Source organism: Helianthus annuus, chromosome 7, assembly GCF_002127325.2.
Source record: "Helianthus annuus cultivar XRQ/B chromosome 7, HanXRQr2.0-SUNRISE, whole genome shotgun sequence".
NCBI lineage: Eukaryota > Viridiplantae > Streptophyta > Magnoliopsida > Asterales > Asteraceae > Helianthus > Helianthus annuus.
The window spans coordinates 123,646,769-123,755,797 of NC_035439.2; the positions used below are offsets into that span (position 1 = coordinate 123,646,769).

General features: G+C 35.0%; 6 protein-coding genes and 2 long non-coding RNA genes across 17 annotated transcripts; 5 read left to right on the top strand and 3 right to left on the bottom strand.

Annotated features, from left to right (window-relative positions):
* Nucleotides 1-11,150: 11,150 nt before the first annotated feature.
* LOC110868428 (polyribonucleotide nucleotidyltransferase 1, chloroplastic) lies at nucleotides 11,151-21,587 on the top strand. Of its 2 annotated transcripts, none has more exons than XM_035975225.1 (25): nucleotides 11,151-11,544; nucleotides 12,768-12,836; nucleotides 12,985-13,091; nucleotides 13,207-13,249; nucleotides 13,343-13,426; nucleotides 14,222-14,286; nucleotides 14,415-14,571; nucleotides 14,777-14,833; nucleotides 15,569-15,682; nucleotides 15,760-15,999; nucleotides 17,560-17,634; nucleotides 17,735-17,848; nucleotides 17,964-18,056; nucleotides 18,180-18,358; nucleotides 18,456-18,639; nucleotides 19,212-19,259; nucleotides 19,361-19,433; nucleotides 19,521-19,594; nucleotides 19,669-19,776; nucleotides 19,848-19,942; nucleotides 20,021-20,084; nucleotides 20,173-20,226; nucleotides 20,301-20,342; nucleotides 20,818-21,174; nucleotides 21,265-21,587. In XM_035975225.1, exons 1-24 carry the CDS (start codon nucleotides 11,281-11,283, stop codon nucleotides 21,109-21,111), a joined length of 2,697 nt encoding a protein of 898 aa, XP_035831118.1. In that variant the 5' UTR covers nucleotides 11,151-11,280; the 3' UTR covers nucleotides 21,112-21,174; nucleotides 21,265-21,587. The 2 variants fall into 2 exon arrangements, with proteins under 2 accessions (XP_035831118.1, XP_021973279.1); XM_022117587.2 differs by having other exon boundaries at nucleotides 11,155-11,544; nucleotides 15,760-16,023.
* Nucleotides 21,588-22,613: 1,026 nt separating this feature from the next.
* On the top strand, nucleotides 22,614-26,600 carry LOC110868430 (replication factor C subunit 3). Of its 2 annotated transcripts, XM_022117588.2 has the most exons (11): nucleotides 22,615-22,786; nucleotides 22,880-22,990; nucleotides 23,057-23,089; nucleotides 23,674-23,842; nucleotides 23,967-24,148; nucleotides 24,517-24,653; nucleotides 24,738-24,836; nucleotides 24,941-25,010; nucleotides 25,099-25,173; nucleotides 25,813-25,858; nucleotides 26,328-26,600. In XM_022117588.2, the coding sequence occupies exons 1-11, from the start codon at nucleotides 22,703-22,705 to the stop codon at nucleotides 26,384-26,386; spliced, it is 1,065 nt and encodes a 354-aa protein (XP_021973280.1). In that variant the 5' UTR covers nucleotides 22,615-22,702; the 3' UTR covers nucleotides 26,387-26,600. The 2 variants fall into 2 exon arrangements, with proteins under 2 accessions (XP_035831119.1, XP_021973280.1); XM_035975226.1 differs by lacking the exons at nucleotides 25,813-25,858; nucleotides 26,328-26,600 and adding an exon at nucleotides 25,239-25,331 and having other exon boundaries at nucleotides 22,614-22,786.
* Nucleotides 26,601-28,798: 2,198 nt separating this feature from the next.
* On the bottom strand, nucleotides 28,799-32,006 carry LOC110868431. 2 transcript variants are annotated; one of them, XR_004862571.1, is made up of 6 exons: nucleotides 31,673-32,003; nucleotides 31,535-31,565; nucleotides 31,075-31,437; nucleotides 30,811-30,839; nucleotides 30,242-30,342; nucleotides 28,799-29,811 (listed from the first exon to the last, which is right to left on the bottom strand). It is a non-coding gene; the product is annotated as an uncharacterized LOC110868431 (long non-coding RNA). The 2 variants fall into 2 exon arrangements; XR_002552435.2 differs by lacking the exon at nucleotides 31,535-31,565 and having other exon boundaries at nucleotides 31,673-32,006.
* Nucleotides 32,007-34,336: 2,330 nt separating this feature from the next.
* LOC110868433 lies at nucleotides 34,337-37,112 on the top strand. The gene is made up of 2 exons (XR_002552437.2): nucleotides 34,337-34,863; nucleotides 36,386-37,112. It is a non-coding gene; the product is annotated as an uncharacterized LOC110868433 (long non-coding RNA).
* Nucleotides 37,113-60,897: 23,785 nt separating this feature from the next.
* Nucleotides 60,898-63,103, bottom strand: LOC110914631. The gene is made up of 4 exons (XM_035975010.1): nucleotides 62,504-63,103; nucleotides 61,504-62,434; nucleotides 61,163-61,410; nucleotides 60,898-60,906 (listed from the first exon to the last, which is right to left on the bottom strand). Exons 1-4 carry the CDS (start codon nucleotides 63,101-63,103, stop codon nucleotides 60,898-60,900), a joined length of 1,788 nt encoding a protein of 595 aa, XP_035830903.1.
* Nucleotides 63,104-70,069: 6,966 nt separating this feature from the next.
* On the top strand, nucleotides 70,070-86,622 carry LOC110914632. Of its 7 annotated transcripts, none has more exons than XM_035975234.1 (51): nucleotides 70,070-70,630; nucleotides 71,623-71,791; nucleotides 72,013-72,168; nucleotides 72,816-72,974; nucleotides 73,050-73,133; nucleotides 73,248-73,327; nucleotides 73,522-73,572; nucleotides 73,677-73,788; nucleotides 73,876-73,958; nucleotides 74,461-74,506; nucleotides 74,588-74,675; nucleotides 74,759-74,928; nucleotides 75,025-75,279; nucleotides 75,496-75,651; nucleotides 75,947-76,105; nucleotides 76,180-76,263; nucleotides 76,416-76,495; nucleotides 76,576-76,626; nucleotides 76,723-76,834; nucleotides 76,923-77,005; nucleotides 77,121-77,166; nucleotides 77,245-77,332; nucleotides 77,828-77,997; nucleotides 78,148-78,306; nucleotides 78,786-78,887; nucleotides 78,982-79,155; nucleotides 79,466-79,534; nucleotides 79,617-79,723; nucleotides 79,827-79,869; nucleotides 80,213-80,296; nucleotides 80,419-80,483; nucleotides 80,589-80,745; nucleotides 80,971-81,027; nucleotides 81,341-81,454; nucleotides 81,576-81,746; nucleotides 82,238-82,309; nucleotides 82,487-82,600; nucleotides 82,723-82,815; nucleotides 83,075-83,253; nucleotides 83,357-83,540; nucleotides 83,705-83,752; nucleotides 83,850-83,922; nucleotides 84,020-84,093; nucleotides 84,787-84,850; nucleotides 84,923-85,017; nucleotides 85,106-85,169; nucleotides 85,320-85,373; nucleotides 85,448-85,489; nucleotides 85,630-85,839; nucleotides 85,938-86,002; nucleotides 86,344-86,622. In XM_035975234.1, the coding sequence occupies exons 2-44, from the start codon at nucleotides 71,636-71,638 to the stop codon at nucleotides 84,805-84,807; spliced, it is 4,629 nt and encodes a 1,542-aa protein (XP_035831127.1). In that variant the 5' UTR covers nucleotides 70,070-70,630; nucleotides 71,623-71,635; the 3' UTR covers nucleotides 84,808-84,850; nucleotides 84,923-85,017; nucleotides 85,106-85,169; nucleotides 85,320-85,373; nucleotides 85,448-85,489; nucleotides 85,630-85,839; nucleotides 85,938-86,002; nucleotides 86,344-86,622. The 7 variants fall into 7 exon arrangements, with proteins under 7 accessions (XP_035831127.1, XP_035831125.1, XP_035831126.1 ...); XM_035975232.1 differs by having other exon boundaries at nucleotides 70,071-70,630; nucleotides 78,148-78,297; nucleotides 84,743-84,850; XM_035975229.1 differs by having other exon boundaries at nucleotides 70,072-70,630; nucleotides 71,613-71,791; nucleotides 84,743-84,850.
* Nucleotides 86,623-86,747: 125 nt separating this feature from the next.
* On the bottom strand, nucleotides 86,748-92,826 carry LOC118480410 (cationic amino acid transporter 2, vacuolar-like). The gene is made up of 14 exons (XM_035975235.1): nucleotides 92,291-92,826; nucleotides 91,082-91,283; nucleotides 90,909-90,993; nucleotides 90,668-90,808; nucleotides 90,270-90,388; nucleotides 90,080-90,176; nucleotides 89,804-89,976; nucleotides 89,620-89,686; nucleotides 89,352-89,510; nucleotides 88,998-89,262; nucleotides 88,793-88,901; nucleotides 88,013-88,125; nucleotides 87,779-87,854; nucleotides 86,748-87,146 (listed from the first exon to the last, which is right to left on the bottom strand). Exons 1-14 carry the CDS (start codon nucleotides 92,454-92,456, stop codon nucleotides 86,984-86,986), a joined length of 1,935 nt encoding a protein of 644 aa, XP_035831128.1. The 5' UTR covers nucleotides 92,457-92,826; the 3' UTR covers nucleotides 86,748-86,983.
* Nucleotides 92,827-101,084: 8,258 nt separating this feature from the next.
* LOC110868504 lies at nucleotides 101,085-101,645 on the top strand. The gene is made up of 2 exons (XM_022117674.2): nucleotides 101,085-101,431; nucleotides 101,513-101,645. The coding sequence occupies exons 1-2, from the start codon at nucleotides 101,125-101,127 to the stop codon at nucleotides 101,539-101,541; spliced, it is 336 nt and encodes a 111-aa protein (XP_021973366.2). The 5' UTR covers nucleotides 101,085-101,124; the 3' UTR covers nucleotides 101,542-101,645.
* Nucleotides 101,646-109,029: the final 7,384 nt, after the last annotated feature.

Here is a 109,029-nt window from a genome sequence, read left to right on the forward strand (position 1 = left end):
AAAGCTGATATTTTTATATTTCTAGAAGGCTCAAAATATCATATCTAATATAACAAATCAGTAGGAAAAGGTTTGGGGTCAAAAGGTTATGTAAAACTCATTTTATGACCGTAAAGGGTAAAACCGGCATAAGCCGAAATAAGCTTAGAACCTCTAGTTATGCTCAGCCTAAAAATAGATAAAAATCTTTAAAATTTCCAAAATATTATTATATAACAGTGGGTATAAAGTTTTGGTATAAATTCGGGTTTAGATAGGTTATGCGTTAAATACGCTAATTATTTATTAAGAAAGCTTCTAATTACGCTAATGAGCATAACTCTTAATTTATACCTCAAACTGATGTCAAATTTTGGGGACAACTTTATATTTCAGTAACTAAGGTGTCTACCCTTTTACATTTTCTAGGTTAAGTACTACATATTATTTAGTCCAATAATTCAAGTAGGAGGTAGAAGATTAGAATCTTCATTTAGGCACCTCGTGTTATCATAGATGTCATGTATGGGGTAGGAAGGACATGCTTCCATTTAGGAACCCCTTGAATGTTCACCACTTCACTTGGTGTAACAACAACCAAGGAGGGTCACGAACTAGGATTTGCACAATAACATAAACAACCTAACTATAGAGAAATCATCAAATCACGTGAGGATTGTATGTAGGACAACCCAAGTTGTTCCCTAATCACTCATTCATCAAGACCTAAGCTTGACATGATTTGTGGGTTGAAACCCTAGACAAAACACCAAGTTTATGAGGTTTAATCCTCTGATTTTAAATGTCTCAACCTTGTTTTTAAGCTTAACCAACCATGGGATAAGTTGTAAGCATTAGGACATAGGTATTAGATGTGTTGAACACAAGTTACATAGGTTTAAACAAGTTTTTAATGAACATAAAAACAAACAGAAAGTTTATGGACGATTTCGGGGCATTTCCAGGTCTGATTTCTCCAAGGAGAAGTCTAGGAATCGAACCCCATGATTATCCAAGTAAGTAGGAAAAAGAATCAAGTGATTTCGTTAAGAAATGAGTGAGTTATGCTCATTTTCGTGAAGGGGTGTCAATCTGCTCGAACCTTTGCTTTCAGCTACGGTTTGGAGGATGTTTTGAGAGTTTTTAGTGTTGCAAAAGTGGTAGAGAGGCTGGTTATAAGTGGTATTTATAGGGGGAAGAATTAGGGTTTCAATGGGTTGGGCTTTGGAAGTGTTTAGAAGGGGTTACACCTTGAAACTAGCCCACAAAACCCAACTATATGGGGCTGAATTTTGCTGAATTGGGGCTGCCATATTCCTTTATTTTTTTATTTTTTAAGACATTATAATGAGTAATTTTGTTAGTTAAGTTGTGTAATAATATGCAACAATGTTTCCCCTAACTTGTAACAAGGTGAAATATGAAATAAAACATGATTTAACTAGGTAAAAAGTGTAATGTACAAGTATGTAACATGTTTGTAAGTGACAAGTATATGTCACATATTAGATGATTAACCGTTGTATAAATAAGCATATTATTAGGGGTTTTTAGGTATCAACAATTTAAGGACAAGCATGGACATGCATCGTGAATAAGTATCGTATAAGTATGAATTACAAATAAGGATTCGATGTACAATGAATTCGAACGTATGAACATGTATGAATATGTAGATGGTGAATTTAAAGAAATACGAATTTTATTTATGATCCAAGTCTCGGATTTACAATGATTACAAGGAAAGAACGATTACAAGAATACAAAGTTTCCAAAAATAGTTTTACAAACGATGGTTTCTAAATATTGAAAGTATGAAAACGCGGGGCGTTACAGGAAATCTGGGATGGTCATTTGTCTCTAATTTGCTTACAACCAAAACTTCTCATTTTTGCAATTAAATTAGTAGTCTTAATTTAAAAAAAAAACAAACAATCAATCCAACTCTTGAATTTACTTTTCTTGCAATTAGTTTAATTTTAGGTAACTTAGATAAATCCTCAAATAACACACATTCCACAAACTCCCCTGTGTCCGATACTCACTTACCGCTATCTACTTAGTAGTAATTGGATTAAATTTGAGTGTGACCACGACATCACGTCAAATTTTGGCGCCGTAGCCGGGGAGTAGTGCGCAATGTGTGTTATCTTGTGTATTAGTTAAAAAAATAAAATAAAAAAATTTAAAAAATCCCAAAAAGATTTTCTTTGATGTTCGTGATTTACACTTGGTAGTTGAGTGGTGTTGTGTAGGATGACAGTGCATTACACAGATTTCAGCTTCTCTACGTGTAGACTGTGCGGGGGTCCACGTCATCCGTGTATCAGTTTCCATGAGGCCCACTACAGGAGGGCACATGGAAAACCGGTGTCTTATGTTTCACAGCTTCCACCTCCATTATACGTTGATGATTATGAATCAGAATGGAGGATGATTATTACTCGGATGGATATGATCGGGACGAGGATGTTTACTTTGAGACAAGGACGGATAGTCTATGTTTTTGTTGCGGTCGCGATCACACTTATGATTATGATGTGTGCACGGTGTATTCAGAAAACCCAAAGTATTGGAATAAAAAAATGATGGATGCGCGCATCTTAAGACCGTATCAGGGATATCGACAATATCATCCCGGAGAGTATTCTGAGCCCGAAGGTGTTTATACTTATCAGACCGAGGAGGAGAAAGAGCTTGCTATATTGGAAGTGACTTTGTCTAAACTCGAGCAATATTTAGCAACACCCAACCTGTCCGACGAAGATCGAATCAGCTGTTTAGTTTCTAAGTGTCATAATTTAAAAATGAAGATAGAGATATAACAACGCTTCTCACCATTACCTGATGATATTAGAGATTATTCTCACTTGAAGGAGGAGGTTGTGGAGGATAACACCACACCAATGAGTCCTTTATCTGATGAAGAGTCACTGGTGGATCAGATGGTGTGTGCAGATGATGAGGCAGAACAGTCTGAGGAGATGAATATGTGTACCGAACCTCTTCCCATATCAATCATTCAAAATAACAAGTGTGGGGAAGAGGGTTCGAGGAAGAAGATGAGAAGGGTGAAACCACAAGACATCAGGGTATACATCATGAAGTGGATTAGTGAAACCCGCAGGTGCAGTCTTAACATGCCAATTATACTGATAAATCTATGGAGATGGCATGTAAATTTCCGGGCATTCGTTGGAAATGTTTTGGGTAAGTGTGCATTGAGACCACCATAACACATATCAGGTATGGTCTGGCTGAAGACCTTTAAACTTAGCGCTCTCGGGAGGCAACCCGAGGATGTAGAGTATTGTATTCGTGTTTTGTATTTTGTTTTGTTTTGTTTTGTTTTGGTGTTGTGTTTGTGTTTATGTAGGTTACTATGTTTCAATCTTCGCGGATGCAATGATTCAAGTGTGGGGATGTTTGGCAACATTCCCGTTGAGATATCAGCGAATCCAAGAGATGTTTATGTTCCTGTCCGATTACTACAACTGCATCATTACCAACACTACTGATTTACAGATCAGGTCATGTTTTTTTTTTCTCATTGTCTGCACCTTTGTATATATTTATGTTTTTGTTTATGGTTGGGCGGATGGGTGTTTTGATGTGTTTAGTTTATGGGTTGTGAAGGATTGGTGGTGTTCCTAATAATTAGAATAAAAAAGAAATAAAAAAAATAAAAAGAAATTTGGGATTTGAGAGTATTAGCGAAGCTAATGTTGTTGGTTAAAAGCGATATTTTCCTCAAAACCATACATTGGGACAATGTATCCCAAGTGTGGGGATGATGGGGGGAATTTTTGAGAATTTTAAAAATTTTTGTGAAGCCAAGCGAAAATTGTCAAAATTTGAAAACTTGATATTGTTCCACTTGACACACCGACACCCATTTCTAGTCCTTTATTGGTGAGAGTTTGAGCCACATATGATTATTAATGATGCTTTCTTTGTTTTGAGTGGCGGTGTGTTTATTGTGTTAATAGAACTTGTGTACGAAATCTTGTTAAATCCTAGAGTTAGCATGCTTGTGAAAATGATAGGGGACTTTTAGGTAGCTTCGTCTAGATGTGTGAGAGTGTGGGAATTGGGGGTTGGACCTCATACATTACATATATGAGCTTGGTATTGTGAGGGGTGGGGGTTTGGTCCTTAGAAAGCCACGTTTGAGCCTTAAACCATTCGGTTGTGACCCAAGCCTACTTCTTACATAAATTTTACCTATTGAGATGACCCGGTTTAGGAGAGTTAGTATGTAGTGTTGATGTTCTTGTATAGTTTATTAAAGTTGATCTTAAAAAAATTATGAGAAAAATACAAAAAGAAGAATTCAGTTGTGATAGTAGTTGAAAAGTTGATGATGTTTTGTATATAGTTGATGTTGCTTTGTTTAGTAGTGAAAATAAAATCGGGTCAAATCAATTAGCTCTTTCATATGTATTCCACCATTTCCTACCTTTGCACCTAGCCCCGTTACAACCCGCAAGTCTCTTTGATTCATAAGCATGCTAGAAATTTGATAGGAGGAAACTTGATTCTTATACAAGCTTATTGTCGCACACACACACACACACGCATTGAGTGGTTTTGCATTACATGCTAGTAATTCTTGTCACCGAGAGATTTTTGTGAGGGGTGTGTCTTGTGGTACGATTGAAAGTTAGAAAAAGGACGACACTTTCGCTTGGTTTGCATAATTGATCGCTTGTGGTTGTGAATAGTTTTGAATGGGTTGTTTGGGACAAGCAACGGGTAAGTGTGGGGATGTGACGGATGGTCCGTAGGACAACCCTTAAGAGCCATAAATGATTAAAATCCCATGCTATACACGGTTAATTGCTTGAACATGCTAATCACTAGATGCTTGATGTTGCAGGTATTAAAGTGCTTAATAAGTGGTTTTTGTGAAGTTTGGATGGGAGTTGCATGATGGATGAAAGCAAATGGAGCATGGGGAATTTTACAAAGGAAATAAGTAAAAAAATTCACTCAGCACCGTAACCTACGCCAGCCGTAGGTTACGGCTCCCCATAAGTCCAAGTGCATCACCGTAAAACAGGAGGGACAAGCCGTAAAAGACCAGTCAGAGCCGTAACCTACGGCCCTCAGCCGTAGGTTACGGCGCCTTATGTTGACCCTGGATTTGCTGACCGCCAGCCGTAGGTTACGGCACCGACTGATCTCAAAGTGTAGCTTATGCATTAAACTCACTTTTGATGAGGGTTTTTATGACCAATCATGCTAGTTTCGGTTACCACTTGCTTGTGAACGAATTGGGAGCAACTTTTGGAGACTTGGGGCTTGAAGAACACTTGTTTAATTATTAGTTTTTGTGCTTTGATCTTTATGAACAATAGAACTTTTGTTATGATGTTGCTTCAAGCCATGAGTGGCTAAACACTTGATGATTGTCCTGGATTGAAGGTTTGGTTGAGACATTTCATGTTTGATTTTTCTAATTTCTAGAATAACAATCTTTATCTTTATGAGTTGTTGTTATGATGTGTGATTGTTTGTTAGTAACTTGTTGATTCTTATGTTGAACTAATTAGAAACCATACGTTCTTGGTGCCGTTGGCAATCGAGATATCATGGGTATAGTTAGGCTTGGGTAAGAATTGATTGATCATCGGGTAACAACCTCACGTTCTAGGAATCTGAGTACTTAGTTCCCTTTCATCACTGCAAGTAATCATACATGAGCTATGTCTATGTAGTTCTTTCTAGTGAAATGATAATATGAATGTCGAAACAAACCGGAAATCTGGGATGGTCATTTGTCTCTAATTTGCTTACAACCAAAACTTCTCATTTTTGCAATTAAATTAGTAGTCTTAATTTAAAAAAAAACCAAACAATCAATCCAACTCTTGAATTTACTTTTCTTGCAATTAGTTTAATTTTAGGTAACTTAGATAAATCCTCAAATAACACACATTCCACAAACTCCCTGTGTTCGATACCCACTTACCGCTATCTACTTAGTAGTAATTGGATTAAATTTGAGTGTGACCACGACATCACGTCATTTTACTGTAACTTAAATGACGTAAAATGCAATTTATCCTTTTTATTTTCTTAAGAGTGAATTTCAAGAATTGTCCTTTATCTTTATACCCATTTTCAGGCGATATCCTTTATGTTTAAAATTGACGAGTTTTGTCCTTTATGTTTTCATATCATACACGTTTTGTCCTTTAGGCCTAACCCAGTTAGTTTTTTCAGTTAAATTTGGTCATATGCTTTGCACATGAGGGCATTTTTGTCAATTCAAAGGTAAGTTCAACGGCAGATTTACAGCTCAAAGCTTCTGCAACATTTGAACTGACAAAAATGCCCTCATGTGCAAAGCATATGACCAAATTTAACTAAAAAAACTAACTGGGTTAGGCCTAAAGGATAAAACGTGTATGATATGAAAACATAAAGGACAAAACTCGTCAATTTTGAACATAAAGGACAGCGTCTGAAAATGGGTATAAAGATGAAGGACAATCCTTGAAATTCATCTTTTCTTAAAAAGTTTCAATGATTTACACTAAGGCCCCTCATGTTTATAAATGTTTCTAACCCGGTTTAACTTAAGTAAACTAACCTAGTTAATTTATTGCTTTTACTTTAAAGATTCTATTAATTATAAAACAACCCCGTAACTTATAGTTTCAATTAACTATCATGATTAACTCAGTTAATGTTTCCCTTACATAAAAACTAACCGAACTAACTGAAAAAACTTATATGTTTAATGTTTTTAGCCCAATTTTTACCGAACGCGATACATGACATTAATTAAATAATAAAATATTAAAAATAAATAAAATTCGCATTTTTATTTATTTCCAAAGGCTCCGGTTTTTTTACAATTCGAGTCGGGTTTCGGAGATCCAATTTTGACAAATGTTACACTATATACCTAATTTGATACCATTTTCTGTATAATTTATACCATATACCTAATTTGAGAACGTATACCAAAAATTGTTGCATTCAAAATCAGATCAAACGTAAATTTGCATCAAAACTGAATCTAATTCGATACCATATACTAATTTGATATTATAATCATCATCATCGAACGTAACCTGAGTACGTCGTTGCTTTAAAAAATCAAAGCAAAAATTGAAGAGTTTGAACTGTACCATATACTAATTCGATATCATAATCATCGTCTTATGTGTAAAATCGATCTTTAGTTGTCATCGTTGATTTTGGTAGAATGTTTAAAGGGATTGACACGTAACTTGGTTAGGAAACAACCACATGAGGGAAGAGAAAGAGTCGGGGTATAAAACCTATTTAAGTTGGAGGATTAAAATAACTAAGAAAACTATCTAGGTTTGTGGTAAAGAACATGTACTGCAAAAAAAAAAAAAAAAAAAAAAAAAAAAAAAAAAAAAAGACCTGCACTAAAACTTTTAAACACAAAGAACGTGCAGTTCAATCTGGTATAAACTTTTCTCATTCTTTTTTTAGACTTGTTTCGGAACACATCTCCTTATAATTTTATAATACTTTGTTTTTAGCATACTTTCATAATAGGTCTTCCATTATAATTTTCTCGTACTTTGTTTTTAGGATAGTGTTAGTCTTTAAGAACGCGTATTTCCTCATAATTTCTCATACTTTGTTTTTAGCCTAGTTTCAAAACACGTCTCCCCTTATAATTCGTCTCATACTTTGTTTTTAGTCTAGTTCCAAAACACGTCTTTTCCCTGTAACTTTCTCATACTTAGTTTTTAATTCCATTTGCATACACATTCATCTAATTCCCATCTATATTTTTCTTTAATTTGTGGATTTTATCCAAACCTACCTTAGTTTAATTGCAAAATTGTCTTATGTTCTAAGTTTTCAAATAATATATCTCACAGTGGGATTTGGATGAAGATCATGTTTTGTTATAATTGGGATGATCACCCTTTTTCTTGGATTTTGGGGTGAGGAAAAAAAAAAGATGTTTTGGATTTAGAAATAAGGACTCTTTGATTTAAACCCATTCTGTTTTTTTCCAGAAAATTCGGCAACCTGTTGGAGTACTTCAACAACATTTTCTTGTTGCTAGTGGGATTGCAATCAAGATTCTAATTTGTTAAAAGTGGCCCTAAAAAAAGTTAAATACAAGCATTTATAAATGGGCTTAACCTATATACAAAATATGTTCATAGTAATATACACATTAACTATACGAAATAGAAAAGATTACAATCGGTCAAAAGAAACAAAATACCGACTTGATTGAAATAAAAATAAAAATAAGTAAAAGACTTTTGTTATGATTATCTTTGTTGGTTATTGACCTTTTTATTAAAAAATGAAAGAAAATAAATTAGCGTAACTTTTAATTAGCGGCTCACACCAAATAACTTTTATAAAGTGGCTGTAAACATGTTCTTGAACAAAATCCACTTTCTTTTTCTCGAAAAGTATGGCAACTCTTTTGACTTTTTTTAGTTAGATCGTAAATTCTAGTATTAAAAATAAAAGTTATTGTTAGTATGATAAAATATGTTTTGATGTTTATAAATTAGTAATTTATAAAAAAATGTATTTGCAAAGTTCCTATATAATAATTGTACAAGAAGCTTGGTTAATCAAGAGACTAACTTCAATGTTAGAGCTTGAACGAAAACTCAGTGAAGGCTGGACTATCAAAATCTAAATTGATGGGGGCTCGACTCTTAAAAATCTAATATTTTACTCTAAAAAAAGTCAGAATTTTTTAATGTAAAATTACCACTACAAATAGAGATTCGGGTTCTCGAAAGTGGGAGATTCGGAGGGGTTTATATCCGGAGCCGCCTTAGCTATAAAGGAGTATGATTGATGAGCTCTAAAAATGTATATTATTCTCACCTTTCGCGAGCTTGGTCAATATGCAGCTGATGAGTGATCTAAAATGAGCCAGAGATGTAATTGAGTGTTACATTTCAACGCTACATTAACTCTTATGAATATGTAATGAATACAATTATTAAAAAAAGTATAACAGAAGTAATATATATATATATATATATATATATATATATATATATATATATGTTTTTAAGACAATTTATGTTATAAGTGTCGCGTATAAAAAAGTGTAATGTTAAAAATTCTAATTTATTGCATTACTCGAATTTACAATATTCATTGAACTGCTTTATACAAAAATATGATGTTCTTTAATGAGCTTTCTTAATAAATACATGATTAGTATTGACATTGATTCATAATTAAGTTTTCTTAATTATATTACTTGCAAAGTATTTGTAACTACACCGCCCAACAGATAGAAAACATATATGTCAACCCAAAGTAGGATTGAATTAAATTATCTATTTAAACATAGATATATACATTTATATTTGTAATTTGTTGGTGTTTAAGTATCAAACACACTGCACACTATAAACACTCAATATTAAATCCGCACTTTTATTTTAAATTAATACAAAAAGTTAAAATATGACCCCATCTATGGTATAATCCGTATAATATATTCGAATATGTCAATATGTAATTATTGGCCTACAAAATTTATAAACATCTTTTACTTTTTCTTACAAAAAACCTTCTAAAGTATTAGTTTCATTGTGTGATTTTGCCTTTTTGAAACACCAATATAAATATAAATAAAATTAAAATGGGAGGTTAATATAAATCGAATCACAAATAAAAAATAGAATGGATACAACTCATTCTTCAAAAATGAAAAAAAAAGGTTCTTCCATGTGGTATTCCGTTTGACTTTTCTATAAAGCATATTATGATATTAAAAATATACTTGCATAAGAACTAAGATGACTATGCACATGAACCTTGCTTTCTTACGCATTAATCTAATATGTTTGTGTGAGTGAAAAAGATAGAGAACAAGGAGCTCGTGAGAGAAAGTAAGTTGCAAATTGATAATAACATATAGTCATATACATGCATACATGTCTCTCTTTCACATGATTCACTTTGCTTTGCATAATGGTCATACCGTATCCAACTCATCTATGAGTTATGACTAATCCATATGCCACCAGCCACCCGTCGGTCCATCTTTAGGTTATCTTATTTTCTATTCCGGAGATGTTGACTCGACTCAACAACTTGCTTTCGAATAAAAGTAAATGAATGCAACATGATAAAACCGTCGATGAGAGTAACCTTATTGATGTTACGAAGGTTGATGGATCTGGAAAAAGAATAACACTGAAACTCTAACACATACGCTACCATCACATTTGTTCCATATGATTTGAAGCCTTAGTTAGTTGGTTGAGTGCATCTTCTCTACCATTTGGTACATCGGGTCGAAGACATGTTTAGTTGACCACTACCATCATAAGTTCATAACTTAGTCAACATCATGAACAACTAAACACGAAGACACAATCACTTCACCTCTATGATATGGATGCAAAACACACATTCCAATCTCATGCTAGCTTAACTCGATAAACCCTATACTTGATTTATATTTGTGTGTGGAATTACTTGATTGTTTATGAGTGATTTAGGGTTTGGGTGCATGTTTAATGGTATGGATCCCGATTTTTGAAGAAATTAATGGTGTGAGTTAAAAATTTTACTACTTTGGGTGCATCATTAAGCCCATTAACATAACTCATGTCTTTTTACAAATTACAAAGTTATATATAATTCATGTTTTTTTACAAAATTATATTAAAATTGCCCATGTGATAAACACGAGTTATCTGACTATACGTAGTGGAGTCATGCCCCTTGTCACCTCACCTTTTTCCGACGGAAAAAAAGACGCCAAAACGTGGCACAAAGGGCTTGGGCATGAGTAGTGTAATGACGTGAGTCAGAGAAGCTTAAATATATGTGTGGGATCGATTTTGAGCAAACAAAAAGAATGCATCTAATTGAATGCCGTCCCAATACACTTACGTAGTTGCTTTAACTAATATTTTAGTATTAAATTAGTAATTTTCGAAGACAACAAACAAACAAAGTTACAAATAGGAGATTTAGAACCACTACAACGTTTTAAAGCCCAACAATCCAAGATAATTAGCCCCCCCCCCCCCCCCCCCCCCCCCCAAACATATGCCAAACTGCCGGGTCAGGCTGGGGCCCAAACTGTTTTTTGGGATCGGGCTGGATTGAAAACTAGTACCGGTTTTTAACACCTCTGTAAATAACTGATTAAAGCCCACGATGAAAAGCCCAAAGAAAAAGGGTCAAGAAGACGCCGGTGGAGTAACCCATCTGCAATTACCGCGCGCCACAACAACGGATAAGAGTCCGCCATCGTCTTCCTCCCACCACCACTGACGTCACTCATCCTCATTTATCCAAATGCTTGCAACCACCAGCTTCCATGGCGGACCGTATACTCACTTCACACATCCAACAGCCACCAGACACCACAAACCCTACTTCCGCCTTACAAAACCTCATTCCACACCTTCTATTTGCACTTTTCTTTCACCGAGAAGATTAACCGCAAATCGCTTCACAATTAGGGCTCTAAATCGTGATGACGTCACTGGTTCTGAGAAAGAAGCTAAGCCGTTTTTTCCTAACCTCCATACGGTCAAGATTCCAGTCGGAGATAGATTTGTAAGTCAGTTATTTCAGTTATTGTTTTAATTTGAATTGATAGGGTTTTGAATATTGTTTGAGATGAAATTGTGGTAGTTTAATGTAATGTTAGGTGTTGATTTTAGAAATGAAATTGTAATAGTTTATTGCAAAACTAGGGTTAGAATTCGGACTATTACACGAGTATGTAATAAACGTAATGTTATATGCTTAGTAACAAAAAGTTAGGTTTTCAACACCTTGTGTTGTTGAATAAAATATAATGTAGTCTGTTAACACATATGGTCGTCAAGATATGCTATTAAAAATTGAATTTTGACGTGACAAGTTCATATAAATCTGTTAAGTTAGTTTTTAAAACATTTTTTTAACTAAGTATATGTAATTGATAAATGCTAGAATGATTAAAGTGTACTTATTCCTTTTAAGTTTCCTTTTAGCATAGTTAAATTATATTGCAAATATAAATATCTAGCTACGTATAAAAATTAAGAACTAAAAGTTGGTTAATGTATGGCAACTCTCAATAATTAAATACTAAGCATCCGTAATTAAATTGTATAAGAGATGCAGGAAAACTAATAAGGCCCTAGAAAGATGCCAGGTGTCCTCTGGTTTTAGTTGTTTATTAGGCTATGTGTTGTGGAATAACTATCCACTCAAATAACTAGCAAAAAGTGTTGCCACCTTAGTGCCACGTAGACAGAGGGGGCAATAAGCCAATAACTATCCGATAATTCGGTGTTGCGGGTTAACTAATAAATTAAATAAAAGAAAAATAAATAAATATGTATGTGGTTGTGATTGGTGGAAATGTGGTATATGGTGGACCACATGTGCCTAACACCCGTTATTGGAATGGCGGGGGTGCTCTTGGCGCCCGGGCGCGGTGTTTAGCCCCCCGCCGCTCCTACGTGTACAAGGGCGCCAATAGACAGCCTTAGGTAGTATAGAAGTATAGATAGATATATACATGGATATAGATTAGATGAATTTGTAGCAGTATCTAGAAGAATGGGAATTCACACATTGAGATTACAAAACATTGGCTATCTGTTACTCATGCTTTTGCTTCCTGCATAATTTTCTAGATTACTAGATTGTTGCCATTTTAGTTTGTGCAGTATTTATGTATTGACTTTTTTTTTTCATGAACAATACAAACATGTTAACAACAATGGATGTAAAGCTTACAAGCATGAAGCACCTCTTGTTCTTATTGCTGTAATATTTTTTTACAGATAACTGTTGAAACTGGTCAAATAGGAAGACAAGCTAGTGGATCTGTTGTTGTAAGAGATGGAGAGACTGTAAGTTTTGGTGAAACAGTTACATTTATGTTTGCGTTCTAAAAATAGGCTATACACGTTTTATAATCGCAAAATCGTAATGTGTTATCTTAGTTTATGCGATCTATTGGAATTATATCTCTAAAAATGTGTTATGTCATGTATGCAGATTGTCTACACGACAGTTTGTATGTCTGATGTTCCAAGCGAACCTTCTGACTTTTTTCCAATGTCTGTACATTATCAAGAGCGTTTTTCAGCAGCTGGTAGAACTAGGCAAGTATTATATTTGTTTTCTTTTTTACTTGACGAGTTTACTAGCAACGCCTAACAGTACTGTTGATATAAAATACCCTGCATATAAATGTTTTGGTTTTCATTTTTTTTCCAGTGGAGGATTTTTTAAGCGGGAGGGAAGGACGAAGGACCATGAGGTATTCGCTTGTTCTTATATCCTTTAATACAGTATAACTCTCCTATCTTGATATGTATCATTCTTTTTAATGGTATTTATTAATGCAATACAGGTACTTATTTGTAGACTAATTGATAGGCCACTGCGACCAACCATGCTCAAGGGATTCTACCATGAAACTCAAATACTATCTTGGGTATGTACTCTTTTCTTATTTTCTTAGAGACTTAGACCTTTTCTTGATGCATTTCTCATTTTTATTTGAGTAAAATGCCACCTTCGTCCCTGAGGTTTAGCCAGTTTTGCGACTTTCATCCAAAGGTTTGTTGTTCCACATCTGGGTCTAAAAGGTTTGAAATCTTGTCATTTTTCATCCAGCCTCTTTAACTCCGTCCATTTTTCTCCATTAAGTCAGGGGTATTTTCGTCTTTCATGTTAACTTAAAGGGCAATTCGGTCTTTTTCAGGGGTATTCGGTCTTTTTACATAAAGTGAAAAAGACCAATTGCCCTTTAAGTTAACAAAAAAGACGGAAATACCCCTGACTTAACGAAGAAAAAATGGATGGAGTTAACGGGCCGATGAAAATGGCAAGATTTCAAACTTTTTGGATCCAGATGCGGAAAAACAAACCTTTGGACGAAAATCGCAAAACTGGCTAAATCTCAAGGACGAAAATGGCGTTTTACTTTTTTTATTTTCATGTAAACGCCTTTGAGGAGTCTTGTAACCAATACTAAGATAAATGTTATAAGTTTTGTTGTATATTTATTTCACACTGGACACCTTTATTCAAGCCTAATGTTGAATTAGTTGGTTGACTTTTCTAGTTTTCTATTATAAAACTTCTTGTCTTCTTCTAAAAAAACTGGATGATAAGATATGCAATTTATTACATGGTAATTCAAAACAATCGAACAAACATTGAAAAACTGAAAAACTATGGGCTTTCTCCCTTAATAGAATCCGTAAGGAACTCAATTCATTTGCAGGTTTTGAGTTACGATGGTTTGCACTCCCCAGATTCTCTGGCAGTTACAGCTGCTGGAATTGCAGTGTAAGATTTAATAACAAATAAACCGTTTTTTTTTTTTTTTTTTTTTTTTTTTGCTTTTTGATGGTATCATAGGTTATTTTGATTTCAGCTACCTAATTACAGTTATTGCCACATTGTGTACCGAACAGAGCTCTTTCCGAAGTGCCAAATACAAACACTGTAGCAGGAGTTAGAATTGGTTTAATTGGTGATAAGTTTGTTGTGAACCCAACAACCATGGAAATGGAAGATTCAAAACTGGATTTGTTGTTAGCAGGCTCAGAAACCGGGATATTAATGATAGAGGTTGTAACCACTCTTCTCTTATTGTCATTACACTACGTATACATCGTTATCACATGCCTGGTGATGGTTTAGTCCGCTAACTAAACTAGTGTTGTCATTTAAATTTCCTGCACTTTTTGATAGTTTAAGACTTTAAGCGCATAGTGAGTTTATTACTTACTCATTCTGACACGCGTGTTTTGTGTTTATGGACTTGTTTATTTAGGGGTACTGTGACTTTCTTCCTGAAGAGAAGTTGCTTGAAGCGATAGAAGTTGGCCAGGTTGTTATTTAATTGTGTTGGAGTTTACTTTTAATACTATTGGATTTTTATGCTTGTTCTTGAAAGCTAAGCAGTTAATGTGGGTATAAAATCGGATATCGGTCAAGGACCGATATTTGAGATACAAGTTATCGCGGTGGGATATCGGTAATTCTAATATCATTCAGAATTTATATATCTATATATAGTAATTTAACAGTAACAATTCAGTATACTCTGCTACCATTAACAAATTAACCTTTTGCAACTTGCAAAACACTAACAATTGTAGCAAGTAGGAACTGATTAAGACTTAAAACACTAACAATTAACAATCAAGACTTAAAACACTATTAGCATCAATAAGAAGAAAGATGAATGGTAGAACTAAGAAGAAAGGTACTGATATTGGGAAAATCGGTGATATAGCGGTCAAGTATCGGTCCAATACTGGTGAAATATTGATTCAATATTGGTCAAATATCGCCAATAATGTCGGTACCGTATTATTTCTTACCAATATTTTACATGGGGACTGATAACCGATATATCGGTGATATATCACCGATATTGACTGCATAGCTAGATAACTATTACGTTTTCTATTAGTTAATTAAGTAAGGTTAGATAAACCAAGAATTGGAATTAGATATAGACAAGGAATTATTCAGGGGTTGAGATTGTTTTTTACGCCTATTCGTGTAGTCGTGTACCTGTATCCGATTGTTAAAAAGTTTATTTTCTTCTATGCATCAGGATGCTGTAAGAGCCATATGCAAAGAGGTGGACAATTTGGTAAAAATTTGCGGGAAACCGAAAATGCTTGATTCGATCAAGTTACCGCCACCTGAGCTGTATAAGCATGTAGAAGTACGTGCCTCTTTACATCTTTTTTAATATGTTTATGTTGTTTTAATCTGATTTAGTGAATTTATTACCCTATGCAGGAAATTGCTGGTGATGAGTTAGTTGATGTTCTACAAATAAAAAACAAAGTACCAAGAAGAAAAGCACTCTCTTTATTAGAGGAAAAAGTTCTAAGTATACTTACCGAGGAGGGTTACGTCAGCAAAAGTGAAAGTTGTGTCGGTGCTGAAATAACTCCAGACATGTTGGAGGATGAAGATGAAGAGGAAGAAGTTGTTGTTGATGGTGAATATGATGAAGGCGATGTCCAAATAAAGCCGGTATTTAAAAAACCGACTCCCACGGTATCATTATCCCCCCTTTCTTAATCATGCATATTTCATATAGCTATGAAGGGCTGTACTCACATTACTGAAAGTCCAGAAACAATTTATTTATTTTTTATTTATAATTTAGTTAGACTGCACCTCCCTACCAATAGCTTTGCTATTTGTGGGATTTATTGGGTACGGTCGTTGTAGCCTATGTAGTTATTATCACGATACAGTTATTGGTCCCCTGGTGAGATATCGGCGCAAAATATCGATGCCGATATTATCGGTGATATTGACCGATATATCACCGATTTTGATACGGATCCTCCGTGAAACCCGATGCGTCGATCAGTTGGTGTGAAGAAGTCTACACTTAGTTCCTAAAATCATGCATGCATTATAGATTAGTTAAGCACGTTTCCCTTATCTCCATGTTTAGCTTCAGTAGTTTATTTCCATTATGTCCACGTTCACTTTATTTCCACATTTCCAGTCACATGTTTCCATTATTTCATGTATTTAAATTGATCTTTGCATTATGGAATAGAACAAGAAAAATTGCAGCAAACTTATATTTTGTTTTTATTTACTTCCGTTCATTGCTTTTATAATTGGGAGACCGCCGATCTCGAATCCGGCTCTATCAGATTTTCACAATATCAGTACCTTTCTTCTTGGTTCTAGCATTCGTCTTTCTTCTTATTGTTGCTATTAGTGTTTTAAGGTTTAATTGTTAATTGTTAATGTTTAAAGTCTTAATCAGTTCCTACTTGCTACAATTTTTAGTGTTTTGCAAGTTGCGAAAGGTTAATTTGTTAATGGTAGGAGAGTACTGAATTGTTAATGTTAAATTGTTATATATATAAATTCAGTATGATATTAAAATTACCAATATCCCACCGCGATTACCGATATCCGTTTTTTTACCGCATTAACTGCTTAGCTATGCAGTTAATATTGGTGATGTATCGGTCTCCTAGTAAAGTATCGGTCAGAATATCGGTACGGATATTATCGGCGATATTGACCGATATATCACTGAATTATTAGTGTTAAATTGCTATATATATATATAGGGTTAGGTTAACGTACAATTGCTCTTATCGTATAATATGTACGCGATCATCTCAGTCGTACGATCTGGTGCGAATTCACTCTTGAACATGCGATTTGTGCTGAAAAACCAACATGCGAAATTGCTTTATATACCAACATGCGATTTCATCAAAAATACCAATATGCGATTTCCAACATGCTTTTCTATAACATGCGATTTCACAATATCGTACGAGTGTACGATAAACCTTAATTGTACATTACACTTTTTCTATATATATACACACACATATATATATGTATGTATAATTCTGCATGATATTAAAATTACCGATATCCCACCGATAGCTCACCGAGATAACCTATATCTCAAATATTTGTCCTTGACCAATATCCGATATTTTACCACATTAACTGCATAGCTGCTTAGGTTGCAGTTAGTCTGTCTGCGCCTCTTTTTGCTAGTTTATAACCTTGATGATATATTATTTTTTCTCTTTTCGCATGTAGTTTTACTCAGAGGTAGATGTGAAATTGGTGTTCAAAAGTGTTAGTTCCAAATACCTGCGAAACCGAATAGTGAAGGTATGCATTCAATCACTTGCTATTACGAAATTGACTGAAACACAGATGTGCTAGTCATTTTCTTAGTTTTGATCTTAATTAAAACGTATTCTTCATAAAGGGAGGGAAAAGAAGTGATGGTAGAACTTCAGAGGAGATACGCGTTATTGATGCAGAATGTGGGCTACTTCCTAGAGCACACGGGAGTGCCCTTTTCACGCGTGGGGAAACACAGGTTTGTATTTAAACAATTTTGAATTATTACAAATAGATATCTCTGACCTCAGGTATCAAAGAATACTGTAGGTTATTTGACACCTTTTGAGTAATTATATTGTCTTGTGTTACAGGCGTTGGCAGTGGTTACCCTTGGTGATAAACAAATGGCACAAAGAATCGACAACCTTGTGGGCGTAGAAGACGTAAAAAGATTCTATCTTCAGGTGTGACCATAGTTGAAATTGTTAACGGTTGTTATTTTCTAATCGCTTTGCTAATAAGAAATCTGGCCACTGTCTGGTTGTGATTTCTTAGATTTACATAACTATCTTTTGTCGATTATACAGTATTCATTCCCGCCATCATGTGTTGGGGAAGCTGGACGAATTGGAGCACCAAGTAGAAGAGAAATTGGTCACGGGACACTTGCAGAACGAGCCCTAGAACCCATTTTGCCTTCTGAAGACGATTTTCCGTATACCATACGTGTTGAGAGCACCATAACCGAAAGTAATGGATCTTCAAGGTGCGACAGGTTTTAAATATACTATAGCCTTATAGGAAATACTTTGACATTCTTTGACATGTATACTTCCATCTTTTTCTGTATGATGATGTGACAGCATGGCATCAGTTTGCGGCGGATGCCTTGCATTACAAGACGCTGGTGTACCATTAAAGAGTTCTATTGCGGGCATAGCAATGGGTATGGTTCTAGACACAGAGGAATTTGGGGGAGATGGGACACCACTTATACTATCTGACATCACCGGTTCTGAGGATGCTTCTGGAGATATGGACTTCAAGGTAAATGAAATATACTTTTAAAAAGCTAATCGGTTCCTTCTAAACAATGGTTTTTTACATATATCATGTTTTGGAACAATAGTTTTATCAACAAAAATAAAAGAGTAAAATGCCATTTTCGTCCCTGAGGTTTGGCCAGTTTTGCGACTTTCGTCCAAAGGTTTGTTTTTCCACATCTGGATCCAAAAGGTTTGAAATCTTGCCATTTTCATCTGGCTCCTTAACTCCATCCATTTTTCTCCGTTAAGTCAGGGGTATATTTTCTCTATTTTGTTAACTTAAAGGGCAATTCGGTCTTTTTCAGGAGTATTCGGTCTTTTTACATAAAGTGAAAAAGACCGAATTGCCTTGTAAGTTAACAAAAAGATGGAAATACCCCTGACTTAACAGAGAAAAATAGACGGAGTTAACGAGCCGGATGAAAATGGCAAGATTTTAAACCTTTTGGATAACAAACCTTTGGGCGAAAGTTGCAAAACTAGCCAAACCTCAGGGACGAAAATGGCATTTTACTCAAAATAAAATAAAGGAAGGATATAGTTGATTAAATTACTGAAACTTTAACGATGCAGGTTGCTGGGAATGATGATGGAGTAACAGCATTTCAAATGGATATAAAGGTATTTATATTTCCCTTCTGTGTTTTCTTGATCGTCAAGTAATCTAATCTGGTGAGTATTTGTGGTTTTATATCTGAACAACATACCTTTTTACATTATAGGTAGGTGGAATTACTTTGTCAACAATGAAGCAGGCTTTGCTGCAAGCTAAGGAAGGTCGAAAGCGTATTCTTGGTATATTTCAAACACATTATATCAACATACTTTTAAATATTTATACATATTTTACTTGGTTTCGTGAGACGCATTTTATTTTTTCAGCTGAGATGTTAAAATGCTCACCTCCTCCCTCAAAGAAGCTTTCGAAGTATGCTCCACTTATACTTGTTATGAAGGTTAGTTGTCGTCTCTCATTCCCCTTTGTTGTCTGACATTTCTCCTTTTATTTTAACCATTGTTGTTGTTGTAGGTTAAACCTGAGAAAGTGAACCTTATTATCGGTTCTGGGGGTAAAAAGGTCAAGAGTATTATTGAAGAGACTGGTGTGGAATCTATTGACACTCAAGATAACGGAACAGTAAGCTAAATATATCAGCTTCTTTATGCTCTTTTGTTCTTGTAGTCTCACACGTGTCAATGACTTTTCAGGTCAAAATAACTGCCAGAGATTTGGCTAGCTTAGAAAAGACTAAAGTTATTATTAGTAACTTGACAATGGTTCCAGTTGTTGGTGATGTATATAGGTATCTTTCTTTCTATGTGAAAGTAGCATTTTAAAAAAATCTTGTGTTACATTTGACTTTGCGCTGTTCTGTTATCAGGAACTGTAAAATCACATCTGTTGTTCCGTATGGGGTTTTTGTAGAGATTGTACCAGGCCGAGAGGTATAACTTTTATCCCATGTATCAATTATGAACTTATTTTTTATTTAGATATATCGAAAAATTAATACAAATTTTAATTCCATTTCAGGGACTTTGTCATGTTAGTGAGTTAAGTTCAGATTGGCTGTCAAAACCAGATGATGTGAGGGTTATCATCTTTGTTTTCGCCTTCTATTCTTTCAATCAAATCAATGACACTTTTTTATATTGTTTCAGGCTTTCAAGGTCGGAGACATTGTTGATGTAAAACTCATTGAGGTATAAATCTCTTTCCTCATTGGATGACATATGTGCACATTTTTATAACTAGAATATTGCCCCGCGCGTTTCGGAAAAAAATTTATATCGTAAATCAACTGAGAACGTACATAAAAATATGCACGATGTATTATATTTGACCCGACTCGTTTTCAGGAAAATTTACGTCGAAACGTAAATCAACTTGAATTTATACCCACATGTACATAAAAATAAACACGTAAAACTCGATTAAAAAGTCGTTAGAAAGTTAAGGAATGCTGAAAGTTGAGGGATAAAAGTATAAAAATACAAAAAAAAAAAAAAAATTCCAAAAGACAAAAAAAAATAATGGTAGTATATATATATAATAATATATAATGTAGTATATATAATATAATATATTATATATGTCGAAACTTAGATGGTATATAGTTTTACAAAGCTTATTTTTTATCAATAAAATGAGACTTGTTTCTCTAATTGTAATTAACAGATCAATGAGAAGGGACAACTTCGCTTAAGCCGAAAAGCACTGCTTCCAGATCAGGGTACAGCTGGCGGGTCAAAGGACAGTGGGACCCCACAAAAATCCACAGACAAAAGTAAACCTAGGCAAAGTGTAAACACACCAAAGGGTGATGGGGATAAAACCTCTGAAGGTACGTTTACTAAGAGATATGTCGGGTCCCGCAAAAATGAGCCGAAAACAAGCAGCAACAAATCTGATGCTGTTGCATCCGGTGACGGTGGAAGTGCACTAATTAATGGAGAGGCTCAAGTTGGATGAAAGGAACACGGGGGTAAAATAGTAATTTGATCTTTTGACATGATCTGCTCTAGAAGGGTAGAGGTATGAATCATAGATGTTTGCAATGATAAAAGAAGGTTTACACGTGTAAATGGCTTAATCATGCAACTATTTGTCGGTTTTATCTCGCAGGAGTTAAACTCGTCTCAATCATCACATCGAAAGAGAAATCGGGACTACCAAACTAACTTGAAGTACCTTTATTTATGTTCATGATTGCTGGGAAGTTGGGACATTCAGAAAATTCTAGTTATAAACCAGGTGATGCATTGTGTGTCCTACAAACGAGGATGAGTTTGCAACAATTGTTACGCGAGCCGTAAAAATGACATTGAATTTGTATTAATTATGATACTTGTATATAGATTAGAATCAATCATATTCATAACCAATCGATTTTGTTTTGAATTTGAAAGCTTTTACTCCCCCTTAACATGTGAGAATTTTGGAAGCAACAGCAGGTTGTGTTTTTAATATTCAGATAACAGAAATGCTAAAAATAACGGATGGTATTTGCTATGTAGTTTATAAGTGCAATTCATGTATAAAGTTTATTATTCCAAGTAAAAATATGGGTTAACATCATTGCTAAACAACTAACAAAATCTTGTTAATGCTCCAAGCTCACACACCTAGAATTTGGGTTTAATATTGGTGTTACTATTATAACCTGAGCCGAAAGACATACAACATCTGTAGCACGCTAGGCATGGACAATTGATCAAAGACCAAACTATTGACAACTTACTTGAATTTGAGTTGCATTAGTTTTATTTTAGAAAAATCTACTGGACAAGACTTAAATGAGCTTGTTGGTTGGTTGGTTTTGTCCTTCCAGAAAAGGTTTATGACCAAACATCTATGATTCGTACGATATGTTTGTGTTTAATGAAGTAGATTGCAAACCAATTTCTCCTATAGCATATCACTACATGGTCACACGTGTGTGTATGTCGTATGTGTTTGCATATAATTTGATCATATGACATATATTCTTATTAGACATGTTTTCTCCACTTGAACTACATGTCTCAAATAGTCAAATATGATAAAATTACTATATGAATGTTAAAATGGATGGATGTGTTTCTCTGTCACATGTTACATCTACTTTTTTTTTTCTATATCTAGTCCAGTTTAAGAAGGCGACCTTTATTGGAACATCATTGATACACTAACCATACATCATTGACATGTCTTGCAACCACGCAGGCCGTATAATATCATATGGGTTGTACGATACACAGTAAATGATCATAAGGAGTCATGTAAAGTGGTGTTTGTCAAATCATACGACCCATATGATGTGTTTGACTAACACATAAACAAATGATGTGACAATTAAGAAAGCCACATGGGCCTTAGAAGTTAGGTCTGTATTTGCCTTGTTATACGACCTGTACGACATTATACGGGTGTAACTAACAATACATGAATCATGTGGGCCATTCTATAATAGGGCCCATTAAAATGGCTCCAAGAACAACCCATTCTCTCTCATTCCAACCCTTTCCCGCCACTTCTTCACCATCACACACACACACACACACCTTCTCCTTGATCTTGAAACATGCTGTGGGTGGACAAATACAGACCGAAAACCCTAGACAAGGTTATTATACACGAAGATGTCGCTCAGAATCTCAAGAAATTGGTACTTTTTACTTTCTGAAATTTCAATTTTTTACCCCTAAAAGCTAGGGTTTCACATCCACAACGTTTTCAATTTTCATCATGTATGTTTTAGGTCACCGAGCAAGATTGCCCACACTTATTGTTCTATGGACCACCGGGTTCCGGCAAGAAAACCCTAATTATGGCGCTTCTCAGACAGATATTTGGGGCTAGTGCTGAAAAGGTGTTTTTTTTTTTTTTTATTTGTGGGATATCATTTTCTTTATTTCTGAATTTGGTTAATTTTCAGGTGAAAGTGGAGAATAAGAACTGGAAAGTTGATGTAAGTGTGTTCTTTTCTAATTATATTTTGTACTTGTTATTGTTATGCAAGTAATTTTAAACAAAATTATTATAAATTTTGAATACTGTGGAATTTAGGGATGTTCATGGTCAGTTTGGCCGCTTTTGATGAAAATTTTGGGCTAATTGCTAACTATGGTTTTGGAAAAAGACAAACTGAACTGGCTAGTTTTAGGGTTTTAGGGTTCGGTTTTGACGGTTTAACGGTTTTAGATAAAAATAAATTATGGTTTTAAAAGAATATGTTTGTATTAAGTCATGAAAAATGATGAGATTTGTTCATGAATATCATATATATAAATAACTTATAAACCGCCGGTTCCAAGTTATAAACCAAAAACCGTCAAATCGTTAAAACTGAACGGTGAACCGGACTGTATACGTTACAAACCTTTCAAATCGGGCAACTTTCTTTGGTTTAGGCGGTTTTGGCGGTTTATGAGCATCCTTGCTACTGAAGTGCTAGGTTTGACCACGAATGTTGAAATGTCATCCCAAAGCATTTACAACAATTTTTAAGTTCGTATGCCGTGACTTATAACATTCGGTATGGTTCTTTTGCAGGCTGGAAGTAGAACTATTGATCTGGAACTCACAACTCTATCAAGCACACACCATGTGGAGCTAAACCCTAGTGATGCAGGCTTTCAAGACCGGTACATTGTTCAAGAAATCATCAAAGAGATGGCGAAAAACAGACCGATTGACACCAAAGGAAAAAAGGGTTTCAAAGGTTCGCTTAAAAAGATTCCTAATTCATATTTCAAAATCGCTTTCTGCCAGATAAGAGTGAATAATCTATTTCTAGTCCTGTATTACTGGCTTTAGGGTTCATATATGTTGTAATGTTGTATCAGTATTGGTGCTGAATGAGGTTGATAAACTTTCAAGAGAAGCGCAACATTCTTTGAGACGAACAATGGAGAAATACAGTGCATCGTGCCGTTTGATCCTGTGCTGTGACAGCTCATCAAAGGTTACTGAAGCAGTGCGGTCTCGTTGTCTTAACATCCGAATTAACGCACCAAAAGAAGATGAGGTCAGTATTGCAGTTTTTGTAAATGAAAAGAGTAAAGTAAACGGATAGTCCCTGGGGTTTGCACTTTGTGACGCATTTAGTCCCCAACTAACAAATCTAAAGGTTTCAACAGGTTCAAATTAGGGACTAAATGCGTAACTAAGTGCAAACCACAGGGACCATCTAGGCATTTTGGAAAAGAGTTGAGGACTAATTGCGTTACAAAGTGCAAACCACGGGGACTATCCATATACTTTTGAATAGCTAGGGACCTAATCCAAATTTTTGGTTAACCACAGGGACTGTCTGTGTACTTTACTCAAATGAAAAATAGTTAGTTACAGTTGGTTGCATGTATAAGAAATGCTCATGGATTCTTATTGTTTCAGATTGTGAAGGTTGTGGAATTTATTGGCAAGAAGGAAGGGTTACAACTTCCTCCCGGATTTGCTGCTCGAATAGCGGAAAAATCGGGTCGGAGTTTAAGGAGGGCGATATTGTCATTTGAAACTTGTCGTGTCCAACAGTTAAGATCATCGTCGAACTTTTCGGCTGTCTTTTTTTTGTGTTGTGTTTGAAAGCAATGTTAACGTGAGATTTTCTCACACAGGTACCCTTTTACGAATAATCAAGTAATCCCCCCCATGGACTGGGAAGAATATATATTTGAGATAGCATCTGACATTATGAAAGAACAAAGCCCAAAACGGTTTATTTTTCAGTTTTCATTTTTTACAACTTATTTCAAATTTGTTAATTTTGTTGCACTGTCGTTATATACCTCTACATGTTATATGATTCTTTATTATACAGGTTGTTCCAGGTTCGAGGAAAGTTGTATGAGTTACTTGTTAATTGTATCCCTCCTGAAATTATATTAAAGGTTATAATTTTTTTATTACTAAATTACTTTTTTAAAAATCTTTTGAACAAGTTGTGATTGAAGCTTGAAAGTCTTTTTATTGATTCAGAGGCTGCTTTATGAATTGCTGAAGAAACTGGATTTTGAATTGAAGCATGAGGTCTGTCATTGGGCTGCATATTATGTAAGTCTCAGCTGATACTCCTTTTCTTAGAAGTTCTATGCTAAATTACCTATATACCCTTTTAGGTCCACAAATTCTTCTTTATCTTGTCTTCATTGAAGGATACTTATCATCATCATCATCATCATCATCATACTCAGTAAATTCCACCAATAGCAAAGCTAAGGTAGGGTCTGAGGAGGGTAAGATGTAGACATCCTTACCTCTACCCCATAGGAATAGAGAGGCTGCTTCCAGTGAGACCCCCGGCTCGATGATAGTTTTGCATCAAGCCTTGGACATAAGGCACATAACACTCGGCAATTAAGACAAAGGCCAATTAGTGCATGTACTCCCTTGTCTTTCGGCTATCAACGCCACCACATGATGCATGATTAACCATCCCCCTCTTTTAACATTATTTTCACGAAATTAGTAAAATAACGTTAAAATTAGTGCACTTTCATTGAAGGATACTTATGCTAATCGTAAATACTTTTCTAAATTTACATATAGAAATTACATCTTTTGGAAGGCTACGTTTGCCATTTGACAAAATGACGCTTTTTTTAAAACTATATGTAGAAGTTATATGGTAATGGGACAAAAGTGGTAAATAGTTCATCTAATGTCGATATATTTTGTTTGTTATTATATCAGGAACATAGGATGCGTCTTGGACAGAAGGCTATTTTTCACATTGAAGGTACCTTTTTGCACTCATTTAATTTTCATATTATTTTACATCCGTTGCTATTAAAATGTATGCATTTGTTTTGAGTTGTGCATCAATCAAGGTTTTATCTTTTATCTTCCCTCAATGAGACATGCAGTTTGCCTTTTGAAATTTCTTAGACAACACATAATACTCCTTGCATATGGAAATTGCAATTGCAACAATTGGTTTGTTTAGATAGTACACAATAGTTGCTTTACTTCTTTAACAAATACCTAAGATGCCTTTATTGAAGTCAGTCGTTAGTCAACCCTCGGTCTTTGTTATGAATACAAGGGCAAAATATGTAACTTAAATATTTAACATGCTTGGAAAAGGAAGTGTTGCAATTTTTTTTTGAAGAAAAAGAGGATTTTTTCTTCATATGATTTTATGATTTTTTATTTTTATTTTTTTGGGTACTGTTAAGTCACTGAAACAAGGTGGTTGATATTTGCAGCATTTGTAGCCAAGTTCATGAGCATTTACAAAGGCTTCCTGATAGCTACATTCGGTTGAGGCCTGCCAACGCGCTAGATGAACTTGATATATAGCATTTTCTTCGTCAATGTTGGCTTCTGAATTTTGAGTTTGAATTAAGAAGTGCTTCACTTTGTTTCCAGTATGTGTTGTTTTCTAGTTGAAGCATGTTTGGAGACTTTGTAATGGTATTTTGGAGCCCTTGTAACAACTTATTTGCTGTGTTTATCTCAACTTCTAGTTTTTGAAACCACTGGGTATAAGATATGCTGCATCTAGGGCTTTTCATTTTCATGCTTTTTTTAATACAATGACCAAAGTTGATTTAACCATCAACACTATCATTTCTCGTATGGGCATTAATTGTCAAATACTTAAATTTTATCACAAAATTTTAAATATACTTTTTAACAATATGAAATATATTATATTATATTATATGTTACATGTTTTCTAGAAAAAATATTAGTGTAACAGAAAAACGTGTTACAAGTCAGTGTGTCAGACAGAAAAGTAAAAAAAACAAAAAGTTATTACACGTACTTTTGTCAGTCTGTAACATGTTTCTAAAAAGTAACTTTTTGTAACATACAATCTCAATGATAGGATTTCTAGATGGATAATAGAGGTTGAGTTTTTTTTTTTGAACTAATAAGGGTTTCTTATTATCCTTTCCCTATATATATGTGTGTGTGTGAGAACCGTGAGAACTTTTTCTTTCCGATTGAGTTGGGTCAAAATTTTTTTGCACAAACGTAGATGAAAATATTATAAACACATTTGTAAAAAAAATAAAAAAAAAATTGTCGAGTCGGTAGTTTTGACTGATGGAAGTTTTTTTTATGCGCTGGTGTAAATTTTGTACGAAGATAAATATTTGTTTTAGGCCTCATGTAAGTGTGGGTATGCAACATTTTTTTAATTTTTTTTTTTTTTTTTTTTTTGCTGAAACAAGTGATTTTTTATGACTTTTGAGAAAAAAAAAATCAGAAAAACCTTTTGGATGACCTAGTTATCACGGTTCTCACAACTCAATGTGGTTCTCATTTTAACTCATCCCTATACACACACACACACACACACACTAGTGGGAAACCCGCACGTTGCCGTGGGTGTATACGTTTTTTAATGCATGTTGCATGACGGGTTTCATGTAATGTATTTTTAATATTAATTTGATAAGACAACTAATATATCAATTCACAAAGAGCAATTGATTATAAACCAAAGAACTGAAATAAAAAAAATAACATTATAAGAGATGGTAAACGACATTATGGATAAATAAAACAGGCTTAGCTAACTCAAACAACTTCAACTTTAGCTAAAAAAATAACAATACCTAATTCAAACAACTTGAACAACCGTGGGTTCGAATCTAACATAAAAATCATTCAAAATCTTCACATCGATAAAGGGGAATCTAAAACATCAACAAAAATAAGTGAATTATGTCGTTACGAGAGCGGTTTAATATAAACATTACCTAATGATGGTATGTGCTTCAATCATACTTAAGAAAGTTCAACAAAACTTAACAAATGGTTACATCTTACCAAAGATGAGAGCCAAACCTTATTTGCTCTTGGACCCAATTTGTTTTAGAAGAATATGTGACAAGTGTATAATTATGTGGATTTATTCTCAATGCTTCCTGAAGCTTTTCTTCAAATCTCTCCACGCTTAATTGGACCCTGAATAACTAGTTTAATACCTGTCCGGTGGACGGGTTACGCTAACAACGTAACAAACAAAGATAATCTATATTGAGGTTGTTTGGGATCGCTCCTCCTTTTTCTTTTCTCCTTTTCTATCTCTCTTTCTCATTTTCACAACCAAAGATAATCTATATTAACTGCATCGCGATTTTGGCAGCATAAATTAACTCTACTTTATGAGTTTTATATTGGCAATAACTCATTTCACCTGTATAGTTGAATTCTATTCAATATAACCTAGAATAACTTATTTAAAGAAACACAACAATTAAAGATGTATGCAGTATTAACTATTAGAGTAAATTACTTTTTGAGTACTTGTGTTTTAGTGGTTTTAACTATTTGAGTCTAAAATCAAAATGTTTAACGCCCTGAGTCCCTAGACGCTTTTTTTATAACTTTTTGAGTCCAACTTTTAACCTTTTGAGTCCAATTTTTTTAACAAAATTGGACTCAAAACGTTATAAAATGAACAAAACTGGACTCAAAACGTTATAAAATGAGCGATTAGGGACTCGCTGCGTTAAACCTTTTGATTTTGAACTCAAGTGGTTAAAACCACTAAAACACGGGGACTCAAAAAGTAATTTACTCTAACTATTAAGTACATGAGTAGTTAGTCAAGCATATATTTTATCCAAAAGATTATGCAGTAGTATATAGCAGATAATATAATTTAATTAGTTGAAACGATTGAACCACGAGCCGAATTCTGATCCATTGCATGGCAATCTGATTGTGATGGCACGAATTTCATAACCTTAGCATCAGTTGAAAGTTCACAATCCACTTACAAATGTAAAGGTACTTAGTCTAGATGCAACACAGGTATAGAAGCATTATAGATAGAAAAAGAGGAATATGGTTACAGTATGTACAGATTGCTATAAATGACTTGTAAAGAGGTTAACGTCTTTCCGATGCATGACTCGCTTTCAAGCTTACGAAGCAAGTGCTGAACATGGAATCAAGTATCACAATGCTTTATGAAAAAGAATTATAAAGAGACAGTTTAAATATCGAGTACATAATTTTTGAAAAAATATTGAATATCTTAAAAGCAATGAACATGCAACTTCTGGTTATTTTAAATGTTTAAAGCATAAGTAAGAAAAAAAATCCAGAGAAACTGTCCCCTGACTCCAGTGCTTCAAGCACCACTTCAGCAAGAGGGCCTGGGAAAAACTCATTTGGGGCGAAATTATCAAGAATCCTCTTTATTAATGGTACACCAAAAGTAGGACATACCTTCTAAATTAAAAAGATTTAAACTCTTATAAATACTCAAGGAGATAATCAGATTAGCAAATTTTAAAGAATAGTTTGGGTTTTATAAAAAGGTTAGAAACCACTTTTTGGATCGTATTGCTTAATAGCATATCCTTTGAAAGCATCATGAGCTCATTCAATGTAGTTAGGAGATGAAAAGTAATTGTTGAGCCAAACAGATTGGTTAGCTAGTTGGACCAGTTTCCATATTGTACTTGACCAAATTAACACACATATTAAAAAAATTAGCCGTTTGACTCTGCCCACCCATCCATTTTCCTATCTCTATTTGACCAATATAACACACATTTTCATAATGTACTTGAAGGAAATAAACACATGTAATAGAAATGACCCGTTACCCAACCCGTCCATTTTCCACTTCTGCTTATCATGCTAAGCGAATTGAACGTAAGGTTAAATTAAATTTACTAACCGCCCTTTTTAGTAGTGCAGCAGCTCCAACACTTGCTTTTCCTGATGGAATAGGAAGAACACTAGAATCATTAATGGGGTATGATACAATTGCCAACATACCATTAGTGTAAATGCGCTTAAAGCTCATACTCCATTTTATTCGGGTCCTCATTTTTTGAAATGTTAAACTCTTTCTAAGCCGCAAATTCACAAACCAGATATCTATAAAAATAAATTTCACTCAGGGAAGGTAATATTAATTCTATTCAATCCTTTCAACTTGATTACAACAATAATAGAACATGACCATTTTAACAATCACCATTTTCGAGTGTGTCCATAATACAAAAACACAACAAAAACAAAAGTATATAAAAGTAAAGAAATAACGGTAAAGTTCACATTTTTGTATGTTGTATAGGTGCTTGAGAGACTTTCTCGTAGTTCAAACTAAAGGTAGCATATATAAGCATCGAATAAAGAACAATACCTGACAATACCACACTGTGGCATACACTTTTTGCAACCCAGAATTCTCATAAAAGACCATGGAAGTCTACACGGAGAGTGTGATTGCTAGGTATCATTTAACTGAACAAACATATTAAAGAAAAGTTATCCAACAATTTATACCAAACCTAAATGGTGGATCAATATGGGTTTATGTTTGACCTCTAAAAGTCAAAAGGGTTAAGATTTAACTTAAAAGGATACGGAAAGGATTATTATGCATTTTGTTTTAGAACAATGTACATATGATGATCAATTTTAGAAACCAATGATGGAAATATATCTTCACCAACAAATTAAGTACCAGACATCATAAATTTGATCTGCAAATTTGAATGTGGCTCATGACAAAAATGCATCCAAAAAGAGCTAAATAAAAAAAGCCCATGAAGCATACAACACAATTGTAACACCAGCAAATCCATTTTCCTTGTTTTTCTTCCTCGAGGAATAAAATCAAACAGTTGGTGCATCTCTTTAACATAAACAATATTTAATAACTAAAGAATCAAAACTTGTAACATTGAGAATTTGAGATCGTGTATGTACCTACTGGTAAAGAGAAATCCAGCCCAAAACTGCATAAACACAAGAGAAGTGTTGATTTTTGAAATATAACGTTTCTTGAAACATGTTGGTTGTTGTTTATCGTTTCCTATATAAGAAACTATTTCTAGTTTCTCCCCAATGAATAGGACTCGATCAACAAAAATCGTCACTCAAAGAACCCGGGGAATCCAAGTTTAGTAAAACAAATAATTTAAAGTTTTAGGTCTGAAGGACAGAGAGAGAGAGGTCGGAGGTTTCTCTTACCTATTGTCCCCCGCTGATTTCAATCCATTATCATTAGGTATGTCTTGCTCTTGCTCTTGTTCATATTCTTCCATCTCTGTTTCGACTTCTTATCAAAAGCAATAACAATAAGCAAGTGACACAACCACTAATTCAGCCTGTGGTGATACATGGGTGAAAATAAGATGGCCAGACATAAGTAAATGAAAGTGAATAAATAAAACAACAGAAACAAAATCTAAAAAACTGAATTGTAAAGAGGACGAGGGGGTTTGAGGAAACGATTTCCATGCCTTGCCTTGGCTTTGGAAAGAGCCATTTTGGTTTCTTCTGCTCCAGACGGTTTCAAATTTCTCTGATCTAACCTAATTTCTCTGATCAAACCTGCACGTGCCACAAAACCCCAAATTCAAACCCTAACGAAACTGAAAAATCACTGATTTCATTTAGCAACAGCGGAAAATTGGGATGCAGAACTTACATTTAGCAACAACGGGAAATTTAGGTCTCGACTTCAATGAAATTATAATAGCCGTTAGCGATTTTACCCAATTTCATCCGATTTCAAACAATAAAAACTATAATCATAAGAAACCCTAACGAAAATCAAGATGCTTACCAGATCGCGAATGAAGAACGCTTGAATGTAGGTTTGAGATCGCGATTGAATAACGGTGCCATCTTTGTGTTTCTGTGTATATATGATATCATGTATGGAGGCGAATATGTTATATAAGATCGGTTGGCAACTGCAGTTTACCCACGTCCCAATTTTGTAGCAACCGTGTTTAGTGGGAAAGATGGGCCGGAAAATGAGGGGCGTACAGAACCGCCCAGAACTGCCACAATAGCAGTTAAAAATAGAAGTTTAAAGGGTCAAGATTTATTTTCAGCATGATCCAATGGACAAGACTGATTTGAAGGGTAGTTAGACTTAATGGGTTTAATGTATATATATAATTTCATCACTTGTATAAAATTGTCTTTGTATGTGAACTCTTTGCATACACTTTACTAACGTCTTTGTTGGTGACAACAATGTGGTCCATTTAACCATGTTGAAGAAGCTCATTTTTGAACTCCTGAAACTAATCTGAAACATAGATCCAACAATTTCAGATATGAACCAGACTGAAATGAACAAGAAAATTGTTACATTCACATTCACAAAAATTGATTGTTAAATTGAATACTAAAATTCACAGAATCAAATCCAAATGTTCATATAACCCCCATTGCATCAAAACTGACCAAGTGGGTTTTTAGATGCTTGTTTCAAATGTGAGCATGTGTTATTGAATAATTATAATCACAACAATAGCTTATAACTGTAAAGGGAACCAAAGATTGCTGTGCCGGACGTGTTTTTGTGTTTGAAGTTGCGATTATTAAATAAGTAGTCGCATGAGAGTTGAGTATTTAGCAAATTAAATTAAAACCTTATTAATAACCAACTACTTTATGCTACTTGTACAATTGGTTTTGGGAGTTTTCCAAAAAAAATTTGAAATTTTCATTTCTAATCCTAAAGTTTCAATCTTTGGCAAGTTAAGTTTAAAATTTTAATCTTTGTTTCCCTTTTAACCCTAAAGTTTTAATCTTTGACAATTTGAGTTTAAAGTTTTAATCTTTGGTAATTTAACCCATTTGATTAATTTGATTTTTCACTTCTAATTCAAAAGTTTCCATCTTATACAATTTAACCCATTTGATTAATTTGATTTTTCACTTCCAATTCAAAAGTTTCCATCTTTTGCGATTTAACCACTTTGATTTTTTTTTTTACTTATGTGTTCTAATCTTGGCTTTGGGGTTTTTTCAAAGAAAAAATGGTTATGCATATGGTTATTGTAACCTTCGCTTTGAGGGTTTTACAAAACAAAAAAAAAAAAAAAAAAAAAAAAAAAAAAAAACTTGATTTTTTTATTATTCACCCAAAAGTATTTCATAAATTACTTTTAACCCAAAACTATTTGTTTTTTTTACTTTTAACACAAAACTTTTTATCTTTTACAATCTATCCTCACAACTTTTTTTTATTTTCAACTTTGGTCCTTTATAGTTCTCATTTTCTACAAATTTTTCACTTTATGCTTCGTTCTAAATTTTGTGACTTAACACAACGCAACGTGCGTCTTTGGTTTAACGTTTTTACGTTTTGTAATTTAGCGAGTTAACACGACGCAACGTGCGTGTGTGGGTGAACGCTTTTACATCGTCTATTTTTTCCCGTTTGACAGGTTTAACGTAACGTGCGCGTCCTAAATCGACTTAGTTATAACTAAAGAATCCCGCCGGTTAACCTATAAATAAGCAACTTAATTGTGCTTAAGGTTGTTGTACCTTTAGCTTTGGGAGTTTTTCAGAAAAAAATGGAATTTTACTTTTTAACCCTAAAGTTTTAATCTTTGACAATTTAAGTTTAAAGTTTTAATCTTTTGTAATTTAACCCCTTTGATTAATTTGATTTTTCACTTCTAATTCAAAAGTTTCCATCTTATACAATTTAAACCCTTTGATTAATTTGATTTTTCACTTCTAATTCAAAATTTTCCATCTTTTGCGATTTAACCACTTTGATTTTTTTACTTTTAACTCAAAGCTTTTCATCTTTTGCAACTTTGGTCCCTTGTACTTTTGATCTTTCGCGAAGTGTTGTAATCTTGGCTTTGGGGGTTTCTCAAAGAAAAAATGGTTATGCATATGGTTGTTTTAACCATGGCTTTGGGGGTTTAAAAAATTGATCTTTTTACTTTTCACCCAAAAGTATTTGATAGCTTACTTTTAACCGAAAACTATTTGTTTTTTTCTGTTTAACCCAAAACTTTTAATCTTTTGCAATTTATCCTCACAATTTTTTTTCTTTCAACTTCGCTCCTTTATAGTTTTCATTTTCCGCAAATTTTTCGCATTATGCTTCGTTCTAAATTTTGTGACTTAACACATCGCAACGTGCGTCTTTGGTTTAACGTTTTTACGTTTCGTTCTAAATTTTGCGAGTTAACACGACGCAACGTGCGTGTGTGGGTGAACGTTTTTACATCGTCTATTTTTTACCGTTTGACATGTTCAACAAAACATGCATGTCCTAAATTGACTTAATTATAACTAAAGAATCCCCGCCGCATTACGGCGGGTCGTAATTCTAGTTCTACTTATTTAACAAACTAATAGATAAAATTAATAAAAAGAACATCCGCCAAAAATGGGAGATGTCTGGTGAAATAAGTGTCAACATCTCTCGAATTTTATATAATAACAATTGATGAAGCCTCTTAAGAACAGTACACGTTTTCTAGGTTTTCATTACCGGCATCTGCCGGTCTTTCATCCTACCACTGAAAACATCCAGGCCCAGGCCCAGCCCCAGCCCCATCGTCGTTCTTTGTCTCCAGACCCAATTTCGAATTACATGTTCTCAAATCGCGTCATCTCTTCAATCTACACAGCACATATGCCGATTAATGGAATATCCTGCCAATATTCTGCTCCGATTCCGATCTCTGATCACAGATTATGGTCAAAGAAGGCAAGAGAAGAGGCGTCGATTTCGCCGGCAAACCGTCAACTTAAGAGAGAGAATCCGGCCGACCTTACAGCAACGACTAACATCGCCTCTGAACGACGACGACGGCTAGGGTTACTGGGATGTCCAGAGGAGGCGGAGGTGTTTCGCAGAGGGGTTTCGGTTCAACATGGCAGCGACGACAACGGAGTTTAGGGTTCCGGCGACCGTTTTGGTTAGAACGGAGACAACGGTGCGAGTTTAGGCGACGACCAACCCTCCGACGAAGATCCGACGAAGTTCAGGTAAGCCCATTTTACTTGCATGTTCTGTTTTTACAAGAATGGACAACCGGAATGTGATTATGTTCAGGTTAGGGGTTTGTCACAGTTTTGTAGATTAGAGAAAATGGATGATATCGATTCATAATATTGTAAAATTTGTGAATCAGTTTAGGAGTTAAGTATAATTTATGTGGGAATTGAATTTTAAGGTTAGAATTTCTTCAACATTGGTCAATAGCATCAGGTTGTTCGTAAGAATGATGATAATAAAAACAAACATCAATCTGTTTGAAATATTAATATTTCATCGCGTATGGTTAGTACTTGAATTGTTTCGGGTTCTTTTTGTGTGGATATATGCTCTTTGTTTATAACAATTGATAAATCCTCTTAACAACAGTTCCGGCTTCCAAGTTGCGTCTAACCGACATTTGCCGGTTTTTCCAACTCACGTCTAAAGCTTATCTAATTCCCTATGTTAGACAGCTGTTTGTTTTTTACTCTGCAAACAAGCCAACACCACATCATCTACCGCACCACAACTGGGATTCTTTAGCTTATGTTCTTTACCGGAAAACCACCACCACCATAACTACACCCGCATCTACCGCACCGCCAACCAAAGTTCTTTGCTGCAACTGAGATTCTGTAGATTGTTTTATGGAGCAGCGGCAGCGATCCGGCGCGGGGAAGATGACGACCAAGGTGTATATAGGAATAAATGAAGTCTGAGGATTTTCGGCCATAATAGAACCAGAGAGAAAGAGGCAATAATTTACATGGTTTGTTTGTAGTGGCGGGTTGATGGTTGTGCTGTGGTGGTGATCGCGGTACTTCTGCGGTGGCAGTTTAGTGCTGGAGGTGTTGATAGTCGGCTGGCGCTGGCGGCAAGGTGTTCCCGGGCGGCAAGAGGTGGTAGTTGATGTGTTTGGTGACGGTGAGAACGGTGGTGATAGCTTATCTTTTAAAATGAATTAGAACAAGGATGAGATTGAGAGCAGTGTTACAAAAAGGATTTGAAAATGATGAATTTGAAGGAAAACTAAATAAAAGAAAGTAAGGAAATTTTACAATGAAGAAGGTGATTTGAATGTTGTAGACTGCTCACACCTTCAATGAATACCTATACTTTCCCAAGACAACAATTAACTTTTTCATTATCATTAAAAATTATAGTATGAGTTCATAATATATTGATATCGTAAGCCTCTTTTTTTTTTTGTTTGCAAAATGGTGTTTAAAATGGATAAATAAATAAGTATATCACCCCATGTGTATAACTATTATTCAACTAGCAAACTGCCATTTTTTTTAAGTTTTATCTTTTGATTATTATACCGAATGTTGATATCATATCGTAAATTTAAAGATGTGCGCCCAAAATTATGAAGATTTTTTTCTTTTGATTGAAATTTCTTGTGTTTTGCTTTGCGGATAGATGGCATACGGTCAAGTATAGGATTTGTGATGTTTCTTGATTATTACATGATTTAAAATTTTAGCTAATCTTTTTCCTATTTCTTTGTTTTCTGTTTGCATTTAGCATCAACAACATCCGCTGTAAGCATATTGGTTGTCCACACAGATTCTGTGTGAACAACATAGAGAGGCAGCGAACATAGATGTGGTATAGCATTTAACAACGAGCATAGCTGCAAAGATCTGTTCTAGCATCCAATTGATGAAGAAAAGGGGATGTTTGTGAATATTGAAGCCACATATGACATCTAATATAGACTTCATGACCATTTAATTTCCTATGTTCATGACCTTTGTTTTAAATTGACATTTGTAGGGATAGATGAACTAATGAACTGGATCTTTCGAAAGCATGATAAGGATCCACAAATGGCTAAAGAATTTTGCAGGTTTCTTCAGTAACTTTTACTATTTCTAGGTTGGTGTTTTGATAATTAATAGATTTATGTTCATGCGATTGTGCTCTTTACGTGTTGGGTATTGTGGCGGCATCAAAACGCGAAAGTCTTTACCCGGGTAAACACTTTAATCATTAAAGTTGTGGAGGAGGTCAAGGAAGTTTCATACAAATGGATACAATAACGCTCAAAGTTCAATGGCACCACATGGAGTAGCTGGTGCACTTTTGACAGTTCATGTTGAAGTTATTTAGTTTGTTTGTTGTATGATGATGAATTATGACCTGCTAATGTTTTTTGTCTTCTAAGCATCTTTGCTTGGGGACTGGAAATTTGATAAAGAAATAATAATGTTTTCAACTCCATTTATTCAGTCAAGCATTCCCAAGCACATACAAATATGTCATTACATTATGATTGTATGCTTTATTGGAAATTTATCGGTTAATGTTCTTCCTTTTTTTCCTTTCCTAATATATTCAGGCTTTCCCACCATCAGGTCTAGAGTTTAACCAAAACCAAGTTTTTTTTTTTTTTTTTGGTATCGTATGTTATAGCGATTGATGTTATGGTTGCGGTACTGTGACAAATCCACTTGCTTATGAGATAACACCGTTGCCCTTATTTTACGCCAATGAAAATGGCAACTATTTTACCCCAATGGAAACGGCAACTATTTTACCCCAATGGAAACGGCGTTGATGCGCACTTTTATGTTTTCCGGCAAGCCAAACCCACTAGTTAGATTAAAAAAAGTACGAAAAGAACTTATATGTACTCTTATATAATCAAACTTGTTGCAGTTGGTATTAACTGATTATCCAAAAGTCAATACTTCCCTAAAGTAACCATATAATTCGTTTCAAACTCACATCAAAACACCCCCATAAAGGGAGCGGACTTACGTGCCTAGCACACTCTTCTTCTGACTAGGCTTGCATCACCTGCTCGTGCTCAATCGGGTCTAGCACACCATTCGGTCGTTCCCTAAACCAAGCCTATACATTTATAGACAGTTAACAAGAAAGCCAAAAATATCGTACATCTTATTCTAGAGGGGATAGTGGTTGCCAAATGGGTGGGTTGGATAAAAGGTCATACCAGGTTCGGGTCGTTGTATGCATTTTTGGGTACGGGTTGATTTAGTTAACGTGCAACATAGTTTTGCCCAGTATTTAACATATTTAGAAATAAATAGGGTTGGATACAATTACAATACCTTTTAAGCTATTTCTTTAGACAGTCCATGGCTTTATAGCCTAGTGGCATCGGTGGGATAAGACTTTGGGACCAATAGGTCCTGGGTTCGATTCCCACAAGGGGGTTTTTCCCATATTTATTGGGTTTCCTCCTGAATTAGTGTATAGGCATTATGCCTAGTGGAGCTTGATATGATCGGGTGGTTCCGCTGGTGGCATGATGATACTCCAGTGGTCCGTCAGTGATCCAAATTTGCCGTTCAAAAAAAAAAAACATTTACCACTATAGTTGTTTCATTCAAACTTCAAAGAATAACTATACCTTCAAAAAAACTATACCTTCATCAATAACACCTCAATGTGTTAAATATAATTAATTGAAGGCAAGTTGTCTACATTAATAATCAATAAAAAAAAATCTGGCATTGATTAACAATGGATAGACATGCATTAGTGCATGACAAGAACATAACATAAGACATATATAGGCAGATCCAACCTTACACTAATGTGTCTATTTCGTACGATCATTTTCTATCGCGTATTAATTACAAATTATAAAAATATTAAATGTGACAAAAGTAGTGCTTGCATGTCAACTCCGCCTGTCTTTTGACCTGTTACCCGAGTTGCAAAATATGTACCTTAAGTAGACCTGCTAAGCTGTGTACCACATCTCCTCTATTATATTTTTCCTTATTTTCTCTTCTTGTCCATTATCACCATTGATTCTAAAGATAAGATAAAAAAAACACAACAACCGGAGTAGCATTAGTTGCAAATAAATTCAAATGTAAAAAATTGATGGCAAATATGTACAAACAAAAACATATAAAGTACTAAAAAACAATGGTGTCTCACCCCTTATCAATGATTTTCATTGTTATTAAATGTTGAAGAATGTGGCAAATGATCTCACAACAGTTTTTCTCAAAAATGTGGTGGTACACTACTATTCCTCTTCCGTCCAGCATAGACTTTCTGGAAGGCAACAACACCAAGACCACCGTACAAGCATATTTTCCTGGCAATCGAAACTGCAAACAAAGGTGCAATATTTAGATGAAGGCCTCTAATATAGGTCCCCAAACTTCTATTGATGTTTAAACTAAATATAGGGGTCGTTCTGTAATTAGTAGTTAGTTAGTTTTATGTTATAATTAGATTAGTTAGTAAGTGCGAGGACCGGAAGCGACAAGTTGAAAGTTTGTAACCTACAAACTTAATCAAGGGACGCCTCTCATGGAGACGCACCCCTTCAGATCGGCGCCAACAAAACAGGAAGCAACAGACATGACGTTTCAAGCAAGAGGCACATCGATTCAAGAGGAGACGCAACTGTTCAATCGCACCTATTCGTATAGTATATATAGGGTTCATGTATGTCAATTGTAATCATCACTTTTCATTCAATACAAGCAAGTTTATTATTCTTGATTCTCAATTCTTTTATATTCATACCTGTGATTCGCATGTTCGATTACCAACAGTGGTATCAGAGCACCACGTTAATTGATCCAGGAAGCAAGAAAGAAAAATCTCAGTGCAAGATTACGAGCAAGAAACGATAATCGGGGTTGCCGTTTGAATCAGAGAACCGTGTTTCGATTTCGTAAGTACGGTTTGTTTCTTTTTTTTATCGATTTAGTTGATCCACAAGAAAAGAATGTGTTTTAGTTTTGCCTTGGGAAGAGTAAAGAACATGGTATAATGAATACAATACTGCATGTTTGAAATCAATTAAAAAAAGGGCATGCACATGTTTTCTTAAAGAAAATTATAAGGCAAAATAATTGTTGGTGAAACTAGTGTTCAAAAAAAAAAGGAAATCAAGTTTTTTGTATGTTGAAAAAGGGGATCATTAGCATGTTTTTAAAGTAAGCAAGTCAATTTTTGAATCATAAACGATACGTATAGCAAGAAATCGAACCCGTATCGGTTCTAGCAAGTCAAATCGATTCTTGGTTCAAATAGCAAGTTCCGGATCGTTTGGTTCAAAATAGCAAGAAACGACCATTCTTGGTCAAAGCAAGAAAAAGCAAGTACAGCGGGTCGATTAAATTAAGTCCAATTAGCAAGTTGGTTGGATATTTTTTTTATCACTCGCAATAGAAAGTTAGCAAGAATCTGATCAGCAAGTCGGTCAGAACCTGATTAGCAAGTGGGTCAGGGTACAAAAATCTGATTAGCAAGTCGGTCAGAAACGCAAGAACCTGGTTAGCAAGTTGGCCAGACGCAAGTACTAAGTAAGAAATTTGATCTACTCGGTCAAGAAAGGGATCATCCGATCATAAGCAAGATAGGCAAGAAAAGCAAGGGAAGAAAGAAAGGAGGCATGACAGAAAAAGAAGGAAGTGCATCAACGTCACTCCACGAGCAAGGGAATGTATCTCTTCAATGCCCAAAATTGAAAGAGGCGAATTACACCCAATGGGTAGTTATGATGGAAACAATCTTGAAGGCATATAGTCTTTGGGAAACAGTTGTTTCAACGGAAGGGATAAACGAAAAGAAGGCGCACACAACGAAAGCCCTTATCTTCCAAACGTTACCGGAAGATGTTTTGATGCAAGTTGCGCAATACGAAAAAGCAAAGGAAGTATGGGATGCAATCAAAGTTCGTTATCTCGGAGCAGATATGGTTCAGAAAGCACGTCTACAAACGTTGAGGAGCGAACTGGAAGTTTTAAAAATGGATGAGAACGAAACAATAAGTAGTTTCGCAAGCAAGTTGAGTGGTATAAAAGCCAAATTTAAAACTCTCGGTACCACTATCAAAGACAAGAAACTCGTAAGGAAATTACTCATTTCCGTTCCGAAGAAGTTCCTACCCATCGTGGCAAATATCGAACAATATTCGGAAATAGACAAAATGCCATTTGAAGAAGCAGTGGGAAGAATAATAGCTTTTGAAGAACGTCTCAAAAGTCAAGACAAGCAAGAAGATAATAATCAAGGAGGACTCATGATGGCACGTGCAGATAACCAATTTGAAAGTTTGCATCATGAAAAGGGTCGTAGTATTCAAAACTATGGCAGAAGTCAAGGACAAGGATCTTTCAAAGGAGGAAGAGGACGTGGAAAAGATATGGGTCCAAGAAACCAAGACAAGAGCAAGTTCAGATGTTATGATTGTGGAAAACTTGGTCATTTTGCAAGAGATTGCACCAAGTGGAAAGAAAAGGAGAAAGACACGCAACAAGAAGCCAATCTCGCATTGGAAGAGGAACCAATGCTACTGCAAGTCAAGCAAGTTGAAGACCTTCATTAAACTATATTTAGTTTAAGGGGGAGTATTGATGTTTAAACTAAATATAGGGGTCGTTCTGTAATTAGTAGTTAGTTAGTTTTATGTTATAATTAGATTAGTTAGTAAGTGCGAGGACCGGAAGCGACAAGTTGAAAGTTTGCAACCTACAAACTTAATCAAGGGACGCCTCTCATGGAGACGCACCCCTTCAGATCGGCGCCAACAAAACAGGAAGCAACAGACATGACGTTTCAAGCAAGAGGCACATCGGTTCAAGAGGAGACGCCACTGTTCAATTGCACCTATTCGTATAGTATATATAGGGTTCATGTATGTCAATTGTAATCATCACTTTTCATTCAATACAAGCAAGTTTATTATTCTTGATTCTCAATTCTTTTATATTCATACCTACCTGTGATTCGCATGTTCGATTACCAACAACTTCATCTCATTTTTTTATACAGTCAAGCCGTGCATGCTTTACTATTAAATAGATTTATTTATAACAATGCAAAGATAAATTGGACACAAATCGAGGGGATAAGACCATCTGCAATGCCACGAACTATTAAATAGATGTACAGATTTACCCTTCATTAACACACTTTTATCCTTAAATCACCCTTTTAAACACAACCAGTTTGAGTTTCTTTGAAACAAATAAAAACATTTTATGACCCACTATTAGTCTACCATATTATACCTCCATTGTTTATTAATTTCTCATTCCTATTTCCTTGATTATCTAATCTTAAATCTAAGGTGAGTGGTTCTTGATTTTGTAGATTGAAATTGATTAATTGAATTTATGCTAAAAATGAATAATGTAACAGAACTCAAACCCTTGATCACACAATCATCATCTACGAATCTTCTTGATTTCAACAACTCTGTCAAACCTAAGTATGTGAATTCCTATGCTTTCTCACACTTCTCACGAAAAATATCATTTTTAATCTCACCTATATATCAAAATTATGAGAGTATTTATTTAGTGGATGATTTTTTTTAATTAAAGTGTAATTACATTAACATGAATTTTCATGCATAAAAATGATGATGATGATATAATAAGACGAGACAAAATTCTTTTTCCTGTTAAGCTTGATAAATAAGTTTTTAGAAAATGGACATGTGTCACATTGTGAGGTATTCTTATGGAGATTTCCCGCCTAATATATATTTATTCTCATTTATCCCTACTTAAATTTAAAAATTTACTTTTAAAAAATGTATTTTTGCAAATATTATATTTTAAAAGCATGTTATGTTATATCATAGATTCGATATTCAAAATTATATCAAATACTTTTAAAAATATTCAATCTCAACAAAGCATATCACTTTTAATAATATAATATATTTTTTAGAACTATATTCCTAATACTCGATTGAATTTGCCTTTATTTGTTAACCCATGTTTATGCTAAACATATTAGTTGTGTTTTTCGGATGATAAAAAAACTAGATCGAACATAAACATAACACTGATAAAAAAACTAGATCGAACAAGACTTATTTGAATTTGTATTTTTTTTTCTTACGTTAAAAGCATCACAATCGGGCAATGAATCCAAGATCAATTGGTATGGAAAGAAGTAAACTCGTGACCTTCCAATGTGGAGGTTATAGGTTGGAGTCAGATCTCAAAGAATACGAATATTCATATTATTTTTGCAATTGTAACCGTTTTGTTTTTAAAGGAGGATAAACAAAAGAATTAAAGAGAGTTAGTAGCTTTGATTGATACCAACCTCCTTCTAAAACTCATACAAACTCTTACAACCATCGGTATATTGCCGCCTGACTATATGGTTGCGCATGCTAACGAGTTTATAACCCTTAGGACTCTGACGGTAGAATTAGATCAATTTTGCTTTGAATATAACGGTTTTAGGTTCTCAGAGTAACACACATTTTTGTGTTTTTATTTCATTCAATTTTGACAAAAAAAACACATTTTTTGTGTTTTCTTTCCATTGCATTTTAGAGCAAAGACATTTTTGAGGGTTTTATTTTTCTATTGAGTTTTGTAAAAAAAAAACATTTTTGTATTTTTTTTCCATTGCGTTTTAGAAGAAAAACACACACACACGTTTTTTATGTTTTTTTATCAATTGTGCTTAAAAAAAAACTTTTTATGTTTTTTTATGTCTATTGCGTATTATAAAAAACACATTTTTTTTGTATTTTTTTTCCATTGCATTTTACGCATCCAGGTTTTCGAATTTTTTTTTTCTAAAAGTATAGAAATAGTATACTCATTTTAAAGAAAAAATTGTTTTTGATGCATTTTTTATAAAAAATTAATGCCGTATGAAAGTGTTGTTAACGTATACTCATAAGTTTTTAAAAAAACAAACAATCTATGATTTTTTATCATAAACTTAACCAAAACCAAATTTTTGTGTTTTTTAATCTAAATAAAAAGCATAATAACTAATGAGTGATTTTTAAGAAGTTTTAATATAGTTGGATCGTAAAAACGACAAAAATACAATATTTTAAATAAAAAATAGGTGGTAAATGTTTAAAAATTAAACTTAACAAACTTTATAATTGTCACGTTAATCTTCATTTTTTTAAATACATACCTTGACAAATGTATACGTTAACAACTTACATTATACTTCATTATTCATTCGTACATGTGTTTTTTTATATGATATTACTTTTATTATTAGTTATAAGATCACATTTATCAGCCCGCGTAATACACGGGGTTGTAACCTAGTATACTAATAAATAAAAATCTTTTTGTACACATGTCATGTCACACCCCGATTTCCACGTGTTTCACCGGTGGGGGATTACCGTGACGATGTTGGCAACAATATAGTCAAACCACACAATTATATAATGCACAGCGGAAGCTTAAGATAAATATATAAACTTCAACCTCTGGTTGTAATATCAAATGTATTACAGAAGTTGAATATATCCACAGCGGATCAAAAATAATAAATATTGTTCATTCAGATGCAGCACCGAGTTTGCGAGACTATGTACGATGCTTAGGACGCCTATACCAGCCCATTTCGTATAGTACCTGCACTTAATCTTTTTGGGGAAAATACGTCAGTTTACACTGGTAAATACATTCAACTGACACATTTGAAAATGTTTATTAAAATTGATTTGAATGCACAAGGCACAAGCTCTTTTATAACTTGGGAAAATTATTAAAATCTTGTGAACGTTTTACATGTTCTTTTATGCGTTCAGTAGCCCGGGTCGTGCCGGGTTAAAGATTTATAGACACACCACATTGCGTAAAACCGTAGTATAAAACCAACGGCTACGTCTTTTAATTTAATGTCGACAATATATACCGGGTGTACGCCTACACCGGGATGTCGATGGTCGTGGCCATTTCGTAAAATGATGCCAAGGATATCCGGGACAACGGTCATTAAACCCCCCAAAGGCTTTTAAGAAACAAAACTGTTTAAATGAGCCGATCATATTATTTAATTAACCATCTAAGCGATGGAAGAATATAATGCTCAATCAAGCGGTATTAACATACCGTAACCCAAGCCCATATAGGGGAAATAAGTTAAAGTATTTACCTTTGCAAGTATATATCCTTAGTTCGATTAAATCGCCGATAGCTTTTACCGGGGCTCCTAATCTGGAACGAAGGTTTTAATTAACCTCTTAGAATCCTAACGGGTCCTTATATTAGCCGTAGCCTAGACCGGTTGGTTCCGATATATATAGATATGGTTTAATCGCGCGAAAAGGCGAAAACCGAGAATGGAGTGTCATTCTGACCCAACAAGTTCAGAGACTTGTTTTATATGGGTTTATGGTTCACACTCTGGAATTTGGGGTTCAAATAATATAATTTGACCCGTATCGGCTAATTTATGAAAACTAGTTTCATAAGCCGAACCGTGCGCGCAATAGGCGAAACGGTTAACCATGAGAGTCTTACGCTTATTTCCCTAGTCAATATGCCTTAAAGAGGTTGTGGTATCAGTAGGATACCTTCCGTGATGCCCGTAACGAGTTTAAGTTAATATTATGCCCCGTAGGGGCTTTTTGGTCATTTTAAAGACTTTTAAAGAGCTTTTCGAGTTCTACAGGAAATCTGAGTTTCCCGAACAGTTTATAAAGTCTAAAATACTTTATTTATTATTTAAAATCAGTAGCAACTAGAATCGGGTCAAAAGACCTTGTAGAACTCAAGTTGTGGCCGAAAAGGGCATATTCGGTATTTACCGAACCGTAGCCATAACCGCAGGTTATGAGCGAGGTAAAAATTATTAAAAATCTTTAAAATTCCCAAAATATTATTTTAATACAGTGGGTAAAAGTTTTGGTGACGAAATCTTGGTTTAGATAGGCGTTATGCTAATTGCGCCGTTTATTACAAAAGTTTACTTTAATTGCGCTATTTAGCATAACTCTCATTCTAGACCTCGGATTGACGTGAAACTTTAGGGACATGCTTATAATTTAATAAGCAAGGTTCTGGTCCGTTCACGTGTCCGGAATACTCGTTTTATTTTCAAAATGGCGTTACGGTCAACTTTTAGGCGATTAACGGAAATGTGCAAAAGACTCGGATAACTCATGAACCGATCACAGAGGTTTATACCTTCATGTAACCTGGTCCTAAGAGAGTCCTAAGGCATATCTATACCTCACTAAAACGGGTCAGAACTGAAGTCAAAGCAAAAGTCAAACTTTTGCGACATTCGGCTCCGAACCGGGTCAATATAACAAATGGTCGATTCAAACGAGCGCAAACAAGTTTATATACTTATTATCATGTTTTATGATTATCAAAACAGGTTCCATAGCATATACATTACAGATTATGTATAAAATGGCAAAACGACTTTCTGTTGACTTTTTAAGTGCGCGTTTGACTCGATTTTTGACATAGTTAGAGTGGTGATCAGAGGGAACCCTTTTTGGGGTTTATTACCCACACAAATACCAACTCAAAACTACTTTTGATCCGACAATTCACTGGACCATTTGTGAGTTATCGCTATAACAACCGTTAGTTTCGACGATTGAGTTTATAAGCCAAAACTATGGAAATGTAAGACCAAATTGGTTATGAACGACTTACAGAAGTTGTTTCTTGCTTATAGAGTAGAGATGGATGCTTGGGAGCTCTTAGAATGATCAGAGATGTGTGTTTGAGGTGTGGTGAACATATGCTCACAAGTATGCTATTTATAGCCAAAGAAAGCACCTAAGATCATAACAACTCAGTCTACAGCTGATTATGGATGATGGGCATGTGTCCCCTGGAGCTATGGGTCAAGTGTGGGGTGCCCATGCCTCATTTATTGGAGATTTGGTCGTTCATAATGCTCAAAAGGCAAGAAGTTACAACTTTCTGCATCTGGGCGTTTTACGCGGCCCGCATGGGAGTTCCATGCTTGTTTAATGCGGGTCGCCTGGGATTCAAATAATAGGCGCGTAAAACAGGAGGCTCGCGGCCCGCCTACACTTAGGCTATTACTTAACGCGGGTCGCGAGAGGCTTGGTTTCCAGATTTTTAAAATCTTTTGAAATGATTACGAAATCCTGGTAATTAATAACGAAATCTTTCGTAATTATTAACCTGACCTTTCGGGTTTGAAGGGGTAACTTTGCGGTTTGGCCCTCGGTTAATTACAACTAAGGACCTCGTGTTATTTACCCGCGTTGTTAAGTCCCCGGTTAGTTTATTAATTTATTCAGAAAGCCTTCTCTTTCATTATTGACGCTTTTAACCCTTCTCCTACGAATTCGATCGTAACTTTCTCGTTTCATAACGAAACTTCGCGAAATTTATATGTTATATTTTAGTGAGTGTATAATATCGTTACAAAGCCTTGGGAACGTTAAAGGGTCACTCAGAGGTATAATTAAACATGTTGACACAGTTAACCCCTGTAGCCTGTAATCTCTCACTTTCTTTCGTGTTTCGCTTTCGTACGATCTATGATACATTCGTTTGAAGGTTCAAGCATTTATTTAGGGTTACTATACAGTATATTTACCCTTGTTGACATTTATAACCCTCGAATTTATATACTTTCAAGGTTTGTCAAAATTAGTCCTTTATTTAATATCAATGCCACGTGTAAACAAATGACACGTGTTAACACATTATTGGACGCAAAAATTCGAGGTGTTACATCCTCACCCCCTTAAAATAAATCTCGACCCGAGATTTACTCAAATAAATAGGGGTACTTTTCTTTCATTGTGTCTTCGACTTCCCACGTATATTCGGGACCTCTACGAGCATCCCATTTGACCTTTACAATCGGCACGTGCTTTCTTCGAAGTTTCTTCACCTGTCGATCTTCAATCGATAAAGGTTTTTCTATAAATTTTAAGCTCTCATCTATATGCACATCTGTGTGTGGGATCACCAATGATTCATCGGCGAAGCACTTTTTGAGATTGCAGATGTGGAACACGTTGTGAATTCCATTGAGCTCTTCAGGCAAGTTCAATTTATAGGCAACTGATCCGACTCGTTCAATGACTTCAAAAGGTCCTATGTATCTCGGACTCAGTTTGCCCTTCTTGCCGAAACGCATCACCCCCTTCCAGGGTGACACCTTAAGTAATACCTTTTCACCCACTTCGAAGTGAAAATCCTTACGCTTTGGATCAGCGTAGCTCTTCTGCCTATCGCGGGCTGCCTTGAGACGTTCCCGGATCTGGACAATCTTGTCCGTTGTCTGGAAAACTATCTCTGGTCCCGATAATTGGACCTCTCCTACTTCCGCCCAACAAACAGGCGATCTACATTTCCTACCGTATAATGCCTCGAAAGGCGCAGCCTTTATGCTGGTGTGGTAGCTATTATTGTAGGAGAATTCGATCAGGGGTAGATTCTTATCCCAGTTACCACCTAAATCGATCGCACATGCACGAAGCATGTCTTCCAACGTTTGGATGGTACGCTCACTCTGACCGTCCGTCTATGGATGGTAAGCCGTACTGAAGTTCAAACGCGTGCCCAAAGACTGCTGGAAACTCTTCCAGAAGTGAGACGTGTACCTGGTATCCCTGTCGGAGATAATAGTCACAGGTATGCCGTGTAAAGCTACAATCTTATCAACATACAGTTGGGCTAACATATCGGAGCTATATGTCTCCTTGATGGGTAGGAAATGAGCTGATTTAGTCAGCCTATCGACTATGACCCATATTGTATCGTTTCCTTTCCTGGTTTTGGGTAACTTGGTTATGAAATCCATAGTTACGCATTCCCACTTCCACTCGGGAAGCTCAGGCTGTTGTAGCAAGCCAGACGGCTTTTGGTGCTCGGCTTTGACTTGAGCACAAGTCAAGCACTTTGCTACGTGAGCGGCCACAGACTTTTTCAAGCCTATCCACCAATAATTTGCCTTTAAATCTTGATACATCTTGTCAGCACCGGGATGGACTGAATATCTGGAACTATGGGCTTCCTGGAGGATAACATCTCGTAGTCCTCCATAGATCGGAACCCATATACGTCCGTTCAGTCTAAGGATTCCATCCTTGCTAAGAGTCAACTGCTCCTCAGTTACTCCTAACTTTCCATTAGGATAATTAGCTTCCAACACAGCCTCTCGCTGTGCAGCTAAAATCCTTTCAATTAAATTGTTCTTGACCTCAATGCTCTTGGCATTGATTCGAATAGGTTTTACCCTTTCTTTCCTGCTTAAGGCATCAGCAACCACATTCGCTTTGCCGGGATGGTACCTGATCTCGCAATCATAGTCATTTAAGGTTTCCATCCAACGGCGCTGCCTCATGTTCAACTCCTTCTGGTTGAACAGGTGCTGGAGGCTTTTGTGATCAGAATAAATCACAAATTTAATACCATAGAGGTAATGCCTCCAAAATTTTAGTGCAAATACAACGGCACCCAACTCCAAATCATGGGTGGTGTAATTCTTTTCGTGCACCTTTAATTGCCTTGAAGCATAGGCAATCACCTTGCCCTTCTGCATAAGCACACATCCCATGCCTGTGTGTGATGCATCGCAGTAAACTACGAATTCATCTGTACCTTCCGGTAAGGTCAGCACAGGTGCGTTGCTTAGCTTTTGCTTCAGTATTTCAAAGGACTCTTGCTGCTTTGGGCCCCAAATGAACTTTTCTTTCTTCTTGGTTAGGGAAGTCAAGGGCGCAGCAATCCTCGAAAAATTTTCAATAAACCTCCGGTAGTACCCTGCTAATCCCAGGAAACTACGAATTTCGGTAGGCGTCTTTGGCTCTTGCCAGTTCATGACCGCCTCTACCTTAGCGGGATCCACTTGGATACCACGCTCACTCACAACGTGACCTAAAAACTGAACTTCTCGTAGCCAAAATTCACATTTCGAGAATTTGGCGTAGAGTTTCTCACGCTGTAGTAATTCGAGAATGCAACGGAGGTGCTCCTCGTGGTCAGCTTGGTCCTTGGAATATATGAGGATATCGTCGATGAAGACTATGACAAATTTGTCCAAATACGGCTTGCAGACGCGATTCATGAGATCCATGAACGCAGCCGGTGCATTTGTGAGCCCAAAAGGCATCACTAGGAACTCGTAATGACCGTAGCGAGTCCTAAATGCTGTCTTATGTACATCCTCATCTCTGACCCTTAGTTGATGATAGCCCGACCTCAAGTCGATCTTTGAGAAATAGCTTGCTCCTTGCAGCTGGTCGAACAGATCATCGATCCTTGGCAAAGGATATCTGTTCTTTATGGTAACTTTATTTAGCTCTCGGTAGTCGATGCACAACCGCATCGATCCGTCCTTCTTCTTTACAAATAGGACTGGTGCCCCCCAGGGAAATGAACTAGGTCTGATAAAACCCTTCGCCAGCAGTTCATCCAACTGGGTCCTCAGTTCTTTCATTTCCGTTGGAGCTAGCCTGTAAGGTGCTCTTGCTATCGGAGCCGCTCCATGAATGATGTCTATTCTGAACTCCACTTGTCTATCTGGTGGCAAACCAGGTAGCGCTTCGGGAAAAACCTCGGGATATTCAGAAATGACAGGAAGATCCTCGATCTTCTGCTTAGGTTCTTCTATTATCACCTGAGCCATGTAAATTACACAGCCTCTGTTCAAACACCTTGAAGCTTTGAGCATAGATACGTCCTCGGGTAACCCGTACTGCGTATCTCCTCGAATGGTAAGAGATTCACCACTCGGAGTCTTTAAAACTATCTGCCTTTTGCCGCAAATGATTTGGGCCTGATTACGGGATAACCAGTCCATGCCTAGGACTATGTCGAAACCCGCTAGTTTGAAGGGAAGTAGAGATAGAGGAAAAGAATGGTTCCTAATGGATATTTCACATCCCTCTAGAACAGTGGAGACGGTTTCTATCGTGCCGTCTGCTAACTCTACTTCGTATTTCACATCAAGGGTTTTGATAGGCATATTTAGTAGTTGGCAAAATTTCTGGTCTACAAAGGATTTATCAGCGCCAGAATCGAATAGTACTCTTGCAAATATATTATTTACGAGAAAAGTACCTGTAAGCACGTTGTCGTTCTGGACCGCTTCCTTTGCATCCATGCGAAAAACTCTCGCATTTGACTTCTTTGTCTCTTCCGCCTTCTTGGCATACTTAGGGCAGTTACTCTTGATGTGCCCCTTTTCGTTACAACCATAGCAGGTTGCATCCTTGATCTTTTTGCACTCCACAGTCTTATGATCCTTGGACTTGCATAGTCCACAGGAAGGAGTCTTTGATTGCGACTGTGAGTTCGATGCAAATCTACATTTCCCAGAGTGGGGTTTCTTGCAGATTTTGCAGTTGGGCCTTTCACCAGCTTGCCCATCTTTCTTTGCCTCCGACCCTCTTTTGCCTTCACCGTTTCCACGATGCTTCTTCCCTGATCTTCGTGAGGTATCATCCTCACGTTTTCTCTTCTCAGCTTCCTTGTTCCTTAGTGTCCTCAGACGGACAGCATCTAAAGTTAGAGACAAGGAGAGGTCAGTAACTGACCTGAAGGTCGTCGGCCGAGAGGCCTTTACACTCGCCTTTATCGCAGGCTCCAAGCCCCCAATGAAACGTGCAATTCTTCGAGGTTCTGGTGTCACAAGGTATGGGACTAGGCGAGACATCGTATTGAAGCTCGTCAAATATGCCTGGCAGTCCAGGTTCGTCATCACCAGTGACACAAAGTCAGCCTCGATCTTCTCAACCTCATGCTGAGGGCAGTAGTTTTCCTTAATGAGAGCAATAAATTCCTCCCATGTCATCTTGTATAAAGCAGACTTACCAGATGCCTGCACCAACGCTCTCCACCATGCCAGGGCCTCGCCCTTAAATGACTGGGACACATACTTCACCACATCCCTCTCTGCACACCCACTGATGTCCACAATAGTGTCCATCTCATCTAGCCAGGTGATACAATCCACAGCACCTTTCTCCCCTGTAAATTCCCGGGGCTTACAAGATACAAAGTATTTGTAGGTGCAACCCTTAGCATTTGATGCATCAGTATATTCTCTATCGCGATGAACGCTGTTCTCAGTGGACGAGTGTTTGTCGTCATCTTTCTTGGGTTGAGAGGTTGGTTTGGAGTGTGTCTTTGGTTTAGAGGGTGGTTTTGATACGGTTCTGCCTTGGGACTCAGTATATTGACGATCAAGAGCTGCCTGAACAGCATTGTCAATCAGAGCCTTTAGCTGTGCGCCTGTCAGATGCACTGGCGCATTGTCATATTCATCATCATTAGTATGGCTATTCTCTCCGTTGGGATCCGCCATTGTAATTTGAATCTGTTACAGAAGATAACAAAATTTTATTCAGGAGACTATTATATAATTGTCTTTTATGACAATTCGTCAACCATGGTAACAGAGACCATATTTGGTTAACTTATTACTCATTAATTATTAGGATTTGAATATATCCTATTTCAGCTATATCGATAACATTGGCGGCATAAAGCCTAATCACGAGGATGTTTTATAATTTTAGCCGAGATTTCTGAGAATCAAAGGCATAGAGATTTGAACTGTAGTTCTTTTATCTTTTTCTGACAGGGAGTCATAGACCACCACTGCCTTTTGTCTTTATAAGACAATTATTATGGCCCATAGGCACTACACCTCTAATGGATGTTTTAATATGGTTGGCCCGTAGGCACTACATCTCTAATGGATGTTTTAATATGGTTGGCCCGTAGGCACTACATCTCTAATGGATGTTTTAATAAGGTTGGCCCGTAGGCACTACATCACTAATGGATGTTTTTATAATACTGGCCCGTAGGCACTACATCACTAATGGATGTTTTTAATAATATTGATCACCTTCATTGGTGATTTAACCCACGATTTATAAATCATTTAGTTGGGTTTTGAAATCCTTAAAGGATTATTGTATAAGAATGACGTGCGTGATTTTAACGAATCACATCTGCCATGAATGTCAACATGCTTGCAGCGGTTAACAAGGAATCTGAATCTTTTAATTAAGTCCTACCATCTTGACCGGATCTTAAAAGACACCAGGCTAGGTTTCACTCGTAAGATTCTTTATCTAGGCAGATCAATTTAAAAGGATTGGTTTTGATTTATTTTATACATATTAAAACAAAACTCATAACATACATTCCATAATCTCAAATACAATTACATATCGCCCTAAACGGGTCTTTCAAATAGTATATACCTCCATAGAGGTATAAAATGAGTGACAAGTCCACGCAGGGACTAACATAAGATAGGTGTCCATGCAAGGACAAAAATAAGTCCACATAGGGACTGAAATACGATAAGTGTCCACGCAGGGACTTATTTCAAAGTAGAAATTACATTAGTACAACTATTAAGGGCTAGTGGTCACGTTTCTTCTTTTTGCCCTTTAGTAGGTTTGCCAAGCCCTTGAGAAATCCTCGGTGGCTTTTCTTTTCTTCCTCGAACTCTCTCTCCACACGATCTAGTCGATGGAGTATCTCTTCCTGTTCAGGAGGAGAGAAACGTGGTTGCGGCGCTTGATGCGGAACTGGGGGTCTGGGAGGTATTGGATACCCATGAGCTGAGTAGTCCGGTGGTCCCATGTTCCCATGAGCTCCGTCAGGGTAGCGCGCATTATATCTAGCCGACACCACATATGGGTCGCGCTCATAATTATAGTTGTATTGTGCTTGTGACGGTTCGAACGGGTTGTAAGCCGTCGGACCCGTATAAGCAGGTATGGGTTGGTCATACCCAAATGGTGGCGAATTTTGTGCAGCTGGTGCGGAGTTCGCCTCCTGTATAGGACTTGAAGGTCCTTCTTCTTGTAGTGGCGGATAGTGGCTACTACTATAGTGTCGAGGGGTGCTGAAGTGGATACCTCCTCCTCCTCGTGTGGACATACGAGCATTTGTCCTCCTACGCCTTGGCGGATCAGGCATTACTGGTTGCGCCGGTGGCGGAGGTGGTGGCGTAACTGCCTCAAAGCGTGAATCCTCAGAGGGATCCTGTGGATGTCGCGGTTGTTGTGATGTCTGTTGAGGTGGCGTGTAGTACCACTCATGTCGGTCAAACAACGCTTGGAAACTGTCTGGCCCCTGATAGGGTGTGCCATGGAAGGATGACCCATCAGAGACTTCTATCGGATGCGTGGGCGTACCACGAGCAGGTTCAGTTGGATCAGTATCTTCATCCATATGGTCCTCGGAGAAGTGATCTTGTGGCCCTAATGGAACAAAGCCTGAAGGTTCCTGTATGTAGTCAGCCGGATTAAACTGACCTATGAAGTATGGAGTAGGGTCGTCGTAATTTCGGTGCGATACCGAACGTTGTAGAGGTATGAAGGAAGGTTATGGGTTGTTGGGATCATTCTCTGAGTTTGGCCCAAAGGAGTGCCGGTAGGATGGCGTCGAGCTGTGCAAGGTGGAATGCCTCGCGGGTTCGTAGAGATCTCTTCGTCGTTGTGGTTCTTCGCTCCTTGTCATTGAAGGATGTCTTGTACCTGATGGTCCAACTTCGTTATCGTGATGTGTCACGATTTCTCCTCTGCCTCTTCTTCCCCTTCCTCTTCCTCGGAATATAACAGGTGGCATTTTCCTGCTTTATAAAACTTTAAATTCCAATAATAAAAGAAAAAGACAAAATTGGAATAACAATTTCGAATTTGTCCTAAGTTCTTGTCTAGACTCAAGTATGTGCAATTGTGTCATTGAGATTAAACACAATAGGATAGTGTTTAATTCACTCAATGTTGGCTCTGATACCAACCTGTCACACCCCGATTTCCACGTGTTTCACCGGTGGGCCCGGTGGGGGATTACCGTGACGATGTTGGCAACAATATAGTCAAACCACACAATTATATAATACACAGCGGAAGCTTAAGATAAATATATAAACTTCAACCTCTGGTTGTAATATCAAATGTATTACAGAAGTTGAATATATCCACAGCGGATCAAAAATAATAAATATTGTTCATTCAGATGCAGCACCGAGTTTGCGAGACTATGTACGATGCTTAGGACGCCTATACCAGCCCATTTCGTATAGTACCTGCACTTAATCTTTTTGGGGAAAATACGTCAGTTTACACTGGTAAATACATTCAACTGACACATTTGAAAATGTTTATTAAAATTGATTTGAATGCACAAGGCACAAGCTCTTTTATAACTTGGGAAAATTATTAAAATCTTGTGAACGTTTTACATGTTCTTTTATGCGTTCAGTAGCCCGGGTCGTGCCGGGTTAAAGATTTATAGACACACCACATTGCGTAAAACCGTAGTATAAAACCAACGGCTACGTCTTTTAATTTAATGTCGACAATATATACCGGGTGTACGCCTACACCGGGATGTCGATGGTCGTGGCCATTTCGTAAAATGATGCCAAGGATATCCGGGACAACGGTCATTAAACCCCCCAAAGGCTTTTAAGAAACAAAACTGTTTAAATGAGCCGATCATATTATTTAATTAACCATCTAAGCGATGGAAGAATATAATGCTCAATCAAGCGGTATTAACATACCGTAACCCAAGCCCATATAGGGGAAATAAGTTAAAGTATTTACCTTTGCAAGTATATATCCTTAGTTCGATTAAATCGCCGATAGCTTTTACCGGGGCTCCTAATCTGGAACGAAGGTTTTAATTAACCTCTTAGAATCCTAACGGGTCCTTATATTAGCCGTAGCCTAGACCGGTTGGTTCCGATATATATAGATATGGTTTAATCGCGCGAAAAGGCGAAAACCGAGAATGGAGTGTCATTCTGACCCAACAAGTTCAGAGACTTGTTTTATATGGGTTTATGGTTCACACTCTGGAATTTGGGGTTCAAATAATATAATTTGACCCGTATCGGCTAATTTATGAAAACTAGTTTCATAAGCCGAACCGTGCGCGCAATAGGCGAAACGGTTAACCATGAGAGTCTTACGCTTATTTCCCTAGTCAATATGCCTTAAAGAGGTTGTGGTATCAGTAGGATACCTTCCGTGATGCCCGTAACGAGTTTAAGTTAATATTATGCCCCGTAGGGGCTTTTTGGTCATTTTAAAGACTTTTAAAGAGCTTTTCGAGTTCTACAGGAAATCTGAGTTTCCCGAACAGTTTATAAAGTCTAAAATACTTTATTTATTATTTAAAATCAGTAGCAACTAGAATCGGGTCAAAAGACCTTGTAGAACTCAAGTTGTGGCCGAAAAGGGCATATTCGGTATTTACCGAACCGTAGCCATAACCGCAGGTTATGAGCGAGGTAAAAATTATTAAAAATCTTTAAAATTCCCAAAATATTATTTTAATACAGTGGGTAAAAGTTTTGGTGACGAAATCTTGGTTTAGATAGGCGTTATGCTAATTGCGCCGTTTATTACAAAAGTTTACTTTAATTGCGCTATTTAGCATAACTCTCATTCTAGACCTCGGATTGACGTGAAACTTTAGGGACATGCTTATAATTTAATAAGCAAGGTTCTGGTCCGTTCACGTGTCCGGAATACTCGTTTTATTTTCAAAATGGCGTTACGGTCAACTTTTAAGCGATTAACGAAAATGTGCAAAAGACTCGGATAACTCATGAACCGATCACAGAGGTTTATACCTTCATGTAACCTGGTCCTAAGAGAGTCCTAAGGCATATCTATACCTCACTAAAACGGGTCAGAACTGAAGTCAAAGCAAAAGTCAAACTTTTGCGACATTCGGCTCCGAACCGGGTCAATATAGCAAATGGTCGATTCAAACGAGCGCAAACAAGTTTATATACTTATTATCATGTTTTATGATTATCAAAACAGGTTCCATAGCATATACATTACAGATTATGTATAAAATGGCAAAACGACTTTCTGTTGACTTTTTAAGTGCGCGTTTGACTCGATTTTTGACATAGTTAGAGTGGTGATCAGAGGGAACCCTTTTTGGGGTTTATTACCCACACAAATACCAACTCAAAACTACTTTTGATCCGACAATTCACTGGACCATTTGTGAGTTATCGCTATAACAACCATTAGTTTCGACGATTGAGTTTATAAGCCAAAACTATGGAAATGTAAGACCAAATTGGTTATGAACGACTTACAGAAGTTGTTTCTTGCTTATAGAGCAGAGATGGATGCTTGGGAGCTCTTAGAATGATCAGAGATGTGTGTTTGAGGTGTGGTGAACATATGCTCACAAGTATGCTATTTATAGCCAAAGAAAGCACCTAAGATCATCACAACTCAGTCTACAGCTGATTATGGATGATGGGCATGTGTCCCCTGGAGCTATGGGTCAAGTGTAGGGTGCCCATGCCTCATTTATTGGAGATTTGGTCGTTCATAATGCTCAAAAGGCAAGAAGTTACAACTTTCTGCATCTGGGCGTTTTACGCGGCCCGCATGGGAGTTCCATGCTTGTTTAATGCGGGTCGCCTGGGATTCAAATAACAGGCGCGTAAAACAGGAGGCTCGCGGCCCGCCTACACTTAGGCTATTACTTAACGCGGGTCGCGAGAGGCTTGGTTTCCAGATTTTTAAAATCTTTTGAAATGATTACGAAATCCTGGTAATTAATAACGAAATCTTTCGTAATTATTAACCTGACCTTTCGGGTTTGAAGGGGTAACTTTGCGGTTTGGCCCTCGGTTAATTACAACTAAGGACCTCGTGTTATTTACCCGCGTTGTTAAGTCCCCGGTTAGTTTATTAATTTATTCAGAAAGCCTTCTCTTTCATTATTGACGCTTTTAACCCTTCTCCTACGAATTCGATCGTAACTTTCTCGTTTCATAACGAAACTTCGCGAAATTTATATGTTATATTTTAGTGAGTGTATAATACCGTTACAAAGCCTTGGGAACGTTAAAGGGTCACTCAGAGGTATAATTAAACATGTTGACACAGTTAACCCCTGTAGCCTGTAATCTCTCACTTTCTTTCGTGTTTCGCTTTCGTACGATCTATGATACATTCGTTTGAAGGTTCAAGCATTTATTTAGGGTTACTATACAGTATATTTACCCTTGTTAACATTTATAACCCTCGAATTTATATACTTTCAAGGTTTGTCAAAATTAGTCCTTTATTTAATATCAATGCCACGTGTAAACAAATGACACGTGTTAACACATTATTGGACGCAAAAATTCGAGGTGTTACATGTCACTCTCTGATGCCTCCTTTCTTTTAATAATAGCATTACATATTAATTTTTATACACAAAATATAATATAATATTAATTAATATAGTTAGAGATAAAGGTATAAATTCAAATTTAATTAATAATTATCTATAACAAATATAAATATATCAAATAATATAATAACTAAAATATTATTTAATATAGTTAGAGATTAAATGTATTATTTCAAATTTAATTAATAGTAAATTATTTTTTTAGTCCCTATGTTTTAGTGGTTTTAACCACTTGAATGCAAAATCAAAAAGTTTAACGTCTTGAGTCTCTAACTGCTTAGTCACACCCCTTGTAAAAAATTCAAAAAAACCTTTTGTAAGGCCGAGTTCTCTAAGTTCTCACAACTTGTAGAAGTTTTCATTTTACCCTAAGCATATATATTTGTTAAGATAAAATATATTATTTGGATATAAACAATAGTTACTAATAAAGTATGAAATCACATGTACAAGTACTTATAGTATATAACTTAGAAGACTTAAATTACAAGCGGATTATCTAAATAAAGTACTAAATTATCTTTAAAGCGAACACTAAATGGTTTTTAAAAGACATATTTTTTTTTGCTATTAAGTATATATAACATTATATTTACTTAATTAAGCCGTGTAATACACGTGTTCAATATTTTCTTCCAATTTTAAATTTATCTTAATATTAATATGTTTCCATCTTAAAATATGGTCCAATTAACTTCCTAATAACATTGAGTTTTAAATATTAAACTTAATTTCAATCATATTACGCAACTTATCATCATGCTAAATAAAGACATTATATAATATTATAAAAATTTTAATTTGAATATTTAAAGGTCAACTACTAATTAAAAAAGTTGTTGTAAACGCTCAAATTTATAGTTTAAAAAACATTAGTCCAATTTTTTAAACGTATACTTTATTTTTAGTATGCTTTTTTTAATATGTAATATTTTCTATACAACGATGATATTCGTATCTTGTCTCATGATCCATATATCTAAAAATAGTATTTATATCAAAGTATTTATTATATCATTAATATACATAGTAGAACTTAATTACAATTCATTTACCATAACCTCATAACTTATAATTATTTTTAAAAATACTTACAATTTTATGATCATTATTTTTTTTATTTGTTAGTGTTACTTCTTTTTGAGACATATAATAAAATGGACTGTAGTATCTCAAACGAGAAGTGAAAACTTAGAAAACTATTTTGATTAGTGAAAATATAACTGTTCTTTTGTGTTACTATTTTCTCTAAATAAGTCATTTCATTAATAAGGATTAGGTACAACTTTATAATCTACATTTTATTCGTCATTCAACCCGTGTAATACACGGGGTTGTAAGCTAGTATTAAATAAGTAAAAATAGGAGTAGTTTAAATGTAGAATTTCTATAGTAGATAGATTAGCAACATATTGTTGTACACTAAGCATGGGGTGTTTTTCAAAAAACAAAAAATTGTGATTTTTCACTTTTAACCTAAATGTTTTCATCTTTTATGTTTTAACCCTCTTAATTTGTTTACTTTTAACCCAAACTTTTCATCTTTTGTAATTTAACCCAAAACTTTTTTATTTACAGCTTTGGTCCCCCATCTTTTTTATCTTTCGTAACTTTTTTGTTTTACGTTTCGTTCTAAAATTTGCGAGTTAATACGTCACAACGTGCATGTGTGGTTTAACATTTTTGGTCTGTTTTTCACAATTTGACAGGTATGTCGCAACGTGTCTATTTTCCCCCTTTGGCAAGTTCACCACAACGGGCGGATCCTACATCGACTTAGTTATTCTTTTATACGTTATTTTACGAGTTAACACAACGTACGTGCGTGTGTGGTTCAACGTTTTTACGTCAATTTTTTTCATTTAACAAGTTTGTCGCAACGTGTGGGTCCTAAATCAACATAGTTATTTTTTATATGTTATATGTTTCAGTCTTATTTCTTCGCGTTAACACGCCGCAACTTCATTGTTGGTGGTCGCTACTAACGGTATGGAATTGATGTTATTTGGCATAGTTTTAGGCCCCCGCCGCAACGCAGGGTGCTTAATTCTAGTTTATATATAATTAGAAAAACAGGAAATAATTTAATTTAAAACTTATAAAATAATTGGAAAGATAAATGTCTCCATTAGAACTTTCAGATAATTAAAGATAATTAAATGATGTGTTTCATAATCAAAAGACCGAAAGTAGATGTAAGTTAAATGAATTTATTCTAGAAAATATAGAGTTGATAAATTTTGATAGATAAATGAGTTTTGAAACACGCATGAGGTGCTCGTCTATTAGCAGAGACAAAAATTTTAAAAATAACTGAGTTTGAAAAGGAAATATATTGAGTTCAAAATCAGAACAGACAATAGAAATTAAAAGAAATTTGCTGATAAAAAATTAATTTTGAGATTTAACTATTGGGTTAATGGATTTAAACACCTCCAACTATGGCCATTTGGCCGATGGCACTCTCAACTTTCACTTTGGCTCAGACCACTCCCAACTTAACACATCGATTGTCATGGCACCCCGTCGTTAAATATTCACTAACCAGGTTACTAAAATTAGCCTATGTGGCAATTTAATCTGATGTGGCATTTCATACGTGTCAAGTATAGTCATTCACCTTCTTTAAAACCCCCAATCCTTAACAAACGCATTCTGTAAACCCTAATCCTAACTCATAGAGCAAATCAGACGCACCTTGGAGCAAATCCATCATCAACATACGATCCGGTCGATTTCTGTGAAGAACAAGCCCTAATCTTGAATCAAAATGAGCTCTTCTTCTACGTGTTCATCCACAGTATCCAGAAACCCTAAATTGTTTAAGGTTGATTTGGAGGGTAATGTCTACTGCCATCATGATGTTGTAGCAGTTGTTCGAGTTGTTGGACGGAAAAGTGTGCGGCAAGGTCAACAATTCTATGGATGCTCTCATTGGCCGGTATGTTCCACCTTAACTCCAAGTATTTTTCTTGAATTGAATTGATTGATTAACTGAGGTTTTGTTGGCTTTTGCAGAGATCAGACTGCAAGTTCTTCTTATGGAAATAAGATGTCGACAAAATGTTCAACCAACATGCATCCCAGTGCAGGTTCAGTTCAAGTTCAGAAGACCTGAAATACGAAAACATGGTGTTAGTAGAAGAGAATAGGTGGTTGAAAGCAAAGATATTTGGAACAGAGTCGAAATGGAACAAGCAATATGTGTTAACCTTGTTTATTGGCATTAGCATAGTGTTGTATATGTTTAGGTAGTATGAAGTGTGTTCTTGTTGTAATTGTACACTTTTGATGAATTTTAATGCAAAATCCTAGTTCTTGATTGCAAATATCTGCACATGTATTGATATTACCAGATTAGTCAACATACCTCTAATGGGTCTGCACATATAGCTACACATCTGCATTGCATTGCATAATGGGTCTGCACATATGGGTCAAAACTGCAAATGTCCAAACTGCACAATGCATATGGGTCAAAACTGCAAGTGTCCAAATCTGTGTATGTTGTCCAAGCTGCATATGGGTCAAAACTGCAAGTGTGCAAATCTCTGTATGTTGTCCAAGCTGCATATGGTTCAAAACTGCAAGTGACCAAATCTGTGTATGTTGTACAAGCTACATATGGGTCAAAACTGCAAGTGACCAAATATGCAATATGTAATGACCTGCAGTATACACAGACAAGTGTCACTAAAACAAGTAATTCACCTGCAATAGATTGTTGATTTCCCTGTTCAGTACATTTTCTCTTGTTGTGACCTTTACCCCCACAATTACCACAAGTCATTATCACCCCATGCTTGGTAAGTTTCCCTGGTCTCTTTGGATCCTCATGAGGATCCCTCTTTCTATTCTTCTTAGGCCTCCCAGGTTGAGATCTTATTGGTGGTGGATCCATAGGATGGTGAATCTTAGGCCAATACCTTTCACTAGGTATTGGAGGGATTGAGAATTCATAAGCCTTCATGTATGTGTCTTTGTGGTAACACAAATCAACATACTCTTCTGCATTTTTATGCAAAAACCTAGCTACAGCACAAACATGTTTGCATGGATACCCCCTCAAATCCCATTTCCTACATGTGCATGTTCTATTATCTAGATCAACTGAAACATCATCAAAATCCCTGACTTGAAACACATGGTATGATGAGGGATACACCTCACATCTATATGCAGCCTGTTTTGAAAAATCAAGCTTTTCTTGGATTTTAGGGCATATAACAACATCCCTGGCACTCATTTCTATTCTTTTAGTAACCAGCCTACTCATGACCTGAATCCTTATGTCCTCTAACATGTGTATAATGTGTTTGGACCTTGCATTGATGATAAAGCCATTAAAAGTTTCAGCCATGTTGTTTACTATAACATCACATTTTGTGTGAGTGTTCAAATAGCACCTGTTGAACCAATTGGGATTTTGCTTCAGTAAGGCCTCTACTGCATCAGGGTTTATGCCCCTCATCTCTTCAATGGCTTGCAAGTAATCAGCTTCACAATAGGACCTAGTTGATTTCCAAAATAGCTCCTTCAACTCTTCATCTTTGTATGTCTTGTGCCAGTTAGCATAGATGTGTCTTGCACAGTTTCTATGCTCTGCCTTTGGCCATACCACTGCAACAGCATTCAACAGACCCTGCAAAACCAATACAACAATGTCACAGATAAGTGACGAATAAGCTAATTATTGGTTAGGGAGATCTACCTTTTGCTGGTCAGATATAAATGTCCATGATTCACCATTATCAGTTACTCCCAAACACTGCCTAAGCTCATCCATAAACCATTCCCAACTCTCATTATTTTCCCCTTCAACTACTGCCCATGCCAAAGGAAACATTTGGTCATTACCATCCCTTCCCACAGCTGTTAACAACATCCCTCCAAGGAATGTTTTAAGAAAACACCCATCTAAGCACAATACCTTCCTGCATCCTGCTAAAAAACCTTTTTTGACTCCATCAAAACAAACAAACAATCTAAAGAATGTTTCACATGTGGCCTCTGGATCTAGGTTAATGAAACCTGGTAGAGCAGTTTCTAACCTAAAGGTTGATGATGGATTTGCTTTCTTTAGAACTTCCAGGTAAGAACCAATTTTACTGTAATGATTTCTCATTGAACCATGAAGCTTCTTGTGTGCACTTGATTTAGCCTTGTAAGCTAACCACTTAGTTATAACTACCTTAAACTTCTGTTTAACTGCTGCTTGAATCTCCTTAGCAGACCAATTTGGCTTGGCCTTAAACAAAGGAAGGAACTCATCCCCTAAGAACTTGGCAGTTAGCTGTCTATTCTTGATCATGTTTCTCTGGCAGTTGTGTTTGTTCTTCACACTTTTAATCATGTAACACTCTTTGGCTTTGTTTAGTGAACAATATAGATAGAAGGACACCCTGGTACACACTTCACAGCTAAACGACATTCTTCCTTATTATCACTCTTTGCAATGATCAGATTCCTGCCATTAGTCACAGCATACCTTCTCACTACCTCCTTAAAACGATCCCTTGATGCAAACCTTATTCCAACTTTCCATGTAAACTTTTTCCAGTTGGTGTGTTCATTTACACTTGGAGCAGTTTCTTTGTACTTCTTACCTCTTATATCATCATCCTCACTCTCACCAGGAGTAGCAACATCACCAGCAGATTCCTCGTAACTACTGTAACCCTCTACATGTGCACACCTTGCATCATTAGACTCAATCAACTTACCTTCTTTTTCATAAGGTTTAGTACACTGTTCAACTAACTTCTTTTTAGCTTCAACTTCATCCTTATTAGCTCGTTTAATGGCATCTTGTGACTGTCTCCATTCAGCATCTTCTCTGTCCGAATCTGAGAAAGCTATTTCATCATGAACCTCATCTTCATTACTATCATCAAGAAAACCTTCATCTTCATCTGAGCTTGACTCTTCTGTCCCATTTAAGTCAGCTTTATAGTCACTGTCTTGACTGTCATCTTCATCTGCACACTGGTTATCAAAACCACTCCTTTCTTCCACTAAAACCTCTTCTACAATAGGCTCCTTTTGCAAACCATCTGTTTCTTTCGATACACCCTCTTGAACAATAGACTCCTCATCTAAATCAAATGCCCATGTAGCCTCTTGTACACTAGGCTGATTATTCAAACCAACTGGTTTATCAGCAACAGCCTCCTTTCCTGAGGCAGTGGATCCAGATCTAGGGACTTCAAGTACATGAGGGTTACCACTTTTGTCAGATGCCCTACTCACTCTACTGACATGGACTACTTTCTTTTTGGACTGGATTACAAGTTTTTTGGGCCGGCCTCTTCATTTAATGGGTTGGGAACTGGATTGGGCTTGTGGTTTACTGGGTGGTGAATAAGATTGGGCTTTGGGTTTACTGGGCTGGGACATGAATTGGACTTCTTGTTCATGGGTAATTGGAGCGACTTGAACAAAGACCTCCATGAATGGTTCAGACCATGTTACAGCCTTTAATGCAATCTCCATAACATCATTATCATCCCCAAAAAACTAGAATTCACCAGTATCAGCATTTAATCCATACATGTAAAAATCCCTACTTTCATAACACCCAGAATCCATTACATACCCTAACAACTCAAAGTATGCAATGTGATCAACATCCATAGTTATCAACTTAGAATCACTTCCAATATATTGAGGTTGATCAAAACTAAAATCCAATGATCCACCATACCATAGCATCACATCGATAACCTCCATCAGTGCAATCAGTGAACAATACCAATATATTGAGAGAAAACGTACCTCTGATCGATTAGGGTTTGATCGCCATTGATGAACTTGAGAGCTTCTGATATGTTTATCTTGGTATTAGTGAAGTGATACTGTGTGTTTGGGGATTATAAACTTCAACGAATGAGGGATTATCCACATCAGCTCATGTATGACACGTATGAATGCCACATCAGATTAAATTGCCACATAGGCTAATTTTAGTAACCTGGTTAGTGAATATTTAACGACGGGGTGCCATGACAATCGATGTGTTAAGTTGGGAGTGGTCTGAGCCAAAGTGAAAGTTGATAGTGCCATCGGCCAAATGGCCATAGCTGGGGGTTTTAGAGCAAAGACATTTTTGAGGGTTTTATTTTTCTATTGAGTTTTGTAAAAAAAAAAAATATTTTGTGTTTTTTTTTTCCATTGCGTTTTAGAAGAAAAACACACACACACATTTTTATGTTTTTTTTATCAATTGTGCTTAAAAAAAACTTTTTATGTTTTTTTATGTCTATTGCGTATTATAAAAAACACATTTTTTTTGTATTTTTTTTTCCATTGCATTTTACGCATCCAGGTTTTCGAATTTTTTTTCTAAAAGTATAGAAATAGTATACTCATTTTAAAGATAAAATTGTTTTTGATGCATTTTTTATAAAAAATTAATGTCGTATGAAAGTGTTGTTAACGTATACTCATAAGTTTTTAAAAAAACAAACAATCTATGATTTTTTATCATAAACTTAACCAAAACCAAATTTTTGTGTTTTTTAATCTAAATAAAAAGCATAATAACTAATGAGTGATTTTTAAGAAGTTTTAATATAGTTGGATCGTAAAAACGACAAAAATACAATATTTTAAATAAAAAATAGGTGGTAAATGTTTAAAAATTAAACTTAACAAACTTTATAACTGTCACGTTAATCTTCATTTTTTTTAAATACATACCTTGACAAATGTATACGTTAACAACTTACATTATACTTCATTATTCATTCGTACATGTGTTTTTTATATGATATTACTTTTATTATTAGTTATAAGATCACATTTATCAGCCCGTGTAATACACGGGGTTGTAACCTAGTCTATCTATTATAATAAAAGAAACCAAGTTTTGAACACGTGTCATTCATTGAAGCCATCTATTTTTATAGATAATTAATTTTAATTAAAAGATAATTATACAATTAAATTTAATATAAATTTAAACAATTCATATAGAAGACAATATATATAATATTTTAAAATAGGGTAAATTACAAAAATCGTCCTTTATGTATGTCACTTATTGCAAACTGTGTCCTTTGTTTTCAATAGTTACAGAAAACGTACTCGATGTTTGCAAACTCTTGCAAGTTATGTCCTTTAGCCTTAACTCAGTTAATTTAAATGATTTATTTATTTTATTAAACTAAAATAGTTAAGGGTAGAACCTATTTCAAATATGTTTAAAAGGTGTTTATTGGTTCTATACTTATATTTTCGTGTTCAATTCTCAACTCAAATACACTATGTTTACGTGACATTTATAAGAACAATCACCGCAATCACCCCATCCATCGTATATCGAGTATATCCGTTAGTTTTTTTAAGATATAAATTTTTATTAGATTCATTCAACCCGTGTAATAAACGAGGTTTTTTAAAGATATAACATTTTTATTTTTTACTATACAACATTACATTTATGCAACTCGTGTAATACTCGGGGTTTTAAAAATATAACTTTTTTTATTATGTAGTATATAAAATTAGATTTATTCAATACATATAATACATAGGATTTATAAAGATATAACTTTTTATTGTTTGGTATATAAAATTACATGTGTTCAACCCGTATAACACAGCCTCCCGCTTTAGTCTCCCTAACGGTCGAACTTAGTCTCGCTCCTCAGCTCGACGAGGTTCTTAAAAATGTAACTTTTTTATTATTTAATATATAGAATTAAATTTACTCAACCCGTACAATACACGGGGTTGTTAAAAATATAACTTTTTTTTATTATTTAATATATAAAATTATATTTATTTAACCAATGTAATAAATGAGATTTTTAAATATATATTGTTTTATTATTTGGTATATAAAATTGCATTTATTCAACCCGTGTAATAAACGAGATTTTTAAAAATATTTTTTTATTATTTTGTATATAAAATTGCATTTATTCAACCCGTGTAATACACGGGGTTCTAACCTAGTATACTAATAAATAAAAATCTTTTTGTACACATGTCACTCTCTGATGCCTCATTTCTTTTAATAATAGCATTACATATTAATTTTTATACACAAAATATAATATAATATTAATTAATATAGTTAGAGATAAAGGTATAAATTCAAATTTAATTAATAATTATCTATAACAAATATAAATATATCAAATAATATAATAACTAAAATATTATTTAATATAGTTAGAGATCAAATGTATTATTTCAAATTTAATTAATAGTAAATTATTTTTTGAATCCCTATGTTTTAGTGGTTTTAACCACTTGAATGCAAAATCAAAAAGTTTAACGTCTTGAGTCTCTAACTGCTTAGTCACACCCCTTGTAAAAAATTCAAAAAAACCTTTTGTAAGGCCGAGTTCTCTAAGTTCTCACAACTTGTAGAAGTTTTCATTTTACCCTAAACATATATATTTGTTAAGATAAAATATATTATTTGGATATAAACAATAGTTACTAATAAAGTATGAAATCACATGTACAAGTACTTATAGTATATAACTTAGAAGACTTAAATTACAAGCGGATTATCTAAATAAAGTACTAAATTATCTTTAAAGCGAACACTAAATGGTTTTTAAAAGACATATTTTTTTTTGCTATTAAGTATATAACATTATATTTACTTAATTAAGCCGTGTAATACACGTGTTCAATATTTTCTTCCAATTTTAAATTTATCTTAATATTAATATGTTTCCATCTTAAAATATGGTCCAATTAACTTCCTAATAACATTGAGTTTTAAATATTAAACTTAATTTCAATCATATTACGCAACTTATCATCATGCTAAATAAAGACATTATATAATATTATAAAAATTTTAATTTATATCAAAGTATTTATTATACCATTAATATACATAGTAGAACTTAATTACAATTCATTTACCATAACCTCATAACTTATAATTATTTTTAAAAATACTTACAATTTTATGATCATTATTTTTTTTATTTGTTAGTGTTACTTCTTTTTGAGACATATAATAAAATGGATTGTAGTATCTTAAACGAGAAGTGAAAACTTAGAAAACTATTTTGAATAGTGAAAATATAACTGTTCTTTTGTTTTACTATTTTCTCTAAAGGAAAATTGGTATTTAATAAACAAACCTTTGCCCAGTTGGTAAATAATAATCCAACCTACAGAATTGGTATATAATAATCCTACCTATCAATATGTTGGTACTCAATGAACCTCCGTTAGTTTTTTTTAACTGAAGTTAGTTTTTAAGTTTTATTTATTACACAAACAGTCCCTGTAGTTGTAATTTACTAGTTTTAACTATGAGTTAATAGCCAAAATGGTCCCTGAGGTTAATAGCCACAGCACCGCCACCACCACCACCACCACCGCCGCCACCACCACCGCCACAGCACCGCCACCACCACCATCACCACCACCACCACCACCACCGCCACCACCGCACCGCCACCACCACCACCACCATCGCCGCCACCATCGCCACAGCACCGCCACCACCACCACCGCACCGCCACCACCACCGCACCGCCACCACCACCACCACCATCTCTGACTTTGATCATCGACGCCTAAGGGGTTTGAATTCAGATGCAGCAACAGACGATGACTGACCAAAAACATCATAGATCCAACAGCTCTAGTGACGGTGGTGGTGGTGGTGGTGGCGGTGCGGTGGTGGTGGTGGTGATGTGGCGATGGTTACGGTGGTGGAGGTGTTGTGGCGATGGTGGTGGTGGTGGTGGCGGCGGTGCTGTGGTGGCGGTGGTGGTGGTGGCAGTGGTGGTGGTGGTGGTGGCGGTGTTGTGGCTATTAACCTCAGGGACCATTTTGGCTATTAACTCATAGTTAAAACTAGTAAATTACAACTACAGGGACTGTTTGTGTAATAAATAAAACTTAAAAACTAACTTCAGTTAAAAAAAACTAACGGAGGTTCATTGAGTACCAACATATTGATAGGTAGGATTATTATATACCAATTCTGTAGGTTGGATTATTATTTACCAACTGGGCAAAGGTTGGTTTATTAAATACCAATTTTCCTTCTCTAAATAAGTCATTTCATTAATAAGGATTATATACAACTTTATAATCTACATTTTATTCGTCATTCAACCCGTGTAATACACGGGGTTGTAAGCTAGTATTAAATAAGTAAAAATAGGAGTAGTTTAAATGTAGAATTTCTATAGTAGATAGATTAGCAACATATTGTTGTACACTAAGCATGGGGTGATTTTTAAAAAAACAAAAAATTGTGATTTTTCACTTTTAACCCAAATGTTTTCATCTTTTATGTTTTAACCCTCTTAATTTGTTTATTTTTAACCCAAACTTTTCATCTTTTGTAATTTAACACTTTTTTATTTACAACTTTGGTCCCCCATCTTTTTTATCTTTCGTAACTTTTTTTGTTTTACGTTTCGTTCTAAAATTTGCGAGTTAATACGTCACAACGTGCATGTGTGGTTTAACATTTTTGGTCTGTTTTTCACAATTTGACAGGTATGTCGCAACGTGTCTATTTTCCCCCTTTGGCAAGTTCACCACAACGGGCGGATCCTACATCGACTTAGTTATTCTTTTCTACGTTATTTTACGAGTTAACACAACGTACGTGCGTGTGTGGTTCAACGTTTTTACGTCAATTTTTTCCATTTAACAAGTTTGTCGCAACGTGTGGGTCCTAAATCGACATAGTTATTTTTTATATGTTATATGTTTCAGTCTTATTTCTTCGTGTTAACACGCCGCAACTTCATTGTTGGTGGTCGCTACTAACGGTATGGAATTGATGTTATTTGGCATAGTTTTAGGCCCCCGCCGCAACGCAGGGTGCTTAATTCTAGTTTATATATAATTAGAAAAACAGGAAATAATTTAATTTAAAACTTATAAAATAATTGGAAAGATAAATGTCTCCATTAGAACATTCAGATAATTAAATGATGTGTTTCATAATCAAAAGACCGAAAGTAAATGTAAGTTAAATGAATTTATTCTAGAAAATATAGAGTTGATAAATTTTGATAGATAAATGAGTTTTGAAACACGCATGAGGTGCTCGTCTATTAGCAGAGACAAAAATTTAAAAAAAACTGAGTTTGAAAAGGAAATATATTGAGTTCAAAATCAGAACAGACAATAGAAATTTGCTGATAAAAAATTAATTTTGAGATTTAACTATTTGTGGAGGGAATATAGATATTGAATACACACTTGCTCCATTTTGTGTTCTTATATATTCTCTTTGTTGTGTCCACACGTGAGAACACAAAAAAGTCTTCATTGACTTTCAAATAAACAAAATACTTGGGGAGTGAAGGGGGTTGGTCAGATGGATTGTTCTGGACTTGTGAATTTGGTTTCGATTTTATAATGAGGAGGATCTGACGCCTTCAATTCTATTTCTTCCTCTGCAAGAAACTCACAAACCATAATTTAATTCATATATTGTTATATCTTCACTACATTCCTTCATTTTGCAACTCTCTCTATCTCTCTCTCTGCTGACCGCCGTTGACCACCAGTCGCCACCACCGTTCTCTCACTCCTCACTCTCCTCCGCCGCTCACCATTCCTCAATCATCTCTCAACAGCTAATTTCCACTTCCTTACACGCGCCGCCGAGCGGTTAACTCTGCGATCAACCCTAACGCCTCCGCAAATCGTTTCCGGCGACTTTGATAACCACTAAACCACCATCAGTTACCGAAATGACTGAATTTTGACTGTAACAAGTTCGATTAACCTGCTACGAAGGTAACGATCTATCCATGTGCTTTATGTTTAGTTCGTTGTTGTTAAAAGAACGAGAGGTTTTCGCGTGACTGAAACTCTGGTTTGAAATCAGGTAACCATATGTTTTCCCTTTCTATTATCATGACCTATATTGTTATACATGTTTGAACTAAATGATACGAGAAATATGGATTTGAACGGCAACTGAAATCAATCAAAGAGGAAGATGAAGTAACTAGGTTAGAAACCCTGTGTTAAGTAAAGTAGGAAAACTATTAATTATTTGATAATTGAATAATTGATGATAATTACCCAAAGAAAACAGTTTGTATTTACTTTATTCAGTAACTAGGTTTGAAACCGGTTTATTACACAGGGGTTGTAATGTTGGATCAATGAAATATTAAATAGTTATTAAGTTTATTACACAGGGGTTGGAATGTTGGATCAATGAAATATTAAATAGTTATTAATGAGCGGAAAAAATAAGGAAGTAGTTGGGAAAACAGATATTAAATAAATAAGAGAGAAACGAAAAAATTATGATTTAATACTTTATTTAATATGACAGAGAGGCGGAAAAAGAAGGTGACTGGTGTCCTCAAAGATTTTCATTTATTATAGAAATATAGATAGATATGGATTTAGAAGTATACAGATATAAAATAGATGAGTTATGGATTTTGGCTTTTGATTAGTATAGTTTAAAGTAGTAGATTTGTGTTTGATTTAATACTTTTGTAAATATATTTCTACATATGTTTTGTTAAATAAAAGTAAATTGAGTTTATTAAGTTGGATTTCATGAATCTATCTTTACAAGTTTGTAAGAATTTGCTGTATTTTACGAAGCATTGGAATAGTATTGTAGTATGATTTTGTTGCATTGCATATATATAGCGTTCTCAAGATAACCCTCCCCTATATATATATCCAAATAACTTGTTACCTTGTTAACATACTATTTTGGGATAAACTGTTTGGCTTCGGGCAATCGGTACTTTTTCAAGTGTTTAATATGCTATTTCGTTTTCTGAATGATATCATGACTTCTGAATGATTTAACAATCTAGATAATCCATTGTCTGTTGAAGTTGTTTCCAGAGATAGTATTGCAATGGGGACACCAAAGGCGAAAGTTTCTTTTCAGCTAGCGTCTGTTGGTAGGAGACCACAGGAGGAGTATGGAATACGGGTCGACAATTCTAATAATCCATTTGAACATGTTTGGTTGCAGACTAGTGAGGATGGGTCTAGGAGGATACACCCATTGGTGAGCTACTTCTATTATATTATTTCTAAATCAACTACAGTAATAGAAACTCATTTTGCACTTTATGCATGATCATGAGTAGAAGTTTAGTGATTATGTTTGGTAATTAACACATTATATATTTTATGGGTCTTGCTGAATGCGGGTATCATTTTTTAATGCAAGGATAGATATAGTTGTGTCCCACAAAATAATAATATTTACTTCTTATGCTTATGCAGGAAAAACATTCAGTCATGGATTTTATTAATAAGACGGCAAGTGATGTAGAGCCTGTAAAACCACCTCCCGTTGAGAGTACATCTCTCAAGGTCGTACAAGATGTAAAAGGTCTGAAGGAGTTAGTTGCCAAATTGTGTGGTGCCAATGAATTTGCGGTAATATTTCATATTAAGTTTATACAGATTTCTGTAATCAATGCGTCATAGTGTAAAGGAATGGATTCTTTGTTGTATAATACTTGATATTTGGGAGCTTTATGTTGAACACTTTCTTGTATGGCAATGTTTCATTTTCTAACATGATATATTTGGTATGGGATACGTTTATTAAGGGGGTATTCTGTATTTGGACATGTGTGTTGTAAGTGATTATGTGGTTTTGAAAAATATGATTTATATAATTATTTGTAACAGAACATGTTGTAGGAGATGATGTTTTGGATTTGATTTTGCATTTTGAGGTTGTAGTAATGATAACTAGTTGTTTGGGTGTTTTAACAGGTTTTGATTATTTGAAAATTAATGCATGAGAGGTCTAAAAAAGTCATTCCTGTGAATACAAAATATACGAAAAGCTTCACAAATTAGGTTGAAAGAAGTGTTAGTTATGTAACCACTGTAACTCTCTGAATCTATGGTATTAGACTACTTGTATAAATATCATATCTAGAAAGTATCCAAGTGTAACATTAGTACTATATACAAATCCTGATTTACTTTATATGGTTGCTGCTGATGTGGGCACAAATATTTCTTTACGTATTTTGTACATATGGTTTATATTATTCTTTTGGGCTGTTTAGGTCAATTTGAAAGGCAATCAATATCGATCTTTTCAAGGGTTAACTTGCTTGATGCAAATATCTACTAGAACAGAAGATTTTATTGTGGATACATTGAAACTACGGGTTCATATTGGCCCATATCTGCGAGAGGTTTTCAAGGATCCTACCAAAAGAAAGGTCATCTCTTGCTTGAAGCAAGTTTTTACTGAACTTTTCAACCATTTTGTAACACTGTAATAGTATATCAATCAGGTTATGCATGGAGCTGATCAATGTATAATATGGCTGCAACGTGACTTTGGTATATATGTTTGCAATATGTTTGATACTGTACAGGTTATTTACTTATCTTTCACCTACACTTCCATCTCATTTTGTGTATGCTTTATTCATTCTTTTTATTTAATGTGTGAATTATAAATTCATGTGAGTGAATTTTAAATTTTATAGGCCTCAAAGGTGTTAAAGTTTGAGGAGAATTCTCTAGAGTTTCTATTAAGACACTTTTGCAAGGTTGCAGCACATGAAGAGTATGTTTCTTTAGTCCATTTGCACATTATTAGACTAAGTGTTTAGTTGTCAAATAGATTATTATTATATCTACATATAGGATCAGTTGTAATCAATTTTTTTAAAATTCAATAGAAAAAATATCACTGTTTGATTCACACACTCAAGAAAATATTCTGTCATTTTGTATTTTTTTATTTTCATTTTTTCGCAGATACGAAAATGCAGATTGGCGATTGCGGCCATTGACTGATGAAATGCTGAGGTAGTAGTTGTTCACTTGTTTGTTACAAGTCTTCCCATTTCTTTTCCTTTTTTTATTACATTTCCTGTCATGTTTATGTGTGCCATTTGTTTTTCTTTCAATAGATATGCCAGAGAGGACACGCATTATCTTCTGTTCCTATACGATCTTATGCAAAGGAGGCTGCTTTTATCACCAACAGATCCAGAGTGCCCTGAAGCACCACCTCTTGTTGAGGTAATTACGCTTCAATTTTACAGTATAATTTTAGAAAATTAATTGATTTTCTCGGCTCCTTATTTCATTTAAATTTGTTGGTTTCAGGTATACCAACGTAGTTCCGATATATGTATGCAGCTCTATCAGAAAGAGATTTCGACTGAGAATTCATATCTAAACATATACGGGTAGACCCTTCTTATATATTCAAATTTTTAAACTTGATTGTACGCCCGCTTGCGGTGTGCGCATATAATGTATATATGTGTGGCCCTCGGGGGTCAAAAGTGAAATTGCACTAATTTTAACGTTATTCGTGAAAATAACGTTAAAAGCGACGGACGGTTGATCATGCATCATGTGGTGGCGCTGATAGCCGAAAGACATGGGGATACATACACTAATTGGCCTTTGTCCCAATTGCTGAGTGTCATGTGCCTTATGTCCAAGGCTTGATGCAAAGCTACTATCGAGCCGGGGGTCTCACTGGAAGCAGCCTCTCTATTCCTTCGGGGTAGAGGTAAGGTTGTCTACATCTTACCCTCCTCAGACCCTACCTTAGTTAAGTTTTGCTATTGGTGGGATTTACTGAGTATGATGATGATAATGATTTGAACTTGACTGTGATACATTCATAGATGTCAAATTTGAAAATGTGTTATAAAGACCACTCATTTTTTGCTGTTTCAGGTTGCATGCTGCTGATCTTCACGCCCAGCAACTTGCCATTGTTGCAGTAAGTCATTGTCGTCATTTTTTTCTCTGTGAAATGGTACAGGAATAGTATTTTCAAGGGTTTCTTTCTCACGGAATGCAGGAACTATATAAGTGGAGAGATGCTACTGCCCGTGAAGTAGATGAAAGTACATGTTATATATTGCCAGACAAAGTACTTATAGAAATTGGTAATTCCGTTATTCTTTTATCTCTTTTCCTTCATTTTTTTGATTTAATATTAACTCTTTATATTAATCTGGCATTTTTAAAGCAAAGCAGATGCCAGTGACAACTCTAAAATTGTGCCACTTATTGAAGTCGAGACACCCGTATATTGTGCGAAACCTTGGTCTCGTTGTTACCATTATTACGAACTCCATGCAGAATGCTGTTGCATTTGAACCTGTTGCCAAGAAATTGAAAGAAGAACACTTTGACATGGTGAAGTTTCTTGAATTTATTCATAATTTAGCTTCCAATTTTCCATCTTATACGAAATGAAGAACCACTTATAATGTTTACATGTAAATTGTACAGCGGGATGCAAAAAATGTTACAGTTGCTAATCGTAAAGAACCAGCAGAAGTTGCAGGAAGTGAAAGTACTAGTAATGCTGTCGAAGATGACACTTTTGAAAAGGAAGTTGGAAACTTTGAAGTTGGAGCGAACCAAAACCACAAATTAGGTAGGCCACAGGAGAAGTATAACATACGGGTCGACAATTCTTATCGGCCATTTGAACATGTTTGGTTGCAGAGAAGTGAGGATGGGTCCAGGTTGATACACCCATTTGTGAGCAACTTCTTATACATTATCTCTAGTTGACTAGTTCTGCTTCAATCAAAGAAGCACATTTTTCACTTCACGCATGATCACGAGTAGAAGTTTAGTGATTATGTCCGTTCTTACAAAAAGTGTTTTACTGAATGTGTGTTTCATTCTTTAGTGCAAGGAGAAATATAGTCATGTCCTACAATATAATAAGATTTACTTCTCATATCTATGTAGGAGGAATATTCAGTCATGGATTTTATTGATAAGACGGTAAGTGATGTAGAGCCTGTAAAACCACCTCCAGTTGAAACTACACCTTTCAAGCTCGTACAAGATGTAAAAGATCTGAAGGAGTTAGCTACTAAATTGCGTGATACGGATGAATTTTCGGTAATCTTTTATTTATGTTTTTACAGATTATTTGATTAATGCTTCATCTTGTAAAGGCATAGGAACATTTTGGTATCAGGCAGAGAAATAGTTGCCTGAAGATGTTTGTTTTTTTACGTATTTTTATTCCTTGATTCTCTTATATGTATAAAAACATGTCTTCCTATAATCACATAGCTATCCTTGTTAATCATTTTAACTGTTTGTGGGTGTATGATTGCTCATGATGTGGGGCACAAATATTTCTATATGTATTTTGTACATATGACTTACATTATTACTTTGGGATGTTTAGGTTGCTTTGAAACAGAATCAACATCGTTCTTTTCAAGGGTTGACTTGCTTGATGCAAATATCTACTAGAACAGAAGATTTTATTGTGGACGCATTTAAACTACGGGTTCAAATTGGCCTGTATTTGCGAGAGGTTTTCAAGGATCCTACCAAAAGAAAGGTCATCTCTTGTTTGAAGCAAATATTTCAAGAAACTTTAACCGTTCTGTAACAGTGTGATAGTATATTAATCAGGTTATGCATGGAGCTGATCGATGTATTCTATGGCTGCAACGTGACTTTGGTATATATGTTTGCAATATGTTTGATACTGGACAGGTTATCTATTTATCTTTCACCTTCACTACCATCTAATTTTGAGTGTGCTTTATTCGTTTTCTTATATAATGTGTGAATTAAAAGACTAATCCTGTTTTTGTTTTTCTTTGACCTGTCATTAATTTGATGTGAGTGAATTTTAAATTTTATAGGCGTCAAAGGTGCTAAAGTTGGAGGAGGATTCTCTAGAGTATCTATTGAGCCACTTTTGCGAGGTTCCTGCAAATGAAGAGTATGCCTCTTTAGTCCATTTGCACACAACACTTAACAAATAATATATTATTATTTATTTTTTGTTTTCATTTTTCACAGATACAACAATGCAGATTGGCGAGTGCGGCCGTTGACTGATGCAATGTTAAGGTGGTAGTTGTTTGTTACAAGTCTCTACCCATTTCCTTCCTTATTTATTAGATTTCGTGTCATGTTTATGTGCGCTGCTTGTTTTTATTTCAATAGACATGCCAGAGAAGACACGCATTATCTTCTGTTTATATATGATCTTATGCGAAGGAGACTGCTTTTATCACCAACAGATCCAGAACGCCCTGAAGCACCACCTGTTATTGAGGTAATTAAGCTTCAATTTTTGTGGTATAATTTGTGAAAATTAAATGATTTTCTCGTCTTCTTATTTCATTTAAAATGGTTTGTGTCAGGTATACCAACGCAGTTACAATATATGTATGCAGCTCTATCAGAAAGACATTCTGACTGAGAATTCATATCTAAACATATATGGGTAGATCCTTCTTTTAATTTTCAAATTTTAAAACTTGATTGTGATACATACATAGATACCAAATTTGCACATGGCCACATGTTTTATAAAGGCCACTTATTTTTTGCTGTTTCAGGTTGCGTGCCGCTGATCTTAATGGTCAGCAACTTGCCATCGTTGCAGTAAGTCATCGCCTTTTTTTTCTCTGTGAAAAGGTACCAGAATAGTATTTTCAAGGGTTTCTTTCTAACGGAATGTAGGGACTTTGTGAGTTGAGAGATTATATTGCCCGTGAAGTAGATGAAAGTACATGCTATATATTGCCAGACAAAGTTCTTATAGAAATTGGTAATGCGGTTATTCTTTTATTTCATTTCTTTCATTTTTTAGACTAAATTGCATTTTACGTCCTAAGTTTTAACGAAATTGCAGGCGTTGTCCTTCAACTACGGGAATTATGCTAGATGTCCTTTATGTTACTAATTTCTATCAGGCGGTGTCCGTTATCCCTAACCTGGTTAAATTCTAATGTTAAGTCTGACCATGTGCCTTTCACATGAGGACATTTTGGTCTTTTTATCAGTGTTATTAATGTAAAAAGGGGAAAAAGACGAAAATGCCCTCATGTGAGAGGCACATGGTCAGACTTAACCTTAAAACTTAACTGGGTTAACGCTAAAGGACACCGCCCGATTAAAATAGTAACATAATGGACATCCAGTGTAATTTCCGTAGTTAAAGGACGACGCCTGCAACTTCACTAAAACTTAAAGGACGTAAAATGCAATTTAGTCTTTTTTGAATTTAATATTAACTCGCTGTCTTAATCTGTCATTTTTAAAGCAAAGAAAATGCCAGTGACAACTCTAAAATTGTGCCACATATTGAAGAGGAGACACCCGTATATTGAGCGAAACCTTGATTTCGTAATTAGCATTATTACGAATTCTGTGCAGAAAGCTGCTGCGTTTGAACCTGCTGCCAAGAAACTGAAGGAAGAGCACATTGAAATGGTGAAGTTTTTGCATTTGTTTGTAATGTAGCTTCAATATTTCCATCTTTATATGAATTTAAGAACCGCTTACCTTGTATCACAAAAGAAGTAATACATGAGATAAAGATATAAGCTTTGTCTGAAAAATGTTTTTATCTAAATTGTGTAGATAGCTACAAGAAATATTAAATTTGCTAATGTTGAAGAAGCAACCGAAGTTGAAGGAAGTGAAAGTACTAGCAATGTTGTTGAAGATGACACATTTGAAAAGAAAGTTGGAAACGTTATTGTTGGAGCGAACCAAAACCATAAATTAGAAGTATCTTCTGTATGTTGTTGGCTTTTTTTCATTCTATTTGTAGGTGGCCAAATGAGTCGGTTGGTCATGTTGGGTAACAAGTCATATGGGTTGATTGACCCAACACTCGTTTTGGCCGTTTTTTTTCGTTTTTATTGCATATAGTTAGTATTACGTATAATTATAGAAGTTATAATATTGCAAGAATAATCTGACTTTTGAGTAAAATCATTTAGGTGGTTTTATGTATTACAAATGCACATTGGTCAAAATGGCCTCAAGTTGTCCTGCATCTCTTTTTCCTTTTTTTTTTAACATGTGGAGTCTGAAACACGATTATAAAAATTATACTGCTTCAAGTTGGAATACATTTATTAAGTCGGTTTTGTGTATTAATAATGTATTTTTCGTGGTTTATGAATTATGACCCTTTTCTTTTTTTAGGTATGTATTTTCATTTTAGTTGTTTGACAATTTATAGAGAAAAATGATGATGTTTTTGTATGCAGGCTTCGAGAATAAGCATTGAGGTACATAAGAAGCCAAGTTGTGCGTTTGGAGCCATGTTTGGAAATGAAGCAGGAAAGAGAAAGTACAATCTTGAATCAAAGGTGAAGATTAAAAACATTTGGAACTTTGTTTGTGCTTGTTCTAGTCATACGCAACTAGTCGAAACAGTTTCGTTAAATTTACGTATGCTAACAGGCAGCCGAGGAGATTAAGGTTGTGCACAAACATTCGGTGTCACTCCCATCCCCTTCTTTTACTGATAGAACCGAGCCAAGTCGTGAATCTGATGGTGCCATAGCTCCAGATAAAGAAGCAACAACTTTATTTTCTGACTACCATACAGTTTACATTCCTGTAGGAGATAGACACGTAAGCCAGCCGTTTCAATTATATTTTTAAGTTTGTTTTGCTTGGTTCCGACTTTTTAACGTAATTCAGACATTAAGATTAAGAAAATGGCTATCTGTTCTTTCTTGAGTGGCCAGGAGTATGTTGTTACTCTTGCTTTTACTTACCGCACGTTTTTTCACTTTTTCTACATAAGTAGCTTTAGCTTGTTACCTTTTATGTGGTCTCGTTTCGTTTCGTTTTATATATTGTTGAGTATTAACATATCATTTTCTTTCCCAAACATTGTAACATATATCCTTATTGCTCTAATATGTGTTTTTTTCTACAGATAATAGTTGAGACTGGTAAAATAGGAAGACAAGCTAGTGGATCTGTTACCATAAGAGATGGAGGAACTGTAAGTTTGTGAAATGTTATTCTAGTTTATGTGATTTAATATTATAATATCTCTAAAGAACAGATTATTTTGTAACATGCAGATTATCTATACATCTGTTTGTATGTCTAATGTTTCAAGTGAGCCTTCTGACCTTCTTCCTATGATTGTACATTATCAAGAGCGCCTTTCAGCAGCTGGTAAAACTAGGCAAGTATAATGCGTGTTTGCTTTTTTACATGACGAGTTTACTACTGTTGATATCAATAATACCCTGCACATTAATGGATTGATTTTCATTCATTTCATCCAGCGGAGGATATTTTAAACGGGAGGGAAGGATTAAAGACCATGAGGTATGTCTTCATTCTTATACACCCCCCCCCCCCCCCAATTCATACATTAGTACACCCTCACATGATGATTCAAAAAAGTTGGAGTTGTGACCATGGAAGCTGAAATCTGTTGGCTGTATCATTATGAAGATGAACTTTTTAGGCACCAGGTTTTTTTTAATTATATCCTATTAAACTAGGTGAAAAACAACTTTCTTCCCTTTATTTTTATTGCGCGTTATTTAATTAAGATCACGAAAAATTTCTTGTGAATGATAGGCATCATGGTTACCTTAGATACAGTATCACGCTCATGCCTTAACAAATATGCGGGTTTTGAATGGTATCTGTTAATGTAATACAGGTACTTGTTTGTAGACAAATTGATAGGGCATTGCGGCCAACCATGCCTAAGGACTTCTACCATGAAACTCAAATACGATCTGAGGTATGTGCTTACTTTTTAGGCCTTTTTCTTGTTGGTTTTTGGGTATTTAAATAATGGTTATAAGTAATTCAAAAACAACAATCGAGATCACAGCTTATTGATGAGGGGAAATTTATACTCAGGTTTGGAGCTATGATGGTTTGCACTCCTCAGATTCTCTGGCTATTACAGCAGCTGGAATTGCAGTGTAAGATTCCGTATGGAATTAAGAATTTTGTTTCTTGATGGCATCATAGGCTGTTTTGGTTTCAGCTACCTAATTACAGTTACTGCCACATTGTGTACCAAACAGAGCTCTCTCAGAAGTGCCAAACACAAACACTGTAGCAGGAGTTAGGGTCGGTTTAATTGATGATAAGTTTGTTGTGAATCCTACAACCATGGAGATGAAAGAATCCAAACTGGATTTATTGTTAGCAGGCTCAGAATCTGGGATATTAATGATAGAGGTTGTAACCGCTCTTCTTTTATTGTCAATACACTACGTATACATCATTATCACACGTATGTTGGTGGTTTAGTAACTATGTAGCATTGTCAATACACTACGTATACATCATTATCACACTATATACTTCTTTTATTGTTAATTAACTCTATTTTAAGCCGATAATCATTTTGGTACTTGCTGATTCTGACACGAGTATTTTGTGTTTGTGACTTATTTATTATAGGGTTACTGTGACTTTCTTCCTGAAGAGAAGTTGCTTCAAGCGATAGAAGTTGCCAAGGTTATCCTTTAATTGTGTTGGAATTTAGTTTCCATATTATTTTACTTTTATGGCATTTCTTATTTCTAAATAACTGTTAAATAACTCGGGTTAGATAAACCAAGAATTGGAATTGGACTTAGATTAGGACCACATTTGTTAAATAACCAAGAATGTGTGTTTACAATGAAAGATAACAAGACTATAAATAGATAATAATGTTACACATAAAACCCTCTAATATAATATAATATAATATATAATTCTGTCTGATGATCATGAATTGAAATATATTTTTCTGGGTATAAAAAGTTTGTTTTTCTTTGTGCATCAGGATGCTGTAAGAGCCATATGCGAACAGGTGGACAATTTGGTAAAAAAGCATGGGAAACCCAAATTGCTTGATTCGTTTAAATTACCTCCACCTGAACTGTATAAGCATGTAGAAGTATGTGCCTCTTTTCGTCTTTGTTAACATGTTTACGCTGTTTTAATTTGGTTTATCACTGTAGAAAATTCATATATCTGCATGATTTTCTTTCTCATGTTCAAAAGTAAATACAATGCAGGAAATTGCCGGTGATGAGTTAGTCAAGATACTACAAATAAAAGACAAAATACCAAGAAGGGAAGCCCTCTCGTCATTAGCAGAAAAGGTTGTAAGTAGACTTACGCAGGTGGAAGAATCTGTTGTTGATGGCGAATTTGATGAAGGCTATGTTCCCCTCTTCCCGAATCATGTATATTTCTTATTTCATATAGCTAAAATAAGAAAGCAATCTTGCAACGCTTGCAAGATGGGCTAGTTTCATATCGTGTTGGTTTGACATGCAACCATTTTCTTTGTTTTTTGTTGTATGCATTGGTTTGATTGCTACCTCTACTTGAAAGGATATGTTAACATATGAGGTTGCTAAATGGTTCCATACGATAAACTTGTTCGGATTCTTACAGCTGTTAGTTAAGCAATGAATGGTCAATTGGTCATACTTACACTAGCATGGTTGTAAAAATCCCGACTAGACGTCGTCACGTCGATTAATCGCTAGTCCCCACCCCACCGCCTGACTAGTGACTAGCGATTACTACAACACTTAGTTGTTGAATGTCACTTGATTGATATCTTATTTAATTTTAATTTTAATTTTAATTTAGATGGATTGCAGACTTTGCCTCTTCTTGCTAGTTTATCACTTTCCCGCTATTCATGATTTTCCCTGTTCCCATGTAGTTTTACCCCAAGGATGTGAAACTGGTGTTCAAACGTGTGTGTTCTGAGTACCTGCGAAAACAGATAGTGAAGGTATGCATACGATTATTTGCCATCAAGAAACCGACTGAAACATAGATATCCTAGTCTCCGTTTTCTTAATTGATCTTAATCGTGTGTTCATGGTACTTTTTATCTTTCAGCCTTCACGCTTTTGATCTTAAAGGGTTTATGGTTTTTTTTTATTTCTATGGTTGTAATATTCATAAGGGAGGGAAACGAAGTGATGGCAGAACTCTAGAGGAGATACGCGGTATTTACTCAGAATGCAGGTTTCTTCCTAGTGCACATGGAAGTGCTCTTTTCACACGTGGGGAAACCCAGGTTTGTATTTAAAACGTTACAAACAGATATTTGTGACTCCAGATATCATAATATACTTTACGTTATTTGCAGATCTTTTAGTAAATGTTTTTTAGTTTGTCTTAACTTCTTTTGTGTTACAGTCAGTGGCAGTGGTTACCCTTGGTGATAAACGGATGGCACAAAGAATAGACAACCTTGTGGGTACGGAAGATGTAAAAAAGTTCTATCTTCAGGTGTGACTATGATTTTAGCTCTTTGCTGAACCTTTTTTTTACAACTTGAATAGTAGATTAGTTGCTAAATTTCCATATTTTGTTTTGTATGTGTTATTATTTATCCTTAAAACACATTTAATAAATGTGTATACAAGTTTTAAGAAAAAAATATTACCAGTGGGAAGGGAATTATGACACTGTAAACGGTTGTTTTTCTAGTGACTTTTCTAATAAGATATCTGGGTGCTATTTTAACTATCTTTTATTAATTATGCAGTATTCATTCCCATCATCATGTGTTGGGGGAGTAGGACGAATTGGAGCACCAAGTAGAAGAGAAATTGGTCACGGTACACTAGCAGAACGAGCCCTAAAACCATGCTTGCCTTCTGAAGATGATTTTCCGTATACGATACGTGTTGAGAGCAACATAACTGAAAGTAATGGATCTTCAAGGTGTGACGGTTTTCATGTCTATTATAGGAAATAATAGTTCTAATATGTGTCACCATTAGATAAAACTTGTCTGACAGTTATTTTGACATATGCTTTGTGATAGCATGGCATCCGTTTGCGGGGGATGCCTTGCATTACAAGACGCTGGTGTACCGTTAAAGAGCTCTATTGCGGGAATAGCAATGGGTTTGGTTCTAGACACACAGGAATCTGGCGGAGATGGAACACCACTTATTTTATCTGACATCACCGGCTCGGAGGATGCTTCTGGAGATATGGACTTAAAGGTAATTGTGATATTATTTAAAAAAAACAACTTGGATTCTTTTAAACAATGGCATCTGACTTCTTTCTTTTCGCATATATCATGTTCTGGAACAACATTTTTATCAACAAAATAAAAATATAGGACGGATATAGGTGATGATATTACTGAAATTTAATGATGCAGGTTGCTGGGAATGAAGATGGAGTAACAGCATTTCAAATGGATATAAAGGTTATTTATTCTGTCTTTCTATGTTTTCTTGGTTGTCAAGTAATTCGGTGCATATTGGTGGTTTAATATTTGAACAACATGCCTTTTTACGTTATAGGTAGGTGGAATTACTTTGTCAACAATGAAGCAGGCTTTGCTGCAAGCAAAGGAAGGGCGAAAGCGTATTCTTGGTAAATTCCAAACACATTAAATCAACATATTTGTAAATAGTTATACCTCCGTACATTTTTTACTCGGTTTGCATGAACACGCGTTAATTTTTTTCAGCTGAGATGTTGAAATGCTCACCTCCCCCCTCAAAGAAGCTTGCTAAGCATGCTCCACTTATACTTGTTATGAAGGTTAGTTATCTGACATGACATGGAATATCAATATCACTCACATTTGTTTATTTAAATATTTTAAGTCTAGGGCTGTAAACGAACCAAACAAACACGAACAAAACCTTGTTCGTGTTTGTTTGTTAAAAAATATATGTGTTCGCGAACCGTTCACGAACACTTATCGAATGGAATTTTATGTTTGTGTTCGTTTGTTATGGAAATGAACTTGTTCGTGTTCGTTTTTGTTTGTTTGTTAATTTTAGGCAACGAACGTTGACGAACACAAATGAGCACAAACTAATGTTCATGACCACAAATGGAAACAAATGAACACAAACAATTGTTCATGAACAGAATATATAATATACTTACACTTATTAGATATTTAATTTGTCAGAATTGTGATATATTTAAATAAATATAAAACCTAAAAACATTAATGAACTATCGAACACAAACGAACACGTTACCGAACGTTCACAAACATAAACGAACAAACGCGACCTTTGTTCATGTTTGTTCATTTAACTAAACGAACGAAATTTCTTGTTCGTGTTCGTTTGTTTAATAAACGAACGAACACAAACGAACTTCCCGCCGAACGGTTCACGAACTGTTTGCCGAACGTTTGGTTCATTTACAGCCCTAATTTTAACAACTGCTGTAGGTTGAACCTGATAAAGTGAACCTTATTATTGGCTCTGGGGGTAGAAATGTCAAGAGTATTATTAAAGAGACTGGTGTGGAGTATGTTGACACTCAAGATAATGGAACAGTAAGCTAAACATGCCAGCTTCTCTATACTCTTTTGTCATTGCAATCTCACACGTGTCTTTGACTTTTTCAGGTCAAAATAACTTCAAGAGATTTGGCAAGCTTAGAAAAAGCTAAAGCTATTATTAGTAACCTGACAATGGTTCCAATTGTTGGTGATGTATACAGGTATCTGTCCTTTATGTGAGCGTAATGCTTCTTTCTTAGTTTTTTCAAATCTTGTTTCACATTGGATTTTGTGCTGTTCTGTTATCAGGAACTGTAAAATCACAGCTGTTGTTCGCTTTGGTGTTTTTATAGAGATAGCACCAGGCCGAGTGGTATAACTTCTATCCTGGTTATCAATCATGATATTATGTTAGCAGCAATTTTGCATGACATGCTTTATATGTGTGTGTTATCAATTTTTATTTTTCCTACGGAAGCTTAGAAAGATCTAGAAATTGAAACAAGTTTTAACTTCATTTCAGGGACTTTGTCATGTTAGTGAATTAAGTCTAGACCAGATGTCAACACCATACGATGTAAGAGTTATCACCTTTGTTATCACCTTGTATTCTTTCAATTAAATCATGAAATCTTTTTTATATTTTTTCAGGCTTTTAAGGTCGGAGACATTGTGGATGTCAAGCTCATTAAGGTTTGAATTTTATTTCTTGTATGTTTGCAGTATTTGAAGAGCATAGGATAGCCTTTTGGATGATTATGGTTTCATTAATAAAACGAAACTTGTTTCTGTTTTTTGGTCAATATTCAGAATTATCTCAATGTACTTTACAGATCAATGAAAAAGGACAGCTTTGTTTAAGCCGAAAACAGCTGCTTCCAGATCAGGGTACTGATAACCCTAATAAAAGTCAGCGTACAGCTGGCGGGTCAAACGACGGTGGCAGATCAGGGTGCTGATAAACCTAATGTAGGCTGTTCCATGTTTGAGGGAAGTTGCATGATTAACTTATGAATTTTATCCCTCCTGAAATTAAATTAAAGGTTATAATCTTCTATCACAAAATTACTTTATTTTTTTGAACAAGTTGTGATTGAAGCTAAAATTGTTTTTTTTATTTATTTATTTTTTATTTATTTAGAGGCTGCTTTATAAGTTGTGAAGAAACATAGGATGCGTCTTGGGCATCCATTTTTCACATTCAAGGTAGTTTTATGCGCTCTCTAATAAATTTCATAGCATTTTACAGCATTTTTAGTGAAACGTATGCATTAGGTTGAATCATGCATCAATTAAGCTTTTATCTTTCATCAGCTCTCAATGACACCATTGAAAAGTGCAGTTAACTTTTCGAAATTTCTTAGACAACCCATAATACTCCTTGCATCCAACGGAAATTGCAATTGCAACGGCTAAATTGTATACATAGTACAAAAATAGTCCCTTTATTTTGAGTCAATCATTGCATCAACCATAGGTCTTTATTTCATCAGGGTTTTTTTTTTGGTACTGTTAAGTCACTGAAACAAGGTGGTTGATGTTTGCAGCATTTGTAGCGTAGCTCATGGACATTTACAAAGGCTTCCTGATATCAACATCTGGTTGAGGCCATCGAACATGTTGTATGAACCTGTTGTATTTGATTTGTCAATGTTGGTGTCTGAATTTTGAGTTTATGTTGTTTTAGTGAAGAACTCTCCCCTTTGTTTCCGGGACGTGTTGTGTTCCACTTGAACAACGTTTGAAGACTTTGTATTGGGATTTAGGAGCCCTTGTAACAACTTATTTGCTATGTTTATTTCAAGTTATTGCGACGTTTAATCTTTGAATCCATTGATAATAATAGATACGCCGTATACTATTATTGATAATTTCACTACAATAAAGAAAAAAAATTGAAAGTAAGATGATTCATTTCATTCTTGAATTCCACAAGCTCTAATAATATAAATAACATACAAAGAGGAGATATTGGGAAGCAAAATAATACAATTATAATCTGGAACTCCTGATTAGGAATTCCAACCAACCCTAATAATAATCAATACGTACATATGTGTGTATATATATTTACATAAAATGGACATATTCCTTGGTTGTTAACATATAACACAAGTAGCTTAAAGCTCAAGGCACCGGATGACAAACGATCTAAGTTTAATCTTGTTTCTTGTCCCATTTCATGGTCTATTCAGAAGGCAATGATTCTGCACTGCTTTGATATATTTCATCTACATGTGATGCAGGCACATAAACTGCATGTTGCAACGAACTGTGGGTCCGCCCGTAGAATACATATACAAATACTCCAATCACCAGCCATACCGATACTCGCATCCATGTATCCGCCCTACAGTTTTCACGCAAATATAAATTATTAATTCAGTAATAATCTTATTTTTAATAATAAAATGTTTAATCTTTTCCTTTTTGCTACCAAAAATCGATCCATTCATTAGTAATTGGGTCAAATGTCACCTCTAATTATCATATCATATCATTCATCTCAAAAGTCAAACGATGACTTGATAGGATGATGTAGAGTAAAATGCCATTTTCGTCCCCGAGGTTTGGCCAGTTTTGCGACTTTGGTCTTCAACATCTGGATCCAAAAGGTTTGAAATCTTGCCATTTTCATCGGGCACGTTAACTCTATCCATTTTTCTCCGTTAAGTCAGGGGTATTTCCGTCTTTTTTGTTAATTTAAAGGGCAATTCAGCCTTTTTCAGGGGTATTCGGTCTTTTTTACATAAAGTGAAAAAGACCGAATTGCCCTTTAAGTTACAAAAGAGACGGAAATACCTCTGACTTAACGGAGAAAAATGGATGAAGTTAATGAGCCAGATGAAAATGGCAAGATTTCAAACCTTTTGTATCCAGATGCGGAAAAACAAACCTATGGACCAAAGTCGCAAAACTGGCCAAACCTCAGGGTGAAAATGGCATCTTACTCGATGATATATAGCGGATAAGTATACTTACCCAAGATTTAGCAGCAAATACGTATTGATGAGAATAGAAAGGATAGGCAGGAGAGGAACCCACGGGCATATGAAACCTGAACAAAACAAATAGTACGTTTTAGAATCTAATCTATTCACGGTGTCACCTTCCATGGAAGGTCGAATATTAAATAGAGAACGATGCATATCTAGAAATAAAAACCGAGAAGCATATCAAATCCAACAAGAAAATGTTTGATAATGGATATATTACCGCCTGTGTGCCCAAAGTTGTGTCTGGCATCATCCTGCTCTATAGAAGTGAGCACGGCTAGACTGAATAATAACAGAAGTCCACCAATTCCACATAAAGTCAACCGAAAATAACTGTACATAGAAAGTGGAGTCAATAAACGGGGGCAAAATGAGCAGGCTGGTCGAATTGTCGAAAAGGGCCGGGCTGTGTTGACCCGAAAAAACTCTTGTCCATTTTTTTATTTTTTGTATACTTGATGTGTTTTCTGTTATATTACAAAATCAACAACTTTATTATAAAAATCTATTTTTTAATAGAGTAAAGTACACGGACAGCCCCTGTGATTTTATAAAATTTTGGATTTGATCCCTAGCTTTCCAAAAGTACACAGGTGGTCCCGGTGGTTTGCACTTTGTAACGCATTTAGTCCCCAACTTTTGCCAAAGGTACATGGATGGTCCTTGTGGTTTGCACTTTGTAAAGCATTTATTTCCTAACTTGGACATCCTGAATCCTTTAGATTTGTTGGCTGGGGACTAAATCCGTTACAATGTACAAACCATAGGACCATCCATGTACTTTGGAAAGCTAGGGACCAAATCCAAAATTTTGGAAAACTACAGGGACTATCCGTGTACTTTACTCTTTTGAATAAGACAAATTATGAAGTTGTGTATGGCTTTCAAACAAAAAGTCTTCAACTTCAGTATTTTTGACCCGGATATCAAATCTTTTTTATGTCGGGCCTAGCGTTATTCAATTAAGATTGCGTAACACGCAAACAGAAAACAAACCAACCTAGGAAGACCAATATTCGAGGCCGAATACGTAAGAATCAACGCTCCAACACAATTAAGCATTATCATCCACCCTGCAATTTTTCTTCTCTTCTTTTCACTAAATATAGCTACAAAATTCACAAAAACTCCATTAGCCCTTAGAATTTCCTGAAAGGAAGATAATGCGTATGAACATTGAACGCTAAGGAGTCCGGTTTATAAACCTTGAGCTGCTACTTTCGCAATTAGAGGATAGTTCGCCGAAATCTCTCCTTTTGGTGTATTTTTCTCCCCGGAAACACCGCTTTGACCCGTGCTGACCTCAACGTCGGTTTCGTGAGTACTAATAATATTGCTATAGCGCAAAGAAACTGAATCTATGGCCTCTTGAAACGAGGGCGGAAGTGGGACCTCGTCTGGTGGGACGTATCGAAGTATCAGAACCGAAATCGCCACCATTGTGAATGCAAGAAGTGTACCTACACTAACCTTGAAACACAAAGAAGCAAATATTACACTTTCGGAAAAAAAAAATAATTAAACTACAAATATAACGGTTTAAAAAAGATGTTGCGTACCATCCCTGCCAACTGCTCGACATCCATGGAAAATGCCAGGGTGGCGGCAATCAAACCGGTCAGAATTGTGCTCTTGACGGGAACTTGGGTGCGTGGATTTACTTCTGAAAAAAACGACGGGAGCAAACCGTCTCGAGCCATAGCCATCAAGATCCGTGGCTATAAACCGTAAAATCTCAGTAAGTCCAAAAACAAATCAATATAAAGTAACAATTGTCGACTTTTAAACATTTGAGTTGTATTTCATGATTAAGAAAATGTGTTTCACCTGAGGCAAAAGTGAACCCATCAATGTCGAGCAGAGAGCGGTTACCGCACCTATAGTTATAATATACCTGTGAAATAATAAAAAGAAAAATGTTATTCTTTATGGAATTATGGGAAACAAACAAAATGTTTGTGGAACTATAAATAAGACGCGAAAAAATAACTAAATGAACTTATTTACTTACGCGGCCCATTGAATACCATGGCTAGCAAATGCAGAAGAAATAGGGGTGTCGGGATCCATTGCGTAATAAGGTACTAAACCAACAATAACCGCGGAGACTAACATGTATAACATGCAGCAAATAGATAATGCCGCCCCAATTCCAAGAGGTAAATCCCTTTGAGGATTTTTCACCTGTAACGTTCACGAATTTGTGTTCCGTAAGGTTCTTTTTATATTTCTTTACTTAAAAGTATTTCGGATATTTGATAAAAGGTAGAATATTTAGTTAAACTACCTCTTCTGCTGTACTGGCAACTGAATCAAACCCTATGTATGAAAAGAAGACTGTAGAAGCGCCTGCAAGCATCCCGTCTACTCCATACGGGAAGTATCTATTAAACAATAAATATAAATTAACAAATAAATAAGAAAATAAGAAAATTGATTTGTTGATGAACATGTAATACAAAAGTAATGCCAATTACCCTGAAGAAAGTTTATAGCCAGTCCATCCGCTCTTGAATCCTAGATATCCACCGGCTAAAATCACAAAAATCATGGCGAAAATGTTTGCGATTGTCACAACCGATTGCACAAAAGTGCTCTGCCACATAAAACAAACAACTTAAGAAACTTATTAACTATGCAGTTAATGCGGTAGAAAATTGGATATCAGTCAAGGACCGATATTTGAGATACAGGTTATCGCGGTGGGATATCAGTAATAAGAAAGACGAATGGTAGAACTAATATATCGCCAATAACATCGGTACTGATATTTGACACCGATATTTTACATGGAGACCGATAACCGATATATCACCGGTATTAACTGCATAGCTTATTAATAAAAAAAGAACAAATACAACACTATAATGACTACCTCCTTGATTCCCACACATAATAGCGCGGTAACAACAAACACCAAAATGGCTGCACACGGGTCGACCACGATACCAAGTGCAGGAACAGTATATCGGGCCAGAAAAGACGGAAGACTATCCGGGCCCCCAAAAAGCAATGCCTAAAGAAAGAACAAAATATTCGGTTTTAGAAAATAAATCATTTTGAGAAATTAGCATCGTTGCATATAATGTAAAATGTAAACTGTAAAACGCACGCACCAGATTAGGAGAAATACCACGCGCGACTGCAGATCCGCCGATTGTATATTCCAAAATCAAAGCCCAACCGATTATCCAAGCAAGACTAAAAATATAAATATTGTAGTTATCAGATATTTTGGAACTAATTAGTTACAATAACGTGTTAAGAAGTATAATGATAAACAACGTACCCTTCTCCGACACAGATGTAAGAATAATGATACGCACTTCCAGCCGAAGGGCAACGACTCGCCAACTCAGCATAACAAAAGGCGGATAGAGCAGCTGCTATTCCAGCGATTAGGAAAGAAAAGGCTAGAGCGGGACCCGAATGCTCTCGCGCAACCGTACCCACGAGAATGTAAACACCAGCTCCGATTGTTGAACCGACACCTAACAAATTTCATAATTTCAAAATCAATTCACTGAACTATAAAAACTAATTAATATTCAAATTTTTACGCCTAAAATTTCAGTTATAAAATATAAGATGCTTCATCTCAACCTTAAATTCTTTCTCAGCCATATCCTGTTGTTATAAAACCTTACTGAAAAATACATGATCATTTACAATAAAAATCAAATTTTGAAAAGAACCCAACACCAAATTCATCAAAAAAAAAGGTAAAGATCACAATAAAAATCCCTAAAAAAGGTAAATAATATTCAAATTTAATCCCCTAAAATTTCAGTTTGAATAAACAAAATGCTTCCTCTCAACCATATCCTGTTGTTACAAGTCCTTTTTTAAAACATATAATCATTTACAATCAAAATCAAATCTTGAACAGAACCCAACACCAAATTCATTAAAAAAAATAAAATAACATCACTAAAAATATAAAAGTAAAAAAAAAAACTCAAGTAATAAATTTATGCAAATCCATATGAAACATAACAAACAACATGATTTTACATATAGGAATAAGATGTAAAATTGATAATTCTTTAGCCAATTCCTAAAATTCCAATTTTGAAAAATATATAATCATTTACAATCAAAATTAAATCTTGCCAACACCAAATTCATAAAAAAAAGTAACATCACTAAAAAAACATTAAAAAACCCCTCAAATTAATATATTAATAAATTTATATGCAAATCCATATGAAACATAACAAACAGCATGATTATACATATGGCAATGAGATGTAAAATTGATAATTCTTTAGCCAATTCCTAAAATTCCAATTTTGAAAAACAAGATGCTTCCTCTCAACCTTATATTCTTTCTCAACCCTATCCTGTTACAAGCCCTTATCAAAAACTCAATTATTTACAATCAAAATCAAATCTTTAACACAACCCACCACCAAATTCATCAAAAAAGTTCAAAATTCACAATAAAAAACCAATAAAAAATTCAAAATTTAACATAAAACAAAAACCACAATAATACCTATGGCAATGAGATGTAAAATGGATAATTCTTTAGCCAATTGATGATGCCCTGAATCAGAGGATCTAGAATGAATAGAATCAACCCTTTTTCTCCTCACCAAACTCTTGAACCCCAATTTAGCACCCCCATTAGCCCCCTGATTCGACTCAGCAACAAAACCCATGAATCAAAGAGCCAGAATCGGGGTTTTGTTGTGGGAAATCAACAAGATTTGGTCACAGAATCAAGAAAAACTGCCAGCGTATGAATAAGAAGAGAGATCTAGCAAAATGTTGAATTGAAGATAGATTCTTGGAGATTCAATCCTTCCCCCGATGAGGGGTGGATTGGCTGGCTGGATTTTCGAAGGATCCCGAGACGCAATGGAATTGAGTGAGCCTTGGTTGCGTATTGATTGTTGGTTTGATGGATGCTCTGTTTTCGAGACTCTGTTTTTATTTGGGTTGGGTTGGTTAGTGGGGACGGTCGGTCAGGGATTTTCTTTTGCTTTTTTGTTTTATGTAATCACATGTGCGTTTAACATTCCTATTCCTATAGATACATATATACATGCATATGTATATATGCATAGTTTGTCACTCACTCACATTCATTCATTCCTCATCTTTGGGTTTCATTGATTTTATTATTATTATTATTATTATTATTATTATTATTATTATTATTATTATTATAGTTACTGTTACGGTTGCTAGTTGCTGTAGTATATAATTTTCGTGTTAGTATCCTGGTAATTTTGGACTTGTAACTAATTTTGGAAGTTTGGAGTTGGATCTCTTGGTGATACGGTATTCGACTTCTAATTATCATTTTTTGTTGATGGGGTTTTGTACTTGTTGACAACTCAAAAAAGGACAAGAGGTTATGGTGTGCGATAGTGTATGATAGTTATTTTCATCTTTATTACTACTAACATAATAGTTAAGGTTACTGTAGTATAGAATTTTTGTATTAGTGTTCTTATAATTGAGGAAGTGTGGGGTCAAATCTGTTGGTGGGGCGGTAATGACTTCCCACGTGTGATTTTGATCATCTTCTGTTGATGGGATTATGTTCGTCCGAAACCCCAAAACGGGAAAAGAGGTTATGGTTCACAATAGTATATTCCACTTGTGGTTTATTTGGTTAGCTCAGAATGATTTGATTTGGTTTTTTGAAAACCAAATCAATTTGACCAAACAAAATAAACCATCAAATGGCATATATTATCATGTACCATAACCTCTTTCATGTTTTGTGGTTGTAGACAACTAGACAAGTACAACTCCATCAACATAAGATGATTAGAAATAAGCTGTGAGATGTCCTTACCGCACCATCAACATATCCAACTTCATACTTCCAAAATTACGAGTGTACTAAAATGAAAATTCTAAAATATAACAACAGTGAGTAGGGATAGTGTAAAAAGGGCTTAAAGTGTGAAAAATGTAAGAAGTGTTTTAAACCATTAGATCTTTGATCTAATGGTTGAGATCAATAGGGACCAAATTGTAAATTGTGTTTAATTATTTGGACTGATTTGAAAATTGTAGGGGTAATAATATCTTTTTATATGTTTCAAAAAATGTAACCTTTTCTAAATTCCAACGATCCTTGTTCATCCTTATTCTACGAATCCGGAAACTTGTAACTGCTACCAGAATATATAACACTATGTAACACTATATAACACTATACATCCATCATAGACCTTCTACCAGAAAATATAACACTATAACACTGTATAAAAACCTTCATTTTGTATCCATCACTATATAACACTCTATAAAACTTTCATTCTGCGATCTTCGGAAATTATAATTGATTAACGATAATTCACAGAATCTTAATGGATCTTAAAAAAAAAAATACAAATTCGTATTTCTATAATAACTGGTGGCGGTTATGGAAAGTTATCAATTAATTGAATTAATGAGAAAATTACTTGTTTACTCTTTTGAATTAATTTAGATCGAGGACACATGTCATCTCCACAATATTTCTCACACTTCTCACACTTTGGGCCCTTTGTACAGGATCTTTATCGTAACAACAGTAACAACATGATAATATAAATTGATGAAAAGGCAATTGGCAAAGACGAGGAATGAATTTTAAAGCTTTTCTTTCATCGAAAGAGTATAGTATATATACTATATATTAATTTATTTTTTTAATAAGTGATTCAAATTTGCCCAATTAATAAATAAATAAATGAAACATAAGGAGCAAATATAACGAAAATGACAAATTTATGGACTTAAAACGTAAAATTTTGAGTTTGACACACATCGGTCCCACGCAGGAAAGTAATAACTAATAATTGGGGCCGGATCTTGGTTACTACGCTTTCTCACCAGCCTTGCGGAGTCATTAATCCAATAAAAAAAATATGTGGTTCTTGCAAATTTCATAAGGTAACGCAACTGTATATAATAATATCATTAATCTTTTTACTATTTTATGAGTTAACTAGTTCCTTTATTTATGTGTAATGTGTTACATGACAGAGAAAAACATAATATTTATTATGGGTTTGAAAACTGTTTATTCTAGCTAATAAGCATTTAATTCATAAATAAACAGTTTAGATTTATATAGGTAAAAAATATATACGCCGATAAGCTTAGGAAGTAGCAAATTATTATAAGTTTATAACAAAGATAGATTTGACATTTTAGGGTGGTGTTCGTGGTTTGTACCACGTAGTGCCAGAGAGAGATAGAGAGGTTGATTGGTTGATGATTGGCTTGATCAATCCACTTTTTTTGTTTTTTATTTTATAATTCCAAACTCACTGATGACGTAGGAATGACTTCTCACTTGTAAGTTGGACTCATAAGTTTGGACTTGTAAGTTGTCACTGAATTTAAAAGTGTGTAGTTGGTTAGCTTTGATGATATATATGATTTCAAAAAATCATAGACTTCAATCTCTTCGATAGTTGATGGAATAAAGCCATAAAGGTGATGGATTCGCCATAGAACTAATCACAAGAACATTTATTGGAAAACATGATGCACGGCCCCTCATTTATGTTTTTCTTAAGTTCTTGGTTTATGCTCTAAGGTAGTATCGGTTTGTATGTGTTATTATTTGCCCAACAACCTGTAGAGATGCTTTGTTAATCTATATCTATACTATATAATAAAAGAAACCACTTTTGGGACACTTGTCATCATATTAGGGCACCTCTTATAGATAATTATTATTTTAATTTAATCTTTTCTAATTAATTATAGATAACCCTCATATTAAATATTATTTAGTTTTATATCTTATGGATAATTATTATTTAGTTTAATCTTCTTCTCATTTATAATATTATTTAGAGAAAATTATGATTTTGGCCTCTATAGTTATATCACTTTTACCCTTTTAGCCCAAAAAAGAATTTTTTAACATCTGAGCCCCTAACGTCTTCTTTTCTAACCCTTTTGGCCCCTAACACTAACCCCATCCATTAAATGTTAGGGGCTAAAAGGGTGAAAAAAAGACGTTAGGGACCAAAAAGGTTAGAAAAAAAGACGTTGGGGGCTTAAATGTTCAAAAATTCTTAAGAGAAAATTACAATTTTGGCCCCTGGAGTTTATATCACTTACCCTTTTAGCCCAAAAAAGAATTTTTTAACATCTGAGCCCCCAACGTCTTCTCTTATAACCCTTTTGGCCCCTAACACTAACCTCATCCATTAAATGTTAGGGGCCAAAAGGGTTAAAAAAAGACATTAGGGGCAAAAAAAGGTTAGAAAAAAAGACGTTAGGGGCTTAGATGTTAAAAAAAAAAATTTGGGCTAAAAGGGTAAAAGTGATATAACAAGGGGCCAAAATTGTAATTTTTTTATTTGATGTATAAAATTAGATTTATTCAATTCGTACAATACATGATGTTTTTTAAGGATACATATTTTTTATTATTTAGTACAGAAAATTAGATTTATTCAAACCGTGTAATACGCATATTTTTAAAGATGTAATTTTTTATTATTTGGTATATAAAATTACATTTATTCAAATCGTGTAATAAATGGGGTTTTTTAAAGATGTATTATTTTATTATTTGGTATACAATATTACATTTACACAATTCGTGTAATACACGTGGTTTTAAAGATATAATTTTTTTATTTTGTATATAAAATTACATTTATTCAACCTGTACAATATTGTTCTTATATATATAACTTTTTATTAGTTAACATATAAAATTATATTTATTCAACTTGTGCAATAAAGAAGGTTTTTAAAGATATATTATTTTATTATTTAGTATATAACATTATTTATTCAACCCGTGTAATACACGGGGTTATAACCTAGTGAACTTGTTAAAAAAAAAACTAAGTTAGGTTGTTTTTTAATTTATTTACATGAATATAACTTGTTTAGTTATTCTGTTCATGCATGAAAAAGATGTCTGTCTGTAACCACCTTTCGATGAGAGAATAAGTATTTAATCATAGTAGAATACATACATAAAAGTATACGTAAAGTGAGTTCATATGAGTTAGAGAGTGTATGAATGTGTATTACGTTGAATCTGACTATTTATATGAGAGAATAGAGATTGATGTCATTATGATATGTGTGATCCATGGTTGTGAGTATAACCGCTTTAATAGACAATAGTAATATCTAAGTTTTATTAGTGAGGAATTAAGATTCCTTTTGTCATGGTCAGCTCGGATCAGCCCAGGTCATTTGGATGAAGTGGATGCTCCCGAATTTTATGGGTTGGATTCAGATCATACCTCTTCAAGTATATATTGATTATTTTTTTATTTTTATTGTTCTAATAAATCTAAGGGAAACACAAGTAGCAAATATGATGAAAAATGAAAACTTTATGGACCAAATCGTAAAGTTTTGAGTTTGGCACAAATTGGTCCCACGCAGAAAAGTAATGACTAATAATTGGGGCCGGATCTTGGTTAGTATCCTTTCTCCCCCACCTTGCGGGCCCATCATCAATCCAATAAAAAAAATAAGTGGCTTGGCTCTTACAAAATCCCATAGGTAACGCAAGTGTATATATAATATTATTTATATTTTATCATTTTTTAAGTTAATAGTTTATTTGTTTTATTTGTACAAACAAGTTGGTCTAGTGGTTACTTACTTAATTTTTCTACTTGAGGTCCCAAATTCAACCCCCACTAGTATAGTTTTGAAAGACATTGGTGGTGATAATGAAGTTTAGAACTATGTCTCTCTAGAGGTTGCCATTTTGAAACCGAGCCGAACTGGGTTTTACGGCAGTGGGCCTTTGGGCGGGCGGGTTTTCTCCGAAACTGGTGGCTTGGTGGCTCGGGTATGCATCCAATCTGACCTTTATAGAGGAAGAGATGCATTTGCTCGATTTAGGGCATCCCAGGATGCTTATCCGGTGATTTAGTTTTTTTTTTTTTTTTTTTTTTGAACGACAAATTTGGATCACTAATGGACCACTAGAGTATCATCGTGTAATTGACCGCTCAAAAAATAGTTTTATTTAAGTTTATAGATTTAGTATATTTTCATTTTTCTATTAAATGCTTAACTATGAAGGTATAAATAAATTTAATCAAAATATCAAATCACACAATGGGTTTTATTTTTATTTACTACAGAGATTAAGAATTTAAAACAAGTTTTTTAAGTTGGTTTTAATTAATAAATAGCTTTTTTAGATTCTTGAAAAAAAAAGTTAAGTGAGAGACCCAATACTAGAATTAAATTAATAATTATTTAATGAATTGTATTATCCAATGAGTTTAGAAGTGAGAAACAAATAAATACTTAAAAACACAATTTTGGTAAATATTTTTCTAGCAACACTATTTTAATAAATATTTTTTTCACCAACAATGATATGAGAAAAAAACTCCTAGTTTAAGCTTACAATTTATTTATTTTAATAAAGAAGCGTTACTGTATTGCTTGTGACATAGTAATAATTAAAAAGTTACTGTCAAACCAATGGTCACCACTTCAATAATCTACTTAATATCAGAAATTGATAGAACAAGAAATAAAAATCATATACCATTAACATAAAAAAAAACTTATTAATTAAGTATCATCTTCAAATTTCGTATCCTTTACAGAATGAAATTAATATGATTTGAATTTTGAGGTTACTTGTAACATCTTGCAAGATGTTGCGATTGCATACATTTGTAAGTTGTACTTTAACAAGTAACTACTAAAATATTATGTACATTTATTATACCATACCAAACCTAACTTCTTATATAATAATTGCATCATATATAAGGAATGTTAGAGCGAGACAAAAGCATATGGTAAAAAATTGTCTATTCACCAATGGTGTGATGGTTCATTGGTAAAGACAAAATCTTTAAACACTTGAGTTTGAAAGAAAAATGTCTTGAATTCAAGGTCTACAAATGATAGAAATTAAAAGAATAAAGATTAGAAGAAACTAGTCATTTAAAAAAAAAAAAAAAAAAAAAACAATTGTCCATTGAATCATTCTTACATTGCTAATATATTCATAAAAGATAAATTTTATTTTTTATATCAGAGTAAACTGCCATTTTGGTCCCTGAGGTTTGGTTACTTTTGCCACTTTAGTCCAAAACTCAAACATTTTGCATCTGGGTCCCTGTGGTTTCAATTTTATTGTCATTTTGGTCCAAAAATGAAATCAGGTTATACTTGTCTTATAAAATCCTGCAATTTTGTCATTTTCCTCAGGGACAAATCAGGTCATATTTGTCTTATAAAATATGGTATTTATTTATAAAAAAGAAATGATCATTTTGCCCCTGCGGAAAATGACAAAATAACAAGATTTTATAAGACAAATATGACCTGGTTTCATTTTTGGACCAAAATGGCAATAAAACTGAAACCACAGGGACCCAGATGCAAAAAGTTTGAGTTTTGGACTAAAGTGGCAAAACTGAACAAACCACAGGGACCAAAATGGCAGTTTACTCTTTATATCATGTAATGACTAATGAGTCGTATGGTGTTTAGATTTCCGTATTTTAAGAATTTTATAATAGAAAAATGACTTAATCTTGAATTGATGGTATCGACGAGGGCCCCTAGTTGGGCTTCTTGTCTGGGCTCCCAAAGGGCAATCCGTTAAAAAGACCCATTTGACATTCTTTCAAAAATACCATGCATAACAAAAGAAGCGGGGAGAGGAGAAGAGCAGGGGGCATCATCTCACATCGTCGTCCCTATCATGAGCATTTAATGTCTGCAACAGGAGAGAGAAAGTATCTGTCGGAATAGTACGAGGAAGGTATGAACTTCATTAAATGCAAAGATCATCTCCCGGACGAGAAGGGGACTCGAATCCAACGCTGCCAGAGATCCCTTCTGGCATGCAGAAGACCGTTAGATCTCAGCGGGATTCCCACCATCCGATAAGCTTATCTTTCTATATAAGCAACACAAACTATCGTCAAAGGTAAGCTTCCAAAAACTCCCACCCACCAACTCAAAACAACATTAACTTCGAATATTCTCTGAATCTCATTGAATAATCGTATCTTAGAGTCCACACCATACATTCCGGTGACATCATTGTGCCGGAATATTGGTTCTTCTCCGGCAAGTTTACTTACTTTCACACTGGAGCTTGGTCACAGACTCCTCTTCGGGGTCCCCCGTGGCGAGGCTAACAGTGCTCTCTTTTGCATATCCTCTAGGAGATCTCTTTGGACGCTGGCGAGTCTCTTCAACCGGAATCTTGGGTTAGGGGATTCGACAGATGGGATTGTAATTTTATCGACCTTGTGATTAAGTGTCTCCAAAGTCAAAGCCAACCTTGATCAGCCCTATTCAATTAGGGATGGCAATCGAACCCGGATCCGGTGGGTAAACCCGAAACCCGGCACATTTGGGACGGGTTTGGGGTCGGTTAATTGGGTTTGAGACAGCTTTTTGTATAGTTTTATTTTTACGCGAGTTTGGGACAGTTTGGGATTTGCTGATACACCCGTTTACCCGACTCAATTACCCAATAAAATGTACCCGTTTACCCGATTGTATACCCGATATAATTTCTTTAATATTATTAAATATGTATATATATGATACATCCATTTTTTATACATATAGGTATTTTATTCCGTATATATTGTAGTTATTTAATATATTTTTATAGTGATTACTAAATGTAACCGATTAGTAACGTTACTCGATAGATACCCGATGGGTTTTGGGTCGGGTATACCCAACGGGTAAGCTTTTTAAATTAACGTGTTTACCCGAAACCCACGGGTATACCCAATACCCGATGGGTATTCACCCTTTAAAAACCCGACGAATTTTAAGACGGATTTAGAATAAGATGATCTAACCTGGTTTGAGATTGGAATTACCTAAACCTGTCCCGAACCCACCCTGCCATTAACATCCCTATATCCAATTTTGATAAACTTTGGTACAAGGAACAATACTAAGACCATGCGTAATGGGGCGTTTTTTTTAAAAATTTTTGCCCGAAAACGCCCTATAACGCCCCACCCCCCATTACAGGGGGCGTTATCAGGCGTGATTTTTGAAAAAAAAAAGGCTCCGGCGTTTTAAAAATAACGCTTAAAATTGTGGGGGCCACCATCTTTCGACCGTTGCTTCAAACGGTAACTTTCTTTATTATTTTTTTTTTATTTTAAATAATTCCCACTATATATATTTAACTCACATTCACACCATTTTTTATACAAAACTTCACAAACTCTCCCACTTTCTTCCAACTTTTATAAAAAAAACCCACTTTCTTCTTATTTTTATACAACCATGCATCCTTTCCGCCCTCCTTTTGGTGTCCCCGCTAGACCCGCAAACCCGAACACAACCCAACCGCAAACCCCATTCAACCTTCAAGACATGGACCCTAGCTTTTTAAGTTACGCGGCTTACTTAAGTGGCGCCCCTCCGTTTGTTCCTCCAACTTTCGGCTATGGTCAAGCCGGCGGGTCTCAACCGTCACAACCCGAAGCCGAACCCGATGTGGAAGTCGTACCGGAGACGCAACCCGAACCGGTGCAAGAAACATCGAAACGCGGCAAAAGGTCGCATAAGAAGAAGGATAAGGACGCACCGAGGCGTACAAAAAATATAATCAAATGGACGAAGGAAGAGGAATACGCGTTGACTCGGGCGTATGTCGACATTTCGGAGGACGAAGAGACGGGTAAATATTTTATATAAATATTATTTTACTTACTTTGTTATTTTATTTTTTAACAAACAACTTATTATTTTTTTTTTGTAGCAAACTTTCAAACGGGTCCGGTTTTTTGAGATAGGGTTCGTGCACTCTTCTTTAGCACGTGGGGTCAAGGCGAACATCGGGACAAAGACTCGATTTCTAGCAAATGGACCGACATAAACAACAAGTGTCATGCGTTTCAAGAAATCTTCCAACGTAACTACGATAATCGCCCGAGTGGTGAAGGTGACGTGGGGGTTTTAACGAAGAGTTTGGAGGAGTTCGAGAGGACAAAAGGCCCTTTCACGTACTACAAGTGTTGGGAGCTACTTCGAAAAAGTCCAAAGTGGGCGGTAGTTAACCCAATGACGTCTAGTAGTAGACGTCGGGCTAAAAGGTCAAAAACATCATCCTCCGTTGACCCGTCAACTCCGACATCGGATGTCCGCAATGTTGATTTAAACGAGGCGGTGGACGAGGGCATTCAAGAAGAGTTGGCCCGACCCGCCGGTAGAAGAAAGGGAGCCGGGAAAAAAACGCTCGAGTCGTCTTCCGATCTCGAGTTAAAGGATGATTTCGAGGAGATGAACCGTCGTCTCCAAGACATTCGAGATCTCGGCCACCAACGTTATGAAATTATGAAGGAACGAATGGCCGAAACAAAAAAATTTAACGAGATGCAAGAGGCGAGGCAAATGGAAAAGGACATCGAGTTTTTGTCCAAACCTATCGACCACCTACAAGGCGATGCGTTGATCCTTGCGCAAATGCGTCGCCAAAAAATTAAAGAAAAATATGGACTCTAGATCATATTATTTTTTTTATGTTTTTTTTTTATTTTTTTCAGTTATTTTTCTGTTTTTTTTTTTTATTTTCAGCTTTTTTTTTTTACTTTCGGTTTTTTCTTTAGTTTTTTTTTTTTTCAAGTAATGTAATTTTTTTTAAATTAATGAATGTTATTTTATGTTTTAAATTTAAAAAAAAATAATTGTGAAATGATTGTAAAATGATTGAATGGGGCATTATGGGGCATTATACCACTACATCACTTTTGCTATAATGCCCCCTTGCTGACTAGGACCAGGGGCGGATTCACAATGATATCACGGGGTGCACAGGATACCCCTCAACTTTTTTGGCGAAATGCAATTTTCTTTTTTTATACCCGTTTTATTTATCAGGGATACCCCTAAACAAATATTAGGATACCCCTGAGTTGAGTGTAGATGAAGATGAGATGAAATGAAAATCTTCCGGTTGACGGACACAAAAAATCCCGGTTGCCGGAAAGTTGCAGCAGCAATAATAGAAAAATTGGAGAAGATGAACTTAAATATTAATTAATACATACACATCGGAATCATGAATGAAAAAGTAAATACATATGTCTGCAAAAGTAAAAGTAATATGTAAATAGTCAAACTTTATTTAATATTTAATCATTGATTTTATTTAATTTATTGTAAGCATTTTTAGTTTGTTTTATTCTAATTTTACTTTATTTGTTTATCATTTTATTTAATATCTGATTTAGTTTATTAATAAGTTTTCAATTCACCCATGGCTTTATAGCCTAGTGGTATCTTGGGGTAAGATAAGACTTTGGACCAGTAGGTTCTGGGTTCGATTCTCAAAAGGGGTTTTTCCCATATTTATTGGGTTTCCTCCTGAATTGGTGTATAGGCACTATGCCTAGTGGAGATGGATATGATCGGGTGGTTCCGCTGGTGGCACGATGATACTCCAGTGGTCCGTCAGTGATCCAATTTTGCCGTTCAAAAAAAAATAAAAAAAAATAAGTTTTCAGTTCTTTTTATTTTGTTGAAGATTTTTCCATTATAAACTATATATTTTTATAAAATTTCTAACTAACATTTAAAGTTTTACAGAAAACTATTTGATAACGTTCCCATTCCCATGTGATACACCCGATAATAAAAAAATATTAGTAACATGTACTTTAAAATGTAATAAATAAAATTATATTTGGAACCCTGTAGTTAAATTGTATTCATTCTCTCACTTAATTAGAGAGTGACACTTTATTAAAAGTATGGATCAAGAAATATTGATTAACAATCTTCCTTTCAAGTTCTTATGAGATAATTTTGTGGTAAAGTGGTGTATTCCTAATCAAGTGGTTGTGGGTTCAAATCCTATAAATGGCAGGTGTGATGATTCTAGCCTTTCAAAAAACAAAAAAAGGTTTAACAACACACGCATCTATACAATTGATACGTAATTTCAGTTATATCTTATCTCAAAATATTATATTATAATTTCTAAATCTTATTACTAAATGTTAACTGTTTCTACCAAAGGGCCTTTGGCGCAGTCGTATCAAGGTATTGGATAAAGCTTCGTTTTCCCGTGTGGTGAGGATTCAAATCCCATTGGTTACAAAATTAAGTCGTTCAAAGAAAAAAACTGTCTAATTGTTTAAAAAAATTATTTAACTCGTGTAACACATGTCTGCAACCTAGTAATTATATATATACTAGGTGTACAAGGCCTCTAATGGTTCTCGAATTCTCAGGAATGACCTTAGGTAAAAGAAAAAAATTTAGGCCCCATTTTTACTAGCCGCACATGGCCCCTAAGAGCCCTCGAATTCTTAGTGACGGCCGTAGGTAAAAGAAAATTGGGATACCCCTGAAGTTTTCTTCTAGATCCGCCACTGACTAGGACGCCACATGGCGCAAAACGCCCCATGATGAAGGCATTATAGTGTTATACCACTACGCATGGTCTAATAAAAAAAGTTTAGGTTTTGAGTGTTTGACTTTTCAAATGTCCAATACACATTATTTGAACTTTTTTTCTAACATGTAGTATTGCTTCACTTACACGTAAACCAGTTGAAAAAACCCGCACATATTCCTTGTAGAATATGATTCATTTCCATCTAGATCATATGAGCTGGCTTAGGTAAGAAGTTTGATTCTATCCGACTATTACTATTACAAAATCTTGGATATGTTCTTCTAGATATCACAATGGGTGCTACTTTCTACACCCCCTATTTACTTTTTTCACCCCCCTTCTCTCACATACTTACAGGTGGGGCCTGCGTGGGACCGACAGTTTCCCTCTCACAAGGGGGGGTGTAATCAGGAAGGGTGGGGGGTGCGTATAGAATGAGCCATCACAATTCACATGCCACTAAAAAAGATTGATTGTAATACAGAATTTTGTCATACAAACAAATAAAACCTTATTTATAGCGAGAAATTGAGTTTTGTATTTATAAATTATTTTTTTAAATGTTATTGAGCTGAGTTGCTTTACATTTTTTTTTTAATGCTGGAAAAGGCTTTCAAAAAACAAAAAACTATCAAGGCGCTAGAAATGTAACATACAACTTAGAAATCAAGATCAAAGGTATACCTAGAATTCCAATCTAAAGATGAAGCTTCGCCCTATTTTTTATCGATAAAACGTAGACGTCTTTCTCTCCTCTATAGTTTTCTTCACGTGAAGTTGCTTGTTGTTGAAAGTTCTATCATTTCTGGCTTTCCAAGTGATCCATATCTTGTTCTAGTAACCAACTAGATTCTATGAAGCAACATAACCTATTTATTACTAAGAAAGCAAACGCTATTACATTTAATTTTTTAATGAAAAAGAACCGTACTGCTGACTAAGAAGTTGACTCTATTACCACAGTATGATGTTCAACAAATTGTTTGAAGTTTATAGTATCAGGTTTAGGATAAACAACCGAGTTCTATTATCCCAAATGGTGTCATTTCATATGGCCGATGAAAATTTACAATTACAACATTTGGGATACACATTAGTTAGAAAATGGAATGCTAAAAAGCGACAACCTTTATATTAAGTATACATATTTTAAAACTTAATAGAAGTTGTCAATTTTTTTAAGATTCTATTTACTAAACAATGTGTTTTTAACCCACAAGTAATAAACTAATAATGTGTCTTCAATAAATTCCTTACATTCTTCCTATGAGAATTTCCTCTTGCAGGAATCTTGTGACATGTTTATATATATTGGTCGATGACAATACAACATATCTTCAAGTAAAACATGAATAATATTGTGTAAGAAAAATGAATGTGAGTACTATTTCTAAGCCATCTTATTACGGTTCAAATCAAGTTCGGCCCGGTTTTTTGTCTAGACCTTAACTAGTTTTCTTTTACGAATAACGTAAAGTATTTAAGTAGAACGATTTATGAGTAGACTAGTGAACGTGATCTCTTAGGGGCTGTTTGGTAGCCTCTTAATAACCATTCAGATGCTACCTCTTAATGGTTTAAAACCTCTGAATGAATAAGAGGTAACCTCAAGTCTGAATGGTTAAGAGGTAACCTCTGAATGGTAAATCAACACATGTCACATTTTTCTACCTTCTCATTGGTAAAATTCTTAATGGTTCCATTAAGAGATAGCCTCTTAATGACCATTCAGAGGCTACCAAACAGCCCCTTAGAATTATATTACTATTACTATATATAACATTTCATGTAAAGTCTTATCTATAGTGTCACCAATAATAGTTCAACCAGCCACATTCAAACATATCATGCTTCACATCCCCCAATTAATAAACTTAGGCAATATGATGAGTTAGTGAATCACAAAGTCAAAAATTGTAGGCTTTAATTTCCTTCACATGGAAGTTCCTTTCTTTTCCTGTATTTTTTTTAATGGTGTACGGTTAGGATATCGCTAACCAGATTAGTAGTTAGTATCTTAGTATCACTAAGTTAATATTAAAACCCCCTTGCCTGGACTTGAACCTAGGACCTCCAAGAGAACCAAAACTTATCACCTCCCTCTTAACCACTAGACCAAAAGATCATTGGTCTTTCTTTTCGTATATAAATTTGTTTTTACAACATACGAAACGAATGAACCAGAGTGGTTGTACAACACTGGTACTATGCAGGTATTTGTTTTTATGATTGTTAGTTTTGATATGTGTCAGAGATTTCCATTGATGTTAAATACGTGTTAATATTTTTTTGGCAAATCAAGGCATATTTATTGGGTTTTCTCTTTTGATTGCTATAGTGAATGTCAGTATTGTAACGAGCCTAAAAAATACGGAATGAATCCCCACTGCGAAACGCGGGGCAATTCAACTAGTTATTTAAGAAATAACAACCAATAAAAGTTTATTATTTAAAAAATGGAGAACAAAAAAGAAAAGTAGTTGGAACCGATTAAACATAAAATACAGAACCGATTCACTACCCTAAATATAGGGTCGGTTCCGGTCATAGGTCCAAGTCGGGTTTCATCATGAAAAAACCGAGAACCGACCCGACCCGACCCGACCCTATTTTATATGAAAAATTGGAACCGATTTAAATACCTAGGTACTTGGGTTCGGGTCGGGTTGGGTATTTTTCGGTTCGGTTCTTGGTTATTTTCGGTTCGGACCTAAACTTGCTCACCCCTAACAAGTAAACCGACTAATATAAATTACTTTTTTAAGTATGTTGTATTGTTGTTAGTGTATACAATCAACCCATTTGCAATGTTTTAAAAACCGGTTTTTAAATCAAACCGGATTAGGCTAAAAAATGGTTCAACCGGTTGAACCGGATTGTAACGAGCGGTTCAACCGAGTTGACTAGCTAACTCTATAATTTCATAAATTAAAACATCAACTCAAAAATTAATCCAAAAATGCATGATTAAATATTAAAAGATGATCCAAAAGTAAATCCATAATAAAAAATAATCCAAAAGATAATAAAAAATCACTAAGTTTTCCAACAAACTCTTTTAAATGAAAGTGTACGATATGTTTAAGTCATCTGAGTGTTGAATACATAAACTATTTTCGTTTCACACAATACTAAATAAGAACTTTTAGTTACGAATAATCATAATATATAAAAATTACGTAAGATAAGTAACATATATAATAAAAATAAGTAACAACCCAAACTAAAATAACCCTGGGCCGGTACCGGTATTACGTTTCAAACCGGTATACCGGATTTTACCGCCGGTACAAACCTTATGCCGTTTCACTTATTTACCGGGGTGTTTCGTATCGGATTTACATCTGGAAACGGTAATACCGGTATAACCGGCCGGTATTTACCGGTTTTTAAAACATTGCCCGTTTGTTTTTCTCCCAAAATAGAAATTTTGGTAATATATTTAACAACTTAAATGTTTAAAATTCACAAAAATCAATATTAAATAGAAACTGGAAAAAGTGTAAATAAAATTATACATGTTTTAAATACGATTAAAACACACTTCTTTAATTGCATGTGTTTTTCTCTCTCACTAACACGACTATTTGTCATTAGTTGGTGTATCTGTTTAAACGTTTACATAATTTCCGTAATTCTTTATTTAAAGTTGATTATGTATTGAATGCAGTCAATGCACCTCTCAATCGTAGAACATCGAAAATATCAACTTTAGAACATCGAAGACACGTCAACTTTCTAGCTTGTAATGTTCGATTCTCTCGCGTCTTCTTTACAATCAGGTGATTATAACCGTAGCATGAAGCAATGGTTCTTATGTGAAATTCCAATATTCCATCCTAGCATATGGGGGGTCATTGCTTTGCTAATTCATTGATGCGTGTAGAAAAAAGATTCAGTGCTTTAGGTTCTTAAATTTGAAATTTTACTAAATCTTGAAATAATAAATATTTTTGAAAGAATTTACTAAATCTTGAAATTATAATTATAGAAATAAATAGTTTTGATAAAAAAAATATTACGAAAACAATCATAGAATCAGTAAAACAAAAACTCTTGTCTTGAATCAGTTTGAAGAGTTAGAAATTATCTTTGGTATTTTTGTTTAGCATGAAACAAACTTAAAATCAAACAATGTTGAAGTTTAAACGAATTGTATTGATTTTAAATATTCGGTGAAACTTGATAGTAGTTCAAGTGTTAATGAGGATTCACTTCAAGAACTAATAACTCAAAATAAGGTGTATATTAAAAAACATAGTTTAAATTCAAAAATGTACTTTGTAAAACCTGCAAAATTTGCTGCTGAAAACAAAAAAAGGGTAACATGCGATGTTACATCTACGTAAACAACGAAAGATGTGTAACATATTAATTCTCTCTTTTGACAAAAGTTGTTGCATGTTAAAACTCTGAAAACAAAAGGTTGTAACACGTGACAACATGTGGTCCATCCATTGAGTTTCATGAGGGTTTTGAACTCAAAAAAGTTTTTCCTCTATAATTGTCCTATAAATATATATAAGTGGACCTAAGGGATACGGACTCGTTGACTTACAAAATTTTCTATTAACAGGGGTATCAAACGTCCTCATTTTCTTATAATTTAACCTCATAAACTATCACTGGCTGCAAAATTGAAACGAATGTAAAAGAAATTATATGCCAACCCGAATTGAAAACCACAGGTTTGACCACAAAAGTTTTCTAATGCCAAACCGATAGCCTTAAGTTTGGTCAATTTTGTAATAAACCGTCTCCAAAGTCAAAGTCAGCCATGAACATCTCCATCCAGTTTTGAACCTTTGATCTACTTTGATTCATTGATGATTGGTCAACGATTTTCTTGTCCATGCATCCAACTATCTAATCAAAAG

Bases quoted from the DNA above. Each gene is read 5' to 3' on its own strand.
- LOC110868428 (XM_022117587.2), top strand. From the start codon at position 11,281: ATGCTTGCAACCACCAGCTTCCATGGCGGACCGTATACTCACTTCACA. The intron at 13,250-13,342 runs GTATTCGCTTGT...AATGCAATACAG, and splicing joins GAAGGACGAAGGACCATGAG to GTACTTATTTGTAGACTAAT. The intron at 14,572-14,776 runs GTTGTAACCACT...TTGTTTATTTAG, and splicing joins CCGGGATATTAATGATAGAG to GGGTACTGTGACTTTCTTCC.
- LOC110868430 (XM_022117588.2), top strand. From the start codon at position 22,703: ATGCTGTGGGTGGACAAATACAGACCGAAAACCCTAGACAAGGTTATT. The intron at 23,843-23,966 runs GTTCGCTTAAAA...ATGTTGTATCAG, and splicing joins AGGAAAAAAGGGTTTCAAAG to TATTGGTGCTGAATGAGGTT. The intron at 25,859-26,327 runs GTACCTTTTTGC...TGATATTTGCAG, and splicing joins GGCTATTTTTCACATTGAAG to CATTTGTAGCCAAGTTCATG.
- LOC110914631 (XM_035975010.1), bottom strand. From the start codon at position 63,103: ATGATCAAGAATAGACAGCTAACTGCCAAGTTCTTAGGGGATGAGTTC. The intron at 62,435-62,503 runs GTAGATCTCCCT...TTGGTTTTGCAG, and splicing joins TTATATCTGACCAGCAAAAG to GGTCTGTTGAATGCTGTTGC. The intron at 61,411-61,503 runs GTGAATTACTTG...ACCCATATGTAG, and splicing joins AAATCAACAATCTATTGCAG to CTTGTACAACATACACAGAT.
- LOC110914632 (XM_035975229.1), top strand. From the start codon at position 71,636: ATGGGGACACCAAAGGCGAAAGTTTCTTTTCAGCTAGCGTCTGTTGGT. The intron at 74,507-74,587 runs GTAAGTCATTGT...CACGGAATGCAG, and splicing joins AGCAACTTGCCATTGTTGCA to GAACTATATAAGTGGAGAGA. The intron at 79,535-79,616 runs GTAAGTTTGTGA...TGTAACATGCAG, and splicing joins CCATAAGAGATGGAGGAACT to ATTATCTATACATCTGTTTG.
- LOC118480410 (XM_035975235.1), bottom strand. From the start codon at position 92,456: ATGGGTTTTGTTGCTGAGTCGAATCAGGGGGCTAATGGGGGTGCTAAA. The intron at 90,389-90,667 runs GTAGTCATTATA...TTTATGTGGCAG, and splicing joins TATGTGTGGGAATCAAGGAG to AGCACTTTTGTGCAATCGGT. The intron at 89,687-89,803 runs GTAAGTAAATAA...ATTATTTCACAG, and splicing joins CATGGTATTCAATGGGCCGC to GTATATTATAACTATAGGTG.
- LOC110868504 (XM_022117674.2), top strand. From the start codon at position 101,125: ATGGACCCTAGCTTTTTAAGTTACGCGGCTTACTTAAGTGGCGCCCCT. The intron at 101,432-101,512 runs GTAAATATTTTA...TTTTTTTTGTAG, and splicing joins TTCGGAGGACGAAGAGACGG to CAAACTTTCAAACGGGTCCG.